Source organism: Eleutherodactylus coqui, chromosome 3 (assembly GCF_035609145.1).
Source record: "Eleutherodactylus coqui strain aEleCoq1 chromosome 3, aEleCoq1.hap1, whole genome shotgun sequence".
Lineage (NCBI taxonomy): Eukaryota > Metazoa > Chordata > Amphibia > Anura > Eleutherodactylidae > Eleutherodactylus > Eleutherodactylus coqui.
The window spans coordinates 16,091,513-16,201,796 of record NC_089839.1 but is presented as its reverse complement, the minus strand read 5'-3'; the positions used below and the strand labels follow the sequence as shown (position 1 = coordinate 16,201,796).

General features: G+C 45.2%; 1 protein-coding gene across 1 annotated transcript; it reads right to left on the bottom strand.

The window, feature by feature from the left end:
• Nucleotides 1-20,309: 20,309 nt before the first annotated feature.
• LOC136620420 (calpain-8-like) lies at nucleotides 20,310-86,439 on the bottom strand. Its single transcript, XM_066595180.1, has 20 exons — nucleotides 86,185-86,439; nucleotides 68,648-68,717; nucleotides 66,138-66,256; nucleotides 59,345-59,478; nucleotides 57,985-58,150; nucleotides 52,292-52,375; nucleotides 52,107-52,192; nucleotides 48,162-48,236; nucleotides 47,664-47,821; nucleotides 46,756-46,916; nucleotides 40,612-40,823; nucleotides 38,033-38,069; nucleotides 31,429-31,479; nucleotides 31,271-31,334; nucleotides 30,979-31,043; nucleotides 30,089-30,157; nucleotides 28,712-28,790; nucleotides 27,275-27,388; nucleotides 25,994-26,052; nucleotides 20,310-20,959 (listed from the first exon to the last, which is right to left on the bottom strand). The coding sequence occupies exons 1-20, from the start codon at nucleotides 86,419-86,421 to the stop codon at nucleotides 20,936-20,938; spliced, it is 2,064 nt and encodes a 687-aa protein (XP_066451277.1). The 5' UTR covers nucleotides 86,422-86,439; the 3' UTR covers nucleotides 20,310-20,935.
• Between the last annotated feature and the right edge of the window lie 23,845 nt (nucleotides 86,440-110,284).

Here is a 110,284-nt window from a genome sequence, read left to right as displayed (position 1 = left end):
TCACGCACGAAAATCGCAAACGCCAGTGGGTGGGCGCCCTAAGAGTGAATTTACAAAGCGTGATTCTCCCATGCAGATGCTGATTGTCAGAATAACAGAGCCCGCATGGGGAAAGAAACCATTAATTTCAATGGGTTAATACACATGATCGATTGTTCTCTCAGACCAATAGTCCTAAATAAAAAAAAAATCACAGTATCTCCTATTTTTCTGTAATTCTGCTGCAAGAATCGCCTATTTTCTATGGGTGCATGAAAGAAAATGCATCGCAATCACATACCAAGCCATTTTCAAGCATTTTACTATTGCAACTACATGTTTTTTGGGGGGAAGGGTTGCGCACGTGTAAAACGGATGTATAGCTGATGTAAATCATGTGTTTTTACATCAAACGAACACTCCGTGAGATCACAGGTGATATGCTCAGTTTTTCACTGGCCTACTTTGCACTCTATCAAATGTGATAGAAAGCATGTTAGACACTTTTCTGGCAAACTGACATCTTTTCGATAGTAAATCTACCCCTGCCTATACAATGGGATATAGCAAATAAACAGCGTCAATGGTGGCCGAGGCGAGTAGTTTTATTTACCGTCCTGTGTGTATTTATGGAGTTGTTTCTTCATCTTTGTCATGTTCTTAAAGGGGTTGTCTTGTGTGGAAACCATCTTCTCTTTATAAGGTCTTGTCAACAATTGGCTGATCACTACAGGTCCATCTCCTGGAACCCCTGGCGATAATAGTTTCAGGAGTAATGTGGCATTGCATGGCATCCATTAGAGTCCTTCACAGCTGCCTTCTGCTTGGGCCAATAGAGTGGAGGGTCTGAACAAGGAACCCCCTCTATGTTCTCTGTAGACCCTAACTGGGCATATGGACAGGCGTTGTCCTTATGGGACAAACCTTTTTAATTCTGGGAAGCAAACTTCATTTCCATCTACTCTTCTTCCATAATGGTTGGACGACCTAGAAAGATGGGTGACAATAGGATTATATGTCTGATTATGAAAGCTTTGGGGAAAAATGTCTAAGGTTTCTCACCTTTTTAAGGACATGACCACTATGAGGCAACCATGAAATCTTAAAATCTGTAGTCAATAGTCTGGAGTCAACCATTCAGTCCCTTCACCTGTGAGCTAGAGTAAAGAATGACAACAAAGAGTGTCACTCTCTCTGGAGGAATCGACTTGGCCATTTCTATAGGGGATCAGTGTTGCTCTGCACCCCCTTGCTGAATTGGAGTAGTTAGGCCGATCTGACTGCGGCTCCCGAGCCCTGTATTGTAGTCCCATCCCCTCCAGTCCAGGACCCGGCCAGGAGACTGGCGCTTGCCAGAACCAGTCTGGACAACGCTGTAGTGCTTTATAGAAGTTCCCCTCTGCCTGCCCGTGCCACAGTTGGGGAGGGGGAAAGATGCAGAGCGTCGGACGGTACCATTTTGTTGAAGCTTCTATAAGTGATGCGGGTAGTGATGTGGCGAGTATGCCACTGCCAAAAAGACTCAGCCCCAATGTATGGAAGTTTAAAGGGGCTAGGTCCCTCCTAATCCCCACCCTCTGTGATTCGGTCAGCATCTACCTTGGCCATAAAAGGGAATAGAGCTGCGTCACTGCATTTGCATTACAAGGACAGTTCATTGAAGTCAATGGGCACTGTGTAATGCTTGACTTTCCCAGCGGTGGCGCTGCAGTGAAACTAAAATTTTATAAAAGGATCAAGAAGAGAAATGTACTAAAATCTCACAAAAGAGCGGAACAACAAAAAAGAAAAAAATATCTGTGAGCACAGAGTCGGTACAGCTGCCCACTCTACAGGTCAGTACTATGGCGGAGGAGGCACTGTAAGTACCGCCACAGGGTGCCACAACATATAATGAAAGATTGGCAAAAGAACCTCCATATAAAATTGGCACAGTAGAGGTCTATAGAAGTCTATGAGCACCATATTATGAATCGGTAAGGTGGTGGAGGTGCTGCTCCTGAACGCAAGCCCCGCCTTCTTGTGAAAAGCTATTTCTATCTCATATCTATCATTTTAATATCCATTTATAAATCAATCAGTCATAATTGATATTGATTACAGTAGATTATAGGATTGATGTCATGTATGTCAAAAACCTTGTCTGCAATTTACAGATAAGGTTCAGTAAAGTAAGTAATAGAGAAGGAATCTGAAGGCTACACATGGGAACTTTCCCTGCAAGTCTTGCAGGAATGAAGAAGTGGCTGGACCCTTCTCATGTAGGTAGGGCCCATTATGAGGCATAACAAAAACATATTTTAACCAAGTTGTTTTCACAATGAACAGTATTATTTTCTGTATGTGCTAGCACTTGAAACCGCATGAATGTATATTTTTACATATGCCAGAGATGATTAATGCGTATGTCAGAAGCATCATGTACCCTTTTCTTCAAATGTCCATAAAACAAGATGCACGTAATAAAAAAAGGAATGACCTTTATGGACGTACATGATGGATGTAATTTATAGATTGTCCACTTGAAGGATCCAAGGCATCAAAATTGAAATGACTATATCAGGGCTTTAGTTCAAGGCTTTCCACAACAATCCTAAGTGGCAGACTCCCATCCATTAACAGTACTGTTGACCTATCCAGGGGATAGGTCATAGTTAAAGACCTGAATACCCCTTTAAAGAAAAAACTGTAAAAGACCTTTTTGCCAGTGTGAGGAAAATTATATCTCAGTATGATTTAGTTTGCATTTCAGTATAATTTCAGCTATGTTTGCAGGCAGAATGTTCTGCAGAGTAAATTCTTTAAGGCTCATTTAGAAGGGACAAACTGACGGGCAAATTATGCCCAATAGCACGTTCCAGTAAAGTGCACTCCTGTGCATCGCTCAGAGCACGGCCGGCATGGAGGCAGGGCTGCCAGGGGGTGCTCTCCCCCCGCCCGCCTCCATTCACTGTAAGCAGACATTCGTTCAGAAAAAAATGGCTGCTGTTTACATGGTACGGTTAGTCATTCAGTTTTCAGCATGCAAAAACTGAACAGCTTTCACTCAGTCACTCAGTGTCTGCATGCATGTACATGGAACGACTATCTTCAAGCTCCCACGGGAACACAGGATTTTGAACAACTTCTAATGATAATTATCCCATGTAAATGGGCCTTTACATAATGTTAATGTAAATTGTATCTGTGTTTACATCACCTGAGACAGACAAAGTTACCAAAAGACAAGTTATAGGAGGTTTCCATTAGAACAATAGAGCCAGCAGAGGGATGAGTCAACAGAAAGTGATCATTCTTTACACTTCAAAAGAAAAACAGTTTTAACCAAATGAATGACGTAACTGTATTTGGCTTTGTAATACCCCTTTCTATTTCTACTCCAGACCTACCTGGTGTATAGAAAGCTGCGTGAATATACAATAGATCAGAGTCAGAATTTGCAACACCTTGTCATGATGTGAAGCCTTTGTTGTTCTCTCCGAGCTCGTACCAACCACATCTAATATAGCACCCACAGTATATCTAACACCAGTCACTAGTGATATAATTTGGTATGATAGTTATATTATTACTTTTATGCTGGGACTCTTTGGTGTGTTGGTATTTCATTGTAAAACTGAAGCATTATCATAAAATAATTTCTGTGTGCAGCTCCAAACATTAAAGGGGTTGTCCCGCGAAACAAAGTGGGGGTATACACTTCTGTATGGCCATATTAATGCACTTTGTAATGTACATTGTGCATTAATTATGAGCCATACAGAAGTTATTCACTTACCTGTTCCGTTGCTGGCTTCCCCGTCTCCATGGTGCCGTCTAATCTTCAGCGTCTAATCGCCCGATTAGACGCGCTTGCGCAGTCCGGTCTTCTGTCTTCTGAATGGGGCCGCTCGTACCGGAGAGCGGCTCCTCGTAGCTCCGCCCCGTCACGTGTGCCGATTCCAGCCAATCAGGAGGCTGGAATCGGCAATTTACCGCACAGAAGACCTGCGGTCCACCGAGGGTGAAGATCCCGGCGGCCATCTTCACAAGGTAAGTAAGAAGTCACCGGAGCGCGGGGATTCGGGTAAGTACTATCCGTTTTGTTTTTTTTAAACCCCTGCATCGGGTTTGTCTCGCGCCGAACGGGGGGGCTATTGAAAAAAAAAAAACCCCGTTTCGGCGCGGGACAACCCCTTTAAGTGCAATGGATTCAGCACAGAAGCTGTGCGACAGCTAATCAAACTTATGGATGTATCCAAAAATTATTACAAAGTGTAAAAATAATTACACTGAATGCACTTTAAGCCCAAAATGACAACCTCTTTGGTCCTAAAAGCGTGATGATTTTTCAAAAGCCATAACTTTTTTTATTTTTCTGTCAATATGCCCACATGAGGACTTGTTTCTTGCATGGCAAGCTGTAGTTTTTACATTAAATGTTTTGGAGGTCAGTGACAAAAAAACAATTCTGCCATTGTGTTTTGTTTTTACACCGTTAATCATGCAGCACAAATTACATGATACATTTTTTCCTGCAGGAGTGTACAATTATGATAATACTAAAATTATAAAGTCAAACCTCTAGTTTTATTGGTAATCTGTCCGAAAGCAATCGGCTAAGCTTGAAACCAATGAAACTAGAGGCAATTATTTCCAAAGGAATCAATATAAATTCAATTAATTCGTTCTAGACATTCCAAAAAAACCCACACCAAACTGCATTTTTTTTTTTTTGTACAGCATTTAATGCTGCTTTTTCAGCAGAGCACTAAATGTTGTACAACTCTCCCTTTCCTTTTATATGATTGGACAGCGAGGTTACGTGGGCACAGCGGCCGCCAGTAAAACTAGAAGCACGTGACGAAAAAAGAGGCGGAATCCTGTGTTGAAGAGTCGGTAAAACTGAAAACTGGCGAAAGAAGAGGGCGCCGAAAATTGAGGTATGACTGTGTATTTTTAGGTTTTTCCACTTTTACACAATGAAAACCCTTTTTTCTGGAATTTTTTTTTTTTGCATCGCTGCATTCAAAGTCCCATAACTTTTTTATTTTTCCACGGATGGAGCTATGGGAGGGCTTGTTTCTTTTTGCATGACAAGCTGTAGTTTTTATTGGTACCCTTATGGGTACATACGGCAGATGATAAAATGATGTCAGGAGAGCGCCAAGTGAATCAATAGAAAAAACAACAATGATACAGTTTATTAAAATGAGTGTCAACTCTCCTGGTGCACAGTGGGATAGCCCTGGGTAGCAGAACCAACCTGCACCTCTTATCCTGGTATGCGTAACGAGTTAGTCCTTTATCCACTATCCAGGTCACTGGAGAGATGCCAGAAGTCAAAGCAACCTGAAGATCAGATGCTTTAATATAGATGCTAATACAAAGGAGAAAAAGCACTCCACACTTGTGTAGATGGGACTGTCTATCCGTTCAAAAAATCGATTAGATTGTACGGTATCGTCAATCTTGTTTATTGAATAAAGTACATAGAGCAACGCGTTTCGGCAGATATGCCTTTTTCAAGCTCAGAATGACATGACAAGTACATAAGATAAATATATACATGCTTACATAATCAGTGCTCTTGCTGTTAGATGACGCCGTGTGTCCTGCTCTGACATCACAGAGGGAGGGGAATCCCAGCGTGGAGGCCGTCACGTGTACGCTCGTTCAATGGAACGCACGTTGCTTTATATATTCAAAATAAACTTTATTGCACTCTGTCAATGAGACAGTGTGCTTGTAAGGGCCGTTTGCAGGGAACATATATGATCCCTAATAGCGTGCACATCACATAGCTCAAAGGACACATACAGTGATTAATCATCAATAAAAACATTTATATTAAAAGTTAAAAACTAAAAATAAATTCAAGTATGCAGTAAAATAAATTCAAGTAGCACTAACAAAAAGCTCTGCATAAATAATTAACAATAGTAATAATAATAGCATGGGTAATAAATTATTAAATGTTTTAAAATAATGTACTTTTAAAAATTATAATAGACCATATAAAACACCAGAAGTAAATGTATGTGGTAGAACTAGTTATAGATTTAACTAGGGATTCAATGAGTAATATAATACTTGTACATATAGAATCGTGTTCCGTAAAATGGAAGGTTATAAAAATGAATATAATAAATTCCAAACCTAGATTTACATCGCTGCAGCACAGAGCCCAGGCATCAGCTACGTAAATTTACCATTGACAGTCGCAAAAGGGTTAATAACTCGCCCCCATTCCCCCAATGTTTTTAAGGCCTCATGTGGGCCGAAATGTAGCGAATAGAGATGAGCGAACGTACTCGTTTCGAGTAATTACTCGATCGAGCACCGCGATTTTCGAGTACTTCAGTACTCGGGTGAAAAGATTCGGGGGGCGCCGGGGGGCGGGGGGAGGCATGGCGGCATGGGGGGTAGCAGCGGGGAACAGGGGGGAGCCCTCTCTCTCTCCCTCTGCCCCCCACTCCCCTCTGCAACCCCCCACTCACCCACGGAACCCCCCGAATCTTTTTGCCCGAGTACGGAAGTACTCGAAAATCGCGGTACTCGGGCGAAAAAGGGGCATGGCCGAGTACGCTCGCTCATCTCTAGTAGCGAACCCTTTCATAGAACAATCATGGAAGAATAAAGATTTTTTTTTATGAGATCCTTTTCTGCTGCCACTTCCTTCATCGTTTCTGGGAATGTTTTTAAGGCCGCCTGAACACAGGTGGGTCGGATTGCGCATATGGAGAATCCGGCCCTGGCAGCAGCGGCGTCTGCGCATACCTGCTTTCTGTTTCTGTAATCTGTACTGCAGATGGTCCGCACGGCTCGCCATCGGACATGCGCAGTACAGATTTATTTTTTAAATTTCTGCTTCTCCTAGGCAATTACATGGAATCCGCAAACTTACTGCAATGTCAATTGCGGAAGGGCCGCAGATCGGATGGCTTCCATTGACTTCAATGGAAGCCGTCCGCATGGAATCCGTGCAAAAATGCAGCATGCTGCGATTTTTCCTCCATGAGCGGAAACCACAATTGCTTTCCGCTCGTGTGCAGGAAGAATCACTTTTCCATGGCATACTATGGGCGGTATTTGCTGCGGAATCCCAACGTGGACGCCGGCTCCAGATCCCACAATGCAGATCCGCCCGGCCTAAGTACAGAAACGGCTATACCAGCAGCCCTTATGTGGGGGAAATCCTGTCATAAACGGTCTGCTGAAAAGAAAAAGCTTTGCTATCTTTCTGCTTTATATTAAGATTCAGGGGGACAAAACTACAAGTCCCATCAGCCCCTGGGAGGGAGACAGGAAGTGGGCAGCTGAGGTGGTGCCGCACAGTAAAACCTGAGGTAAAACTCCTGTGAGAGAAAATAACAAATTGTGAGGTAAAACTTGTGAGGGAATGTGAGCCGGAGACAAGTTACCTCACGGTATAACACAGACAGGAAGATGGGGGGCGGCAGAGCGGTCTGAGCCGCAGGCTACTATGGAGCACGTGTGTGCGGTCCATGGGAGATGTCACCTATTATATGAGACCCATTGTGCCTTATGAGGCAGACTCTGCGCTAGTAGTAGGGGCCACAGGAAGCAGCAAGAGATTTCATCTTAGGGACTGAAGTACAATGAACAGGACGGCCATGATGGTGAGGTAAGGAAACTGCTGGAGATGCAGATCTGTGGGACATCCAGTCTACAAGCTGCTGATGGAGGGCATCCAGGCGGAGCAGTAGTATACCCGCCCGGCTTATTATAACGAGGAGGAAACCCGCAGTTTTGGGATATTGCAAGTATTGTAGTTCCAAAGTTGTAAACATGTCTGTGGTGAGAGGAGGGGACACGTGTGAGTATAGACGAATATACCGCTAAGGCCTCGTTCAGACGAGCGATGTCCGTGCGCATTGGAAGCGCGTACAGAATGCGCTTCTATAGGAACCAATATGTTCCTATGGAAGCGTTCACATGCAAGAATGTTAGGTGCGCCTCCCGCGCGCACCTAGCAAAGATGGGACATGCGACTGCAGGTTGCCTCTAAGCTCAGTGGTGCGCACCATGATAGGACCTGCCCTGTCTGTGGTGCGTGCTTTCCATAGACTCCTATGGGAGCTGTAAAGCACACACCCCGCACCTCGGCTCGTGTGAACGGGCTACTTCAAGTAACTAGAATTAACCCGTTCATACGATCTTCAGAGCAGTATAACAGCGGTCTTTGCACACAGCTATATTGCGCGACCACAGCGCTCGTCTGAACAAGGCCTAAGCATCAGTGCAGATCGTGATGAGAAAGATCCCAAGTAAATGGTGGCATCTGCCAAGCATGATCTCGCCACTAGGGGCCGCTGATGTTCCAAAGTATTTGTCCCCATCTAACTATCTCCTATTATTTCATACACGTCACATTTAATGGTTTCTTACAATTTGAAGGTAATTTTTGCGAGTCCCAATAATGATTACCTATCCTAAGGTCATCAGTAACCAATCCTGAGGGAGCGCCACCGATCAGCTGTTTGTAGGGGGCGCTGCACTACGGCCTCTGCCCTGCATACCAGGCACGGCACTGTACATCTTGTAGCTGCGGTGCCTGGTATGACAGCACAATCACATTCACTTGAAGGGGATGGAGCCTCTCATCAGCAAAGTGACAAATGAACGTGACGCCATTGCCTTGAGAAGAGGCAGCGGCACTCACCTGAACGCTAGAGCCTCTTCAAACAGATGATCAGCGAGGGACCTGAGCAGCTAACCCCACCTATTGGATATTGATGGCCTATCCTAAATATAGGTAATCAATGTTTTAGTCCTGAAAAACACCTTTAAAAGGGTGCCTGCACACGGGCGGAAATGAAAGCCTGCATAGGATTGCGTTAACAAACGGCTTGCGGTTTGGCCACGCGAAATCTTGCGCGGCAAACAAACGGCGGCATGTCCTATTTCTGTGCGGGGCACACGAAAGAGCTGGGGCCGCCAGACGCGGGCGAGTAAGCGCTCGTCCCAGCAGGCGCTCGGGTCGGGTCCAGCGGCAAGAATCCTCGCCGCGAGATCCGACCCGTCTGCATGCGGCCTTAATTAGCAGAATTGGTGCGGATTTTCTGTTAAAATCCTCACCAAAATACATGTCAAAAACCACATCAAAATCTGCAGATTCTGACACGGATTTTGATGCAAATCCGCAGCACATTTTATCCCTTTAATTGAAAGAGTGAAATCTGCTGTGGATCCGTGTCAAAATCCTGCACTAAAATCTGCAGCGCAGAACATACTGTGGATTTTTGTGCGAATCCGCTACTAGTGAAGGTACACTAATATCGCTTTATTTCACTGTAGTAGAAGACAGGAATTTGCTATATACTGTAAATTGCTGCAGACGTGCCCTGTGGGGCTCAGGCCCACAAATATGCAGCAGTTCTGCCACGCCGGAGCATGTGGCCCTAATGAAGCTCTGTTATACAACATCGCATAATAAAAGGTCATTTTGTGGCATTTGTCTATATAAGATTGGAAAGTTTGATGATGAAGAATGCAGGCCAATCTCAGAATATCTGGATATAAGAGATGAGAATGACTCTATACTCACTAATTACGGTCTCCAGATGCACCATGGACGATATAAACGCCATAAAGTCCAACTGGTTACGATTCATTAGTCTCCCCACAACGTCATCTATGTGACTGATCTTCAGAGTAAATCCTGCAAAATATTACATTACAGAAGACAAGAGACTAAATAGGTAAAGAGTAAGTGCACTTTTTTAATATACAGAATAGGCGATTATAACCATTTTTACAATAGATTTTATTAGCCTATTCTGTATATTTTTTGTATGAAAGCCCTTTTCAGCTATGTAGCTGGGTAAAGGAGGTGGTAAGAAATCAGTCATCTGCATAGCTGAAGAGGGAGCTCCAGCTATGCCTGCACTGATCTCTCCAGTGCAAGCACCACGGTTTCCATGTACCAATTATCAAGCCTGCTTTATACTGTGTTTTATTGATTTTCAAGCATACCTAGTCTGTGCCCGCATTATCTGTCCCCACTGCTGCTTTCATAACTCTCCTACCTCTGCTGCTCATTCCCTGGCACTGTGTAATGAGAAGCTGTTCTGTGCTGTAGACGGCTTCTCTTCCTCACAGCACACAGACCTGATGCATTGTCAGGGTATCAGTGCGAAGGGTTGTGACATACAGTGCTGTATACCTGATACAGTAAGACTCTGACAGTGCATCGGGTCAGGTGGGGAACAGGCTCACCGGGAGCTGGCACTGGGTCCATGAGAGTCAATCAGCTGTGTCCTGGGGAGGCAGAAGAAATGTAAGGATTTTTGTCTATTTTTTTTATGTTACACGGGACCCAACTGTTACAAAATGTTTTGGGGTAGTGACAAAACCCCTTTAAGGACGGTCATATTAACCATTGGATTTTACAAGTCACTACATTTAGTCTCCATCATTGTGTAGTTAGTACTGAAATAAAGTAACTACAAGAGTGAATATTGTAAAAAAAAATTGCAAAAATGGACATAAAATGTTATTTTATGATTATTTTTTTACGCACCTGCTTTTTGCAAAGCGTTTCAGAACTCAGGAACAAAATGTGGGCGCTATACCTATTCAAATAACCATCACAACTGTTCACCATATTCTTCACATTGTAAGATGCTCCTGAGTACAAGACACATCCAGATTTTAGATAACTAAAAACAGGAAAAAATAATTATGCTAATTACAATTTCCTGAGTGGTTTAAACAAGTGGAGGGATTAACGTCACTAACTTTGATCTCATGGTAAAAAATTGGGAGTCCTATGCAATGGCAGGCATTGGATATTGATGGTGTTATTAAGGACAGGGCACTTCCAATGTAGAAGTTAGAATGGTGAATTATTACAGTAAATCTTTTAATAAAAACAAGAAAGAACTTTGGAGGAATCTTATGCAGAGATCTGCTAATGACAACCCTGAAAAGTTGTGAAAAGTCAGTAACCTATGCTGAATAGTCTTTAGTCAAGGCAGACCTCCTAGGTAGACAAGTGTGAGGGTAACCTTGGGGCCTGTGCTGTCTGTATACGGTAATAGTGTATCTTGACGCCACTGGAAGCTAGGGGTTTGACAGGAGGAACGCCCCTCTCACACCCCTAGCTCCCGATAGAGTGAAGATATGAAGGTCCTAGTTGCCCAGTGTGCAAAACCTGGAGGGCAGCATTCTCTGCAGCCAATCAGATCGAGGGGGTGTCACCCCCTGTCACTCTTGTCTCCACCAGGAGTTCCTGGTGGCGTCAAGATACACTAATACCCAGTATGTGCAACTGACCTCAAGTATCATCATAGCAGACTGGGTAGACAGTTAGACAACAAATGCCAAAATGGTCAAAACAAAATATTTGGGGTATAATGCACAACCTATAGACGTATATAATTACATGAGATGTATTTTTGCCAAACTTCTCTGTTTGCTTCTAAACCTAGTATAACACATGTCTGAATGCTGACAGGTGTGTCTGTGAGATTCGGCAGAAAGAATGCCAAACGCCCATGTTGCTCCTTTCAGGGGGGCAGCCCTGTCAAATAAAATGTAGGTAGAGGCTCAGGCTGAACCTCTGCGTGTTCAGGGTAACTCAGCTGACAAGATCACAACTCCTGGGCAGGCAGATGAGATATTGTCACCTTCTATAAACTCTTCTAATTTTCTTCAACCTTCAGTAGTTGGGGCAGGGTTAACAAGTCAAGAAAGGCTGACAAGCGTTTCCCAACATTTAGGGGGTGATAACATAATAATCTAAATTTTGATAACCTCTCAGTCTATTGTAGTCCACCCATTCCATTTTTAGTTCCATTTACTTGCCCACCTTTGTACCTGCTCTGATATGTACTTCACAATATTCCATGTGTGGTCTGACCAGTGACTTGTATACAGGAAAAACAATGTTCTCACCATGTACCCCTAGACCTCTTTTGATGCACCCCATGGTGCTATTTGCCTTGGCAACAGCTACCTAACATTGCGTGCAAGTAGTTGAGCTACACACGTGTGAGGCATGCATTTAGTTGAGCTGTGTGTGTGTGACGCAGATGTGTGATGCACATGTAGCACAGCTGTGTGTGTTTGTGACACGCGCATGAATCAGAGCTGTGTGTGTGTGTTCGTGCGTGAGGCGCACATGTTGTTGAGCTGTGTGTGTGTGCTGCACACATGTAGCAGAGCTGTGTGTGTGTAACACACGCATGTAAAAGAGCTATGTGGCACTTAGCGCTAACAGAAACACTGATGCTATTAATTTCCTAATAATTACTAGCACCATTAATAAACACTACCTGCTTTCTATCACTGACCAGTTACTTACACATTTTCACCCAGACCAAGCATTCTCATTTTATATCCCAACCTTTTATGCAGCATCAAACGCTTTGGAAAAGTCCAGATACACAAGATCCAATGACTCTCCCTGATCCAGTCTAGAATTTACCTCCTCATAGAAGCTGATCAGATTGGTTTGACAGGAGCAAGCCCTCATAAACCCCTGCTGATATGGAGATATACAACTATTTTCCTTGTGATACTGCATGATAGCATCTCTTAGAACATTCCTTTAAACATTTTACCTACAATGAAAGTAAGACTTAACAGCCTGTAGTTTTTGGGCTCGCTTTTTGGCCCCTTTTTGAATATTTGCACCACGTTGGCTATGTGCCAATCCAGTGAAACAGACACCATCACTATAGAGTCCTTAAATGTGAGAAACAATGGTCTATCACATTACTTAACTCCCTTAGAACCCACGGGTGTCTGCCATCAGGACCCAATGATTTGTCCGGCTCTGCACTTCTTCCTGGTGACATTATTCCATGGTCAAGACAGCCAAAAAGAAAATTGCCATTTGATTTTAAAGTCATCTTGATCATATGGATTGCTATGTTACATCTCTGATGCTGCTCCTACCATTGGACTAAGTGGATACTACTGGAAAGTTTACTTTATCCCTCTGCATTTCATCTGACATTTCCTTTTCCTCTGTGAACACACTGGAGAAAAAAACTGCTTATTAGATTTGCTGTCTCCTCTTCACCCTCTACAATTTTTCCTACATTACTTATTAAAGGGCCAGCACTTTCAGTACTAATCTTTTTACTATTTATATAATTGAAAAACAGTTTAGGGTTAATTTTACTCTCTTTGGCAATAAGTCTCTGTCTCCACCTTTGCTGTTTTTATCTGCTCTTTACATTGGTTTTCTCCTAATCTTAACCTTTTTATTCCTTCAAGGTATAAACCGCTGATAGTAAGTTTTTAAGATGTTTTTAAACATTTCCCATTTATTGTCTGTACTCTTATTTTTGAAGACATTGTCCCAGTCAACCCTAAAGGGCATCTATAGGCCAATTAAACTTTGCCTTCCTTAAAGGGGTTGTCCCGCGGCCAAAACGAAAAAATGTTCACACCCCAGTCCCCCATTTTAAGCAAGCATCACAAACTACCCATGTAAATCGTTTTTTTAGAGCATTTCTACTCACCATGAAGCTGTTTCATGAAGTTATAAAAATCTTCTTCCAAGATGGCCACCATCATTTCCCAAGGTGCACCGCTGGTCTTCTCCCATAGTGCACTGCGGGTCTTCTCCCATGGTGCACCGTGGATGTTCTTCTCCAGTCTGAGCTCCACTGCCAATTACAGCCACCTCATTGGCTGATCGGCACCATGTGATGGGGGTGGAGCTACGCGATGACGCTGAGAAGGGGGAGGAGCCAGGACACAGCTTGTGAGCCCGGACCCTCCAGAAGAGAATTCCTCTCTGCACAAGCACGACTGTTGCGGCGACCAGAGGATAAGTTTGATCGTCGCCATGGAGACGGGGACGCCAGCACCGGAGGGGGTAAGTGTATAACTTCTGTATGGCCAATATTTAATGCACGATGTATATATTACAAAGTGCATTAATATGGCCATACAGAAGTGTTTAACCCCACTTGCTGTCGCGGGACAACCCCTTTAAGTTTATTATTTTTGTAGCTCCCTGACAATATTCTGTATTTAAAGATAAGTGGACATTCATTATATTAAGCTCACTATTTCCCAAGTGCCCACAACTTGAAACCCTATTTTTCTGTTAGGCCTGTTGATTGTCCCCCTAGTTGGGTAAGGTAATTATTTTTAGTTATTGACAGAAACTTGTTACCTTTACAAGATCCACGGATTTCAGCTTCCTATTTTATATCCAGACAATTAAAGTCCCCCATAATAATTACCTCATTGTGATTTGCCACAATATTAGATTTTCAATTGCTTCTGTTATATTTGGTGGTTTATAGTAAACTCCTGAGCATTGTGTGGCACAAAGTGTTAAGGCAGCAGAAGTGCATTCCTAATCCTGTCGCTCACGGAGGTTGCACATATCCCACTCAAGGTTACCTTCAATCCTCCCAAGAATGGTAAAATGCGTACTAAGCTTGCTTGAAGGGGGTTGGGGGGGGGGGGGGGGAGATGACTGTGGAAAGCAATAGCAAACTACCTTGGAAAAACAGTCTCCCAAGAAAACGTCACCTAGGAGAGTCAGTAGAGAAGCAAATGGCAGCATCAATGGTGTAGCAAAAGGATATAAATTTTTATTGCTCCATACAGCAGGCAACGTTTCGAGTTTAGCAGTCTTTATCAAGTCTTTATCCGGCTACGCTGGGGACTAAGGATCTGTGGTCCCCTAAGTGGCTGTTCTATCACATATCTACCGTGGCCTCTGCACTTTTTTGTGCATACGGAGGTGTGCTGTGGGACTTTCCTTTTGTTACATTGACCTAGGTCAGTCATGATTTGGTGCTTGAACCAGGAGACTTCACTTTTAGTAAACTCCTATGAGGATTTTATTGTTGTTTTTTTCTTCATGTATCTCTACCCATAAAGAATCTACATGTTCATCTCTCTCCCAAATATATTCCTGTAGTGTGGGCTTTAAAGAGAATTTTACATAATGACAAACCTTGTTCCTTTACGGTTTTTACAATCCATTCTGAGCAGACTATCATAGTGTAGTGGGTTCAGGTACTAAATTACCTCAGGTGTAGTATCCACAGGTCTGGAGAGTAGTCACGTAAGAATCAGGAGTCAGCAATGAGAGGTTTCAGTTCGCAATACAGATGGAGAAGCAAGGTAGCATAGTCTGAAGGGAAGCAAGGGATCAGTTGAATAACAGAGGAGCAGGCAGATGTAGAGCTTCATCACGGCTTGGAGCACAATAATCTCACAAGGAGCTGGAGGAAGGGCCATGCTTTTATAGGAAGTCCTAATTAGAAGCAGGGCGGGGCCAGGACAGGAAGACAGGAACTAGATTTACCAGAAGCATTAACAATGCTAGAATCAGCAGAGGAGCTTGTTCAGCAAGCTGGATAGCTCACTGGGGAGAGAAACTGTCTGGAGCACAGGAGGTCTCAGGTTTGACTAATAGCTTTTGTCCAACCAGATCTCAGTTATTCTCACTGATGTGGCTGAGGAGCCCTGTCACGGCGGCAATGAGTGCAGCATGCTCTTCGTAATCTAATGCTCCATTAACTCCTTCACGACCAAGGACGTACCGGTACGTCCTGTGGTCGCGGGGTATGTATGAAAAGAGGTTGCGATGCAACCTCTCTTCATACAGTGCGGGCGTCAGCTGTTTATAAAAGCTGACACCCGCGGGCAATAGCCGCGAGCGGCCGATCGCGGCTATTAACCATTTAAATGCCGCTGTCAATTTGTGACAGCGGCATTTAAATCCCCCGAACGATGTTCGGGGGTCCCGCACGCCCCCCCCGCGGTGAGATCGGGGGAGCCGTGCAGGTGTCATAGCAGCTGGGGGCCTAATGAAAGGCCCCAGGGCTGCCTTAACAGACTGCCTATCAACCCATCCACACAGGGTGGCTTGATAAACTGCCTGACAAAAAGCAGTATGACGTAAGGTTATAGCATTACGTCATACTGCAGGAGCGATCAAAGCATTGCATCTTAAAGTCCCCCAGGGGGACTTCAAAGTAATGTAAAAAAAAAATCAATAAAGTTTTTTTTAATTGAAAAAAAAAAGTTGTAAAAGTTTAAACCCACCCCCCTTTTGCCATATCTATTATTAAAAAATCTAAATAATAAATTAAAAATATGTATTTGGTATCGCCGCGTCCGTAAAAGTCCGAACTATCAAAGTAGCGCATTATTTTTCCCGCACGGTGAACGTCGTCCGAAAAAAAATAAAATAAAGAACGCCAGAAATGCACTTTCTTAGTTACCCTGTCTCCCAGAAAAAACGCAATAAAAAGCGATCAAAAAATCATATGTATTCCAAAATGGTACTATCAGAAACTACAGGACATCCCGCAAAAAATGAGACCTTGCTCAACTACATCGACAGAAAAATAAAAAAGTTATTGACGGTAAAAAATAATTGAAAAAAATTTAATGTCTTTGAAAAAAAAAAAGAGGACTATAGTAAAAATAAAACTATACAAGTTTGGTATCGTAGTAATCGTACCGACCCATAGAATAAAGTTATCATGTCGTTTTTGTTGCTGTTTGTGCGCCGTAGAAGCAAGACGCACTAAAAATGGCGAAATGTCGTTTTTTTTTTCATTTTACTCCACTTAGAATTTTTTAAAAGTTTTTCAGTACATTATATGGTACTTTAAATAGCACCATGGAAAGATACAACTCGTCCCGCAAAAAACAAGCCCTCATACAGCGACGTCGATGGATAAATAAAGGAGTTACGATTTTTTTAAAGAGGGGAGGAAAAAACGAAAATGGAAAAAGAAAAATGGCCGCGTCATTAAGGGGTTAAAGGTATATAACAGGATCTGTAAGACTAATGGAATTAGGTGATCGTGATGCCAGTGCCTGGATTAAAAGCGCTTGGTAGCGAAATAAGACTAACACATGTATGTAGGTAAATGACAGGCACACGATTTAGTTTCAGGCCCGTGGTTGTCTGCATTAATCTTAAGTACCAGAAATTGCATATACAAATTGCATATACACTGTTTAACACTTTATACACAGAAAAACAAACTTTGAGGAGGCAGCATCTAAGCTAGGGAAGAGCTATAGAGAGATCTGACAAGAAAATACCCCTTATTAACCCAACTAAGTTCTGCCATTCCTGAAACACTGTGCTCAAGTTTTTTTTAGTACTCACAAATGTCTATGAAGATTCTCTACTTCTTGTCTGAAGCTTTGCGGCTTTATTGCTGTCCGGTAGAAATCAGAGCTGCCTTGAACGGACTTCAGGTTTGGGAAAACAAACAGCTTCTCAGTGTCCAGCTGATTTATGGGCTGCTGGACACAGGATTTCTTGGAAGTTTACATAATATGTCTCTAATTACAGCAGGACAGAGGAGGGGAGGAAGCTGCATGCTAGGGCTTCACATGGATGTCAGCTTCCTCTGTGTCCATTTTGGTTCCTTTCTCTCCTCTGACTGAATGGCTCACTTCCTCACTCTATACTGCCCCTTAACTTCTGTCTTATAACCCTGCTTATTATAAAAACAAATGCACCACACGAAATAAGCCAGAACCCCCACCTTTTTTCCTCACTCGGGTGGGGGGGCTTGTTACAGCTCAGCTCAAAAAAACTGATTTACGATGGTGCCTAAACAACCTAAACTCTTTGGTTTCCTGACTCCCTCTTCTTATTAAATTAAATCCAGCATAACTACCCTTTGTTAAAAGACCTGGTAGTTAGAACAGTTCCTCTTAACTTGCAGGTAAAGTACGATTATTCTGTAGTGCCAGTCCAGGTCACTACATCACTACGTCATAGTTTTCCTCAGACATTATTACTTCCAGTTTGTGAACTTTCTAACGTTAGTCCCCATAAAGTTTAGAGGTTTTTGGTTGTTTTTTATATTAAGTATATCCCTATTATCTGTTCTGCCAGTTCTAACTGTAATAACCCCTCCCACTGCTTCACCCACATTATCATTACTTAGTCTCTGCCTACACTATCTTCCCCTGTATCTCCCTGGTTACCCTCCCTCCAGTCCTTAGTTTAACTCCTTAAGGACATGGCCCTATTTTTTCCTATATCAGTTTTCCTCCCCCTTTTAAAAAAGCATAACTCTTTTATTTATCCATCAACATAGATGTCGGAAGGCTTGTTTTTGTGGGGCGAGCTGTATTCTTCAATGCTATTTAAAGTACCATAAAATGTACTGAAAAACTTTTAAGAATTCTAAGTGGAGTGAAATGGAAAAAAACAAAATTCTGCTATGTTTAGTTGAGGCTTGTTTCTCCAGCGTACATACAACAACAAATTGACATGATTACTTTATTCTATAGATCAGTACAATTACTGCATTCAGCGCTTTTTCTTCTGGTTAAATGCCGGACAGTTGAGCAGAAACTAAATGGACCCAATTATAGTCAAACAGGTCTGTTTGGCACCGCTCGGTTCCGTCATAAGACATATCTGTTCGGCCAGAGCTCTTCCCTTTCCTGCTCTCCGAACAGAGCAGGAAAACTGAACCCTAAAGTGCAGATATGAAAGCAGCTTTACACCATTACTCACTGCATACAAGAGATGCCTAACATCTCCCTGTATATAGTGATCTGGAGCATGCTGGTATAACCTGGGTATCGCCTTTATATAATTATATATGAACAGGTGGTATAATTTATAACAGCTATACATATAATAATATACAGAACATACTTAGGTTACACCATCATGCTCCATATCGCCTGCTGTGCACTGCACACAAGATGCTGCGTGCTCTGGCATCACCTCCTCTACATTCAGACATCGCCAGTTGGACCAATCATGTGGAAGGCAATGCGCTAACAGACTGCAATTGTGGCAAATCACACCTGTAGTCTTAGTGGTAAGAGGACCACGCGATGAGGAAGTCTGCAGCGTTGAATTGGCTGCTGCCCAGGTGATGGGCGCCATTCCATATCCTTTTCTCTGCAATATGTATGCTATGTATAATATCAAATTTCAACCCATTCCTTGTCACCAAGCCTTTTCAACTTCTAATTCTCCCCAGCCTTTCAGCAGGTGGAGATTTGAGTTCTGCCAACCATTCCCTGTGGTCTCACTGATCCAGACTAGTCCAGCTCTTAGTTTGTTAACCATTGATGCTCGAGTGCTCCTCCCACAACATTCACTTTTCCAATACTTTGCCCCTTCACCTCTTCTCTACCTATTTTCCACCCATTCCCTGCGAATTTTCAAATTTTCACAACCCCACCCCTCCCTTGCCCACCACCTCCCGCAAGCATTCAATTTTTCTTAACCCTGCCAATTCATCTCTATTCAACCTATTGGCGGCTGGAGACTAAAATTTAAATCTCCTGCCCATTCCCCGCGGGCTTTCAAATCTTCATAACGCCGCACCTTCCTTGGTCTGGCGAACCAGTGAACTTGAATGTCTCGCTTTTTTCCCCTACAGATAAACCTCTGAGCGTCCCGCGCTGCAGCACTTCTCCACTCCCGATCACCATACTCCAAACAGGGATTTATTCCTTGTCCTCCTGCCCTCCACTTTTCCCAGTTTCCACATGCCATCCCCTTTCAATTTTTTTCTCAAAGAATGTCACTTACCCCCATCTCTGATCCGTATCATGTCACCAACTTAACTACCTCCTGCCCAATCAGAGAGATATCCTGCTGTTTTTCTTCCCCACCTGTCATAATTTTACTGTAAATTAGGTTCTCTGCCTCTGACACTTATTTCTTCAGGATTTTTGTGATTCTTCTAAGCAGTAGAGACAGAACTGAGCAGCGGTTCCATTCTTAGCCTATAGAAGGCAAGGATGTTACCTCACCACTGCTTGTATGATAATGTTGGCAGATACAGAAAAAGCATGTGTCATATCAGCAAGATATTTGCACCACAGAAGGAGGGGGTAAGGGGCTGTCTCACACTACGGACACTAAGCTAAAACTAATTTAGCTAAGTTCCTGCAGGAGGGGTATAGCTGGTAGGAGGGACTAACTTTTTCTTTGCTTAGTGTTGCCTCCTAGTGGCAACAGCTATACCCAAGGTGGTCCGTGTCCCCCAATGACTTGAAAGATAAACAATTTTATAGAAAAAAAAGTTTCACGCTCCCATACATAAAAACACCAAATATGTGTACTCTGTTTAATCGATTATTAATAGAAGACTTGGGAACAAAGGTTCACATTTTTATTTTTTCTTTTAACCCTTTGTGTCCACCATCTTTATATATACGCCCTAATTATTGATGCATCATGCAGCTAGGATGTATATGTACGTTCTAAACTTTAGTGGCACATCTCATTGTATAGGGTTCTGTTAATAAAACGATTGGGCCAGCACTTGGCCAGTTTCACCCTAATGAAGTGACCGGGAGTTGTAATGATCAGCTCTTGCCAATGAAAGGCGATGAATATAGTGGTCAAAGTGAGCCAATTTACTAGATAATGACAGACAAAATAATTTTTTTCAGTATGAGCAAAGTTCTTTTAATGCGAATCATAACATATAACTGAGAATATTCTGCGTTGCTGAGCGTTTTTTTAATTGAAATCATTAATTTATATGCTTATGTCAGATCTAGAAGAGTCCGAGAAGCAAATAGGCAGCCAGCGGCACACCGCAATCATCCACTCAGTGGGGGAGAAAACAATGCTAGGTGCCAGCAACACAACAATGTTGACCCACCGATCTTCTATACGCACTCCAGCAATAAGAACAGGTGTGCGGCACTCAGGAACTAGTATCTTACTGCATATGGTATTATGGAAAAATCCAAACCATCTATTCTGTCTCAATGGTATCCATCAAATATGCGACGTTTCGACCTATGCGGTCTTTGTCAAGCCTGATTTTCAGTATGAGCTAAGTTCTTTTAATGCGAATCATAACACATTAAGTTTATATAACTGAGAATATTCTGCGTTGCTGAGCGTTTTTTTTATTGAAATCATTAATTTATATGCTTATGTCAGATTTAGAAGAGTCTACTGAGCGTGGTGATTGAAGGCTGAAGTCAAGCGTCTTCCGCATGGTCATTCTTATGCCATTGCTGTGCTTAGAAACTGTGAAAACAAAAGTTATAGTGGGAGATTTATTATTACTGTCCTAAAGTTACACAGAGTAAAACTAGACCAGCCGGTAGAAACTGCGCCAAATTCACCACAATGGGGCACTTTGTATAATACATTTTGCGCATCTCGGTAGATGTATTAGATGCTTTTCTCTTCCATGATGGTAACTCTTAAAGGAGATGTCCCGCGCCGAAACGGGTTTTTTTTTTTTTTAACCCCCCCCCCCCCGTTCGGCGCGAGACAACCCCGATGCAGGGGTTAAAAAAACCACCCGCACAGCGCTTACCTGAATCCCGGCGGTCCGGCGTCTTCATACTCACCTGCTGAAGATGGCCGCCGGGATCTTCTACCTTCGTGGACCGCAGCTCTTCTGTGCGGTCCACTGCCGATTCCAGCCTCCTGATTGGCTGGAATCGGCACGTGACGGGGCGGAGCTACACGGAGCCGCTCTCTGGCACGAGCGGCTCCATAGAAGACTGCTGAAGACCCGGACTGCGCAAGCGCGGCTAATTTGGCCATCGGAGGCCAAAAATTAGTCGGCTCCATGGAGACGAGGACGCTAGCAACGGAGCAGGTAAGTATAAAACTTTTTATAACTTCTGTATGGCTCATAATTAATGCACAATGTACATTACAAAGTGCATTATTATGGCCATACAGAAGTGTATAGACCCACTTGCTGCCTCGGGACATCTCCTTTAAGAACAAACAAAGCAGGAAGAAATAATAATTGCTCACAGGCTTACTGCACACCAATAATAATGGTTCACACCATTTACCCCGGACACGGCCTTTTTTGTACTATTTTGTGGTATATATGACTTTGATCGCTTTTTATTACATTTTTTCTGAGATGGGGTGACAACAAAAAACCCCGCAATTCTGGCATTCTTTATTCACCATGGGGGATAAATAATGCGTTACTTTGATAGATCTGACTTTTACAGACACTGCAATAATATTTTTTTTGTTTTATTCTTTTAATGTAAATATGGCAAAAGGTTTTTTTTTTTAAAGTTTAATTAAAGGTGCTGTCCGACCGTGACAACTGCATTTATGCACTTCTGTATGACCACTGCAAAGCACTTTGTAATATACTGTGTGCTTTGTAAATGAGCCATACAGAGGTTATATACTTACCTGAACAGGTGCCCCCCCCCCCCCCCCCATGCTTACCATTCCGTCGCCCTTGGTTACGACAAATCCAGCCCATTCCATTCTAGTTTTGTTGCGCAGACGCTGTAGCACTTGTTGGCTTCTCGAGAACGCACGTCTGATTCGTCGCGCATGCACAGTTCATTCAAAAGTCCGTGTTGAAGCCAATCCTGACAGCAGCGTCTACTGGCCGATCGCCTTAGCTGAAGGGTAAGTGAGGGTCACTATTACTACTAGGGACAGTATCGGCGGTATCTACTACTACCTGCTGAGGCAACTGTTTGGGGTCACTCTTACTGCTAGGGCAACTATTGGGGGTCACTCTTACTGCTGGGGCAACTATTTAGGGTCACTCTTACTGCTGGGGCAACTATTGGGGGTGACTATTACCGCTGGAGCAACTATTGGGAGTCACTATTACTGCTGGGGCAACTATTGGGGGTCACTACTACTGCTGGGGCATCTATTGGTGGTCACTATTACCACTGGGGCAACTATTCAGGGTCTCTATTACCACTGGGGCAACTATTGGGGGTCCCTATTACTGCTGGGGCAACTATTGGGGGTCACTACTACTGCTGGGGCATCTATTGGGGGACACTCTTACTACTGGGGCAACTATTGGGGGGTCTGTATTACTACTGGGGCAACTATTGGGGGGGTCTGTATTACTACTGGGGCAACTATTGGGGGGGCCTGTATTACTACTGGGGCAACTATTGAGAGGGTCTGTATTACTACTGAGGCAACTATTGGGGGGAGTCTGTATTACTACTGGGGCAACTATTGGGTAGTCTGTATTACTTCTGAAGCAACTATCATGTGTGATACTGTCTGCTGAGCTGCTGTATCTAAGCTGATCCTGTGTGACAGTCTGTGTGTTTTGATCCTGCATTATGATGTAATGCTGCGATCTGACAGCAACGCCACTGGCATGGAACATTTCAGAAAGCGCACGGCATCCCACGATCTCATTGTGGGGGGACGTATTGGACCCCCAACCATTTATCGGGGCATTTAAATGCTGCTGTCAGAATTGGTGGTGGCATTTAAAGGGTTAACAGCTCCTGTGAGCGGCACAAATTATTGGAGCTGTTGCGGGCAGGTGTCGGCTGTAAGGCCGGTCTTACACAACCGGATTTCTATTGTGGAATACACAATCATCACCCGTGCGGACGATCCCCAGTATTACGCACACATTAAAGGAATAGAACATTTGCATATCTGCTCAGATGAGCAGATAGTGATTGCGATTTCCGTGAAATAAAGACGCAGCCTGCTCTATTTTTTTTTTTTGAGTTCCGCACGGATGGCTTCCACTGAAGCCAATGTCGGGGACAGAGCCAGATTCAGCTGCAGAATCTGACCAGTCCGTTTAAGATCAGCGTAAGAAACAGCCGACCCGCGATCCCCCTACATACATACCATGAAGCTGCAGGTTGTAACTGTACGCCCTGTAGCATTATGGGGTTACAGGGGATGTCCAGTTACTGGACAACATTTCTTCAATAAGGCTGCCTGTAGTAAAATAAAAAGCTGTACTTACCCCTCCACCATCGCTGAGATCCGATGTTGCAGCCCTGCTGTGGACCCAACGTTTGTTGTGACATCTGACTTCACCGGAAGTCAGGTGTCCGCTGCAGTCAATCAGAGGCTGCAGCATCACTGCCTGTTCTCCTGGCATTGGGGCTCTCATCTTGAGCACCATGATGAGTCCCGGAATGTGACGTTGCAGCCTCTGATCAGCTACAGCAATTACCTGACTTCTGCGGATATCAGCTGTCATAACAATCACCGGGACCACAGTGAGGCTGCAGTGCTGGATCCTGTCAGTCATAAAGGGGTAAGTAGAGCTCAGTTTGTTATTTTACTACAGGCAGCCCTATTGAAGGGATGTTATCCAGTAACCATATACCTACCGCTAAGTCCAATGTCTCGATTTCAAAATAGTCTACTGAAGCATAAAGATTGCCTAAAATGCATAAATCTGGCTCACAAATTGTACCCCACATTTTTTGCACATTTTGATTAATAAATCTTCCTGATTGTGTTTTCACTTCTAGAAAAAAAATTTACTGACAACTACTATGGCCACCATTACAGCTACACAATGCATTAGACTGGCCCATCAGATTACCAGAAGATCCCCAAGGCTTGAATACAAGTGTAACTTGCGCAGTGGGGCTCCCAGTTGCCAACAGGCTGAACAATGGGTGCAAAGACTACGGGGAGGGGGAGGGATTTAGGAAGCCAAAACTTGTACATAAAAATTTCAAACTTTGTAACAAGTCTCACTTGCACAACAATTGTTGCTTTCTGCAATTTACAGCAGCTCACACCTCAGCTTAGGAGAAGTGGTGGGGCTTGCAGAAAAGGGCACCACAGCCCAAAATATTTATGTATAATTTCCGTTGCAACCTGGTGTAAATTAGAAAGGAAAGCTGGCATAGAGTTCTGTGTAGGTTTTACACATCCAAGTAATCCTAATGTATTTTCGGCCAATATGATTTGTATATATTTATTAAAACCGATAAAATAATAAAAAATGCCCTCAATTTTGTAATTTTTTTCAATTCCCTAAGGCAAAAATGTAAATACATATCTGATAAAAATTAGTACAGCATGTATTTTGACTTCTTTACTTTGGAAGCTCATTTGAAAACCTCACATTTCTGAGCAATTTAGGGAACTTACTAATTTAACATAGCGGCCTGTTTCGGATGTTTTACTCACTGTGGAGCCCCCGACAAATATACGTCGCTGTGGTACTGGTGCATCTTGTCTCTACCAGAACTATAGGTGGCGACATGGGTTGGCTTTGAGGGGAGGGCCAAGTGATGCCCACAACAGTCGCAATGCATATCCAGCATTTTTCCCCTTCCCCCGCTCCCTGTGTGAGCGCAGGGCTGGGAGCGACCAACCAGCCAATCCAAAGTTTTCCCACACCCATTCTACAGCCCAGCCAATCTTACTTTGTGGGCATAGTTGTGGGTGTGCATTTTGTCTCCACCCATTCTGCTAGTGGAGACAAGATGCACCAGTACACATCGCTGCTGCACAGAGCCCAGAGAGCAGTGACGTAAATTTATTGTTGACTGTGGAAAAGCAGTTAATATTCCCCACCAATGTTTTTAAGTACAGAAATGGCTATACCAGCAGCTCTTATGTGGGGAAATCCTGTCATAAACTGTCTGTTGAAAAGAAAAAGCTTTGCTATCTTTCTGCTTAATATTAACATTCAGGGGGCCAAAACTACAAGTCCCATCAGCCCCCGGGAGGGAGACAGGAAGTGGGCAGCTGAGGCTGTGCCGCATAGTAAAACCTGAGGTAAAACTCCTGTGAGAGAAAATAACAAAATTGTGAGGTAAAACTTGTGAGGGAATGTGAGCCGGAGACAAGTTACCTCACGGTATAACACAGACAGGAAGATGGGGGGCGGCAGAGCGGTCTGAGCCGCAGGCTACTATGGAGGACGTGTGTGCAGTCCATAAGAAATGTCACCCATTATGTGAGACCCATTGTGCCTTATGAGGCAGACTCTGCGCTAGTAGTAGGGGCCACAGGAAGCAGCAAGAGATTTCATCTTAGGGACTGAAGTACAATGAACAGGACGGCCATGATGGTGAGGTAAGGAAACCGCTGGAGAGGCAGATCTGTGGGACATCCAGTCTACAAGGTGCTGATGGAGAGCATCCAGGCGGAGCAGTAATATACCCGCCCGGCTTATTATACCGAGGAGGAAACCCGCAGTTTTGGGTATTGCAAATATTGTAGTTCTATTGGTTGTCCGAGACACAAAACCGCTCTTTACTTAATGGTCACTTTGCTGACCCTGAGCGCGGTCACTTCTATATGTTCTGTCCCACTCACCTCGGGGAAACTCAGGCTGATCGATCCGGCTTCATCGCGATCCAAAATTTTAAACAAATCTGTGGTGAGAAGACGGGACACGTGTGAGTATAGAGGAATATACCGCAAAGCATCAGTGCAGATCGTGATGAGAAAAACGCTAATTTGTCGCACACCTTTTATTTGTCATTTTTTTTTCACAGTTTAAGCCAAAAATTGGCGCAAACTGTTTAGTAACCGTGGGATAATTTAATTTTTCTCCTTGAAAGAAGTTACTTAAGGGGTATCTAACAATCCCCATATACATTACATTGTAAATGGTGGGATCGGCCAAGGATAATCCCGCCACTACAGGCAGCTGATGCTCCAAAGCAGCGCCCCCACCTGTTGGATATTGATGACCATCCTAAAAAGAAGTCATGAAATACCCCTTTAATTAGGGTCCGTTCACATGCAGCTGAGTTGGTGCAGATTTTTGGCTGCAGAAAACCTGCACCAAAATCCGTGTCAAAATCCACATCAAAATCCGCACTAAAATCTGCAGTACAAAATATGCTGCGGATTTTAATGCAAATACGTACTAAAATCCGCTACTAGTGAACGTTCACTAACAGGAGTTCTTCTCACAGAACTGCTTTATTTCAGACTGTCATGGAAGACAGGAATTTGCTATATACTGTAAATTGCTGCAGACGTGCCCTGTGGAACTCAGGCCCACAAATGTGCAGCAGTTCTGCCACGCCGGAGCATGCGGCCCTAATGAAGCTCTGTTATACAACATCGCATAATAAAAGGTCATTTTGTGGCATTTATTATATGTCTATATAAGGGTGAATTCACACGAACGTATATCGGCTGGGTTTTCACGCCGAGCCGATATACGTCATCCTAGTGTGCAGGGATGGGGGGGGGGGGGGGAAGATGGAAGAGCCAGGAGCAGGAACTGAGCTCCAACCCCCTCTCTGCCTCCTCTCCGCCCCTCTGCACTATTTGCAATGGGGAGAGGCGGGGCGGGGGTGGGGCTAATTCTTGGAACTTAGCCCCACCTCCATCCTGCCTCCTCTCATTGCAAATAGTGCAGAGGGGCGGAGAGGAGGCAGAGGGGGCAGGAGCTCAGTTCCTGCTTCTGGCTCTTCCATCCTCCCCCCCCCTGCACACGAGGACGACGTATATCAGCTCCGCGTGAAAACCGAGCCGATATACGTTCGTGTGAATGCACCCTAAGATTGGAAAGTTTGATGAACAACACAGGCCAATCTCAGAATATCTGGATATAAGAGATGAGAATGACTCTATACTCACTAATTACGGTCTCCAGACGCACCATGGACGATATAAACTCCACAAACTTCACCTGGTCACGATTCATTAGTCTCCCCACAACGTCATCTATGTGACTGATCTTCAGAGTAAAGCCTGCAAAATATTACATTACAGAAGACAACGGGGCACAAGAGACTAAGGCACTTGTCACACGGCCGAAAAAAATCGTGCAAGATTTGTGCGTTGCAAGACGAACGGATCCTGCTCGAATATGTACCCCAGAATGGGGTCATACACATGAGCGATTATTGGGCGTGCCGTCGCATTGCCCATTATTTTCAATGGGGTCGGTGGCAGCTAGGTGTACGCGATGCAAGGGCTCCCCACTGAAAACCAGGATTGCTGCTTCCCCGAAGTGATGCGAGGAGACTTTGAGATAAAAACGCCTTGCATCCTTAGGAAAAAAAATCACACGTTGGCAAGTGCAATATCGAGCGGTGATGCATGGCCCGATATCGCGCATGTGATGTTAGCCTAAATAGGTAAAAAGCAAGGACACTTTACAGAATAGGCAATTATATCTATTTTTGTAATACATTTTATCAGCCTATTCTGTACATTTCTTGTACAAAACCCCTTTTCAGCTATGTAGCTGGGCGCAGACGGTGCTAAGAAATCAGTCTTCAGCTACCTGCATAGCTGAAGAGGGGCTTCAGCTGTGCCTGCACGGATCTCTCCAGTGATGCTGAATAGCCAAGTCAAATTCTGGATCTTAACTCCATAGAGATACTGGGAGGAACTGGAACTTTCTCAGTTGAAGAAATCGCTTCAAGCCAAATGATCACTCTAAGGTGGATTTAATAATATCTCATCAACTTAAAATCACTAGTATTAATCTACAAACATTTTTAGAGATTGAATTATGATGATATTTGGTTGGTCAAAAAGGGTTGTATCATTAAAAGGGTTCTGTCACTACCACAAAAAAAAAATTCTAAAAGATGGTCCCGTTGTAAAATAAAAAAAAATGACAATGCTTACCTTTCTTCTGCACCCGGGACACAGCTGATTGGCTCCCACAATGCCAGTTCCCGTTGTGTACGTCTGTCGGAAGTCGAGTGGATGTTGCGGCCAATCAGAGGCTGCACCGCCAGAGTCCGAACTGCTGGTATCAGGGCTCATATCCTGACTTCTACCGGACGTACACAGCGGGAGCTGGCATTGGGGCCACAAGAGAAGATCAGCTGTGTCCTAGGGGGCAGAAGAGATGTGAATCTAGTGTCTTTTATTTTACGCGGGGCGCAGCAGTTAGAAAAACTTTTGTGGAAGTGACAAAACCCCTTTAAGGACGGTTACATTTACAAATCAATACATTTAGTCTCCATCATTGTGTAGTTAGTACTGAAATAAAGTAGCTACAAGACTGAATATTGTAAAAATATAATGTTATTTTATGATTTTTTTTCCCCCGCCTACCTGCTTTTTGCATTGCGTTTCGGAACTCTGGAACACTAATAGTTCCTGAATTGTCAGCGTCTGCAGACTTGAAAATGTTCTAAAGTAGGGAGAAATCATATTCAGCATTAACAGAGGAGCCCTCAGAGGATGGGGGCTTCATACTATCACAGGCCTTAAATTGGGTGGGCCCCCAGCAGTCACAGGGCTCCTGGCCAAAATGTTACTATACTGCAGATACGTTCTTATTATTTATCTTTTTTCATCCTTCTTGGTTTGCGTCTCTCTCTCTCTTTCTCTCTCTCTCCTGTTCTTCTGAATCATCGTTATGACAAGCTATCACTTACTCGGTGATGACACAATGGCTGCTGGTGATAATCTGGGCCCTTTGGGTTGCTACTGATCAGGGCTCATCGGGTTGAACCTGGGAATGCAATCTAAAAGGCAATTGCGCTATATTCTGAGACCAACAACTGCTTGATTTTCCCGTCAGTTGGGCTGTGTGAAGGCTTGTTTTTAGCAGGCAAGCTGTAGTTTGTATTGGCATCGTTTTGGCATGCATACATCTTTTTGTTCGCTATTCCAATTTTTTTGAGAGTTGAAGTGACCAAAAAACAACAATTCTGGTATTGTGCATTTTTCCAGTATTCGCCGTATGAAATAAATTAATTGATATTTAGTTCAGACTTTTGCTCTTAGAGCAAAACCGTTAAGTTTATCTCTTTATTATTATTTGTTTACGCAACAATTGGGAAAGGCTGTTCTAAAGATTCAATATTTGGGGGGGGGGTTCTTTAAAAAAAGTTTCTGCATTCTTTTTTACTTTTTTTTTGTTTGAAAAAGGGCCTTATATATACACATATACCAAACTGGGCTTAATAGATTTTAGTACATGGCAGGCCTGGACAGCACTGATAGGTCCCAGACAGCCAAGTCAACTACTTCACATCCTGAAATCGCATGATAGGACTGATCAGGTCACAGATGACGTCCCTTCCCTCTGTATAACTGCTTAGATGTCGTGATCACTATTGACTGTTACCTCTTAAGTGGTTAATGAGAGTTATCTTTGGTTATGTTTATTAGAGGTGGGTATCTGCTGTATAATACAACTGGCACCTGCAGTATATGGCGTGCACTCAGCTCGTGTATGAAGCGGTCTGCCTGGGTTTTTTTGTCCTTTTGTCCATTACTGGATCAGGTACCACCAGCACCCGCAATCTGCATCTATATTTCTCAAAATGTTAAACCACCAGGAATAGCAGTCGTTAACCAGTGATACAAATTCTTCATAGGTTTCTAGACAGTCTGTATAATGGAGAGGTCAGATGAATATTCCTCATAACCTATAGTACTAAATGACAAGAGGCTTATAAAAGAAAGAACATTTCTAATTACCATGTAATTCACCACCTTCAACCAGGCCTTCTTGAACTCTTCTGTGCTCAGCGTCCCTGTGTTGTCCACCTGTACATGCTGCAGTTAAGGTTCTTCTTGTGTGGGTCCTTAGGCGGTACATGTTATGCCTTAACTTACTTTATCTACCCAGTATACCATATAACAATCATGGTGCCATTGGTGTTTTTCATGATTTTTGCTGCATTTTGTGGAGTTTTTTTTGTAAAACACAAGTATATATGTTTCTAATTTCTACTAAAGAAGACAAAAAATATCACCATGTGTGAACTTACCCAAGGAAGGAGAGCGGCGGCTGTTTGTCACAGACTTTTCAGCTAAATCCTTTTACTGCCAGAGCATGTAGGCTCTGTACCAATTCAAATCACTGTCACAACTCTTTACCATAATTTTCGCATTAAAAGAAACCTGGCTACGAGACACACCCAGAGTTTAGACAGCTGGAAACTAGCAAAAAATAATTATGCTAATTACAATTTCCTGGGTGGTTTAAACAAGTGGAGGGATTAACGTCACTAACTTTGATCTCATGGTGAAAATTCGGAGTCCCATGCAATGGCAGGCAGTGAATTTTGATGGTGTTCTTATGGACAGGACACTTAAAACAGGGAGATGTTAGAATGGTGAATTATTACAGTATAGAGACAAAGAAGAAAGAACGCTCCATAAGATTCCTCAAAGGTTCTGCTAATGACAACTCTGAAAAGTTATGAAGACCCTGAAAACTCATAAATAACCTTTGCAGAGTAGTCTTCTGCCAAGGAAGACCTCCTAGGTTGACAAGTGTGTGGGGAGCCTTGGGGCCTGTGCTGCCTGTATACTGCTCCATAGTATGCTATGGAGTGATGAAGTATATTTAGTTAGTTGGATACATCCATAAGTTTGATCAGCTGTCGCACTGCTTCTGTACTGAATCCATCGCACTTGATGTCAGGATCTGCACACGGAGAGATGATTTCATGATAATGCTTCAGTTTTACAATAAAATACCAACACAACAAACAGTCCCAGCATAAAAGTACTAATATTACCATCATACTAAATTATATCACTAATGACCGGCAAAAAGAACTTTTACAGTTTTGCCCATAAAGGATAATGAAATACTGTAAACAGCAATTAAAAAAAACCTAATTATTTCGTATAAGGAGTAGCATAACTTACATTTTGCTATCATCTTGTTGAGGAGAGCCTTCACTTCATCTTCTTTAAATTCACCTTTCTCTAACTATAGAAAACATTGTCATAGTGTAGGACGTTAGAGAGGATGGATGTGAGAGAGATAGGAGATCGATGTTACACATGAGATGGATAATAAATACCTCGACTTTCACCGTTTCAAACTCGGCATCCGTCTCTGGAGTAATGACCGGCTGGGAATTGATTAGAAAAGATTCGGTATTTATTTAGCATTAACGTATTCTGCAACGCTGTATACACAATGTATTCAGTCTCATACAGATGAAATTGTGACATGCGAGTAGTGTATATATAAGAAGGAAAATGTTTACAACAATCTAAAACTTGTCACATAATAAGATTAGGCATTGGACACAAAAGTCATCTCTAGTTACTAAACCACAGGATGACAATCCGCATACATATCTCCAATACAAAATCCAGTCCTGTCAGCAGCACACAAATATCATTAAACCCAAAAGAGTGAGGCTTGTAAAACTGTATATGCTCGCCAACAAGGAATCCGAGCTCCAACTCCACTGTAAATCCAATAATAAATTATGAGAGTGGCAGCATAAATGGTGCAGAAAAATTATTTCTCGTCTGTATCATTGGGGGCCACAGCCTAGACCATGGGATATAGCCACTGCCCTAGGAGGCGACACTAAGCCAAAAAAGTGTTAGCTCCTCCCCCCTGGCTATATCCCCCCTGCAGGCACTCAGCTAATTAGTCTTTAGCTTAGTGTCTGCTAGGAGGCAGACGTGGCTATTCGCGGGGAGTCGGGGCTTTTCCCTTGCTCTACTGGCCTCCCGGGGGAGACGCAGGCAGGGGGTGTCTCCACCACTACTGCGGCGGCTCACCCAGTGAAGAAAAAGGGGCCCGACCATGCAATGTGCATCTGAGTCGGTTATCCGCCAGCCATAGGGCTCCCCCTCCCTGGAGTAGCGCACAGGGGGTTTGACGGTGATGCATAGGGGGCAGCACTGCTGGAGCGGTCGACGCGCGGACAGGCTGTGACTTCCGGACAAGACACCCCGTTTGGGACTCCATACTGGCAGCGGCGGCGGCAACACAACGCAGGGTACCTTATGGAGCATCAGGACGGCAGCAGCAGCAGCTCTCCCGGGCAGGGGCAGAAGCTAGGCAGGCTGCAGGACGTCGGGGAGCCGGCCGGCAGGCTACTACCTGGCACGGCGGTCCGGGGGCGGAGCGCCGTCGTCACGGCCGGGAGACGTCACTTCCGGGTCGCGGGCGTGCTTCCGGGGCAGGCTGCGCCCCCTCCGACCGTGGCAAGTTTAAAAGGGGCAGCCAGACAGGACTGGCCGCTCTCAACAGCTAGACACCTCGTCCTGCCTGCACTTCTGAGCCCAGCACTGCGCAGCTCTCTGACCACACAGCAGCACAGGCATTCAGCCATCCAGCCCTGCAGTTTCCTTTCCGCTACGGAGAAAGCACCCGGACAGCAGCAGCAGCACCTCCTGTCTCGGGCACCAGCAGCTGTAACAACGCCGCAGCAGTCCCTGCCACAACGCCTGCCGGGTCACCAACGCTGCGAGGTCGTGTGGTGGACCCACGTCGACTCCCGACAGCATCCAAGCGTCAGGACCAGAGGCTCCAGCTGGACCGGGGGAACCGCGGAAACAGCTGCTAGACCGGGTAAGCCCTGCCCAAGGCAGCACTTCGCGGTGTTTTCCCCTCCCCTTCCCCCCTGCAGGCATTCCTGTAACAGTACGTAGCTTCCCCGCTACCTGGAGGTTGTTTTCTTTTGCCATGTCTGACCCTAAATCAGAGGGTTCCAGCTCAGCCAAGGGGAGGGTGAAGCATTACGCTTGCACTACCTGCAGCGTTAAGTTTGCTTGCGGTCAAGTCGACCCCCGCTGCGCTAGATGTGCCACGACATGCGCAACTCCAGGGACCCCGGTGCCCCCCGCCGCCCCTGTGGAGCCAGGGCCCGAACCCCAATGGGCGAGGTCCCTGGCTGCTGCCGTTTCTGGTTTGGCCACATCCTCTGCGGCGATTTTACGCCGGTTAGAGTCCAGCTCAGACGCGTCCTCCTCGGAATATGCACGAGGGAGGGCACGCAAAAGAAGGAGGTCCCATAGCAGCGAGGACACTCCCCGTAGATCGCGCCACACCAGGAGGTCGTCTAGATCCTCCAAGTCCAGACTATTCAGAGACTCTCATGGGTCTAGGGAGTCCGTGCATACTTACCACAGATCAAGGCATTCTTCACTGTCCCGGTATTCTGCGAGATCGGCCCGGGCTCGCCATGAGTCTCCTCGAGCATCTTGCTCACGGGCGTTCCAGGACACGTCCCAAACAGCAGGCGAGAGCAGGGGGTCGGAAGACTACGACCACTCTGCGGGCTCGTCGGTTTCGGAACTAGACGAGGAACAGGTGTCGCGCCTAGCCAGTCTAATGGACAGCCTGGTAATATCCATAAGAGAAACCCTTCAAGTAACGGAGGAACCAGTAGAGACTGCTCCTTCCGCGGTGTCGTTTAGACGGCAGAAGAGATCATGACAGGTCTTCCCAGACCATCCGGATTTTTCGGAGGTCCTTAAAGGACCGAAACAAAGTGGGTCTATACACTTCTGTATGGCCATATTAATGCACTTTGTAATGTACATTGTGCATTAATTATGAGCCATACAGAAGTTATAAAAAGTTTTTCACTTACCTGCTCCGTTGCTAGCGTCCTCGTTTCCATGGAGCCGTCTAATTTTCGGCGTCTAATCGCCAAATTAGACGCGCTTGCGCAGTCCGGGTCTTCTTCTTTTCTCAATGGGGCTCCGTGTAGCTCCGCCCCGTCACGTGCCGATTCCAGCCAATCAGGAGGCTGGAATCGGCAATGGACCGCACAGAAGCCCTGCGGTCCACCGAGGGGGAAGATCCCGGCGGCCATCTTCAGCAGGTAAGTAAGAAGTCACCGGAGCGCGGGGATTCAGGTAAGCGCTGTGCGGTGTTCTTTTTTAACCCCTGCATCGGGGTTGTCTCGCGCCGAACGGGGGGGTTGAAAAAAAAAAAAAACCGTTTCGGCGCGGGACAACCCCTTTAACAAGGAATGGCAGAACCCGGACAAAAAATTTAGGCAACCCGGGAAGACTTGGGAAATTACATACCCATTCCCATGGGGTCTGAAAAAGGGTTGGGCGGTACCTCCGGTAGTCGACCCGCCAGTGTCATGACTATCTAGAAGCACAGCATTGCCAACAGCCGAAGTAGCAACGCTGGCTAATCCTCAAGACAGGAAGCTGGATACATTGGTGAAAACAGTGTTTCAAGCCACAGGCATTGCCTTGCAGCCGATTTTTGCGGCCGCATGGGTCAGTAAGGCGTCCATAGCCTGGGCCAAATAGCTACGGAGAGACATTGTAGCAGGCGCTCCACCGAGTGAGTTGCTCGAACTGACAGACAATGTCATACAGGCAAACAAGTTTGTATGCGCAGCAGAACTAGACGCAGCCAAGTTCGTGGCCCGGGCGTCCGCTGCATGGGTCGCAGCAAGGAGAACTCTCTGGCTGAAGAGCTGGTCAGCGGATACAGCATCCAAGATGGCTCTAACAAAGTTGCCATTCGAAGGAAACAGGCTATTTGGACCTAAACTGGATGACATGATAAAGGACGCCACAGGCGGCAAGAGCACGTCATTACCACAAATGCCGGCAAGAAAGGAGAAGGTTCCATTAAAAAGGAAACAGTTTTTTAGATCCTTTCGGCGGTTTTTGTCCCGTCCAGGGTCAGGGCAGTGGTCCCAGTCTAGGAGAACCCCGACGGACGCAAAGAGGGGCCCCTCTTTCAAAACAAGACAAACGTGGCGATCCGGACCCAGAACATCTAAAACGGCGGGATCGAAGAACGCGGCATGAGACGCCAGGGTGGGGGGCAGGCTCTCCCAATTTTGGGAGACATGGGGGAGGCGCGTGAGCAACAAGTGGGTGCAGGAGATTGTGACATCCGGGTACGCAATCGAATTCACGACTCTCCCACGGAATTCGTTCTGCAGGTCCAGAGTGCCTACCACCCCGGAAGGAGTAGCCAACCTACAGCAGGCAGTACAGAATCTTCTGGCACAGGGAGTTGTGAAACCGGTGCCGGGGGCACAAGAGAGGCAGGGGTTCTATTCGAATCTTTTTCTTGTACCCAAAAAGGACGGCAGAGTGAGGCCGGTTCTGGATTTAAGGAGGTTGAATCAATTCATCAGAACAAAACATTTCCGGATGGAGTCAATCAAGTCCGTGATAACCTCCATGCAGCCGGGGGAATTTCTGTCCTCGATAGATATCAAGGACGCTTATCTCCATATCCCGATTCGGGAAACACATCAAAAATTCCTTCGTTTCGAAACACAGGGAAGGCATTTTCAATTTACGGCGCTGCTATTCGGCCTGTCTACTTCTCCAAGAGTTTTTACGAAGGTACTAGCAGCAGTGATGGCGCTACTCCATGCGGAAGGTATATCGGCCATTCCATACCTGGACGATATACTAATAAAAGCACCGTTGTGGGACGGCAACATCAGAAGTCTACGCGTCACAATGAAAACTCTAGAAGAATTCGGCTGGATAGTGAACCCCGAAAAGTCATGCCTAATACCGACACAACGCTTGGAGTTTTTAGGCATGATATTCGACACCAACCAGCACCGGGTCCTGCTACCTCAAGCAAAGGTAGACAAGCTCCGGCAGGGTGTCCGGTCCCTAATGCAGGGGAAACCACTAACCATCAGACACTGCATGGCTATCCCGGGCCAGATGGTGGCAGCATTCGAGGCGGTTCCCTTCGCCCAGTTCCGTTCAAGGAAGCTACAACACCTGATATTGTCACGCTGGAACGGGTCCCGGCTGACCCTGGAACAGCGAATCCAGATAACCCCTCAAGTCCAAGGGTCACTGAAGTGGTGGCTGGCGTTTTCGCGGCGTTTTTCCCGCGTTTTTCGCGGCGTTTTTTGCCACGTTTTCGCGGCTTTTCCATTAATTTCCATTGACTTTCATGGGTGCATTAGGAGAAAAATAAGGACACATATGCAACTGACAGTTCCTATGTTAAAAAACGCAACGCAACGCAAAACGCCAGTGGACAGGAGTACATTCAATTCTAATTGCTCTGCAGGAAAAACGCAAAACGCAAAGAAAAAAAAAAATCGCCAGTGGGTGGGCGCCCTAATGAAGAAATTGTCTTGCCTTCTTTTTGTCCAGATCCAGTACACAAAAAGGAAAAAATGCTGCACCACCTGGACGTAGTAAGGGCGCTGAGGATCTATGTGAAAAGAACAAAGGAATTTCGTAAGACCGACACCCTCTTCGTTATTCCGGAGGGGACCCGAAGGGGCTTGGCAGCCTCAAAAGTCACACTATCGAAATGGATAAGGTCTCTGATAACAGAGGCGTATCGCGCCTCAGGACGCTCGCAGCCATTTCGGGTTACGGCCCACTCCACACGGGCGGTAGGGGCTTCCTGGGCAGTCCGTCACGGAGCCTCAGCCCTTCAGGTGTGTAAGGCAGCCACTTGGACTTCCTTACATACGTTCTCAAAATTTTATAAGGTCCACATAGCTGCATCATCTGACGCCGCTCTTGGCCGGAAGATCTTGCAGGCGGCGGTCATTTGACCGCACAGCCGAACTTTGAATGCCCACCCAATATATTGTTTTCGGGACTGCTTGTAGACGTCCCATGGTCTAGGCTGTGGCCCCCAATGATACGGACGAGAAACAGATATTTTTGGTATAACTTACTGTAAAATCTCTTTCTCGTCGCGTTCATTGGGGGCCACAGCACCCACCCCTTGTTATTTAAGTGGTTGCTGGAACTTTCTGTTCTTCGGTCATTGTTTGGCAGAAAATTACGCCAAAAATATGTATTTTGGTATGTATAAAACATAGTATGTATAATTTTACTCCCACTGGCTTCCTACTGCTTGCAGACAGACTAATTAGCTGAGTGCCTGCAGGGGGGATATAGCCAGGGGGGAGGAGCTAACACTTTTTTGGCTTAGTGTCGCCTCCTAGGGCAGTGGCTATATCCCATGGTCTAGGCTGTGGCCCCCAATGAACGCGACGAGAAAGAGATTTTACGGTAAGTTATACCAAAAATATCTGTTTTTCTTATTTATTCCTCCATTCCCAAAAACAGGCGACGTTTCGACCTTTAGTGGTCTTTGCCATAGCATTACATCATACTGTAATCTGACAGGCAGTCTATCAAGCCACCCCACAATATGGCTTGATAAGCATTCTGCCATGAGAGCCCTGGGGCCTTTTAGAAGGACCCTGGCTGCCATGACCCCCACACGGTTCACTGTGATCTCAGACTTGACAGCAACATTTAAAAGTTTAAGAGCCTCCATGAGCCGTGCGGCTCGCAGTATATGAAGAGAGCTCGCCCCACAATCTCTCTTCATATGTAGGCCGCCAATACAGGCCGTCAAAAGGTGTATCGATGGTCACGAAGGGGTTAAAGTTCGTTACTCAAAGCATACATTTCGCCTCCCAGACCCTAACGATGCTATCCCAGATCACCAGGAAAAACCTCTAGCCAGATACTAGATCCTCCTCACACCTAATTAGTCACATATTTAATTCATTCTACTGGAGCCCTTCTGCTGACAGTATCTGCAATGCTCCCTGAAACAGGCTGGCAACAAGCTATAGACATTACCCTTCCCAGGTTACTTTCTCCTCTTATATAGTTTTGCTGTATTGGGCCCAGACCACTGATCAAACCAAAAAGAAATGACCATATTACCTCATATATATCGGCCTGCACATTGCTCTCTGTCTCCCTAAAAAGTAAAACGATTAGAAAGATCAACATGGAGGCAAATCTAATATTCCTTATCTAGTCTTAGGACATATGTACATTATGCGGGGATGTCCTCATTCAGGATCCCTCTCTACCCTGCGCTGTCAAGAAGGGAAAGAGGGGTTGCATATAATATCTCTAACCCTGCAAGACTCAACGCAACCATGTCATAATTACAAGCATTTGAAATGCAAATTGTGGGACATTTGAACCACACCTATTTTCATTTTAGGAATGCGTCCCATAACACTCAGAATCGTCCCCTTTTATGGTAATTAGCACACCATCTGCATGCCTTCCAGTCTAAATTGGGGACTGTCTGGCAAAACTCAGAACTGTTGGCAACTACGCCATGCAAAGCTATTCCTCCTTATTTGACTACAGATTCTGAACAGAGATGTAATTGGGCCTTTAAACTTGCAGCAACCCCAGAGGCAAACTGAGGCAGAACAATGGGTGGAATAGAACTTTCTGTAGACTAAGGCCTCATATACATAACAGCCTGTATGAAGTCATTGTGGCATAGTAGTCAACTAACAGTGCTAAATTTCACAGGAAAGTCCATTGAACCAGACCACAATCAAGGGTGAGGCTTTCGCTCATTCATATTTAAAAGGGGCTTAGCTGACCATATGAAAGAAACAGCAGTGTTATCCACTATTATGTCTTCAAATTATAGATGGCACTTCCTGTTGGTCCTTTTACAAAAATGGGAAATAAATAGAAAAAAAAACAATAAATTTGTAAGTAAATGAAAACTCTTTTCCAAACTTTGGTGGCTACTCTAAATTCTAATTTACAATGATATGGCCACATTTACACTTTGGATGGACATCCCCTTTAAGAGTGTAGTCTAGGAAAGAAAATAACAGTTATCTGCTCCCTGTGAGAAACCCATTCTAAAATGTAACTAGGTTAGGTTGATGAGATGTGAAAGGAGGAGGTGGAGCTGAGGAGTGGGCAGAGCCTAACACCATGTTGTTTTTTCCTGACTGGCTAACAAAAGTAAATTCCTTCCCCCGTTCATGGTTCCACCTCCCCTTACTTTCAGGTCTAATCAACTCTTCCTTACAGGCTGCAGATGGTGACCATTTTATTCCTTTCATAGACAATCTCTTTAACCCCTTCCCGCTCCAGGACATACCGGTACGTCCTGGGAGCTTGGTACTTCCCGCAACAGGACGTACCGGTACATCCTGGGGATAGCGCGGGATCACATAAGATCCCGCGCTATCCCGCAGCGGGAGTCGGCTGTCAGTCACAGCCGGGGTCCCGCTGCAACAGCGGGGGGAAATCGGAGATGCGCCCCCAGCTGTTAACCCCTTCCCTGCCGCGATCTAAGTAGATCGCGGCAGGGAAAGAGTTCACAGAGGGATCGCGCTCCCTCTGTGTCTCCGGCCGGCTCTCGCGATGTTATCGCGAGAGCCCGGCCTGTCGCCATAGCAACAGGACGCCAGACACTGGCGTCCTGTATTGCCTGTGCCTATAATCGCTGTACAAGCGATAAGGCATGTCAGAGCAGTAGCTCTGCCATGCCTTATGACAGCGATCATAGGCATAGTGCTGCAAGTCCCTCATAGGGACTTAAATAGTGTAAAAAAAAAAGAAAAGAAAAGTGTAAAAAAAAAGAAAAATGTAAAAAAAAAATGTAAAAAAACCCCCTTTTTTATGCTTTTTCTAATATTAGCATAAAAAAAGGGGAAAAAAATTTAAACCCCACATATTTGGTATTGACGTGTCCGTAACGATGTGTACAAAAAGTTAAACACACTTTTTATTTTGTACGACAAAAAACGTAAAAAAAACCCGCTAAAAAACAGAGGCAAAATGCTAATTTTTAGCATTTTGCCTCCCAAAAAATGCAATAAAAGTGATCAAAAAAGCCATACATTCCCCAAAATGGAACCAATAAAAACTACAGCTCGTCTCGCAAAAAATAAGCCCTCATAGAGCTCCGTACATAGAAAAATAAGAAAGTTACAGGACTTTGAATGCAGCTATAGAGAAAAAAAAAGATTTCCAAAAAAAAGGGGGTTTTATTGCAAAAAAAGTGTAAAAACCTAAAAAAATATAACAATTTTGGTATCATTGTTACCGTAACGACCCGCAAAAAAAATTTAGTGTGTCATTTATGCTGCATGATTAACGCTGTAAAAAAAAGAAAAAGAAATCTATGGCAGAATTGATGCATTTTCTCTCCATGTTATCATAAAAAAAAAATTTAAAAAAATTTTATGATATTGTCTATGTACCCAAAAGTGGCACCGATAAAAACTACAGCTCACCACGCAAAAAACAAGCCCTTATACGGCCGCGTCCGCGGAAAAATAAAAAAGTTATGGCTTTTGAAAAATGGAGATGGAAAAATACCAAAAAAAAAAATCGCTTGGTCCTCAACGCCAAAATAGGCCATGTCATTAAGGGGTTAAATTATTATAATAGAATGCGAGTTGACAACAGTAAATTTAAATTCATGGAGTAATTCCTGAGTAATAGTAGTAATATATGTATACAATACTTACTTTGCTTCGATTGGTTGCTCAGTGAAAACGCGGATGTAAAAATCAGCTTCCTCAAGCTCATAAAAAGTTGATGGCACAATGACATACTCCCCCGGAAGAAGCTCAGATTTTTTTACTACCCCACGGTAAGCTTTATAATCGACCATGGAGTCTACTTCGGTATTGTTATCGAAGAACTCTTTTCCCAAAGGAATTTGGTCTGAAGAGGTAACCTGTTATATAGAAGCCAAACAGAAAATATATAGTCATGAATTCAAGACGTTTTCCAGGACTGAAAAACTTCCTATGGGCAGGAAATGGTGTAAAATAAACAATAAACACTATTAGACATTTAACCCTTTCGAATCCACTGTCTGACGTCTAAAGACAATCTGATTGAAGGCTGTACAGCTCTGATGTCAGAAGACGTCCGGCAGAGTATTCTTACTGTAGATTACTGGCTGCTCTGTTGTCGGGGGCCTCTCCAGTATGTCATGTACCCCAGTACTGGCTCTATCCAGCAGATGGCGCCATTGTATAATGGCAGAAAAAGAAAGCCCCCTAGGAAATCCTGAATCCGAAATTGGTTTGCAAAGGGTTAATGCACCCTCCCCTGGTCCACTGCAGGAACTACAGTACCCACTGCATCACAATGGGACGCTGCTGCAGCTGTCACATGCTGTTTATTGTACACTCAAACATTACAGTCAATTACTAGCTTAAGCGGTCATACTGTCATTGCAGCGTCTGATATCATCTCCTCCCTGGGAGTAGCTCAGGACCCGACCAAGTTAATGCTAGGGGAAGTCACAGGGTAAAGTAACCAGAGGTTACCTTAAATCCAAACGTCACATGTGGCGCCACCGTTCTGTACTGTGCAGTGAATCTTGGATGATTGAATAAAGTAGTCCACACACAAGGAAAACATTCTGGACAAAACCAGGAATGGTCAGTAGTGTCCGTTTACTGTAACTTGATAACTTCAAATAACATCAGCACTCTGGCACAGATACAACAGAATAAAGTAGTGTGACAGGGAGGATTTCCAGGGTACTCCGGACGATTCACAGTCCCAGTTATGCTCCCGGCGGCTCTCTCCCTCTAATTTGCTACTGGTCCACACTCACATTACTTTTCTTTTCCTTTAGCCATGCAGCAGTCTTTCTTTCTCACTCAGTGCTTAGTGGTAGCACCGGCATATCCTGAGTAGACTGGTTCCAGGCCAAGCATAAGGAAGTTGCTCAGCTTCCTCCATTCTCTCTACACGCAGGCCGATTTCTGAAGTGTGGGTGTCAGACTCCTCTCTCTCTAGACTTCTGCTAGACCCTCTTGCTAACTCCCAACTGACTTGCATTCCCCCTTGCAAAGACATAAAACATAGCACGATCACATGACTCACAAAACAATACATTTTCCAGACATAACCCAGACATTAATCCATGCAGTGCTGCAGAGGTGCAATACACATAGACCTAATGCACTCCACAAGTAAAACACTGACAAGACAATGGTCACGAGACAGACATATAACATTATAGAGGTGCCCTGCTAACTCTGGGCCACTACACCATAGGCGGCACATGATGTTGAAACGAAGCCTGTGATTGGCTAAGTAGTAACATGCACACAGATTGTAGTGGCGAGCAGTGGCGTGACTGTACATGGACAGGGAGGTCCTTAAGGTACAAAACAGCCTGATTCTTAAGGGGTCAATTTCCAGCTGTCATTCAATAGGAAGCCTTATCAGGGAGAAACAACAAAGCAAAATTTGATCAGCTCAGAATTACTCTTGGCAACATTAATTGGGAGAATGTCCTCAAAAATAACAGTACATGTGACAAATGGGAGAAGTTTAAAAACATCTAATTACCTCATGTGAGCAGTTCATACCCTTTAAAAATAAAAGATCTACAAGTACACTATATGCACAAAAGTATTTGGGCACTGCATGGTTTTCAGCAAATATGCAAAAACTGAGTTTGCTGAACGGTATGCTGGGAAGGGCATGGGTAAAATAAAAAGCTGCTCATTTTGTAATAACTATTCATTCATCCGATCAAGTGCTTGTAGGACGAACTGAAGCGACAGGTACAGCACCGCCACCCACACCCATCCTCACAAGAACCTCCTCTCACAGCCTACCACGAGGAATAGCAAGCTATTTCACCCGAGACTTACAGACAACTTGTGGAAAGTATGTCTCAACGTGTTGCCTCTGTAATACAAGCAAAAGGAGGGCTGACATGTTACTAAATAGAATAATAAAGCTCTTTTTCTGAAAAACATGCAGTATCCTAATACTTTTGCCCATACAGTGTAGAAGGAAACCAAAATTGGCTCGACAAGACTGTAAGGTAGGCAATAAGCAAAAAGAAAGCATTGAAATTATTAAAAGAAGATGGCAGTGAAGAAGCGCTAAAAACATATAGGGAAAAGAACCAATTATGTAAGGAAAAGATCAAAACTGCCAAGGAGGAGGCAGAGCGACTGATTGCCAAAGAGAGCAAAATAATCCTAAACTATTTTTCAATTAAATAAACAGTAAAGGGATTTGTACTGAAAGCTTTGGCCCTTTAACCCTTTCCAATCCAATGTCGGGCCTGCCCCGACATCATAATTTCCCTCCACAGCTCCGATGTTGGGGCAGGCCCGACACTGCAGTGCAGGAGAGCATCTGCACCCGATCATCAGACACATCGGGTGCAGATACACTCCTGCACTGGTCCTCGTTGAGGAGCCCCGAGAAGAAGGCAGAAAGGATTTTTAACCCTTTATGCCTTCTCCTTTACACATTACATAGCGCTCAATTAGCGCTATGTAATGCACGGAAATTCCGGCCAGCAATCATGTGAACGCCGGTATCACCTGACCCCCAGCGGTCACATGAATGCCGAGCCGGGAGCCTGCACTGTGGGGGGGGGGGGGGGGGGGAGGGCTGCTTACCTGTCCGGTGTCTTCCCGCATTCTCCCTTCTGCCTCCCAACCCGGCGATCATGTGACTGCTGGGTGCCACCTGACCCCAGTGGTCACATGATCACCGAGACAGGAGGCAGAAGGGAGAATGCGGAAGACGCCGGACAGGTAAGCAGGCCCCCCCACGGTGTAGTGAGCACCTGCACCCTCCTGAACTCTGTCAGTTCAGGAGGGTGCAGGGAAATGTATTTTTTCTCATCCATTCTCACCAGCTCCAATTTATTTGGAGCTGGGGAGAATGGCTGAGAAAAAATAATTGGATTGGAAAGGGTTAACAAATAATGCAGATAATAGAAGATGATGGGGGAAAGGTGAATCTATTAAATTGTTTTATTTTTCTCAAGTTTATTCATAAAGGAAAAATAAATGTCACATGAGATGCAGGAGGATAAAACAACCTCTCCCCTCACCCCCCCCCCCCCCAACCCATCATCCCCACTAAATATCACTTGCCTAAAGCAGGAGGAAGTACAGAGCTGGTTGAAAGGGATTAAAATCAACAAATCGCCGGGCCCAGATGGAATACACCCAAGGGTCCTAAGGGAACTACGTGACGTGATAGACCGGGGTTGTACCACCGGATTGGCGTATTGCCAGTGTGGTTCCAGTATACAAAAAGGGGTCTAAAGAGAGCCTGGTAACTACAATTAATTGGAAAAATATTCGAGTCGTTTCTGAGAGATGCCATCCTGGAATACCTCAAGGAAAACAACAGTATAACTCCTCACCAGCATGGGTTCATGAGGGGTCGGTCATGTCAGACCAATCTGATCAGCTTCTACAATGAAGTAAGCTCTAGGCTGGACCTGGGAGAGTCTATTGATCTTATATATATGGATTTTTCTAAAGCATTTGACACCATGCCACATAATAGGCTGATATATAAAATGAGACAGACAGCTCGGTCTGGGCGAAAACGTGTGTATCTGGGTAAAGAACTGGCTCCGAGATAGAACACAGATGATGGTAATAAATGGCTCATACTCTGATTGGGCCACCGCTGCTAGTCGGGTGCCACAGGGTTCAGTATCAGGCCCCATTCTGTTCAATATATTTATTAATGACCTGATAGAGGAACTGCACAGTAAAATATTGATATTTGCAAACGATACAAAATTATTCAAGATATACGTAAGGAGGCAATATTCAGCTGCAAATGGACTTAGATAAGCTGGGGGCTTGGGTAGAAAAATGGCAAATGAAGTTCATTATTGAGAAATGTAGGGTTATGCGCATCGGCAGGAGAAACGGATGTCACAAATATACACTTAATGGGGTACTGCTAGGGAAAAGTGATAGGGAAAAAGACCTGGCGGTACTAGTTGATCAATCAATGCCAGTCAGCTGCTGCAAAAGCAAATAAAGTCTTGGGGTGCATTAAAAGAGGTATAGGGGCGAGGGATGAGAAAATTATCCTGCCACTATATAAGGCACTTGTTAGGTCTCACATGGAATACTGCGCACAGTTCTGGTCACCGGGGCTCAGGAAAGATGTTACAGTACTGAAGGGGGTTCAAAGAAGGGCAACTAAATTAATAAACTGTATGAGAGGACTGGAATACCCAGAGAGGCATCAAAACTGGGATTATTTACTCTGGAGAAAAGACGGTTAACCCCTTTGTGACCGCCCCATAAACTTTTTACATCCTGCCTAGGTGGGTTTTAATACGCTCGTTCTGTGGATGGGACAGCTCCATGCTGTCAGCTGCTGGAGGTAGCCCACAACCTGGAGCTGTCATGAGGGGGCCGCGGGGAGCAACCCCAGGTCATACGATCACCGTTATCCAATGTATAGCGGTGATCGCATAAATATAAATGAAGAATTTCAAAAAGTTAAACTTTCAGCTCCTGTCACGGATCGGATCCCCACCGAGTACTCACCCCTGTCCTCCGTGATGTCTTTCAGGACATGATACCGGCGTCCCCCATGCACACCAGATGTCATGCACATGCACAGAAAGTCTGGAGGCCAGAGAAATTTGAAATATCTGCTGTCGGCTAGCATGAGTAGCTGAGAGCAGAGAAAAGTCACTGAGTCACGTGATCGCCGTAATTCCAATGGATAACAGCGAACATGTAAACGTTTTTTTTTTAAAATGTGTAAAAGCAGAAAGAAAAGTTTAAGTTTCGTCTTCCCTCATGGGTACGATGGTTATGTTTCTGAACACAGGACAAACGGTTATCCATTTTGGGGTGCAAATCCTCATGTTCATGTGCATTATAGAAAAAAAATCCTGTCTTTAAAATTACATATTTGCTAAAATATGAAATTTTATTTTTTCTCCTCTAAATTGCATTAACTCCTGAAAAGAAACTGTGTGGTGAAAATACTCCAGACCCCCTCAATGAATAAATTATGTGTATTTTTTTAAAATGAAGTCGTTTGAGGTGGTATTTTTAAAATGTTAATAATGAATGTTAAATTTGTACGTCTCCGAAATGGTTAAAAAAGACAGAGTTTTTTCCAATGTGTTTCCAGAAAAAGTGAACAGATGGAAATGGATATCTCATCACAAATTTGCAGATATTTGAGATTTTGCAATTGAAAATGTGAAAAAAAATGAAAAAATTTTCAAAATTTTCCCAATTTTGGCACTTTTAATAAATATACTATTGGTCTATTTTTACCACCTAAAGGGGCGATCAAATAACTATCTATAAATACATTAGTGTACAATACAAGGATTTTTCCATTATCCGTTTACACCCAGGACTGCGACGGTAACAAGAGGGCATCCATTATAGGATATAGACATTAAATAACCAGCGGGGTTGTTGGTCTTGGAATCAGGTAGGAACTGTCAGATGTTGATCCAGGGATTATTCTGACTGCCATTATGGAGTCGGGCTAAATTGGCTTCTTACTCATTAGGGTTTTTTCCTTCCTCTGGATCAATAAGGGAGGCTGGAAGAAACAGGCTGAACTAGATAGACATTGTCTTTTTTCAGCCTAACATACTATGTTACTATGTATGTAACCAAAACCTATTACAACGTTTCTGTTTTTTTTAACATTGCAATCAATGGAAAATAGAAGTAAATGGAAAGCTATCAGTTTTCCTCTGTTTTTCATTTCCATTTTCTTTCCCTTTAGCTGCTCCCACAATGCAACAGCTAGACGGGAACAAAAAACGATAGTGTGAACTTAGCCTAAGAAGAATAAAAATACTACCAATAAAAAGTCACAACAACCTTATATATGTAGAAGCCAATGTGAAAGTTTTTCACACCCTCAGGTTTCTTCTTTCTTCGGTCCTTCTGTATCAGAGACACAATGATAGTACATTTCTTGCTGGTATCACCATCTGGAGATTTCAGTGTGATCCGGTACTGAGGGTTTATCCAAAACGTGTCTGTAAGAAAGATAAAAAAGGATAAAATTATATGAATCGTTGTTGTTGCAGTTGGTGTATACAGATTTTATGCAGACCTACAGTATGAGTCTGCATGGTTACAAACTAGATATTTTACTAAAGATAGCATCTGAAAGTGAATTTCCTGATGTGTTGCCACCCATCTGATGGACCCGTCCGGGAGTGAATAACCCCACCAAGTTACCACAAGACCTACAGTATGAGTCTGCAGGGTTGCAAACTAAAACCAAACCCCATATCGTCTGATCCTGCCAGCATTTCTTTTTAACTTCCATCTCCTTCCTCTACTTGCTAACCTACTGCCTGCATGGGAGCTGTATACCCAAAACGGTGAAATATGTTTAGTCATAAGTTTTTCAAAAGGCTTCATTTTTTAAGCCTCTTGATGATGTGCTTTTACACAGCAATAATTATCACTAGTGAATGGAGTTGGAGTGAAGCGGGAAGCATTCCAGTCCGCCCGCCTCCATTCACAGTAAGCAGACAGTCGTTCATAAGTAAACGACTGCCTGTCCACACGGGCCGATACATCGTTCAGTTTTTTTACATGCAGAAACTAAATTCTCGTTCACCGTTCAGTTGGGGCATGCATTTTCACTAAACAATAATAATTTAGATTCTCGCTGGATTGTGGAAATCCGAGTGATTAGCGGGTCATGTAAAAGACTCTTAAGGTTTGTGCGTAATGTAGACATCTGTAGGTCTGATGGTTGTGGGCATTCATACCCAAATCTGCTCTCCCTCCAGCACTGCTTCCCTTCTTCCAACTTCCATTAAACTCTGTTAGGCACCATCTACATTCGCCATCACAGCACTCCCGGCTCAGACTGATGTCACAGATGTCTACTCGAGAATAGTATTTCAGAAAGTCTGGGAAGGGTATCCTGCAAAGGACCAAAACTAGAATTTTACAGATTTCATAAACTTTACGAGAATCAAAAACAGTTAAGGGGTGAAAATGAACTAAATTTCTTGATTTTCTTATGACGTAGTAAATTACCTCAATTTCTATTCAAAATCCTAAATTAATGTTCAGTAATTGGTGTGTTTAGAGGGCACTGAAGGTGGAGATTATTGTCTACAGGACACTTGGCAAGGCACCTTTTAAGGGACAATGGAAAAATACGTATCCGGTAGGCACCAAATTTAAGTGGTCAGCAGTCTACGGATGCATCTGGCAAGACACTGTTTATGGGGGCAGACTGATATAAACAGACAACTTACCAAACCTCGCCATCGTCAACCTTTTTGTGGAGTTCTGCTTTTACTTTGGGATCCACATTGTCCCACTCCTTAGAACTAAGAGGATGAAAAAAAACATGCTAAAAATCAGGAAAATGACAACCTCCTTAATGAAACAGTGTACTATGAGAACATCAAACAAACAATCTCAGACTTCCTTTTATACCACACATCTCATCCAATGTCTCTCGCAGTGCAGTGGGAGGCTCTAAAATGTGTAATAAGGGGGTCCTTATCAAACATGGGGCACGGTTGAAAAGGGAAAGTTCCCACAATATCTGAAAACTACTAGACAAAATTAACACCCTAGAAATCACACACAAAAATAATAGATCCCAATCAGTCCTGATCGAATTACGTAACACCAGAGAAAAGCTACGAAGAATACTAGATCACAAATATTTAAGGTCCGGAGATCTGCTCAAAAAGTATCCTTACGAATTCTACAATAAATGCAGACACCCCCTCGCACAACTTCTCCACACCAGGAGAGGCCACACCTACATATCTTTCATAATGGAGAAGTCTGGGCAGAAAACATACGATCCTAATAGAATACCAGACGCCTTTTGAGCTTATTATAGGGAGCTATATCAAATTAAGGGCCAATTCGACGACATGGCACCAGATGCCCTGTATGCACGCTTCCAATCCTACATGCAGGAAAGCGCCCTCCCCCCAGTCTCAGGGAAACTTGCGATCTCCTGGAGAAAGACATATCTAGGGAAGAGGTAGAGGAGGTCATTAAAGGATCCCCAGCAGGTAAATCCCCCAGCCCTGATGCATTTGCACCTCAATTTTTAAACAATTTGGAGAGCTTCTCTCCCCCTTTCTATCATCGATCTTTAATAAGTTTTCCCCGTTTCTCCGTTCCCACGTCAGTCATTAATGTCTCACATTGCAATGATCCTCGAACCAGGAAAAGACACACTGATATGTGGGAATTACCACCTCATCTCATTGATTAATATAGATGTCAAATTATTTTCCAAACTTATGGCGAATAAGCTGGGCTCTCTTCTGCCCTCAATCATTCACAATGATTAGGTGGGCTTCGTCCTGGGCAGGAAGGCCAAAGACAACACCAATAAAACCCTCCTCCTGGTGTTGAGAGCCCCAACACTAAAACAAGTTTTGCCTACTCTCGGTCGACACTGAAAAGGCATTCGATCGGGTGCATTGGGATTTCCTACAAGTCGCCCTTCAACAAATCGGCCTTGGTCCCGGGTTTCTGGGTAAAGTTATGACCCTATACTCAGACCCCACAGCCCAGGTAAGGGCCAATGGCCTCTTATCCAAACTACTTTTTTACTAAAAACACCTAGCTATAGCTCTTCGGAAAAATACTGACATATGTGGCATCACCATTGAACAAGAACAATACAAAGCAGCCTATATGCTGATGACCTCCTTATGTATGTCTCACAGCTGTGGACTTCTCTCCTGGTCATCCTGAGAGAATTTGCTCGCTTTGGCCATGTCAGCAATTTTAAGGTCAACATAAATAAGACCGAAGCCCTGAACATATCTTTCCCGAGAGGGAATGTCCAACAGCTGGCCAGTCTCTTCCCCTTCAAGTGGAGATCCACTTTCCTGAAGTATTTAGGTGTCCACATATCTGCTGAATTGTCTCAGTTATTCCAATTAAATTACGCCCCATTGCTAGAGAGAATGACCCTAGAGCTGAACTCCTATTCTAGAAACACTTTTCCTGTTTTTTTGCAAATCAATGTTCTTAAGATGGATATGGTCCCCCCGGTTCCTTCACCATTTTCAGATGCTCCCTATTAGAGACCTGGAACAATACTTCAGGCAGGTTCAGGTGGTCTTCTGTAGATACATTTGGGGAAGAAGAGGGAGTAGGCTGAGCTATCGTACTCTATCCAATCATAAGTCACGAGGAGGGATGTGGGCCCCGGATCCCAATCTCTACTACTTCGCAGTTATACTCTCTAGACTGCTTGAAAGGCAGTTTTGTTCAGGAAACAAACAATGGGTGGAAGGGGAGGGGGCCATAATACCCTGCCTTGGCTGTCCCCTAGGGATAGACCCCCCCCCCCCCTCTACATCATACTCAATTCACGCTTGCAGTGAATTGCCTGGATGTTTGGGATAGGCAGGTCTCTGGTGTAAGTCTTGCACAAGGGAGCATTGACACCTCTTTTCCACAATCCTGCATTCCCTCCTGGTCAACACACAAACACATTCCGGTGCTGGAGAGCATCCGACAGCATAGAGATGATTGAGGTGGCTCCAAGCGGGGTCCTGCCCTCACAACCCACCCTTCAGGCCAGATGCCCAGACAGAACACCTTCATGGTTTGAACGTAGGCAGTTATCGGCCTTTCTAAACTCCCAGCTGGTGGACGCCCCCCACGGCAATTGAAAACCTGTTTCTACAGGAATCCCTTCCCCCTCACAACCTGTCATGTATAAGCAGAATACTGCTGGATGGCACTACCCCTGGGGCCCCCTCTTTTGTCCTTAGTTGGGAGAGAGAATTGGCCATCTCCATACCAGGCTCTGACTGGGACAGGGCATACTTGCTCTCACACAAACTGCCAGTGGCTTGCGCAGCCCAGGAAAAAACTATAAAATTTTTTCCAGGTTGTATAGGTATCTGGTTCTTATCCACCCTTCAATCTCAGACCAGTGCTGGCGATGTAACTCTGCGGTGGGAACGATGCTCCACATTTAGTGGGAATGCCTGGACCTGAAGCTCTTGTGGAGGGACGTATTTTCCGTGTATGAAAAGGTAAAATGGGGCGGTCACTTAATCACCACAGTTGGTACTGCTCTCCATCATTCCTGGGATCTTATCAGCAATAAAGAAGGGCCTCTTGTGTCACTTCCTTACAGCAGCAAGGGCTATGATTCCCAGGCGTTTGCAGAGCTCTTGCCCCACCGCCACCCACCCTCCCCTGATTGTAGAGTTTGTTCAGGAACTGGGCTACTTGAGACATATGAAGGAACTGATGGTAGAGGATCATCCAGACAGCAGAGACTCTCTGGGAAAGTGGGCGGCGTGGTCCCTTTTCTTCGAAACAACAGAATTTCAGGAATTTTTGGGGTAGGTGGGCTAACCTGGTTACAATCCCAGAAGCGAATGGTCGCTTTCCTGTGCAAGATATCCCCTTATTCCCTATCCCTTTTACTTCCCGCCCATCTCCGTTTCCTCTTTTTATTTGTTTCTTACCTTTTCTTTCTATTCTTCTTTTGCTTACAGACAGGTCACTACTGAATATATTAAAGTGTTATATATTAGCCAGTGTTGTATTGACACTGGTGTAAAGACAATGGACACTGAGTTTGTATTGACGATGGCACTATGAGCAGCAGAAGGATCCCTGGAGGTCCCCCTCTGGGGTTCCAGCTCAAGAAGCTCACAGTTAATGGACTATCATTTACTGTTTATCTTTACTTACTCAGGTGTACCTAAGGTGCTCAGAGCTTTTCTGCTAGCTATGTAAATGTTGAGATAGCGCTATAACTTTGAATAATAGTATTGTACTTACATGTTGTTAAAAAATCAACAAAAACAGTTACAACATAAAAATCTGGATTTCTAAATATGAATTTGCGCATAAACAACTTTGGCCACAAATGGTCAGTATGCTCAAATAGTTCATGGTATAAATCTGGTCACACACATAAAATAGGTATACAAGACTCATCACTATCTCCCCCGACCTCCTCATGAATATGTCTACATATTAGGGGAGAGGGAGGCAAACCGTTGCAGATCAAAGGTTTGAACATATTGAAATCCAAGAGAAGTCCTTTTAATAATCCACCACTAAATGTGAGAGAAATTGCTCAGTCTATTTCATGCAATCAGATAGTAAGCTATTGCTTTTGGAATGACTGACCCAAGGCGGGGAGTATTTAACGTTACATAGATGTGGCGTGTACTTACTACTGTACTTACCCATCGCTCCAAGCTCCGCTCCATTCCTTATAACCCCAGGGATTCCTCACTCTGATGAGCTGTACCGAGTTTTCACCACAAATAACCTTCAAAGTACACGGCACCATGTAAGAATAAAAAAGTGCTGAGATTATCATTACCAAGATTGAAAGGGCTCCATTCAAGTGTGCCTGGGAGTTCCTTACCTCAACTACTCTGGTTATTGAGTATGCATGACCTGAAACAATATTCAATTCGTTGACACTTTCCACATATCCTGCCTTAGGAACCTGCAGGAAAAAAAAAAAGTTTTGTTATTTTTAACAGCACCACTCTCGTTCACAGTCTTTGTCTGGTATTGCAATTCAGCTGTATTCATTTGCAATCCCAGAACCAGAACCCAAAAGTGAGGGCTGAAAAAATAAAACGTGGAGCATTTTTCTAATCTCATAAACCCATTTTAGGCCTTTTAGTGCCCATTCACATGGGTGTATGTGAGTTGTGTCTGAGACTTTCTAGTGCAATTTCCATCGGACAGTACATGGAAACACATCTATGTGCTATCCAATTCCTGTGACCAATTGACATTGCATGCTCAATTCTGGTTCTTGATATGGGTTAGAATAGGACATGCTGTGATTTTTTTACATGGACCATTGGTCTGTGTGAAAAAATACTTGTCTGAATAGCATTATAGGCCATGACGGGTCTCTATGCAAAGTAGGGGGTGGGTATAGTTGTTGCTGACTGTTTTATTGTGCATTTGATGTTCTGTGATTTGCAAACTACTGTGACTTTTAAGAGAGGAGGGAATGAGGAGGAAGAAGAGACAGGAAGTAGTTCAGTCTATGCAGATATGCTGCTGTGTGAGGTGTTGGGGATACTCCCCTGAGTCTGTGCAGCCATGCTCTGGAGTGAGGAGAAACTGCGGTGTGAAGAATTAGCCCTATAGGCCCGAGCTCCTCAACAGGACAGCCATCTCTTTTGGATAAAGACTGAGCTGAATGAAAGCATTGGAGAGACTCTGCCTCCTTGTTCCTCTCCTCCCTTCTGCCCGACAGTGTTGATGTCATACAGAGTTGCTAAAGACTTCTCTACTGGTGCCCGGGTAAGGACTTTCAAGAAATCCATTTCCAAATTACTGAAAACATACATGTTGGCTCCCGGACCCCATGTGCGCTATCCCCAGAACCTCCATGCTTCTGACCCAGATCACCAGAGATACCCCAAGCCAGCTACCACAACCCCCTCACATGAAAAAAATTCACAGATACACCATTTACGTGCTCTCCCTAAGGAGAAAAGATAGCGTTTGTGACCCACATCACAGTCCTCTCTCTAGCAAAGCCAAAATCCTACTGCACACTGATTAGGGGCAAACACCCGAAACAACTGTCTGTGCATGGAGTCTGGCTTTGCTTTCAATTCCCGGCTATTATTACAAGGCTTGTATAAAAAGTCTAACATTGACTTGAAGGAATGCTGCCTACCAATAGGTGGCACGGTGGAGGTATTTTTTCCAACTCCCTTATTTGCATAAACAGCTAGCAAACGGACAGGAAATACAGCTGCATGAATGAACCCTAAGATTTGGTCATTGTGTATAATAACTGTGATTAAACATAGATTTCTTTTTTCATGCCAATGGACCAGCACTGACTGGATGGCGTCAACATAGATAGCGACACACCCAATTGAAGGAGAATAGCCGCTTTGGTTTCTTAACCCCTTAACGACTGCCCCATCGGGAAACTACGTCCTCAGAAAGTGGGCTTTAATCCTAGAGGACGTAGTTTTATGCGTCCTCTTTGGATTAATGCCCACTTGCCTGAGAACGTGACAGCTCCATGCTGTTGGTGCCCGCAGGTAGCCGACAGCATGGAGCTGTCATCCCAGGATGCGGGCAGTGCCCCCCGGCATTGCGATCGGCGCAATCCAATGGATAGCGCCGATCGCAAAAAAGTAAATAAAACAGTGAAAAAAGTTAGATGTTCAGCTGCCCTGCTGGATCGGATCCACCAGGGCAGCTGAAAATACTCACCCGCCTTCTCCCCGCTGCTGGCTGAAGATCTGGTCCTCCCGGACCTGCCGCCGGCCTTCTGCGCATGCGCGCCAGACGATGACGTCACGCGCGCGCGCAGAAGCCCGGGAGACCCCGGCAAATTTAAAAACTCCTGGCTCCCGGCTCCTGAAGGTAGCCGGGAACCAGGAGGTGTTACCGGGGACCGCTGTGAGCGGTCTCCAGGCACGCGATCGCTGCTATCCATTGGATTGCGGCGATCGCGAAAAAGTTTTAAAAAGTTTTTAAAAAGTTAAGTTTCACCTCCCCTCATGGATCGGATCCATGAGGGGAGGTGAAAATACTCACCTCGGGTTCTCTGCGATGTCCCGGGACCCGAAGTGCCCGTCTGCGCATGCGCGCCCGATGATTGACATCGGGCGCGTGCACAGAGGGGCTCGAGCCCCGGGAAATTTAAAATCCCCCTGCTCTGGGCTGCCATGTTTAGCCCAGAGCAGAGGGATGTCACCAGGGACATGATCACTGTCATCCAATGGATGACAGTGATCATGTAAAGTAAAAAAAAGTGTAAAAAGTAAAAAAAAAAAGTTTTAAAAAGTTAAAAAAGCTTGCGTTTCATCTCCCCCCACGGATCATATCTGTGAGGGAGGATGAAATGACGTACCTAAGGCCCGCGGATTTATCTACGGACCTTACCCCAGCTTCTGTGCACGCCACCGTCGCCACAATGGCAGGCGCATGCGCAAAAGCTGTGATAATTTAAAATCTCCCTGCTCCTGGCTACAAAACTTAGCCGAGAGCCTGGAGATTTCACGGGGGGCTGCGGTGAGCGGTTCCTGATCACGTGTTCGCCGTTATCCAATGGATAATGGCGATCACGTAAAAGTAAAAAAAAGGTGAAGGTTCATCTCCCCTCACCGATGCGATCGGTGGGATGAGATGAAACTTTTTACCGGAGGTCTCCGTATTTGCACCCCGACGCGATCTTCCTCCGTGAACTTTCCCGGATTCTGCACATGTGACCGCCGGCAAAACACCGGACACATGCGCAGGAGTCGGGGAGCTCAGGAAACTTAAAATCTCCTTGCTCCCAGCGACCAACGGTCGGCGAGAGCCTGGAGCAGTGACAGGTGACCTCGTTAAGCGGTCCCCGGTCACGTGATAAAAAGGTAGCGATCTAATATAGGTCGGTCACACATTACCGGATAGGAATTACGGATTCCGCATGCGTCTGATCCGCGGTAATACGCAGATCAATCGCATTGGATTACACAATTCCTCTCACATTAGTGGGTTAGAATTGTGTAATCCACTCGCAGAAAAGATAACGCAGCAGGTTCTATTTTACCGCGGATATCCGCAGCATAGAGCCCATTGTGCTCCATGGTCGCGGATATACCCGCAGCCCATACGCAACAACGTTGTAAACGGGCTGCGGGTACCCGCGTCATCGCTAAGCGACAGTGCGGGAAATGCAAACAAAAAAAAGTACTGTGCATGACCGCCTGTGTGAGAAGTCAGTTATGCGCAGTACATTACGCGGCCGTACGCAGGGTCACAGCCGGGCTCACAGATGGGATCCGCTGCGGATCTCCGCAAGCAGATTCCACCTACGGCTGCGTGAGCCTGGCGCTATTCAGACCGCTACCTGTGATACGTATTTTACAAGAAGCCCCGGGAATGCTCGCCTTTATGCAGTTCCAGGAGCAGCTTGTTGAGCGCCTTCTGTGCGAGACCGCCGCACCTCCGCAAGCTTACGGAGACTCACGGAACGCCACTTTTCACACCCCATACCCGCCACTGAGGTCAAGAAATGACCCCCAAAAAGCATGAGAAGAGGGGGGATACCCGGTTTTATTGCCCCATGTGCCCATTCCAACCAGCCTCTGTAATTACCCCTGTCTTCGGAAATACCACACAGTTCACATTATTACTTTTATCTAAGATTTAGGGAATGCCGAAAAGGGCACGGAGGGGTAGGGGTGGGGGGATATTTTTTTAAGGTGTCAATTTTTATTCTGTACAAGTGGGCAATGGTTCCTGGAATTTATTCAGTTGTGCCCTGCAATCCAACGGGTGTTCCCTCCATTATGGGCCTAGCCATGCGTCCTGTAAGTAGATTAGGACCACAATGGGTATGTTTTTGAACACGGGACAAACGGGGGTATCCATTTTGGGGTGAATGTCTTCATTCCTATGTACACTGTACAAAAAAAAACAGTTTTTAAATTGACGAAATTGCCAAAAAAAATTAAAATCGTAATTTTTTTCTTCTGCTTTGCTTAGATTTATTCAAATACTGTGGGGCCAAAATACGCAGTACACCCCTATATAAATTCGTTAAGGGGTCTAGTTTTTAAAATGGGGTCATTTGTGGGTGTTCTCTATCGTTTTGGCCGCTCAAGGGCTCTATAAGTGGGCAATGGGGCCTAAATCACCTTCATGCTAATTTCTGTTCTGAAAGCCACCGACTACTCCTTTCATTTTGGGCCCCGTTGTGCATCCAGAAAAAAGATTAGGGCCACAATGGGTATGTCTCTGAACACGGGACAAACGGGGGTATCTATTTTGGGGTGCAAGTCTTCATTCATGTGTGTGCTGTACAAAAAAAGCAGTTTTTAAAATTACAGAATTGACAAAAAAATGAAAATCACATTTATTTCCTTTTGCTTTGCTGGAATTCATTCAAAAACTGTGGGGTCAAAATGGGGAGTACACCCCTAGATAAATTCGGTAAGGGGTCTAGTTTTCAAAATGGGGTCATTTGTGGGGGTTCTCTATGGTTTTGGCTGCTCAAGAGCTCTACAAAGGTGCTATGAGGCCTAAAACGCCTTCAAGCAAAATTTATGTTCTGAAAGACACCGATTACTTTTTTCATTTTAGGTCTCGTTGTGCATCCAGACATAAGATTAGGGCCACAATGGGTATGTTTCTGAACACGGGAGAAACAGGGGTTTCCATTTTGGGGTGTAAATCCTCATTTTCATGGGCACTATAGGAAAAAAACATGTCTTTAAAATGACATATTTGCAAAAATATGAAATTTTATTTTTTCTCCTCTAAATTTAATTAATTCCTGAAAAAAAACCGTGGGGTCAAAATACTCATGACACCCCTCAGTGGATACATTAAAGGGTGTAGTTTTTAAAATGGGGTCATTTGTGGGGGTATCTATTATTCTGACACTAATGAGCCTTTGCAAACTTGGCTTGGTGCAGGAAAACAAAGTGTTCCTCAAAATGCTGAAAAGTAATGTTAAATTTGTATGTCCTCTAAATGGTTAAAAAAAACACAAAAGTTTTTCAAATGTGCATCCAGAATAAAGTAAACAGATGGAAATATATATCTTATAAAAAATTTGTACAGTATGTTTGGACATATTTGAGATATTACAGTTGAAAATGTGAAAAAAATGACAAGTTTTTCAAAATTTTCCCAATTTTGGTGCTTTTAATAAATATACACAAATTGAAGTACAACATGTGGCGAAAAAACAACGTCAGAATCACTTGGATATGTAAAGTCTTTACGGAGTTATGCCACGTTGAACGACGCATGTCAGATTTCCAAAATTTGGCTCTGTCACTAAGGCGCAAACAGGCTTCGTCACTAAGGGGTTAATATAGTTTTATATTTCCCAAAAGAATAACAGAGGAACAACACAATGCAGAGCTCTAAGATAATATGGTTTTTATGGGGGTGCTTATATTTACTGAGACAGGAAGGTGTAAAACTGATACAATGCATTATGGCAAGGATTTTCTCTCATAGGCAGTTATTTAATCCCTATGCCACGATCCACCGCCGGAGGTCCTACACTAGGATTAACACATTCATTTTCTTGATCACAGATACAAATTGTGGTTTTCTATAACTTACTGAGGAACAGGCAAGCAAGCATTTTTCTGCCAATGCTGTTTGGATTTTCTGGAACAAATCTGCAGGCGCGGATTCTGTTCTGTATATAAAACCAACCCCAGCAGTGAAATCCTCCAGTGATTCCACAGGTCGACCACCAATAAGGGCTTCATATGATCCATAGACCCTGTGGAGAATAAATTATTACTGTGTTCTCCTTATTCAATGAGTAATTGGCTCACATGGTCAAGTTCACACAGTGACATTTTTTATGTGTTTTTTCCAAATCAAAACAAGAAGTAGTTACTGAAAAAGAGCATCGTTAGACAGCATCTGCCTGGAATTTCTTTGCCCCACATGAGGTAAAGAAATATCAATATAGAATATGTGCATGTCTACCATAAATTACACCATAATCTTTTTTATGGTGCAATTTAACACAGGACATGTTATCAATCAGATCTAATACAGTAAATTATTTGTGACTTATCCCATAAGAAATAGACCCTTGGGGTAAGTAATTGAATCCAAAGTTACCTACAAATGGGGTTGTCTTCTGCTAGACCTTAGGTGCTCATTATATAACTAGAGCCTTGGCCACCTGAGGGTCCTTTGGTACTGTGGTGGGTCAGTCTGACCTTGGGAGTAGAAGACCTTCCGCTATAATTTTCCATCACTTAAATAGGTTGTCCAGTTGTAAGCTATTGGTAGCCTATGTTTAGGACAAGCCAATAATGGTATATCGGTGGTTACATGCTGCCCAGGACCCTCCATGCCGGTGCACTGATTTCTCCATTCCCAATGCAGTGGCCATCCTTGATATTACAGGAAAAGCTCATTGGAGTGAATAGTAACTTTGTATGTAATACCAAGCCTGGCCACTGCAGTGGGAATGGAGCTGTCTGCTTCCCACTGAAATCTGTTCAGTGCTCCAGCCTGGGGAGCAACTGATCAGAGGGCATCACAGGCTGCAAAGTCTCACTGATTTGCTATTGCTGGCCTAGCCTTAGTATAGGCTATTAATAATTTACAACTGCACAACCCTTTTAAGCATCCACTCTAACTTTTTAGTTATTTAGTTAGAAAATGACCACTTCTACTTTCCAGATTCTGAATCACATCTTGTATCCAAGGTAGAGGTGACCCAACAGGGTACAAGAGCCTCCCTTCAAGGTGTCAATTTTCTGCAATCCTTTTGCACTTAATATTGTAATCACAATACTTATATCAATGTTACAATCACGCATAGAAAGTTTAATTCCATCCAACAACTCCCTCTAGGTGCTTGACTTTTTTTTTCGACAATGAGTGTATCTGCACATTTTCTCTCTGCTGTTTTTTTTTTCTTTTTAAATATGACATTCATTTTTATGGCACTTACTTAGCATAGGCTTTTTCCAGGAGGGGGGTCCAGAACTCATTAACAGTACCGGACTTTAGAAAGTGCAGCTTAGAATTCTTTGTAGGCAGCTTGTCGTCTACAACCACGTCCACCCATTGTCCGAACTGCCAAAACTGCAAGAAGCCAGAACTCTCTGTTAGCATATATATACGGAACATGTTCTTTTGTTCTGTTAGTGCTGACAGTTGGGTTACATGTTGGTCCAAATTTCACTTTGTTAAAGGAGTTGTCTCATCAGAAACAAGCCTTTACAGATAAGGGCCAATACAAAAAGTATCTATTGGCACCCAGGAAAAACAGCTGATTTTGCCTTTGGAAGTCAAAGGCAGCCTAATAATTTTAGGATTAGGGTGACTACCCACTACAGTTTTTTTCTGCAGGGGTCTATGGGACTTGTAATGTTAAGATCGCAATTTTAACTCCTTCCCGCTCCAGGACGTACCGGTACGTCCTGGGAGCCTGGTACTACCGGTACGTCCTGGGGATAGCGCGGGATCACATAAGATCCCGCGCTATCCCGCAGCGGGAGCTGGCTGTCAGTTACAGCCGGCGTCCCGCTGCAACAGCGGGGGGACATCGGAGATGCGCCCCCCCCCCCCCCGCTGTTAACCCCTTCCCTGCCGCGATCTAAGTAGATCGCGGCAGGGAAAGAGTTCACAGAGGGATCGCGATCCCTCTGTGTCTCCGGCCGGGTCTCGCGATGTCATCGCGAGAGCCCGGCCTGTCGCCATGGCAACAGGACGCCAGACACTGGCGTCCTGTATTGCCTGTGCCTATAATCGCTGTATAGGCGATAAGGCATGGGAGAGCATGCCTTATAACAGCGATCATAGGAACAGTGCTGCAAGTCCCTCAGAGGGACTCAAATAGTGTAAAAAAAAGAAAAGAAAAACGTAAAAAAAAGAAAAATAAAAAAAAATGTAAAAAACCCCCTTTTTTTATGCTTTTTCTAATATTAGCATTAAAAAAGGGGGAAAAAATTAAAACCCCACATATTTGGTATTGACGCTTCCGTAACGACGAGTACAAAAAGTTGAACACACTTTTTATTTTGTTCGACAAAAAGCGTAAAAAAAAAGCTAAAAAACAGAGGCAAAATGCTAATTTTTAGCATTTTGCCTCCCAAAAAATGCAATAAAAGTGATCAAAAAAGCCGTACATTCCCCAAAATGGTACCAATAAAAACTACAGCTCGTCTCGCAAAAAATAAGCCCTCATAGAGCTCTGTACATAGAAAAAGAAAAAAGTTACAGGACTTTGAATGCAGCTATAGAAAAAAAAAAGATTTCCAAAAAAAAGGGGGTTTTATTGCAAAATAGTGTAAAAACCTAAAAAAAATATAACAATTTTGGTATCGTTGTTACCGTACCGACCCGCAGAAAAAATGTAGTGTGTCATTTATGCTGCATGATTAACGCTGTAAAAAAAAGAAAAAGAAATCTATGGCAGAATTGATGCGGTTTATCTCCATGTTATCATAAAAAAAAATTAAAAAATTTTACGATATTGTCTATGTACCCAAAAGTGGCACCGACAAAAACTACAGCTCGCCACGCAAAAAACAAGCCCTTATACGGCCGCGTCCACGGGAAAATAAAAAAGTTATGGCTTTTGAAAAATGGAGATGGAAAAATACGAAAAAATCGCTTGGTCCTCAACGCCAAAATAGGCCATGTCATTAAGGGGTTAATGATTTCTGCAGGGGTCTATAGGACTTGTAATGTTAAAATCGCAATCACACAAAATCACGATTTCGCAGTAAATTGCGATTTTGCGCAATCGCGATTTTAATGTTACAAGTCCCATAGACCCATGCAGAAAAAAAACGCTGCGAATTTCGCTGTGGAAAAAAACTGTAGTCGGTAGTCACCCTTACATGGTGGCTATTCTGAGATGCTCTCTAGAGATGAGCGAGTATACTCGGTAAAGGTATCTTTAGTATCTTCCCTGCTCGAGATGAAAGGTTCATGTGCCGGCAGCGGGCGGGGAGCTGCGGGGGAGAGCTGAGCGGAACGGAGGGAAGATCTCTCCCTGCCTCTCTATCCCCCCCCCCCCCCGCTCCCTCCTGCTGACAGCTGCTACTCACCGCTCCCCCGCGCCGGCTCCTGAACATTTCATCTCGAGCGGGGGAGATACTCGATAAAGGCAATATTAATACACAATTCAGGGAGTAGTTGCTGACTCTTGCACCAAGCCAGCACTTAAAGGGTTAAAAATGCCTCATTACAGGGATGCCGCCAGATATCACGGCTGCTCCCTCTGTTACCTACTAATGCATCCTGATGAAACAGTGCATACACCAAATAGCACTGTAGAAACGCGTCGATTACGTGGTTTTAGTGAGTCAGTAACCTTCCAGATAGTTAGTTCAGGTGTTAGAACCAGACGGCTGCCTGATACCTTCTGTCGGGCAGCTACATCGGTTCCGACTCAGCTTCTCCCTATTCACAGCGCTGCTGTGTATAAGTACAGGGTTTTGTCACCCAGAGTCCTGCATTCTCATTACCGTAGCATTTAAAGTGATCTGTAGGATAGGAACAGCACTCTTTAGCGCTGCAGACTTTCAGGCACTTTTAACCCTTTAAGTGCTGGCTTAGTGCAAGAGTCAGCAACTACTCCCTGAATTGTGTATTAATATTCAGGGTAGTAGTTTTGAACTGGTGCCATACATGTCTTAAGTGGAAGGGCTCTCTATATACTAGTTAACCCTCTCCTCTCCTATTTCTGATCTACCTCCATCGGTTGATTATAACTTGGAGTTGCTTGAATGAGGAGTATATATAACTAGGAGAGAAAAACCAGTTCATTCTCTGTATTTATCACTGGTTCTTCCTATCCACCCTTTCTTGGCACTATGTAACCCTTTGCTAACTGGACCTTCTGAACCTTAATTGGGCCTTATATTACACATCTATACTGGTATTTAAAGTGGAGGCACTCCATTACCCCAATTTTATTAATATCAGTTTTTGGCTCTTTCAGCTGGTCCTCTCTTTGACAATTAAGTAACCCTCTCCTCTCCCTGAGTGGTGAATAACCACCATCTACTACATCTGAATAAAGGGTTATATAGGGAGTATTTAAACACTGTGCTCACAATCTAATCCTCCTCTTTATATATCTCCGGAGGAGGGTCTCAACTCAAGCATATATAAGCACAGTGTTGTGTCTGAGCAATATACACAGCTCCTTGTTCTCTATCTGGAACTTCTGTCTGATTTGGGGACCTATCATGAGGGTAACCCCATCATTTATTTATTTATCTGCAGGAGATGGTATAAACCTCACTTACTTCAATGACTAATACCACATCAATAAAGGAAGATTGTCATCTCATGTACTTCATAAATTTGCACATGAGAACTGAGACACTTAATAATTACTAGTGGAAGTCATTGCTGAGGGACCTACTTAGGTTCAGAGAAGTGAAGGGTTTTTCTTAATACCTCAACCTGAGGCTGCATTCACACGAACGTATATCGGCTCGGTTTTCACGCCGAGCCGATATACATCGTCCTCATCTGCAGAGGGGGGAAGATGGAAGAGCCAGGAGCAGGAACTGAGCTCCCGCCCCCTCTCTACCTCCTCTCTGCCCCTCTGCACTATTTGCAATGGGGAAGGGCGGGACAGGGGCGGGGCTAATTCTCGGGACTTAGCCCCGCCCCTGCCCCGCCTCCTTTTATTGCAAATAGTGCAGAGGGGTGGAGAGGGGGCAGGAGCTCAGAACACTGCTCCTGGCTCTTCCAATCCCCCCCTGCAGATGAGGACGACGTATATCGGCTCGGCGTGAAAACCGAGCCGATATACGTTTGTGTGAATGCAGCCTCAGATATATGTTGTGTTCTGTCCAGTTTGATTTTAATTATTATTAATAAAGTTAGTTTTTTAATTAATTCTTCTTCAGTGTAATCCCTTATACCTATTTTTGAAGAATTTCTGCCTCAGTGACTTATCAAGTCCCCTATAGAGGCTAATATAAAATATAAAAATATGCTTAATAAAGTTGGTTGAAATATTAAAAAATACTAGACATTAAAAAGAACCCCTTTCCCCATTTTTCATTTAAAAAACAAATATGATTGTTTTTATCACATTCTTAAAAGGCCAGGTTATTTCAATATCACATTATTTATTCCTCATGGTGAATTTCGTATAGAAAAAAATACATAATGCCAGAATTGCAGGTTTTCTCAGGCACCCTGTCTCCTAAAAAAATTGAATAAAAATTGATCAAGCAGTCATAGTTGCCCCATAATGATATCACAAAAAACTACAAATTACTGTACAAAAATCAATTGAGTCTCAGAATATGCTAATATGAGCAATTAAAAAATACCTTTTTTAAGTTTTAAAGCAATAAAGCATTAAAAAAACTATTTAAAGGCTTATTCAGACAGGCGTATATCAGTCGGGTTTTCACGCACGGCCCATATACGCTGTCCCTTTCTGCAAGGGGAGGAGGCGGGCATGGCTGGGAGCTAGTGCACTGAGCTCCCTCCCCCTCTCCACCTCTCGCCACTGCCTGCAATGGGAGGATGGGGGTGGAGCTATGTTCCACCCATCCCACCCCCTCCCATTGCAAACAGTGGAGAGGGGGCGGGAGCTCAGGGCACTAGCTCCAAGCCAGGCCCGCCTCCTCCCCCTGCAGAGAGGGACAGCATATATCGGCCGGACGTGAATATATGTCTATCTGAATAAGGGTGCCTTTCCACTAGCCTTTTTTTATCACTGCGGGTTTTTTTCACGCGATTGTCAATGGGACTTTTTAATGTTAAAAACACAATGCAATGCAATTGCGTTTTTGGTGCATTACGTTGTGTTTTTAGCATTAGAAAGTCCCATTGACAATCGCGTTAAAAAACATGCAGCGATAAGAAAAGGTTAGTGAAAAGGAGCCCTAAGCCCTAAATTTGGTATCGCCACATTTCTACTAACCTGCAGCATTAAGGTAACATGTTATTTTTGTTGCACTGTGAATGCTGTAAAAGCATAAAAATGGTGCAATTGTATTTTTTTTTTTCATTTCACCTCACTTCAATTTTTTTTTAAAAGTTTTAATACATTATTTGGTACAGTAATTGATACTATTAAAAATAAAACTTTTCCCACAAAAAAAGCAGTCACATGGCTTTCGACAAAAAAAAGGTGTGTCTCTTAAAGAGCAGGAATAAAAAAAGCTGAAAAGAAAACTAGAAAAAATGTTGGTTATTAAAGGGTTAATGGAGCAGAGTTAGGAGAACTGTGATGAAGAAAACCTGTCTTTCTTTCCCAGAGCAATCAATCAGACCTCAATTTTCATTTCATATTCCGCTGTTGGAAATGAAATCTGCACTCTGATTGGTTGCTCTGGGCAAGATAGACAATTTTTCTTTATGACAGTTATCATAACTCTGCTCATTAACTGTAGGACACAGTATAGTCAGGGTGCTGGTCATGTGGTCAGAACAGCAGAATGCATAGCCTCCATAAGGGTCATAACTGCAACCAGGCCCCTACTCCAAGGGGGCCACAGACCCCCTTCACCACACTGAGTGACGTGCATGTTAATTTTACTAGGGAAGCCGAAATCTTCCACTGGTCTCTCAACAAACTCTGTCTTAAGCATTGATGGCGCAGCATCCAACACAAAGTGCCATTCAGTAGGGAGCAAAGCTGCCTGTGAGACCAGTTGTTGGAGGAGGAGGGGCAGAAGTGGGAGGTGGGATCAGGACAGGTCACCTCCTGTTCCCTTCTGGTAGAGGTGGTCCATATGGAAAAGCAGAGCCAGCGCCAATCCCACGATGAACATGTTGTGCTGCTTACTTGCCGCTGCTGAACTGACGGCACATATCAGGTATGTATGTACCTGTATGTGTAAAAGTGTGTCTGCATATGTATGTATGTTATGTGTAAAATTGTGCCTGCATATTTGTAAGATGTTTTATGTGCATGTTTTTTATGTACTGTGGGCCTTAGCCATGTCTACATGAGGCAAAGTCACAAGGGGGCCCAAGCTGAACCTTTGCAACCAGCCTATGGGCTTTTAGCTACGCCCCTGCTTGGAGGGGATGAGCTACAGAACTGGATTCACCACAGCAGATGTCAATGATATGATAGTGTGCTGGGGCCTATTTGGGAGCATGCGCTGTCCATGTTAATTCACGATCAGCACACGGCCCCTTTATAGCCCGTGGGGCTATGCACAATAATGTTTTTTCATGTGGACTGGTGGTAAAAACTCATCACATGTCCTATTCCTGTCTGTATCACGGATGAGATATAGGACATTCTAAACCACAGTTCAGGCTTCAGCTAGCAGCACTCACAGAGACCAAACTATACTACATCATTCTGTCCCAATATATTTCTCGGGCACAACTCACACACACGATAGGTGTGCACCCGGCTACGGAGTGCTTCTTTATTTCAGCCATGGAGAGCTGCAACCACCCAAAAAAACTACTAAAGAGAAAAAGTGGAGTGGTTGCCCATGAGTAATCAGCTGGATTCTAGGTAGGGGTGTAGCTGTAGTAGGTGCAGCCAGCAGATCTCACCCAGGCCCTGATGGCTGAAGGCGCACAAAGGTCCCATTTCTACATGATAATACACCAGTATTATAAATGGCACATGCTAGGTGGTGCCCAGGGACAGACCTAGCATGGGGGCACAGGAGGTTTAGGTTTTGTCACACAAATACACCAGTATTATAAATGGCACATGCCAGGTGGTGCCCAGGGACAGACCTAGCATGAGGGCACAGGAGGTTTAGGTTTTGTCACACAAATTAAATTACTGTGAAATGGAAGATTCCGGCATAGTTCTTCTTAAAGGATTGGTCTGGTGGAATCACATGGTTCAGGCAATCTTGATTTGTCGTGAGAGATGCGATGGAGGAGAGGAACCAACAGTCACCTGTGGAAAAAGGTAGTCAAGGGTTAAAGGGGAGGTCTTAAAAGTTTTTAATTTGGATTTCATTCATTTGTTGTAAATCTGTATGAGAAATGCTCAATTTATCCTACTTTTTTTTTTTAAGTTGTAGATTTTTATATTTTATTTCAAAATAGTTTCCTGGTTGTGGCCATACTGGAGACATTCCCTTCCTTCCAGTATTGTATCTATAGCCAGTGTGGCAGGGTGTGTATGCTTTATGGCAACTATCGTGTCAGGCCTCTCAAACGTCTTGGATTCGGTGGGACAGTTCCTGATTTTGGTGCTGTTCCTCCATCCAGGAAAGCATGCAGCATGATCCACTTCTCCCACCCCCAGGCCCCCCACTCCAGGCAGTAACTGCATCCGGCAGCAGTAAAGCCGGCATCTTACTCAAACACTAGTGCCCTGCCAGACAGTGCAGTTCTGTACCCAGCATCACCTGACTCCTACCCCCTTCCACTTCATGGAGAAATGCACAAAACGCAGTAATCTATGACGGCCAGTAGAGGTCACTATCCACGGAAACATCACAATATGGGACACTATCTATCTGGCATATTGTTTTGGTACGGTATTAGTGTACCTTGACGCCACCAGGAAGTAGTGCTGTACAGAGCACTGACAGCCCAGTGACGCCCCTAGTACCTCATTGGCTGCAGAGATGGGTGCTCTACAGGTCCTGGAAGGTGAGCATCATTCTCTCCTGTGCTCCTGGCCAACAGTTGTTGTCCCCGCTGCTGCTGTAAGTCTGCCTGGCTCCACGGTCCCGGCTGCATGTTAAGCTCTCCAATGGTGTATTAATTTTTGCTGCTGCCCTGCTTTAAGTTTTGCAGCCTCTCCGGCCATTAGGTCACGTCCCCGCTGCTGTTCTCTGTTGGGCCCCCCTTTCCCTGGTGTCCCAACAGCTGCTGCTGATCCACAGGCTATGTCTCCCAAGCGCCGCCGGCAGAAAATTGTGTATTTGGTCACGCAGCGCCGGCAGGAGAGTGCCGTCAGTCACTTCCCCACTGTTTCCGCAGCGCCGGCTGAAACACACATGCAGAGGATGGTGATGTCGGGGGGGGCACAACAGTGCATGAATCAACCTGATTGGTTGTAAGGGCCGAAATACGGAGTAAAAGGCTAATATGCGTCCCCATAGCCGCAAAAATCTCTAAACACTGTGCTACTAGGACCTCACTGACGTCAGCCTAGCAGGAGCTAGGGGTGCGACAGGGGCGTTCCTGCATGCCAGCCCTGTTAAACCCCTAGCTTCCTGGTGGTGTCAAGATACACTAATACCTATTGTTTTCAGGGGTATTATCTGTGTAAAACTCTTTTTATTGTTAAGTAATGACAGCTGGGATATTAATTCTAGAATTCTATAGTACAGTATCTGTCCTGGCCGCCAAAGAACACGATGGCTTCATACTGTCAAAGCTGATACTGGCATGGATATCACACAACTGAAAGAAGCAGTGCAAAACCAAAAAACATGGAGGGAGCTTGCATTTAGGGTCGCCGAGGGTTGTGAACCACTAAACAGCTAACAACAACCGAATTTGGGGCACCGTGCCACACAGCTGCTACAGTAATAGGAGCCGATAGGGAAATAAGCACATAACTAGAGGCAGATGTAGGAGGAAGAGTTTGTGTATGTTGGTTAAAGTTTTTTGGGTGCTGGAAAAGACAAAGATGTCTGTGTTGCAAATCTAAAGAAACAAGTTGTGATCATGGTGCTCTGGGCTGGATAGAATAGCCAGGAAAAGGGAACAACTCCTTTTAGATTGGAAGTTACCCATAATCACTGGATATAACCGTGTTGTAATCACTTATGCAATCTGCGGAGCACCTGTGTAGAGCTGGTATATACCACTATATGGTTACTGCATGGTGGTAATAATCTTCTGTATAGTATTTTTTTTTATAAATAACAGTATGGAGGTAATATTCAGTTGCTATGTAGTGGTAATGGTGTGGTGGTATTTCTTGGGTCTTTATGGTGATTTTGGCATGGATTTTATACAGAAAAAGTATGGTAATATTAATGAGCCACTACGGTATTATTTTGGCCTTGTACACTGGTAGCATGGGTCTTTGTATAGCGCATTTTGTTCAGTAACAGTATGTAGATAATATTTAATTACTGTATGCTGGTAATATTTGCTTTGGGGGAAGGCACAACATAAGCCGTGGGGCTTGTGCTCCTGATCTTTTAAGACCCCAGCAACACTCCTGCGTATTGGTTGAGTATAGCCTTTCTTCCAGGGAGTGATAGAGAGCTGCATATAGAGCCTCAATTGTGGTTATAGTATATAGTGTTACCATTGGTATGACTTTATACCTCTAATACATCTTAACTTTTCATATGTCATGAAAGTTAGCTCCACCTACTTATGCTTCCCTGCTCGACATCTTCACGGTTGGCTCCATCTGCAATAAATTTAGGGTTTTTCTGTATTTCCTGCAAAATAATTTTTTGTCAATATAAACCAAGTCACCCATAATATTGTCTAAAAATACTTTCTAACGATTGCCAATTCCTTTAACTACTTCAAGACTGCTAAAGGACTATAAATGTCTTCCAGTTCTGAACTGTGTATGGGGGGGTCAGGAGACAAGTTTGCTGTATACCCTGCGGGTTAGCTGTTTCTGACAGCTGACAGCTGCTGGTAACTGCCATGATCAGAGGTAGCTCTGATAGTAGCGGTCAACTGTTTAGATGCTGTTGTCAAAGCTAACTGCGCGTCTAAACAGTCAGTAAGAGGGGGAGTACCCCTTCCTGCACCCTATCAGCACTCCTCTCCCAGGGCTACCACAGATAGATACCTTTCAAGTTCTGCCTGAGTCAGGGTTGGAAAGGCAACTTCAAAAATTGCTATATACTGCAATACTGAAGTATTGCAGTATATACGTATAACAAGAAATTAAATGATTGCAAGTTCAAGTCCCCCGTGGAAATCAATAAAAATATGAAAAAAAAGATTTAATAACGTTTTGTAAAGGAAAATATTTGATTATGGATAATTTCTATAAATATATTGTATGAATTTAAACTGCGCAATAAGGCCTTAGTCACACGGGCGTTTTTTTTCCGTGATTTGCGGTTCGCATGACGGATGCGCATCCGCAAATCGCGTGACCGGGGCCAAAAAAATCGCCCGAAAAATCTGCTCCTAGCCACGTTTCATTAGAAACGGGCCGGAGCTGTCCAGCGCATTGAATTCAATGGAGCCGGCAATACAGCCGGCTCCATTGAAAGCAATGCGCTGCGGGCGAGCGCGGGATGAATTTTCGGGAAGGGCTTAAACATATAAGCCCTTCCCTGAAATTCATCCTTAAATGTGTAGAAATTTAAAAAAAAATGTATACTCACCTTTCCGCTGCAGACGGAGTTCAGCCGCGGCCGACGGCAGTCCTCCTGAACTGCTTCTTTATAGTATTCAGCAGCCGGGTCTTTAAAATCCCCGCCTGCTGAATGAGCTGCCTCTAATTGGTCACAGCCTGACCAATCAGAGGCAGCTCTCACTCACACACCCATTCATGAATTCATGAATGGGTGAGTGACTGCTGCCTCTCATTGGCTGAGCGCAGGGACCAATCAGGGGCAGCTCTCAGCTGAATGACAGCTGAGAGCTGCCCCTGATTGGTCCCGCTCACCCATTCATTAAAGATAACTACCTTACCCAACTTGTGCAGGAACTAACGAGAGGGAGGGCCACTCTGGACTTAGTACAAACTAACAGACCGAATAATAGGGGTGCAGGTTGAGGGGCACTTGGGGAACAGTGACCACAATATAATCAACTTCCAGCTGTCATTAAATAAGAAGCCTCATAAGGGCGCCCACCCACTTGCGTTTTTTTACCTGCGTTTGCGTTTTGCGTTTTTCCTGCACAGGCATAGAGATAACATGTGTTCCTGTCCACTGGCGTTTTGCGTTGCGTTGCGTTTTTTAACATAGGAACTGTCAGTTGCATATGTGTCCTTATTTTTCTCCTAATGCACCCATGAAAGTCAATGGAAAAGCCGCGAAAACGCCGCGAAAACGCCGCGAAAACGCGGCGTTTTTCACGCACGAAAATCGCAGACGCCAGTGGGTGGGCGCCCTAAGGGAGCGACAAATAAACGAAACTTTAGTAAAGCAAAATTTGATCAGCTCAAAACTACTATCGGTAAGATTAATTGTGACAACATCTTCAAAAATAACAGTACAGACGACAAATGGGAAAATTTAAAAGGATCCTAATTACCTCATGTGAGCAGTTCGTTCCCTTTAAAAATAAAAACTGCAAGTAAAAGGAAATCATTGTGGCTCGATAAGACTGAAAGGGGGGCAATAAGGGGGGGCGTGGCCAGCGACCAACATGGCAAGTCGCACTTGAGAGGAGCTCCCCAGGGGAAAAGCTAATCCTGCAAAAATCCTGACCTTAGGGTGCCGTAATAGGACAAGAAAGTCTCCTAAAACCTGCTACAAGAGGCTGAGACGGAGCCGAGACTGACTAGACCCGCCGAACGTACTGTGGAGCGGCGTGGACCGAACGAGAGGTGAGACCGCGCCAACGCCCTATCTGCTTCCCGCCGCTGCTGGCGTCCAGAGTGGCAGTGCCGAAGACCTACCCCGCCTGCGAACTGATCTGAAAGGCTGAACAGCCCTTCTCCTCTCCCTCTGAAAAACAAGCCGGTGCTCGCGAAATTGACCCGTTGGCCCGAGCTGTCCGGGCGGCCGCCTGGAATCCCCCTCCCCTCCCGCGGCTGCGGGGCGAACACTCACCGTCCCGACTGGGCGCTGCAGGGGGACACGCGATCCTCCACCTTGCGGTGCAGCCGCCTCCGAACCTCCTCCTGGACTTACCCCCTTGCCACCGCTGTGAGCGCCGCCGCCGGAGCGTCTGAGCCCGACCGCGGAAGGTGCATGAACGATCTCTTCTGCTCCTGCTACGAACCCCCCTCCTCTCCCGCGGCTGCGGGTCGAGCGCTTGCCGTCCCGACTGGGCGCTGCAGGGAAACAAGCGCTACTATATTCTGAGGAGCAGCCGCCTCCGAACTCCCCTCCCGGACTCCCCTCCCTGCCGCCGCTGAGAGTGCCGCCGCCGAAACACCTAAGCCCGACTGGGGAACACGAGCGGCTTCCTTACCTCCTGGTGCACACCGCTGGGGACCGAACGAACATCAACCCCTGTGCTCCTGAGCGGCCGACGGCCCTGAGACAGGACACCTCCCGCGGGACTGAGATCTCCTGCACCCGGCTGCGTTATCTACTCGCCACCTGAGGCGACCTGGCCGATAACTGATCCGCGGGGGGGCCGTGGGCTGACGGTCTGAACGACCTGGCTGACCGGCTGGCGCCCGCTGCCACGGAGACACGACACACCGGGTCTGGTGGAACAGCCGTCCAGGCGGTCCCGGCGCCTGTTGCTGGGCTTGACGACTCCTGGGAACATGCTGCCCCCAGCCGTTCGGCGAAATAGAGACCCCTTGCTGCCACGAAGAGGCAGAACTCTCTATTCCCCTGCCGCGGTTCGCCTGCCGCGGAGCCACCGAGAACCGGGACTCGGCTGACTCTTACCATCGTAGCGAACGCGACTCGCCACATCTGGCTGGACGCCGGGGGCAAGACGACCCGCCGAACGTGATCCGGCCCAGCGGAGCCGGCGACAAAAATCGTAAGTGGGGACAAAGGTCGGGGGACAACACCTAGCAGCGGCATGCCGCCGAGCTAGACGCCAAGTGCCCGGAGAGGAAAAGCCCGGACGGGAAAATCCCATCCCCTCCGAACTAATCTGGACTTGAGCCAGCAAAACGTAAAAGTACCCCCCCCCCACTCTATGACTCTCCCCTCTGCGGCTCTGTTGAGTCCCCCGAACCTCTACAGAGGAGACCGCTAACGACCCGACGACTATCCGGTTAAGCTACCTGAACTGACCTGAGCCAAAAAAAAAATAATAATAATAATATCTCCCCATATTGATAACTCATCTTACCGGTACGCCAAATTCCGGAAGATGGTCGAGACCCTGTGACAGTGAGACCCCCGGCGACAATAACAATCTAAACTCTCTATCAGAACCCTCACAAGCTACCGGATCGACTAACCAACCCTATAAGCAAGTAATCTTTCTCAGAAATACTCACACGTTTACATCACCAAAGAAACCGCTTACGCTCTCAGTCAAACACGTTAAACAACTGCCCGTGAACATGAGCACGCGCGCAAAAAGCGGCTCCGCGGCAGAGAGACTAAAAGAATTCTCACGCACCGAAACTCCAGATCATACCCCTCGAGCGACGCGACCCGCCCAAACAAAAGAAACCGAAGATGCATCTGGGCAGCCACCGGAACCAACAATGCGTCAACTCCTGGAAGCAATTAACATCTGCAAGTCCGCCCTTACAGATAAGATAGAAGAGGTCAAGTCAGACGTAGTCCTTCTGAGACAAGATCTACAAAATATGCGCGGCAGGGTGAGGGAGATGGAGGACCGCATTTCAAATGTGGAGGACTCCCTGCGTCCAATCCCCGCAACAGTTAAAAAAGCCACGAGAATAGCGGAATACTGTCAAGCAAAAACTGACGATCTTGAGAATCGGGCGCGCCGCAACAATTTACGCATAATCGGCCTACCTGAAAAGACAGAAGGCTCACAACCAGAACTCTTTGCGGAAAATTGGCTAAAATCATTGTTGGGCGAAGACACCTTCTCTACCCACTTTACCGTGGAGAGAGCTCATCACGTCCCGGCGAAACCACCACAGCCGGGCGCACCCCCACGCCCGTTTCTAGCAAGAATTCTTAACTGCAGAGACCGCGACGCCGCCCTACGTCAAGCCAGATTAAAAGGCCCACTCAAACACGACAACTCAGTGATATCTATCTTCCCTGACTTTTCTGCGGACTTGCAAAAACAAAGAGCTACCTTTATGGAGGTCAAAAAGAAATTTAGGGATAGAAACATTCCCTATTCAATGGCATACCCAGCCCGTCTGCACATCGCCGCAGAGGGAAAAGCCATTTTTTTGCACTCTCCTACTGAAGCTCTGGAGTGGCTCAGAATGCATCCGGTGTCACCAAGAGGCGCCAATCCATGACATGTATAAATATGTATGCTAAGTTGAAATGTGGCTGAGAAGTTTATTACTCCTCTGACCTACTGGTGGTGTGCCGGTCGCCCAGGCCGCGGGCCTGTGGCCCGGGACCTCCCGTGGCTCAACGTCACTTTAATTTAAGAATTTAAGTCCAACAGACAAACCCAGCCACCCATAGGTCACTGGGACCCTTTCCCCCCCAGCAAGATCAGCTACCTACAGATAGTTTGTAGCTTAAGTTTTTCATTGACTCCTGTCTTTGGATTTACCGGAACCCTAATTTAGGATTCCTACGTTCATATTCAGACAGGATGCCAATAACCAATGGTTTAAACTGTTTTGAGACAATTATTGTTATATGTTCTGAACTGTCTATGCCGATGATCCCCACTGCTCTGTACTTGCAAAGTCCTTACCCCCCCTCCCCCAATTATAGGGGCGCCGATTGAAACTTATATTTACACCGATACCAATGTCTTTAAAATATCTTAGCTGGAACGTACGCGGTCTAGGCACAGCCCTTAAGCGCAGGAAAGTCTTCTCCTTTATTAAACAAACAAACCCCCATATCGTGTGTTTGCAGGAGACCCACCTCACCAGGGACAGAGCCGACACCTTTAAGAAGCCTTGGGTACAGTGGGCGGCCCACTCCTTTCACACCTCCTCTTCCAGAGGCGTTACATTGCTTATACACAGATCCATAAGATGGAATCCTATTAATGTTCGTAAAGACCCAGAGGGTAGATCAATATTTGTGTATGCAGAAATAGATTCCAAACCATATGTCATCTTATGTATCTATAACCCACCACACAATAACCTCTCCCTCCTTCAGACGGCTGTGACCTTCGCACACCAATACCCCTCAGTAGGAGTACTCTGTATGGGAGACTTTAACCTGGTAATGGACCCGACCAAGGACAAATTCTATGCCCTGGCTAACACAACTACAAACACTAACTCCTCCCTCCGGCAGATAACCGAGAGCGTGGGTTGGGTCGACCTCTGGCGGCTACATCATCCCGACACCCTGGAATACACTTGCCACTCCCCCGGCCAGAACTCCCTGTCAAGAATTGACTATATATTCAGCTCCGCGGAGGTGGCAGTATACCTTTCAGATATAGCACATTGTCCGCGGGGAATATCGGGCCACAGTCCGATACTCCTAACACTGAAATTTCCCCAACTCCAAATTTTGCCTACCTGGAAACTACACCCGTTTTGGCTCAAACTGTTAGGCCCAGACGACCAAACTCCGTTCCACATATCCCTCTTCTTAGATGCCCATAATAACAACACCCACCCGGCCCTGAGGTGGGATACCCTTAAAGCATACCTTCGGGGGTTCCTTAAATCAGCCATTACATATATTAAACAAACAACATCCCAGGCGGACAGAGAGATAGAAATCAAGACACTTGAGGCAGAAAAGACCTACACCGATAACCCTACGGACTCTAACAAAGAAGCATGGCTCAGTTGTTCCCGCCTCTACAAACACCGAGTCCACGCTAAGGCCAAACGCAAATTATTCTTTGTGAAGCAATATTATTTCGAACTAGGTAACCAATCCAGCCATTTGTTAGCCAATCTGATTGAACACGAGAAACACCTAAACACGATCCTTAAAGGGGTGGTCTCGCGAAATCAAGTTGGGTTATACACTTCTGTATGGCCATATTAATGCACTTTGTAATATACATCGTGCATTAAATATGAGCCATACAGAAGTTATTCACTTACCTGCTCCGTTGCTAGCGTCCCCGTCGCCATGGTTCCGTCTAATTTCGGTGTCTTCTTGCCTTTTTAGACGCGCTTGCGCAGATCCGTCTTCTCCCTTCTTCTCCCTTCGGCTCCGCTCGGCAGCATCGGCATTTTGGCTCCGCCCCCTTGTACGCATCATCGCGTAGCTCCGCCCCATGATGTGTGCCGGTTCCAGCCTCCTGATTGGCTGGAATCGGCACGTGACGGGGGCGGAGCTACGCGATGATGCGTACAAGGGGGCGGAGCCAAAATGCCGATGCTGCCGAGCGGAGCCGAAGGGAGAAGAAGGGAGAAGACGGATCTGCGCAAGCGCGTCTAAAAAGGCAAGAAGACACCGAAATTAGACGGAACCATGGCGACGGGGACGCTAGCAACGGAGCAGGTAAGTGAATAACTTCTGTATGGCTCATATTTAATGCACGATGTATATTACAAAGTGCATTAATATGGCCATACAGAAGTGTATAACCCAACTTGCTGCCGCGAGACAACCCCTTTAAGATAAAAGATCAAAACGGTGAGGAGCTGACCGACGCCCCAGCCATCACAAATCGCTTTAAAGAATACTACGCTAACCTGTATAGCTCACCCACAAATTCTACAAAGGCAGATATTCTAGACTACCTGAGTGACCTGACCTTTCCAACATTGTCCGAAGAACAGGTAGAGTTCCTGGAGGCCCCAATCACCCTAGACGAAATACGGCAGACAATCCGAGACATGGCTCCTAATAAAGCCCCGGGCCCCGATGGCCTCCCGATTGAAGTGTACCGGAAATATGACGAACAACTGGCCCCGCTGCTATTAGAAACATTACAACAGGCCCAATTAGACCAATCCCTCCCACCCTCGTTCTACGGAGCATCTATTATAGTCATCTTGAAACCAGACAAAGACCCCACAGACTGTAGCTCATACCGACCTATATCCCTGGTAAATGTCGATTACAAAATCCTAACAAAACTCCTGGCCACAAGACTAAATCAAGTAATCCTATCCATTATACACCCTGACCAGACCGGCTTTATGCCAGGAAAGTCCACAACAATCAACATACGGAGAGTACAGACAGCAATTCAAATGGGCAAACAGTTTAACATGCCCTGGGCATTGGTCTCATTAGACATAATGAAGGCCTTCGATTCGCTGGAGTGGACTTTCCTCGAGGCCTGCCTGGTTCGCTTCGGGTTTGGCCCCCAATTCTTACAATGGGTTAAAACCATTTACAAATCGCCAAGCGCCAATGTGATAGTAAATGGCATCCCATCCACCGAGTTCCGCCTCGCAAGAGGCACCCGCCAGGGCTGCCCGCTGTCCCCAGCTCTATTTGCCATAGCCATTGAAGCCATGGCGATTCGGTTAAGAAGCACCCCTGAAGTAACCGGCATCAAATGGGCGGGCCTTGAAAGTAAAGTGGGCTTATATGCGGACGATACAATCCTATTTTTGTCAGACCCTATAACCTCCTTCTCCCACGCCATGTCCCAAATTGACAAATTCTCCCACCTATCGGGCTTACACGTCAACTGGCCCAAGTCTACAATTCTATATACAAATCTCAACCCAATAACAGACCCTTGTGTCGCCAGATATAACCTAGCCGTGGTTTCCACATTCAAATACTTGGGAATATATATGTCCCAAAATCCAAATAACGCCATAAAAGATAATATCGACCCACTGCTCGGAAATGTCAAAAATAAACTAGAGCGATGGGCCAAATTACCGCTTTCGGTGGCTGGCCGCATAAACCTGATAAAGATGGCTATTCAGCCTAAATGCCTGTATATACTACAACATATGCCAATTATCGTACCCAAACGCATCTTCCAAGCCCTCAACTCCTTCACTACATCTTTCATGTGGAACTCCACACGATCCAAGCTTAGTCTTTCGACCCTACAGAGACCGAAGGAGCGGGCTGGAATGGCGCTCTCAGACCTGCACGTATATTACCTAGCCGGACAACTACGCAACGTCCGGAGCTGGTTCCTAGAGCGGGAAATGCCCATCGCTGACCAATACCTGGCAAAACAAGTAAAGGGTAACAACCTTTTAAATTTCCTGGAATTCCCAGAACATACCAACCCCCCCGATATACTACCACTTCACAAACTAGCTTTAAAAGTGTGGAGGGAGGCTAAGGCCATCCAACAGTACAAAGGAGTAATGTGTGAACTTCCCTTATGGAACAATCCCGGCCTTAAAGCCCTCAAGTCAGTCCCAGACCCTCAATACTGGAGGTCTTTTGGGGTGGTGTCAGTGGGAGACATTTCCACGGACGGGAGTCTCCTCACATTTAACCAATTGCGGGAAAAAATACAGTCCCCACAACTTCAGCTGTTTAGATACTTTCAGTTGCGGCACACCCTGAACTCCCAATTCCCACCTACCTCCACAAACATATCCAAATACCCAACAATTGGTATCCTCAGATCCCAGGGGCCCAAGGGCCTAATCTCGGTGCTCTACACGCATCTCCTCTCAGCAAAAACCGACCACAACCCGCCCTCAGCCTACGATAGATGGAAGACAGCCATTCCGTCCTTAACACCGGAGGACTGGACAGATATATCCGAATCCCATCTCTCAGTTTCCCCTGCAGTCAACAATAAATTGATCCAGCTATATATTATCCATCAAGCATACCTCACACCCAGCCGTCTACATAAAATGGGCAACTCTTCCTCAAACTCCTGCCATAGATGCCGCCAACCAGAAGCTAACTTCTGGCATTTGATTTGGGACTGCCCCCTGGTAAACGGATTCTGGTCTGAGGTTGTATCCTTCATAAACTCACTACTACCACCCCCCCTTAATATTGGGATGGACCCTAAGACAATCCTATTCGGCCTATTGGAGGAAGAGGAGTGGCCGCACCACACCCGCACTTTCCTACAAAAGACCTTATTCTTGGCACGTAAAACAATAGCCACTTATTGGATGGCTGCGGGAATCCCTACGATCTCATGTTGGGTTCGGTCGGTAAACACAGTAATCTCCTACGAAAAAATTATTTACCAAAACAGAGGCTGCCCAAACAAATTTCATAAAATATGGGATATCTGGCTGGATGCCAATTCCACCTTATCTGTAGACTGAACTCCCTGACCTATGTTCCCTTTCTCCCCCCCCACACGCTTTCCTGTGCCCCTACTTACTAAGCAAATAGCAAACGCAGAGCTCTATCTCATAAAGAATCCAACCAATAGGCATAGACGGTTTGTGTTTAATTGTTTAAGTTTATTGCAACCCAAAAGAAAAAATGTACAAGGAAAATGTTATGTTATTACGGCTAAGCAAGTTATAACACAGTATGTACTATATGCAACTGAATTTATTTACCACACGATTTTATTATGTACTGTGCAAATTTTCCTTAATTAAGAAAATAAAGTTAGAAAGGGGGGCAATAAATGGAAAAAAAAAGAAAGCGTTCAAACTACTAGAGCAAGAAGGCAGCGAAGAAGCCCTAAAATCGTACAGGGAAAAAAACAAAATATGCAAAGATAAGATCAAAATTACTAAGGAGAAGGCAGAAAGACTGACCGCCAAAGAGAGCAAAAACAACCCAAAACTATTTTTCAACTATATTAACAGCAAAAGGAGGAGGTGCGGAACCGGTTAAAGAAGATTAAAATCGATAAATCGCCAGGCCCAGATGGAATACACCCAAGGGTACTAAAGGAACTAAGTGATGTGATAGCTAGGCCGCTATATCTAATACTTGTGGATACTATCAAGACCAGGGTTGTACCATTGGATTGGCGCATTGCCAGCGTGGTTCCAATTTACAAAAAAGGTTCTAAAAGTGAGCCTGGTAACTACAGTCTCACTTCAGTAACTGGAAAAATATTCAAGGGGTTTCTGAGAGATGCCATTGAAGAATACCTCAAGAACAACGGAATAAGTCCTCACCAGCACGGGTTCAGGAGGGGGTCGATCATGTCAGACCAATCTGATCTGCTTCTATGATGAAGTAAGTTCTAGGTTGGACCTGGGAGAGTCTATTGATCTCGTATATCTGGACTTCTCTAAAGCATTTGACACTTTGCCACATAATAGGCTGATACTGTATATAAAATGAGGCAGCTCGGATTGGGTGAAAATGTGTGTAATTGGGTAAAGAATTGGCTTAATGATAGAAAGCAGAGGGTGGTAATAAATGGTTCATACTCTGATTGGGCCACCATTGCTAGTGGGGTGCCACAGGGTTCAGTATTAGGCCCTATTCTGTTCAATATATTTATCAACGACCTGATAGAGGGGCTGCACAGTAAAATATCAATATTTGCAGATGACACAAAAATATACAATACAATCAATGCAACGGAGGACAAGGTACGGCTACAAAATGGACCTAGATAAGCTGGGCGCTTGGGCAGAAAAATGGCAAATGAAGTTCAATGTTGATAAATGTAAGGTTATGCACATGGGCAGGAGAAACGGATGTCACCAATATACACTAAATGGGGTACTGCTAGGGAAAAGTGATCTGGAAAAAGATCTGGGTGTACTAGTGGACTGTAGACTAAACTGGAGTAACCAATACCAATCAGCTGCTGCAAAAGCTAATAAAGTCTTGGGGTGCATTAAAAGAGGTATAGGGGCGAGGGACGAGAACATTATTCTCCCACTATATAAGGCACTTGCCAGGCCTCACATGGAATACTGCGTACAGTTCTGGTCACTGGTGCTCAGGAAAGATGCTACAGTGCTGGAGGGGTTCAAAGAAGGGCAACTAAACTAATACATGGAATGACGGGACTGGAATACCCAGAGAGGCATCAAAACTGGGATTATTCACCCTGGAGAAAAGACAGTTAACCCCTTTGTGACCACCCCATAGACATACTGCCTAAGTGGGTTTTAATACGCTCGCTCTGTGGACTGTGGATGGGACAGCTCCATGCTGTCAGCTGCTGGAGCTTGCAGGGAGCAACCCTCGGTCATGCGATCGCCGTTATCCAATGTATAGCGGCGATCGCATAAAAGTAAATAAAACATTTCAAAAAGTTAAAGTTTCAGCTTCTCTCACGGATCGGATCCCCAATTGGGATTATTTACCCTGGAAAAAAGATGACTAAGGCGTGATCAAATAACTATGTATAAATACATGAGGGGACGATACAAGGATCTCTCCCATGATCTGTTTATACCCAGGACTGCGATGGTAACAAAAGGGCATCCGCTACGTCTGGAAGAAAGCAGGTTTCATCACCAACACAGAAAAGGGTTCTTTACCCTAAGAGCTGTGAAACTGTGGAACTCTCTGCCTGAGGATGTGGTGATGGCAAAATCCATAGAGGAGTTTAAAAGGGGACTTGATGTCTTTCTGGAGCGGAAGGATAATACAGGATATAAATCTTAGGTTAAAGGAGATGTCCCGAGGCAGCAAGTGGGTCTATACACTTCTGTATGGCCATAATAATGCACTTTGTAATGTACATTGTGCATTAATTATGAGCCATACAGAAGTTATAAAAAGTTTTATACTTACCTGCTCCGTTGCTGGCGTCCTCGTCTCCATGGAGCCGACTAATTTTTGGCCTCCGATGGCCAAATTAGCCGCGCTTGCGCAGTCCGGGTCTTCTGCAGTCTTCTATGGGGCTCCGTGTAGCTCCGTGTAGCTCCGCCCCGTCACGTGCCGATTCCAGCCAATCAGGAGGCTGGAATCGGCAGTGGACCGCACAGAAGAGCTGCGGTCCACGGAGGAAGAGGCCATCTTCAGCGGTGAGTAGAGAAGTCACCGGAGCGCGGGGATTAAGGTAAGCGCTCCGGTGAGCTTTCTTTACCTCCCTGCATCGGGGTTGTCTCGCGCCGAACGGGGGGGGGGTTGAAAAAAAAAAAAACCCGTTTCGGCGCGGGACAACCCCTTTAATTGTTAATCCGGGTATACAGGCAGGTAGGAACTATTAGGGGTTGATCCAGGAATTAGTCTGATTGCCATTAGGGAGTCGGGAAGGAATTTTTCCCCAAAAAGGGCTAATTGGCTCCTGCCTCTTGGGGTTTTTTGCCTTCCTCTGGATCAACAACATAGGAGGATAAACAGGCTGGACTCGATTGGACATTGTCTTCATTCGGCCTTATATACTATGTTACTATGGGGGTCCCATTAGTTCTACGTATGCCCGTGGCACTAGGCATTACTCAGTGTCAAAACACAAGATTTCTTTCAGCACTCACATGAAGTCAAAAACAAAAACCCCACTACAGCATCCTTAATCCCTTCCCACTCCAGGACATAGGTTTATGTCCTGGCAGCGGGGTACTTTCTGCAACAGGGTGTGCACTTACGTCCTGGGGATAATATGAGAACAGAAGAGATCCCACGCTATCCGGCAGCGGGAGCAATCTGTCACTGATAGCCGGCCTCCTGCTGCAACAGTGGAGTTGCATCGGAGCAGCAACCCCCACTGTTAACCCCTTCCATGCCGCGAGCTATATAGATCGCGGCATGGGAAGGGTTTACAGAGGGAGCGCGCTCCCTCTGTAACGTCATTGGACTCTCGCGATATATTCACAGAGAGCCTGACTGGTTGCCATGACAGCAGGACACCAAATACCGGCGTCTAGTATTGCCTGTGCCTATTATCGCTGTAACAAGCGATAGGGCATTGCAGGAGAGAAGTCCTTCAATGTCTTATTAGAGCGATCATCGGTGCTATGATGTAAGTCCCCCAGAGGGACACAAATGGTTAAAAAAAGATAAAAATAATGTAAAAAAAAAAAAGGTTAAAAAATGTTAAAAAACCTTTTTTGTGCTTTTTTTTCATATAAGCATAAAAAACTTTTTAAAAAATGTCAACTCCTACATATTTGTCGTGTCTGTAACGACATGACCAATATGTTGCACATGCTAATTTTTAGCATTTTGCCACACTAATTTTTAGCATTTTGCCTCCCAAAAAAATGCAATAAAAGTGATCAAAAAAGTCGTATGTACCCCAAAATAGTACCAATAAAAACTACAGCTAATCTCGCAAAAATTAAGCCCTCACAGAGCTTCGTCCATAGAAAAATAAAAAAGCTATAGGACTTTGAATGCAGCGATTTAGAAAAAACAAAGATTTCCAAAAATGGGTTTTTATTGCAGAAAAGAATTTTGGTATCGTTGTAATCGTACCGACCCACAGAAAAAAATTTATTGTGTCATTTATGCTGCTTGACTAACGCTGCAAAAAAACACCAAAAATCTGCGGCAGAATTGATGCGTTTTCTCTCTCTGATATCATAAAAAATAATAATAAAAGTTTTACAATATAGTCTATGTACCCAAATATGGCACCATTAAAAACTACAGATCACTGACAAAAAAATAAAAAAGTTATGGCTTTTGAAAAATGGAGATGAAAATCCTCCAAAAATCGTTGCGTCCTTAACCCTTTAATGACACGGCCTATTTTGGCGTTGAGGACCAAGCGATTTTTTTGGTATTTTTCCATCTCCATTTTTCAAAAGCCATAACTTTTTTACTTTTCCGTGGACGCGGCCGTATAAGGGCTTGTTTTTTGCGTGGCGAACTGTAGTTTTTATCGGGGCCACTTTTGGGTACATAGACAATATCGTAAAAAAATTTTTTTTTTTTTTATGATAACAGGGAGAGAAAACGCATCAATTCTGCCATAGATTTTTTTTTTCGTTTTCTTACAGCGTTAATCATGCAGCATAAATGACACTAAATTTTTTCTGCGGGTCGGTACGGTAACAACGATACCAAAATTGTTATATTTTTTTTAGGTTTTTACACTTTTTTGCAATAAAACCCCCTTCTTTTTGGAAATCTTTTTTTTTTCTCTATAGCTGCATTCAAAGTCCTGTAACTTTTCTATTTTTCTATGTACGGAGCTCTATGAGGGCTTATTTTTTGCGAGACGAGCTGTAGTTTTTATTGTTACCATTTTGGGGAATGTACGGCTTTTTTGATCACTTTTATTGCATTTTTTTGTGAGGCAAAATGCTAAAAATTAGCATTTTGCCTCTGTTTTTTAGCGTTTTTTTTTACACTTTTCGTCGTACAAAATAAAAAGCATGTTCAACTTTTTGTACACGTCGTTACGGACGCGTCAATACCCAATATGTGGGGTTTTAATTTTTTTTCCCTTTTTTTATGCCAATATTAGAAAAAGCATAAAAAAGGGGTTTTTTTAAACATTTTTTTTACATTTTTCTTTTTTTACACTTTTCTTTTCTTTTTTTACACAATTTGAGTCCCTCTGAGGGACTTGCAGCACTGTGCCTATGATCGCTGTCATAAGGCATGGCAGAGCTACTGCTCTGACATGCCTTATCGCTTGTACAGCGATTATAGGCACAGGCAATACAGGACGCCAGTGTGTGGTGTCCTGTTGCTATGGTGACAGGCCGGGCTCTCGTGATGACATCGCGAGAGCCGGCCGGAGACACAGAGGGAGCGCGATCCCTCTGTGAACTCTTTCCCTGCCGCGATCTACTTAGATCGCGGCAGGGAAGGGGTTAACAGCGGGGGACGCATCTCCGATTTCCCCCCGCTGTTGCAGCGGGACCCCGGCTGTGACTGACAGCCGGCTTCCGCTGCGGGATAGCGCGGGATCTTATGTGATCTCGCGCTATCCCCAGGACGTACCGGTACGTCCTGTTGCGGGAAGTACCAGGCTCCCAGGACCTACCGGTACGTCCTGGAGCGGGAAGGGGTTAAAGGGTTAAAAACATCCTCATAGTAGCAGACGGAATAAAAGGGGCACAATTTTTTTTATTGATTACTCAGTTTATCAGTTTGCTCAGACTGTTCCTTAACCCCTTAAGGACGAAGCTGTTTTGCACCTTAAGGACCAGACACTTTTTAGGGATTTTACCCATGTGGCGGTTTTACTGCTCTATTTGTTTTTCCTTTAGCTACCAAAATTATTTTTGCAGCGTTTTTTTCCCATGACATATAGGACTACTTTTTTATATCCTTTTCACTGACTTTTTCCCCCCGTTTTTTTGTTTTATTGGGGGTAAAAAGCTAAAAAAATAATTTTTTAACATTTATAATTTTTTTTAAAAAAGTTATATTTACACTAAAATAAAGTATGGGAATGGGTTCCTCTATTTGTTTCGGACATTTTGATATATAGTATGTATGGTTTTGGTTTATAGGGCACATACAGCGACGGTTTTTGTTGGCGTCTGCTTTGTGTTATTCTCTTTCTTTTGTATGTATTGTTGTTTTATTCTGTTATTTTGTTTTACTTATGTATGTAATTGTGTTTTTTACTATCTTTGTCCCCCATGACGTCATATAAGACCTCTGGGGGACATTCACATTTTTTTTCTTTATTTGACACTTTCCCACTGTAGCTGGGGCGTCCATAGGAGCCCTAGTCACAGGGGAAAGCAACCCTTGTGGTGATATTAGTCACCTGCAGAGCTGCCAGGGTCTAGTCTGACCCTCCAGCTCTGCAGTAGCAGGGAATCCCAGGAGGTCACATGATCCCCCTGGGCTCCCGTAGTGAAAGTGCATGTTACTTTCACTTTCCCCATACAGTGCGCATATTTGGTATTTCAGCCGCACTTAAGCAGCGCTGCTGATTAGAGCCACCTGATTGGCTCTTCGGCACCACGTAACTACACTGCGTGCACGCGGATTGCTTTAAGCAGCCGTGCACTACACACTACAGTTAAGCAGCCGTGCACAGACCCCCCTTTGGAGATCTGCACGAGTGCTACTTCACGAGACCCGCGGGGGGTTTGGGTTTAGGGTTAGGTTTAGGTTTAGGGTTAGCACGGCTCTTCGTGCATGGCTGCTTAACTGTAGTGTGTAGTGCACAGCTGCTTAAGGCAATCCGTGTGCACGCAGTGTAGTAACGTGGTGCCGAAGAGCCAATCAGGTGGCTGTAATCAGCAGCGCTGATTAAGTGCGGCTGAAATCCCAAATATGCATACAGTGCTCATTGAGTACTGTATATCGGGGAAACAGAAGGCAGGAAGGGTTAAAAACCCCTCCTGCCTTCTGGGGTTATCAGCTGTCACTAACAGCTGATAACCCGTTCCTGCCCTCTGACTGATTGCAGAGGCAGGAGACTTAAAGCACCACAGTAATTTTACTATCAGCGGTGCTCTAAGCCCAGGACCAGCCACCATACATTTACAGTGGCTGGTCCTAAACAGGTTAAAGGTAGCTGTGCAATATTGAATGTACTGTCCAGTTTGTGAGCAGCATAGTATAGAGCAGGAGGAGCTCAGCATGTGGCTATATACATTTTTGAGGAAAGATGGAGTATAACCTGTGAGTTATTGATGTCAGTCACTGCTCCTTACAATGAGTCCAGTGGGTGGTCCCGCTGACTAAAACTGTCCACTAGACTTCTAAGCCAAGTCAAGTTAAACTGAATCACTTCTTAGCGAAGTATATATATTACATAATATATACATTACTTTCAGCTAGTCCTGCCTTACAATGTGGAGTCAATAGAGCAGCATGTTCAACTTGACCAACCCTAGAAAGAAGCAGAGAATCTGCTGTTTGAGACTAAGCCCTAAGGCCGGCTGCCCACGAGCGTGACGGGCTCCGCCGCGGAATATTCCGCGGCGAAGCCCGTCACGGCGCCCCCCAGAGCCCCTATACTTACCAGCGGATCCGTCTTCTTCACGCCCGCATGACGCTTCCCCGCCCACCGCCGCCGCGTCACGTGACGCGGCCGGCCGTGTCACGTGACGCGCCGGCCGCGTCATATGACGCGGCGGCGGTAGGCGGGAAAGCGTTTTCACGCTATCTTCCGCTGTGTTACAGCAGGAGATAGCGTGAACGGACGGCTTCCATTGACTGCAATGGAAGCCGTCAGCGCGTACACCCGTGGCAAATAGAGCATGCCGTGGGTGAGGACGGGAGATTTCACGGTGCGTAATTCTGCGGTGGAATTACGCACCGTGTGCCCTGAGCTATTAGGTTCAATAGAACCTAATAGCTGCGGGCAACGCAGCGGATTTTCGCCGCGAATTACGCGGCGGAAATCCGTTCGTGGGAAGGAGGCCTAAAGACAGTTATAGGATGATATTTTTGCTTCCCCTTCTAAACAGACAGTATACATATATATTAGTCTTGAGAAGATTCTTACCGAGGGTCTCTTCCACTCAACCCCCTGTGCATCTTCGGCATCTGGACCAAGTTTCTTTATGCCCAGGGAGGTTGAATTGGCGGGAAATTTTGGATCTTCAAATAACTTGCCAGATTTAGAGCATTTTGCCTTCAGTTTCTCAAAATCCTGGCCTGCAAATTTCACTGGGTTCTTGAGGGAGCCAACACCTGCGGCCTTAGCCCTTTCTTGGGCAATCTTGGAGGCAACTCCGGACATGATGTAGAGCTTTCTGTATTGTGGTGGCTGATTACAGAGAATCGGTAGGGAGGTATTTATATACAAATCGTATTTATGTATCTAATCGTAATAAACCCCGAAGACATGAATGACAATAGTGAGGTGAAGCATGACTGATTTCTCACAGTAATGTAGACATAGAATAATGCATATTTCCATATTACAAAGCAAGTACCGTATATACCGGCGTATAAGGCGACGGGGCGTATAAGACGACCCCCCAACTGTCACCTTATACGCCGGTATACAGTGGAGAAAAAAAAATAAATTCATTACTCACCTCCCACGGCGTTCTGTCGCGCTCCGGCAGGATGTCGCTCGCTCCTCGTCCCCGGAGCAGCATTGCTTTCTGAATGCGGGGCTTGAAATCCCCGCTTCCAGAAAGCTAATACACACGCCGGCAGCCATGACATCATTGAATGGCTGTGATTGGCTAAAGCACACGTGGCTTCAGCCAATCACACTATTCAATGACATCATTGAATGGGTGTGATTGCTAACACGTGCGCCTTCAGCCAATCACAGCCATTCAATGATGTCATTGAATAGTGTGATTGGCTGAAGCCACGTGTGCTTTAGCCAATCACAGCCATTCAATGCTGTCATGGCTGCCGGCGTGTGTATTAGCTTTCTGGAAGCGGGGATTTCAAGCCCCGCATTCAGAAAGCTATGCTGCGCCGGGGACGAGGAGCGAGCGACAGCCTGCCGGAGCGAGCGACATCCTGCCGGAGCGCGACAGAACGCCGTGGGAGGTGAGTAATAAATTTTTTTTTTTTTACACTTTTTTTTTTTTTGTATTACCGGCGCATAAGACGACCCCCGACTGCAGAGCAGATTTTTCGGGGTTCAAAAGTCGTCTTATACGCCGGTATATACGGTACATCCTTGAGAACTTACACTAATGTTGCTACAAGAAAATGTAAGTGAACCCTTTGGAATTTCCTGGATTTCTGCATTTATTACTAACAAAATTTGGTCTCGGTTATAGTCACAGTTATAGACGAACACAATGTAACTAATGACACACGGACAGTTATACCATTCGTGTCTTTTATTGTAATCATCCACAGTGCAGAGAAAAAATGTAAGTAAACCCTTGAATGTTATTAACCTGTAGATCCCCCCTTTAGCAGTGTGGTACGGGGATTTACAAGCTATTGTTTCTATGTTATCAGCTCGAAGTCTGAAGCATATTATATATTGTATTGTTTTATTACATATGTATCTACCAAATGAAATGTAGCTACTGTATTCTAGCTTTACCTCTATTAACTACCCTTCCTCTTTGTATAAAACGTAGTTGGCTGTACATACAGTCTGCTGAGCTATGTATCTAATCTTTTCCTGTGTGATACTGTCACAACTTGTATCTGATGAACACTGTGTAACTGGATACCAAGAAGATTGCAGCTATGATTCCCCATTGACCCCCTCTCTCTGTGTCTCCCTATCACTTTCTGTGCAAAACTTTCTAAGTGAAAGTAAAAACATACTTCCTGGTCTTTGTGTGAACATGAACCAATAAGTGGTAACTTTTAATAAGCATGCCTACTCAATATATAAACCCATGTATGTGATGTAATAGGCACTCAAGAGATTTGTGATCATAGTGTCCCTTTAAGTTAGTGTTGATACTAATAAGTTCATTTCCTATGTACCCGGGTGTCTCATCAAATGTAACATCATACATCAGCGGCATTTACCTCTACCAAACATTTCCTGTAGCTGCAAATAAGATTTGTACAATGTTGAGGAATTTTGGACCATTTCTTCTTGCAAATGTGTTTCAGCTCATTCATATTTCTGGGATGCCTTGCGCACAGCCCTCTTCAGGTCATGCCACAACATCTCCATAGGGTTAAGGTCAGGACTTTTACTGGGCCATTCCAAAACACAAATCTTCTTTTCCACCATTCTTTAGTTCTTTTACTTGTGTTTTTTTGTCTTGCCCCACAACAGTGTAATGGCGCCCCAAAACAGTGCAATGGTGTGCATCAGGGTGCCTGTGTGACATGTATGTGGGGAAGAGCCAGAGAGCTAGAAAAGCTCTTGTTTTGAAGGGGGTGAGGTGAGTGGCGTTGTAGTGTAACAGCATGTGAGTTCATATGAGAGGCAAGAAGAAAAGGGATGCTCTCATGCATTTCGGAAAGAAGCCTACTACAGAATGAATTGAGAGAGGGTCCGTTTGTAGTGTGGAGAGGTGGAAGGAGCTCCTGCCAGATGAGACTACAGAGAGATTAAACTACGGTATCAGTGACCAGTGTGGGACCGTACGCTGACGAGGCTATGCATAGTATCTCTTAGGCTGGGTTCACATAGGGCGTATTTGCCGCGGAAGTCCTGCGGTTTGACCGTTGCGGATTTGCCGCATCCACGGCAAATCCGCAGTTAGTGGCTTAATTTTGGTGCGCTTTTGTAAGTGTATTTTCCCGCGGTTTTACCGCAGGCAAAACCGCCCGAAAAGAGCTGAGGAAAATACCGCTGCAGAATTTACATGAATGTCGCGTCTTTTCTTGCGGATTTTTCAATGCAGATTTTGAGTTATGAACTGTTTCCTGTTATGTCATGATCCCTGCCCACATTAGGAAGTGGGAACACCCTGTGTGTAAAATAGCCACCACACAGACCCTATTTTGAGCTTGCTTCAAGATGGAAAGTGGCAGAAGAATTCGCCTGCGAAAAGCTTATAGGCATCAACTACTATTACTAGTAGTATTGATGGAGGCACAAAAAACAAAAAAGGTGAGCTATATGTGATATGACCATGTGTGTTTCCAGTGCTTAACTTGCGATAGTAGTTATAAAAAGATTATGGTGTGGTACTGTGCACTTATGTCCTATTGTGGCCTAATCTGTTGCTGAAACTTTTTACCTTGCAGACCGGATGTCCATCACGCCGTCGTTATTGGGTGCATCCCCTCCTGAGTGAACGGGGGACGAAGGGGCACTTTGCAAGCCTTTACCAGGATTTTAAAAAGTATGTCTAGTATTGCACATAATTTTTTTCGCCACTACTCAAACAGTAATGAATTTTCTGTCTCTCTCTGTCTGTCTCTCTATACAGCAGAAAATTCCATGCAGGAAAAAGTGTCATCCACGCTTGCTTGCAGAATAAAATGTATAATCTTCCTTTATTTAAACATATTTAAAATTTGCCAGGTATACACATCTCTGGACCAGAGGCGTATCGGCTGCACAGAGCCTTCGTCAGTGGTATGATCTGAATAGAGTGTGGGGCCAGCTCAAATAGGTGGAACAGAACAAATAATTACAATGACTGTCAGCTGTGCAGGTTATAGGGCAAAGGGAAAATACACAGAAACATCAAACTATTACTGGTAGGATAATGCTTGTGAATGAGACTTATAATAAACACATATCGCACACATAGCAATATAACACATATTATTCTGCCAAAGCTTCATATATTTCATTTATTGCAAGATTAACCCTTTCCAATCCACTGTCTGACATCTAAAGACATTCTGATTGAAGGCTGTACAGCTCCAATGTCGGAAGACGTCCGGCTGGGTATTCTTACTGTATATTACTGGCCGCTCTGTTGTCGGGGGCCTCTCCAGCATGTCCCATACCGCAGTACTGGCTCTAGCCAGCAGATGGCGCCATTGTATAATGGCAGAAAGAGAAAGCCCCCTAGGAAACCTTGAATCCAAAATTGGATTGCAAAGGGTTAACCCCTAGTTGCACTATGTTTGTATCTATTGAGTTGAACCTCACAATTGGGTTAATAAAAAATTGTATATATAGAGGACCATAGAAATTTCCCTTGCTACGCAATGGCATTATACTTTGCTCCCCTTTTATATGGAAGTTAGCCTGCATGTTGAGGAACAACAAAACAAAACAAACAAAAAAAAAATAAATTAAAAAAACAAAACAAAAAACCTTTTCCTTATTTCTCTTTGTGAGAGGATAAGTACAAACATGAGCATATATGTTGTTTCTATGTACATGATATTAGTCTGACTTGCAGTATAGCCCCCATAAAGGGATCTGATCCCAGAGGGAGAGAAAAAATAAATAAATTCCATTTATTTTTTACTCTGGACAAATATACTCATATTGGTTTTCTGCATATGTGATGTTTCTATATATATATATATATGGTGTAGATTTGACTTGCAGTATAACCCCCCAAAAAGAGGTCTGGTTTAAATGTACTTTCTTCTCTATGTTTGATTCCTGTATATGCAATGCAGGTCTGACTTATAATTTAACACCTGAGGGGATCTAGTCCCCAGTTTATGGATCCAAAAGGACTCTCTGATCAGTATGTCATTGAACGTTGCTTTGCCTCGCCTGTTATGGGTTACTTTCTCTATACCAAAACATGTGAAACTAGCGGTACTGCATGAGTGTGAATTGATGAAATGATTGGCCAAATTTGAGCTACCAGTTTGGCCTTTTGCTGTATATTGTAGATGGTCTGATATTCTGATGCTCAGTTTGCGTGTGGTACATCCAATGTATGTGTGATATCTTGGAGGACCATACAGGTGCATGATTAAGCTCCCGTAGTGAACACTGGTAGTCACTGAAATGAACCGTTTCACCTTCGTGCTAATCAATTGTTAGCCAATGACGCTTTAGCCCAGACAAACCACGGACATTACCGTGTACCATGGGTTTTTAGTCTGCAATGCAATGCAAGCAGCAATGTGCATGAAAACTGACGGTAATCCTGCATAGGGTGATTTTGAGATGCATAGTTGCTTGCAACTCATATGTATGTAGGTGTGGACGACCTGACTTCTCATCTAGGCAACGATGTCTGGAAAGACCGCACACTGCGTATAGGTGTACTCCTGCACGACAATCATCTGACCACAAACCCTTGCAGCCACTCGATCTCATAGTAGGGCGGCCGGTTGCCGAAAACAAAAATATAAAGACCAAGAGGTAGCAACACCGTAAACCTACATTCAGCGACCGAGGGGTAAAAGGTTCAAAATTAGTGTCCTGCTTCTCTCTCCCCATCTTCAACTAAGTTCACGATGGAGAAAAAAGAAGAGGAAGGTAAGATAGTGTGCTGCAAATTGAACGTGTGTATATTTATGTAACGTTATGATGTGGCTCGTGTGATTGTACTAATCATTTTCCCCTTTTTCTCTGCTTCCTTTTCAGCTTTCTGGCCACAGGAGAGAGTTATGCATCCCTGCATCTGCAATTTCGGGTTGGTAAATGGGGGATTCTCGGGTGCTGCGAACATCACAGATTGGGATGCAAATTCTTTGGGATGGTGTTACGCTCCCAGCCTCACAACCTTTGCCGGGAACCACACATCCATTCCCCTTCGTGATGGTATCGGATGATGCTTTTCCGTTGATGCCAAACCTGTTGCGCCCATACCCACGAAGAGGACTGAATCCCCGGAAGAGGATTTTTAATTACAGGCTGAGCCGGGCACGTTGAGTGGTTGAGTGTGCCTTCGGGATTATGGTGAGTCAGTGGAGGGTTCTAGGGACTACCCTCATGGTAGACCCGAATACAGTTGATGACCTTGTCAAGGCATGTTGTGTTCTTCACAACTACCTCCGGGACTATCGCCCTGAGGTAGATGTAGAAGAACTCGACCCTGCCTTTGACACGGTCATCAACTGGGGTGCTGGTCGCCCGGTTGCTACCGCTGTACAGGTGCGCAAACACTTCACTGACTACTTCCTTAGTCCCGAAGGCGCCGTGCCATGGCAGTACTCCTGTGTCGGTGGTGTGCAGCCCTGAATGCAGTTTGATCCCCGGCGACCAACTCCAGAAGAACTTGGAAGACCAGCAGTTTAAACAAAATTATGTTTATTGCCTAAACAAGGACAGCTGAATGCAAAGACATTTACTAAAATGCACAGAAAACTAAAAAATGATAGCAGTGATACTGCTCAGCTTTTCAGTATTGTTTTAACGTGTTACTTAATAAAAAAAAACCTTGATTGCACACACATTTCCGGAGTATTTATTGTCATTAATATTGTTAATTTGGCCTGTGTTCTGTGGCCGCAGAAGGAAGTGCAAAAGTGCAACACAAATAAAGGGACAACGAGTAGGGATGAGCAAGTATACTTGCAAAAGCACTACTACTCTTTCCAGTTATGTGCATCAGACGAGTATCTCTCTGCTCGTCCCTGCAGATTGGATAACCGGCTCAGCTGAGAGGTGAATTCCCGCATGCAGCATGGGAAAGCATGCGGGAGTTAGACATTTCTCCTCTGTTCCTCCATGCTATCACCCGCAGCTCCCCGCACCGCGTTGGCACCCAAATCTTCATGGACGAGCCGGGAGAAACTCGGAGGAGTATAGCGTTTGCGAGTTTACACGCTCATCCCTTACAACAATCATTTTTCACCTTCAGCCACGCTGCCGACTCAGTCCTACAGCGTGGCTTAGCACTGGGTGAACTCAGAACATTTCACAAAAATAGCAACGCAATGCATGGCATGAATGATGAACAGCATAAGAAAAAACATACTATGGATTTGCAGAATGGTACCCCAATCTTGGAAGACAGCCAAGCAGCGGCCAGACACTCGATATGTGGTAAATAATAAACCCTGAGGGCATAATTAAAGGGGTTGTCTCACAAAACGAAAAGAAGTTAAACACTTCTGTATGGCCATATAAATGCACTTTGCAATCTACATCGTCCATTACATGTAGGCCATACAGAAGTCATATACTTACCCCTCCCCGTAACGGCGTCCCAGGCTCCATGGCGACTACCCAATCCTTCGTCTTTCTTGATTAGACGCAATAGCACGGTCTGTCTTGTCTGTGCCGTCGCTATGTGGGCTCCAGCGGGCGCACGCCGCACAGGTTGGCAACGCATTCATGGGTCGCATGCGCGCATCTCGTCTGCGCTGCAGCGGCCACAGCTACGGGACACACAAGACAGACTGCGCAAGCGGGTGTAATCAGGCACAGACAAGGATTAGGTTGCCGCCATGAAAAACGGGCACGCCGAGACGGGGAGGGTTAAGAATTATAAACTTCTGTATGGCTTTTATGTATTGCACTATGCATATTGCAAATAGCATATATATGGCCATATAGTAGTGTTTAACTATCTTGTGCTTGTGCGGGGCAGCCTCTTTAACACGCACAGTTAATTCCTTCCTTTTTCGTTTGCTTGTGACCAAAAGCCATTTTCACTGCAATTTTGAAGAAAGAAAGGCATGTGTGTACATTTTGGGATTTAGTAGCAGGACAGGGAGCAACCTTTCTAGCACATACAATTTTTTTTTTCACTCTTACTCCTGACCATTCCACCATACTTCCACGGACACCTGGCAATCCCAAGCAGTGTTGCACATGATTAGGGATGTAGAGAACATACAAACAACATGTCTCAATCATTGTACATTTCATTGATCCCGTAATGAATGGGGGGGGGGGTCACTGTAGTGTCAATAGCTCCTGTACGTGCCTTCACCACTTTGCGAAGTGCCCGGTGGTGAATACAATACGGAGCTGTGGCTTTGTGTGGTTTGGGTCAAAGGGCTGCTCATCAGGGTCATGAACGAGGGCTGGGATGGTGAACCGGTCGCCATGCTGTCCGTGAAACCACTGTCGTGTGCGACAAACTGGCCGGGATAGCCAGGTGTCCTACAAAGCCTGTCCGGTGGGTCAGGGCAAGATTGTGAGGGAAATAAGTTGCGTGCGGGGGGCTGGACAGCAAAAGCCGCATTTTTCATGGCCTTTATTATGTCGCACGGGTCGGCAATAGGCCTGGGCGACGCAAAGACCTCAAGCGTGGCATAAATGACTGGAGCAATTGCTCACTGCCGCTCAGTCGATAACTCGCGAATGCGAGCCGCCACGCCCACACCAATCGTATCCCACTGGTCTTCTGTCTCTGTGCGGTGCAACATTGCCAGAGCTTTTTTTCGGGGACGTGCAGCAACGCTGCGACTGGACTGCTCAGAGTTTGGCTCCCGGTTGCTCCCTGACCTGCTACCTGTACTACTGCTGCGTGACACTGTTTGTCCCGCAACTTCTGTACTAATAGAAATGGGTTCCAAATCAGGTGTACTTAGTCGGCTGTCGTCCAAGGTTGGGGTTCCTGTAGTTATTTCCGCATCAGCGGGATCTTCAGTAGCTTCTTGGCTTGCGGTTTCAGGTGGTTGCACGTTACCGCTGGTTCTGTGTAAGATAAAACCAAATTAATATAGAGGAGGACAATTCATTTGCAAGTTACGCGCAAGGCAAAGGAGGGAACACAAAGCTTCCGGTCGCAATCGTTTTCCCGTTCTTAGAAACGCCAGTTCATCGCCGTCTGGACATTTCTTCTTTGATGGAGAAGACCCGCTTCTTTCGCATTCTTTTTCATGCTTTTTGAACCGATCCTTCACTGACCGCCAACGATTTTTGAGATCTTTCACTGCAATGGTAAGACAAAAATTAGATGCAAGCACATCCATTAATTTAATAAAATTCTGGGAAACTTCGCCTGCAAGGAAAAATGCAGTTTAATCATAAACATCAAAGCCACCAAAAAAGGCACATAAAATGTTTACTTACATATTTCACTTTGAAGAGCGGCGGTAGAGTTGTCCCAATCCGGATACATTCCAGAGCACACCGATAACCAGGCGTTCGCAGTGTCCCAAATTTGGGGCTTACTTTCAACCTAAAGTAAAGGATAATAAAAAAAATCAAAAAAAGCAGAACATAAGTTGACATGAGTGTTAAAGGATTGAGATCTTTGCGCAATTGCGGGACATCAAAAGGACTGAAGCTGCTATGCAAGTAGGCGAAGGTCCATGCTAGGTCCAGTGTATGGTCACGTGCAGAGAATCATCGCCGCCGCATCCTTCCAGTACGCCTGCAGGTGAAGAACGATGAAAGCCATACTTACTGCCTATATACTCACCAGCATTATCAGTCTTGATACATTAATACCCATGTGCTGGTACCACGACATCTCCAGTGTTTCTCGAAGGTCAGGTTTATAGATTTTTAGTTGATGCCTGCCAATAAAAAGGGTGCAGTCGACATGAAAACTCTGCAATTTCAATTAGCAGTTCCATAGCATGCAGAGTGGTGGTTGGATTGCTATATCGGATGCAACCTAATCGATCAATCCAATGCAACATACTGTAAAATGGCTTATGATCTTGGGAAGAAAAAGGGGGGCGGGCCTTGGAATTGCAAAAGGAGATGCTGGCGAGAGTGTGAGCAAGGATGAAAAGGGGAAAATGGTTTTCACCAAGTCGGCGCACGCTAGCACAGCGGCACCGTGTCCTATGTGCTACGATGTAGTACAGCTAAAGGTCATATTGGTGGTAAACACAGTTAGGCAGAGTTTCACCACGCGCACAGGTAGTGCAATGGTTACGCTGACCATACCCATCATGTGGACAAGCCATGCAGTTCGAATAAATTTACCTTTCGCCATCAGTTGAATATGCCGTTTGTGGTGGGATTGGTAGCGGTGTCACTGCTGCCGGTGGTGGTTGCAGGTGTGGCGCCGAAGGCTGTGCTTCTGGGTGGTGGTTGCAGTGGTGCTGCCGGTGGTGGTTGCAGAGGTGCTGCCGGTGGTGCTTGCAGTGGTGCCGCCGGTGGTGGCTGCAGGGGTACGGCAGCTGCCTGTGCTGACGTTGGTTGTTGCAGGTGTGCGACAGCTGTCTGTGCTGCCGGTGATGGTTACAGGGGTGCGGCAGCAGCCTGTGCGTCGTCGTGGTGGTTGATCGGGTGCCGCCGGTGGCGGTGCTGCCTGTGGTGGCTGCTGGGTTGCCGCCGGTGCTGCCTGTGGTGGCTGCTGGGTTGCCGCCGGTGCTGCCTGTGGTGACTGCTGGGTTGCCGCTGGTGCTGCCTGTGGTGGCTGCTGGGTTGCCGCCGGTGCTGCCTGTGGTGGCTTGTGGATTGACGCCGGTGGCGGTGCTGCCTGTGGTGGCTGCTGGGTTGCCGCCGGTGATGCCTGTGGTGGCTTGTGGGTTGCTGCCGGAGGCGGTGCTGCCTTGGGTGGCTTGTGGGTTGCCGCCGGTGGCGGTGCTGCCTGTGGTGGCTGCTGGGTTGCCGCCGGTGGCGGTGCTGCCTGTGGTGGCTTGTGGGTTGTCGCCGGTGGCGGTGCTGCCTGTGGTGGCTGCTGGGTTGCCGTCGGTGATGCCTGTGGTGGCTTGTTGGTTGCCGCCGGTGGCGGTGCTGCCTGTGGTGGCTGCTGGGTTGCCACCGGTGATGCCTGTGGTGGCTTGTGGGTTGCTGTCGGTGGCGGTGCTGCCTGTGGTGGCTGCTGGGTTGCCGCCGGTGATGCCTGTGGTGGCTTGTGGGTTGCTGCCGGTGGCGGTGCTGCTGTGGTGGCTTGTGGGTTGCCGCCGGTGGCGGTGCTGCCTGTGGTGGCTGCTGGGTTGCCGCCGGTGGCGGTGCTGCCTGTGGTGGCTTGTGGGTTGCCCCCGGTGGCGGTGCTGCCTGTGGTGGCTGCTGGGTTGCCGTCGGTGATGCCTATGGTAGCTTGTGGGTTGCTGCCGGTGGCGGTGCTGCCTGTGGTGGCTTGTGGGTTGCCGCCGGTGGCGGTGCTGCCTGTGGTGGCTGCTGGGTTGCCGCCGGTGATGCCTGTGGTGGCTTGTGGGTTGCCGCCCGTGGCGGTGCTGCCTGTGGTGGCTGCTGGGTGGCCACCGGTGATGCCTGTGGTGGCTTGTGGGTTGCTGCCGGTGGCGGTGCTGCCTGTGGTGGCTGCTGGGTTGCCGCCGGTGGCGGTGCTGCCTGTGGTGGCTGATGGGGTGCCGCCGGTGCTGCCTGGGGTGGCTGCTGGGGTGCCGCCGGTGATGCCTGTGGTGGCTGCTGGGTTGCCGCCGGTGCTGCCTGTGGTGGCTGCTGGGTTGCCGCCGGTGATGCCTGTGGTAGCTTGTGGGTTGCCGCCGGTGGCGGTGCTGCCTGTGGTGGCTTGTGGGTTGCCGCCGGTGGCGGTGCTGCCTGTGGTGGCTGCTGGGTTGCCGCCAGTGATGCCTGTGGTGGCTTGTGGGTTGCCGCCGGTGGCGGTGCTGCCTGTGGTGGCTGCTGGGTTGCCGCCGGTGGCGGTGCTGCCTGTAGTGGCTGATGGGGTGCCGCCAATGGTGGCTGCTGGGGTGCCGCCGGTGATGCCTGTGGTGACTTGTGGGTTGCCGCCGGTGGCGGTGCTGCTTGTGGTGGCTGCTGGGTTGCCGCCGGTGGCGGTGCTGCCTGTGGTGGCTGATGGGGTACCGCCAATGGTGGTTGCTGGGGTGCCGCCGGTGATGCCTGAGGTGGCTGCTGGGGTGCCGCCGGTGGCGGGGCTGCCGGTGATGTGGGTATGTGCGGGGTAAGGCCGCCGCCCTTTTGGCCTGGGATGCTTGTGCTGGTGCCCGCTAAAATGCTGCCGCTTACTTTAGGGATGGTGCCGGTACAGCCGGTGGCGATGCTGCTCACGCTGCCTGTGGTGCTGGTGCTCCCGGGGACGATCCTGCCGCTAGGCCCACGCTGCTGGTAAAGTTTTTGTGGAGGAGCTCCTGCTCCCTGCTGCTGTTCTCCACGAGGTCCTGCTAGAAATGGCGCCTGTGCCATAAAATGGCCGCTGTGCCACTTCCTGTCAAGCCAACTTTATTGATATGCAATGCAATAAGCAATTGCGGATTTTGTAGCGGTTTTTGATGCGTTCATGGGTGCCTATGGAGCAAAAAGCGCTGCGGAACCGCAAAAAGAATGGACATGCTGCGTCTTCAAAATCCGCGCCGTAGTTGCTTATCCGCATTGCGGCTCTGCGGAAAAAATTGCGCCTTGTGAGAACAGCATTTTGGCCAAACACATTTGCACTGCATTGCACTGCAACTGCAACGGTTTGGCCGCAATGCGGATATGCAATAGCAGACAGCAGCAAATACGGGCTAAATCAGCCCTGTGTGAACCCAGGCTTGAGCTGGTTGGACACAACCTGATTTGAATTGTAGAATCCGTGGTCGTCACCCTGAGATGATCTGTGGCAATCCGCATCCATTAACAAAAATAGAACATTTGCATGTTTGCTCACATGAACGGACAGCAATTGCGATTTCCACTCGCAGGAAAAGAAAAAAAAAATCGCTGCTTGTTCTATTTTTAGGCGGATTCCACGCGGACGGCTTCCATTGAAGTCAATGGAAGCCACCCAACTCGCAACCCTCTGCAATTGACATTGCAGAATGGTCACGGATTCCACGGCATCGCCTAACGACGCCACGGGAAAGAAAAAAAGATTTGAAAGAAAAATCTGCGCATGTTGGACGGCAAGCCGTTCGGTCTATCTGCGATACAGATAAATACAGGTATGCGCGCGCGGACACTGGGTGGGCACAGGGTCGGATTCCGCTGCGCGCTCCTGCATGCGGAATCCGACCCGTTATTGTGCAGGCGGCCTTAGAAGTCAGTTACAGAGAGAAAGACTGCCATGAGAGTGTTGGTAAGCAGGAACCAAGAGAGACCAGTGAAAAATTAGGAGGCACCAGCAAGTTGGGAGAGAAAGAGAGAGACTGGTTTGACTGCTGAAGCCCCTGCCCTAGTGTCTGTACCCTGCTGCCACCAGTAATGGTAAAGTACATTGTGAGAGACCAACTTACTGTTTAAATAAAGTTACTTCACAGCAGCAATGTGGAGTTAGAGACGTTCTATTCTTGGGTTGAAAATAACTCAACGGCAGCCTTGCGATCGGCTGTTCTGCACCCAGTATGCTTCTGTGCAGTTAAGAATGGGGCAGATCAAGTTACATGAATCTTCAAAACTTAGCGTTGCAGAGCCTGCTGCCAACATCTCCCGCTGAGCACAGTCCTGACAAGGAGAGTATTTGCACCGAGATCTGAGAGTCCTGTGCACCATCAGCCCAGCACCAACGTCATCAATGGCCCAATGAAAAGGTTTCTTCACAACCGAGCAGGTGATTCCTTTACAGACCTGTTGTTTTCACAGACACTTGAGTTCACACAATAGATGACAGCTCCACACAAATCCTGATCCATTGTTGGACTGGTACCGCATTACCAAGCCGCAGTAACGATTCAAGGCCACAATAAGCTTTGGCGGCTGTTTCAGTAATGCAGTCACTTAATGGAATCCGTGGTACATTCAACTGAGCGCAACAGTTTAGAATACTGAGACATGGTCCGGAAATCTCCAGCACCTCTGTTACATCTACTGCAGCCGCCATGACAAGCAGAAGATATTGATGAATTCTTTCTACATCAGATGGCTAAGCTCTCAAAAAAACATGACATGGTGGTCATGGGAGATTTTACCCATCCAGACATTTGTTGGGAATCTCTCTCAGGTAAAAGTAATGAATCCAACAAATTCTTATCGGCTCTTACTGAAAACTTTATCTTCCAAAAGGTAGAAGAGAAATCAAGGAGATCTGCTATCTTGGACTTAATTCTTACCAACAAAGAGGAAATGGTTGAGGAAGTAAGGGTAACCGGGACCTTAGGAGGCAGGGATCATGCTATCCTTGAATTTTGGATAAAACTCAGACCTCAAGGTTGGATTTTAGAAAGGCAGATTTTAATGAACTCAGAAAGAGGATAGGAAGAATCCAATGGCTGGATGTTCTTACGGACAGAAATGTCCAAGAAGATTGGGAAATATTGCGAAACGAGATTCTCAAAGCACAATCGTTAATAATCTATAAAAGTAGGAGGAATGGGAAGTATTCAAAGAGACCAGGATGAATGAACACAGAACTTGCAAGCATGTTAAAAAGGAAGAAAGATATGTTTATCAAATGGAAAGGGGGGATATCTAAAAAAGTATATAATGTAGTCTGTAGAAACTGTAGGGAAAGTGTCAGAAAAGCTAAAGCTGATAATGAATTGAGGCTTGCAACAGGGGCCAAAAGCAATAAAAAGGATTTTGGGGGTATGTCAAAAACAATAGAAAAGTCAAAGATGCTATTGGATGCTTAGAGGCTGAAAATGGTAAATTGGTTAAAACTAAGGATGAGCGAGCATACTCGCTAAAGCACTACTCGTCCAAGTCATGTGCTTTAGCTGAGTATCTCCCTGCTCGTCCTTAAAGATTCGGGTGCCGCCGCGGAGCGGGGAGCTGCAGGGGAGAGCGGGGAGGAACAGAGGGGAGATCTTTCTCTCCCTCTCTCCCGCCCGCTCTCCCCTCTCCCCGCTGGGACTCACCTGTCAGCCGCGGCGCTCCCCGAATCTTCAGGGACGAGCAGAGAGATACTCGGCTAAAGCACATTACTCGGACGAGTAGTGCTTTAGCGAGTATACTTGCTCATCCCTAGTTAAAACTAATGTTGAGAAGGCCCAAATTTTAAATTCCTATTTTGTATCTGTTTTCTCTCAGAAAGTGGATGTAACATCAACTGATCTTCCCTGTGCTATTGGGGGAATAAAAGAATGCAGGCTATCTATAAGCAGAGAGATGGTAAGGGAACACTTCGCTAACTTAAATGAATTCAAATCTCAAAGTCCAGATGAATTACATCCTAGTATACTAAAGGAAGCAGCGGAGGTAATTGCTGAACCACTCGCCATAATCTTTGAAAATTCCTGGAGAAGAGGAGAAGTCACAGAAGATTAGAAAAGGGCAAATGCTGTCCCTTTCTTCAAAAAAAGGAAGAAGGTGGATCCAGGAAACTACAGGCCTGTGAGCCTGACGTCTATACCGGGAAAGATCTTTAAAGAAATTATTAAACACCATGTATGCTGTAGTATAAAGAGACAAATAAAGCGTCCCCCCAGCTGTCCAGTATCAATCAGCTGATGTTCAGGACACTAGGAAAGATGAGTTCACCTCCTTTCCCCTTGCTAGATAGATATTAGAAGGGTAGATATATACCAGAGTGATAGATAAAAATATGAGATTAATAGATTTGTATTGTGATGTGGAGGTTGTAGTCTGTCAGTCATTTTGCATAGTCTGTAAAAAGAAGGGTTAGATGTCTTTCTGCATACAGGAAAGCTGAGTGATGTAGGAAGGTTTGAGCAGCAGGCTTCAAGGAGCCTGTCACATCCCCCAGGGGGTCTCTGGTGTCCTATAGCCCCTCTGAAGCCAGAGACAGCAAATGTTTATACTAGGAGATAAGAAGAGGAAACAGGCTTCACACCCCCAGTAGCTCTTTCCCTCCCTTACTGGTCCAAACGGTCCTAACTGACCTGATAACTTTTTGAGGCAAAGTTAACAAAAGAATGTGTCCTTAAGAAAAATGTAATTTAGGAATTATGAAAGATCTGTACGTCATAGCCCGCTGACAACGATATTTTGTGGAATATCGCATCACTGTGAATATGATGCAGGGACTCCCATATTGGCATGAAGCTTAGGAACCGAGAATTGCGTATCTCCGACTAGATGCGTCCAAAACTACTCATGTGTGGGCTCAAAGCGCACGTAAAATCACAACAGGAAACATCATTGTCATATTTTCATGGTGGGTCACACCCACACAGAGTTATGGGGGAAATGTGTATTTCAGGGAATTATGTGTCCTAAAATAAGCCAGCCCCCACGGAGGCTGGAAGGAACTAAATGGGAGTTACCCCAGTGAGAGTTTAAAAATCGCACACGGATGTGTGCTCAGGGTCAGCCCCTTGGAGGTCACATATGTGAGGTCTGGTCCGATGTTCTGGCACTCCACGCCAAAAAATGGTAACACTTACTTTAATCCCTGTTATTTTACTGTCTGTAATATCATATGTAAGTCTCTTGCCATTTATCTTGTAACATCATTTTTGTATTTTTTTTGTGTAAATAAGCACTGCTCTTTTCTTTGAGAATTAAACTTAAATTAATTAGTGAGCCTCATCTGTGTTATCACGAAGCCATATTCTCCCAAGATTATATTAATAAATTGGGTTCCAATTTACCGTGATGAAATTGGTGGTGGCAGCGTTTTTGTATGCATATTGTAGAGCTATGGAGTGCGTTAGAACAGATCAGGTGAGTGATTTGAGCTTCTGCTTCACATGCGTGCAGGAGTTTGGGAAAGCTGGATACGAATCAGCCTGTATTTTAACGACTGCCAGCTTGCAATATTGCAGAGTGTTTGAGGACAGAGCGGGATCGATAGGTATCGTCCCTTCCCCTCTCTCCTCTTGTCCAGTAAAGGACAAATTGGTTTACAGTGCAGAGCCAGGCGGATTGATGTAGAGTTGTGGCTGTGGCTCATGGTCGCTTTTCCGGTGTCTTGGAAAGTTGGGTACCAGTCACTCAACAATTTAAGAGCCTTTCCTCCTCGCCCTACCCTGCTATGTGACATATGCAAGTACTTGGATAACAATGGAGTAATTAGCCAGAGCCAGCATGGGTTTGTAACAAACAAGTCATGCCAGACAAATCTAATTTCCTTCTATGACAGAATCACTGACTGGGTTGATCAGGGAAATGCAGTGGATATAGTATATTGCGACTTTAGTGAAGCATCTAACAAAGTATGTCATACCATACTTATTGAAAAAATGACCAAATATGGGATTGACAAGGCAACTGTTAGGTGGATTCACAACTGGCTGAGTGATCGTACTCAAAGAGTGGTCATAAATGGCTGCACATCCAAGTGGAAGAATGTATGAAGTGGGGACCACAAGGCTCTGTCCTAGGCCCAGTGTTGTTCAACATTTTTTTAAATGATCTAGAGGAGGGAATTGATGGAAAACTGATCAAATTTGCAGACGATACAAAGCTAGGAGGGATAGCTAACACTAGGGAGAAGAGAGAGCGAGTATTCAAAAAGATCTAGAAAAGCTTGAACACTGGGCAGCGACTAACAGAATGGTAATTAACAAGGAGAAATGCAAAGTCCTACATCTTGGCGAAAAAAATGAAAAAAGCTCATACAGAATGGGAGGAATTGGGCTCAACAGCAGCACATGTGAAAAAAACTTTGGTATACTAATAGATCATAAACTGAACATGAGCCAACAATGTGATACAGCAGCCAAAAAGGCAAACACAATTCTGGGATGCATTAAGAGACGCATAGAGTCTAGATCATGTGAGGTCATTATCCCCCTCTAGTCTTCCTTAGTCAGACCTCATCTGGATTACTGTGTCCAGTTCTGGGCACCCCACTTTAAAAAAGACATAGACAAACTAGAGCAAGTTCAAAGAAGAGTTACCAAGATGGTGAGCGGTCTTCAAATCATGTCCTATGCACAAAGAAAGACTAGAAGCAATGGGATGAAACTAAAAGGGAGTAGAGACAAATTAGATATTAGAAAAAACTTTCTGACAGTGAGGGGGATGAATGAGTGGAACAGGTTACCACAGGACGTGGTGATTTCTCCTTCAGTTGAAGTGTTCAAACAAAGGCTGGACAAATATCTGTCTGGGATGATTTAGTGAATCCTGCACTGAGCAGGCGGTTGGACCAGATGACCCTGGAGGTCCCTTCCAACTCTGCCATTCTATGATTCTATGATCTCAACGGCTGTTACAGGAACAAGCTACAGTCTTTACACAAACACAGGCCTCTTGCAATTTGTCTTGCTTCTTAAAAATGCACAGTCACTTAGTTATGATGCAGGCCACTTGACTTTCACAGTCTCTTAGTTAAAGGGGTTTAAACTATTGATGATGGCCTATCATTAGGACTAGTCATTAATAGTAGATCAATGGGGGTTCATCACCCAGGATGCCCGCTGCTCAGTGTACTGTTTGCCAGGCCAGTGCACTCAGCTGATTTCTACAGGAAGCAGACAGCTCTGTTCTCTCTACAGGGGCTAGCATTGGTATTGCAGGCCAAGTTCTCATTCATTTTCTATGGAAACTTTGTCGTAATACCAAGCCTGGTCACTGCAGTGGGAATGGAGCTGTCTGCTTCCTGCAGAAGTCAGCTCATTGCATGATTGCATGGTCCAGAGAACACCTAACCAATGGAGATATCTGGTGATGGACCCTCACCAGTCTAGTATTGATGACATATTCTGTGTACATGTCATTAGTAGTTTACAACTAGAAAACCTCTTTAAGTTGTAGGGCTACTTTAGTTATACTAAGTTTTTCGATAGTTCTCAGGCTATGTCTTACATGCAGATTTGTTGCAGATATTGCTGCACATTCACCCCGGATTTCACCTTATGCAATTCAGCTACAGCAAGTCCACTGCATTTATGCCTCATGTGGACGAACCCTTAGGCCCAATGCACACGGCCGGATTTACACTGCGGAATCCGGAGCAGGTGTTCGCCTCCGGATTCCGCAGAAAATACCTGCCATAAGCATTCAATGTAGAAGTGGTTTTCATGCCCACGAGCGGAAATCAATTGCATTCGGCCTTATAGTGTGCCCAGACCTCCAAATATTGAAGTCTATAAGGCTATTCTAGTACAATTTCTGGCTGTGTCTAAAGCCATCCATAATGTTTACAGACTTTCCTGTGACTTGTTTAGGACTTGTGAAGGCAGCATAATATTTAGCAAATACATGTGATGAGTTTATTAGCCTTCTAGTAAATATTTATAGGAAAATAGCTGGAGGCAAAGGTTCCCATGAAGCAAAACCGAGGTTACCTCTGATGTTATGTGACTGTAAAATTCAGTTTTTCTATAATCTTCTATTATCAGAATTGTCTTGTTCATTCCAATGTATGAGAGGGGAGCCGCAGGAAATGAAACTTTTTGCAGAGCTCCTAAGAGTCCAAGAGCTACAATATAGAGGGATCATAAAAACATGGTTGCTTTCTTCCAAGAACAGCGCCACACTTGTCCACAGCTTGTGTGTGGTGTTGTATCTCAATCCCATCCACTTCAGTCTAGCTGACCTGCAGCATCAGACACAACCCATACACAGGTGTAGCGCTAATTTTAGAAGAAAGCAGACTTTTTTTCTAATTATGCCCAAATAGTTACATCCTAAATATTTATAGCAATACACCTAAGGAGGGACATTTTCAGGAAGTGATCTGATATTTAATTCGTTAATGCAACAAGACGTAAACTAATATCATTTGGATGACGCAGGATCAGAAGTTAAACCCTTGTCATCTCGCAACAGTGATCCCTGCTGTTAACCCCTTCATGCTGCAATATATGTAGATCGCAGCAGGTAAAGGGTTCCCAGGAGGTTCTTGGTAGTCCAATCTGCTCTGGCAGGAGGTTGTTGGTACTTGTGGTGCGGCACTGTGGCAGGTCATGTTCAGCTGAACACACAGGCAGCTCCCCTCAGAATCTCCTGCATATCCTCATCATGGTACGCTGTTAGTACAAGATGTGCATCTCTTCATGGAATGAGGATTTGGTGTATCTTCGAATAGGTGATAGGATCTATGGTTCCTCTGTACAATAGACCTCTCTTTACAAAGAGTCTTTTTCTTTGTTGCCAGAACCGGTGAAACTCTAGATCTGTTTTCCCGATTCTCACTCTGACGGGTACAGTACCATGGGTCAAGAACAGAGTTCTCCTAAGGTGCGACTTTCAATTTGAAGATCAATCCACTATTTTTCTTGTACAAGTTTGTCTTCATTAGTACCGGCAGTTTGGATGACGTTCTGTTGTACATTGTAGCAACCAAGGTCAGGCATCTTATCTCTTCCAATTGAGCTTCTTCTTCCATGAAGCAATCTATTGATGCAGGTTGTCTGGATAGTGCATCAGCGTTGGCGTCATTCCGGCTCTATATTTGATGGTAGAGTTGAAGTTGGCTAGCCATGAAGCCCATCTCTGTTCAAGAGCTCCCAATTTTGCTGACATTAAATGTGCAAGAGGGTTGTTATCTGTGTAAGCTACGAATGTGGATGCGATCGAATAGTCTTTGAACTTCTCCGTCACAGCCCATATGAGAGCTAGGAGTTCCAATTTAAATGAGCTGTAGCTCTGGTCGTTTCTTTCGGCTCCTTTCAAAGATCGACTTGAAAATGATATTATTTTATTGCCTTGGACTTGACTTAACCCCTTGAGTGGCACGCCCGGAAAAGTTCCGTGACGAGCTCCACTGCCCATAGTGATATACCCCGGAAGATTTCCGGGCTATGTATCACTATGGGAGCTGCAGAGCACAATGCCACAAGCTGTGACAGTGTGCTCTGCCTGCACAGTCCCACAGAGAACAAAGCAAGGGCTTTGAAAAACCAGCAGAAGATATTGCCGACATGTCGGCAATGTCCTGCTTTGTTTACAGGTTGCCATAGAGACCATCGGCTTGTCAGAAGCAAGCCGATGGTCTCTGTGGCAGGGAGAGCTGGTTGTTAGCTGTCAGAGGACAGCTAGGTACCAGCTCTTACAGCAGAGATCAGAGAAAACCTCTGATCTCTGCTGTGTTAACCCCTTACATGCTGCAGTCTATGTGACTGCAGCATGTAAAGGGCTGTCACTGCAGCATGTAAAGGGCTGTCACCATCGGACCCCTGGAATGTGATCAGGGGTCCTGATGGGTCCCTGTGAAAGTCCCCTAAAAGGACAAAAAAAAATTAAAAAATTTAAAAAAAAAAATAAAAAAAAAGTAAAAAAATTATTAAAAAATTTTTAAAAAACACTTGTCTCCCTTTACTTTGTAAAAAATCAAAAATACAATCACACATGTGGTATCCATGTGCGTCGTAATGACCCAAAGAAGGAAGTTAATACATTATTTAACCCCTTAATGACATGGCCCCTTTTTTCTTTTTTCCCCATTTCTTTTTTTCCTCCCCCCTGTTTAAAAAATCACAACTTGTCCCGCAAAAAACAAGCCCTTATATGGCTGTGTCAATGGAAAAATGAAAAAGTTATGGCTCTTGAGACGCAACTGCAAAACTAGTTGAAATTCAATGATTAGACCATTTTAAAAAACCTGCCCTGGTGGGCACGACAGGGTGGTAGGAAACCCGCCACTCAAGGGGTTAATACTGCACCCAATTCTCGCTTACTCACATCAGTGTATACCCGAAAGGGTTTGTTGTAATCCGGATATCCCAGGACAGGAGGGGATATTAACTTATTTTTCAGGATTTTGAAAGCTTCTTGTTGTTTTTTCTCCCATGTGATGTAAATGGTTTTTCTGCAGTTTTGTTTTGACGTTCCCCGGATGAGTTTGTGCAATGGTTCAGCAATTCTGGCGAAATTGGGCATAAATCTTCGGTAGTATCCTGCGAATCCTAAAAACCTCCTCACTTGTTTACCAATTTTGGGTATTGGCCATTCTTGTACTGTTACAATCTTCTCTGGATCGGGTCTAAGTGCAAATTTATTTTGCAGGGACTTAAGATATGCGTGTACTGATTTTTCATGCACAAAGGTTTCTATAGCCTTTAGCTCCATGATTGTAGGGAATGATTATATATGACATTTATCTCATCTTCTCAACTCCAGGTTTGCTACAAAGGAAAGAATGTGCAGCTGGTTAGAGTGAGAGCGCCGATCATCCGCAAGCTTATCTCCCAACTTTTAAATAATAAAAAGAGGGCCCATTTTGTGGCATACGTAGCACAGCTAATGTTCTTTTTCACATTAGGCCATCCCCTTTTACATGAAGCCACGCTCTTTGTGTCACCTCATAGTGATAGTGCGCCTTAGTGTCGCTAGCACAGTAACAGTGCCCTTTAGTGACCCCCTTACATTAATAGTGCCCTTTAGTGACCCACCTCAACAGTACCCCTTAGTGATCACCTCACAGTAATAGTGCCTGTTAATGACCCTTTCATGGTAATAGTGACCCTCTAACAGTAATAGTGCCCCTTAGTGTTCCTCACATAGTATTAGTGTCCCTCAGTGCCCCTTTCACAGTAATAGCGCCCCTTAATGATCCTCTCGCAGTAATAGTGCCCTCAGTGATCCTCTTATTGTAAGAGAGCCCGCACAGTAATAGTGCCCTTTTGAGATTATTTGATAGTAATGGTACCCCTTAGTGACCCTCTCATAGTAATAGTGCTTTTCAGTGATGCCTTCACAGTAATGGTGCTCCTTAGTGACCCTCCCACAGTAATAGTGCCCCTTAAAATCCCATCACAGTAATAGTGCCCATTACTGTCAAAGCACAGTAATAGTGACCCTCTCACAGCAGTACTGCCCTTTAGTGATCACTTCACAGTAATAGTCCTCCCTCAGTGACCTCCTCACAGTAATAGTACATCGTAGTAATCCTTTATAGTAATAGTGCCCCTTATTGACCTTCTCACAGTAATGGTGCCTCTTAGAAGCCCTTCACAGTATGTGTTCCTCAGTGAGCCCCTCACAGTAATAGTGCCCTTTCACATTAAGTGTTCTTTAGCAATCACCTCATAGTAATAGTGCCCCTTAATGACCCCCTCATAGTAAAAGTGCCCCTTAGTGACCTTCTCACAGTAATAGTTTCCCTTATTGACCCCTCACAGTAATAGTGCCCTTTAGTGATCATTTCATAGTAATAGTACTGCTTCGTGACCCCTCATAGCAATAGTGCTCCTTAGTGACCATCTCACAGTAATAGTGCCCTTTAGTGACCCCTCACATTTTTAGTGCCCTCTACTAACTACTCACAGTAACAGTGACCCTCACACAGTAATAGTGATCCTTAGTGATCAGCTTACAGCAGTAGCACCCCCTTCAGTGACTCCCTCACAGTAATACTGTCCTTTAGTGACCTCTCACAATAAAAGTCCCCCTTAGTGACCCCCTCATAGTAATAGTGCTCCTTATGAAGTACAATAAAAAAAAACAGCCTATACTCGCTTCTTTTGAACCCCTTACCACTTTGTTTCACTTTGGTCTACCACTCATTTCTGGGTAGCAAGATCATAGGATCACTGCAGCCAACCCCCAGCCAACTCATGACTGGTATGACTGAAGCTATCGTGTTTCCCCGAAAATAAGACACTGTCTCATATTAACTTTTGCCCCAAAAGGGGCACAGTGTCTTATTTTCAGGGGTGTTGTATACTCACCTAGCCGGCGGCATCCCACTGCCTCGCGCTGGTCTCCGGTGGTGCTGTGGCAGGCTGCTGTTTCCTCCGCACTGACAGCACTCTCTTTCTGGTAACTAATGGGGTTTTGAATATCCTACCTCCAGCAGGTGAGTGCTGTGATTGGATCACGAGCGCCACTGGCTCAGCCAATCAGAGCCAGAGCCAGCTGATGTCATTCACTGAATGGCTGTAAATGATCGAGCACTGACTCTTATTGGCTGAAAATCAGGGTAGGGCTTATTATTGGGGTAAGTCTTACTATCGGGGAAAAACTGTAGTAATTGGCTGAAGTCATCACAAGAAAACGGCACGTGTGAAAGGAGTATAGAATGTTTCTTACTTTACCCCATTTCTGTGTGGGAAATGCCTCCTACCTCCTGAGACAGTTGGACAGCCCCCAAAATCTAGGACTGTCCCACTGAATCCAGGATGCTTGGTAAATATGCATAATGCAATCTTCAGTAGACACTTGGGGGCACAGGCATAGCTAAAGGCTCATGGGCCCCGGGGACAACAGTTTATCTTGGGTTCTCCCAACTTCTCTTAACCCCTTAACACAGGAGTAATTTGAAGCTCATGGGCCCCAATGGAAAACCTGTAACAGGGCCCCCAAGTATAATGCTTTATTCATAGTACTGGGCTCTCTATATGGAGAAGAGAATCCTTATGGGCACCCTAAGGCCCATGGGCCCGGGAGCAACTGCATCCCCTATAATTACGCCAGTGCTTAGAGTGAAGCGTAGGCTGAACACGAGCAGTTGACATGGACCAGTATTTATAATATCTGGTAGTCCGACTCATGACCAAAAAGCTTCATTATAGTCAGAAAGTTCTTCAACTTTGTAACAGACTTGGTGTTTCCATTCTAACTTTCAATATCTGTTTCCCTTAAGTGAATAGGGAAATTTGTGTTCACATCCTGAAAACCTGTACTAAACTAGTTATCTTCACAGCTGAGGGTCTGCTACAATGTCCAGTGTAGCAAAAAAAATACAGGAATACGGGGTTATAACAAATTATCTTCCCAATTTGAAACACTCGTA

What these genes read in the sequence shown, in the direction of transcription:
- LOC136620420 (XM_066595180.1), bottom strand. Translation starts at nt 86,421, where the DNA reads ATGTCCGGAGTTGCCTCCAAGATTGCCCAAGAAAGGGCTAAGGCCGCA. An exon ending in TTGGCTTCTACATATATAAG is followed by an intron (nt 40,824 to 46,755) that starts GTTGTTGTGACT and finishes TCTATATAACAG; the next exon opens with GTTACCTCTTCAGACCAAAT. An exon ending in AAACGCAATGCAAAAAGCAG is followed by an intron (nt 27,389 to 28,711) that starts GTAGGCGGGGGA and finishes AATATTTTGCAG; the next exon opens with GCTTTACTCTGAAGATCAGT.